The sequence below is a fragment of the Caloenas nicobarica genome, chromosome Z (assembly GCF_036013445.1).
Source record: "Caloenas nicobarica isolate bCalNic1 chromosome Z, bCalNic1.hap1, whole genome shotgun sequence".
Lineage (NCBI taxonomy): Eukaryota > Metazoa > Chordata > Aves > Columbiformes > Columbidae > Caloenas > Caloenas nicobarica.
The window spans coordinates 43,493,162-43,636,952 of NC_088284.1; the positions used below are offsets into that span (position 1 = coordinate 43,493,162).

General features: G+C 42.5%; 1 protein-coding gene across 1 annotated transcript; it reads right to left on the reverse strand.

The window, feature by feature from the left end:
- Positions 1-17,932: 17,932 nt before the first annotated feature.
- Positions 17,933-104,660, reverse strand: PIGG (phosphatidylinositol glycan anchor biosynthesis class G (EMM blood group)). Its single transcript, XM_065657455.1, has 13 exons — positions 104,451-104,660; positions 100,716-100,921; positions 99,648-99,857; positions 97,984-98,172; positions 96,324-96,462; positions 93,680-93,892; positions 84,296-84,513; positions 82,182-82,463; positions 70,169-70,626; positions 62,319-62,510; positions 57,828-58,137; positions 46,888-47,051; positions 17,933-19,485 (listed from the first exon to the last, which is right to left on the reverse strand). The coding sequence occupies exons 1-13, from the start codon at positions 104,608-104,610 to the stop codon at positions 19,260-19,262; spliced, it is 2,967 nt and encodes a 988-aa protein (XP_065513527.1). The 5' UTR covers positions 104,611-104,660; the 3' UTR covers positions 17,933-19,259.
- Positions 104,661-143,791: the final 39,131 nt, after the last annotated feature.

Below are 143,791 nucleotides of genomic sequence, written 5' to 3' on the forward strand. Positions count from 1 at the left end.
AGAATAAATGCAGAGCAGACATATTTTGTTTTGGTTTCTGTATGAAGAGCCATGTAGAGCTATCAAATTGTCTGTGCGTGCATGTGTGCATGCAGGTGTGATGTGTGTTTGTGTTGAATTCTTTGTCTAAGTACAACAACTTTGGTAATCAGGTGGACTTAAAAAGAGCTGCAGTAGCCCAAGCATTGGACAGAAACTTCTGTCCTTCAGGATTGTGCAGTTAGAGAGAGATATGCCTGAACCATTGGCTCCAAGCAGCAGGACAAGCAAAAAGAAAGTGCAAGAAATTTTACCATGCTGTGGCTTAAGACAAACTTTTTTTTTCTGGTTTTTTTTTGGAAGGGGAATTAGCTTCTTTATGAATGGATATTACAGAAGAAGTGCCAGGAACAGGGATGTGCACACATGAACAGAAGAAGGTCCACTCTGGATGCTGCAAGCAGTGCTGCAGGGATGGTCCTGGGACTTAGCAGGCAAAATGGGTACTAGTTTTATCATTCCTACAGGTTGTCCCTGCCCTGTGGTACTTCTTTCTTTTCAGAATAGCCCCCACAGCTTGCAAAAGTACGTTCACAAACTGCTGCTTCTCCACCCTGTAACACAACTACCCTCTGCCCACCTCCCAACACCACGTCACCCCATTTTACCACACTGGTCTGACTTACAGGTCCATCCTCCTGCCACCATTGTCTCTGCGCCATGGCCTCACCACGGGAGGAGGCAGAAAATCAGTTACCAGTTGCTTCAGCTGCCTGCTCCCCCACAGTGTCACTGTTCTGCTTTCCACAGGGTCATGCAATTGCCACCTCCTCGTGACTGCAGGCTCAAAAAACATCTAAAAGCATGGAGGTGTTACTGCAGTCACTACCTGGAGCTCCTGCCCCAGATCAGCTGGGGATCCCCAAGCTCCCTGGGTTTTCAGAGAGAAGCAAATATTAATCCTCCCAAAATCACAAGACTCCCAAGGGGCAGCAGGATGGCCAAAGCCATGCCTGACAGAAGCTCACCTCTGCACATGCTGGTCACGTGGCTTTCTCTGGCACAAGTCTCTCCATCCAAAATGACAATGTGGGCAAAATTCCTACAAAAACTGACTCTCAGAGTGAACAGTTTTTAAATCAATTATGTATGGGTGGATATTAATGCTATTGCAATAGGCTGAGAGTGCACACATAAAGTTAATCCTAATTCAGAATGCATAGACACTGCCAACTCTCTTTATTTCCTGCTCTATGTTGTTCAACTGCAGAAGTCACATTATGATCACTTCCAACTCTAGGTATCTTAATTTGGAAATAATCACTTCAAAATATGTTAACACTTTAAGCATCCCACACAGAACTGATTATTTTGAGATCTCCATTATTCTTTTAGCATAGTGAACGCACGCTTAATATTTCCTAATAGGTACTAAGAAGCTCAAGGCAGAAAAAGCTTCTAAAATAACTTATGCTATTTTAGGAGCATCCAATTTAAACAAGTGCCAGCTAAAATATTTCTGGATTGAAAAGTTTTCTATAGTAACTTGCAAATGCAAAATCAGTCACCAAGAGACTTCTAGCTGCCATCTCTTCTTGTCACAGATCTATACTTCTGTCCAGTTAAAAATTCCTAGTTTGAAAGTAGGAAGGTGTGGGCTGAGTGCTCATTTTTCTCTAAACATTTAAAAAGCATATTCATGGTTTTAAACCACACCTCACAGATAAGGCCAAAGAATTAGTATATCCAGAAATTACTACAAGGCTTACTCCAGCAGCTGTTGGGGGAAATGGAACTATAGCTTCTGAACACAGGATTGTTGGTCAGGCTGCTGCCAGTGCAGTTTATGGCCTATCATGGTTGAACACAACCTTCTCCATGGATCTCACAGACCTCCTATTGGGTTGCAGCATCCCAGAAAAGTGCATTTGCAAAATCAAGACCAAAAGACCCGATGCACCCATCTTCTTTTCATTGCGACTCCACCCTTAAATTCCTACCGCAAAGCATACAAAAACTTCTTTATAGTAAAAAAGGAGGAAAACATGGGCCTGGACATAAAAAGAAGGTGAAAGCTTGATGTCACATAGACAGATGACAAATCTGTTGGGTAGTTCTATTGTTTCATTTCCAAGCAGTTGTGACTAAAGCCATTGGGAAAAGTCATATTCTCTGAAAGTCAAGCTGCAGATCTCAGCCTCTACATGAGTTTTTAAGCACCTGCCTTTCAGCGGGTGGTTTCCAGACTCCAAGCACTTGCCACAGCCTCCTGTAACTCCAGTTGCCATCACTCTGTCCACCCAAGTCAAAGAGTCTGTTAACAAGAAGTTATGGGTATCTGGGTATGAAAGGTATCATGTAGTTAAATGCTCAGGCATGCAGGAAAACGTGGCACATCCTCTTTGGATGTGCTGCCACTGAGGGCTCTGCTGCCCATGCTGCTGCTGGCCAGGGAGACAGCAGCCCCTGCACAGCATGTCCAGGTGTCTGGCCATGGGCAATGCTTCTGCTCTGAACAGCTTGGGGAGCAGTTACCCTCACACAGCAGTTTGCCATGTCCCTGCACTACTTCCCAAACATCTCTGACCCCTTTTCATAGTTTGTTCTTTCTATTTACCTGCTTTACTCCCAGCACTGAAGATTCTCCCCCCTGGGGCAGAGAATGAATTCTGCAAGTGGAAGCAGCAGACTGAATTGCCCATCTCAAGAAGCAAACAGGGAATAACAGCTCCTTTCGCCCCAAATAAGTGGCTATCAAACAAACAGTTCCTTCCTGGAGAGGTTGAGGCTACACAGGTCTCCAGTGCAACATCAGCTGTCAGACAGCAGAGCCCCCCACACAATAAGATTTGAAGGCCTACACCTCGATGCTAGAAAATCAGCAAGATCAATCCCACCAGGGATGGGAGAGCTAAGGCAGAGCAGCAGATCACTGAATTGCAGGCTTGCACCCACACATATCGCTTCTTCCTCCAGCTCAGCTGGACAGACAGCTCAGCTGGACACAAGCCATCACAGAAGTACATAAATTGCTGCTTTAAATAGCAGCTAATCCCCAGAGTCCACAAGCTCTACAGAAAGTTGCCTGAAGAAAAACATTCAACAGCCTGCAAATCCCAAATTAATTCTTTCTGATCGCTGTTGCCAAATTATCTCAAGTAGATTAATAGTAGCAGATAGCAGACAACCAAACATAAGGACTATTTTTTTGTTTGTTGTTTTGGTCACCAGAAGACATCTCAGCACAGGCTCTGTGCAGGTTGCTCCAGCTGCTCAGACCCTGAAGCAGCCTTTGTAAGACAGGAGGCCAGGGGCTGGGGCCCCAATTCAGCAATGTGTGTAGGCATGCACCTGCTTTCAAGGACATGGTGAAAACCCACTGAAATCAGCTTGTGGAGACACCTCACTGCCCCAGGGCTGAGTTTCATACCTCAATCCAGCAGATGCTGCAGCTGCTCACTCTCACGTAGCTGCAGTGTGGCTGCCTCTGTATAAGCACCACAACCTGACCTCAGCCATCTCCGTCTGCAGAGGCTGGCCTTCTCACCAAGGATCTCAGAAGTTTCCATGACCTGCCTGCCACATTCAAGCTGAATTGTGCAACGTTACGTTAGGCACCTGGGACAGATCATTGTGAGACAGAAGCAACACTGACCTCCAGACAGTGCTAGCACCCAGCATCATAGTTATGGGTTTTTTCTGTCTTCCCTCACAACCCAGCTGTGCCAAAACTTCACACTCTGAAAAATAAAATCTCCCAAACCAGCAGTTACACACCCAGGAAAACAGTGATGGCTTTCTATACAGCAGAAGCCACCTGGAGAAACTAAGAACTCTCCATCTGCCATTTCAGTTGAGAAGTCTTGTCCTTTGGCACCCCTGGGGGGCCCAGTGAGCTGCCTGTTCACCTGTCAGCACCTCATTGACTGCCTTCTTGCTTTCATTGGCTGCACTGCAGAGAACAGCATGCCCAGGAGCACCCTCCCCGCTAGATTAGGCACTGGAGGTCTGTGCACACCTTCAGATAACTCGGTTCTTAACAGGGGACAAGCCCATTGTAATCCTGTATTGATTTTGTTTCAGGCTTTCCCACTGGACTAGATATAATCCTGGTCACTCTACACAGTTGAGAGAAGTTTTTGCCTTTTCTTCATAAATTCTGTTTGAGGTCATGAAAACAGTTGGTCTTAAGGTCAAGAAAGTCTTCAGCTGTTAGAAGGAACCATTGAAATGTCATGTCTCACTCACCAGAGAAAGACACACACCGGAGAAATTAGTCCTGTCTAGACACTTACATGAACATGGAAATTCACAAGTCTGGATGGGACTGCTGAGCCCTATCTCAAAGGACACCAGTCTCAAAGGACACCAGTCAAAAACTGCCCACAAAGCTGCAGGGATTGCAGAGCCATTCCGTCCTACGTGTCGGCTAGGAAGGAGATATTTCCAGGGCTTTGTCCAACCAATCTGCAGTGAAGCAAGCTGACTTCTACCACAAGCCCTTACAGAAAGCTACACATCAGAAGATATCATTAGTCAGGGTTTCTGGAAGGTTGCACATGTTTTCCTTTGGCTTCCTCCCCTGCCTTTACCACTGGTCGATGGGGCCTGGTGGGATTCGTCCAAGGGTGCTGAAAGAGCTGGCTGACATCATAGCGAGACCTCTCTCTGTGATTTTTTCAATGCTCCTGGGAATCTGGAAAGGTCCTGGATGACTGGAAGCTGGCAAATGTTGTCCCAGTCTACAAGAATGGCAACAGGGATGACCCTGGCAACTGCAGGCCTGTCAACCTCACTTCTGTGCCTGGCAAAATCATGGAGAAGATTGTTCTGGGAGTTCTTGAAAAACATCTGAATGACAATGCAGTCATTGATCCCAGCCAGCACGGGTTCATGAGGGGAAAGTCCTGCTTAACAAACTTAATTTCTTTCTATGACAAGATTACCCATGTAGTTGACCAAGGGAAGCCTGTCAATGTGTTGTCTCACGCAACAGACAGCATTTATGAAAAAGTTTGCAGAAGGGGATGTTTAATCTGTTGTTTTACTTAATGGCACAGGATCCCAGACGCTCCACCCACACCTCATGCATGTACATGTACTGGGTTTCTTTCACCATAGCTATGTAAAACGCAGGAGACGGACAAACATACACAAAAAGGCATGGACAAAATTTTGAGATGTGCCCTTAAAGAAGCACATGATAGTGGTGTTACCACAAGCTGGCTTGTGTACAGCTGGGTAGTGCAGAGACTCAGCAGCTGCAGTAGATATAGCAAGAGAGAGTAGAAGTTGCCTGGGAGGTAGAAGGGATGTCAAAGAAATAGGCAATACAAGCAAATACATATGCTGTCTCCAACTTGCAGTGATCTTACATATTCCTGTAAGAGGGCATGTCCAAGAAAGAAGGGATTCCCCAGATATAATATCTCTTCACAGATTGCTGTGTATTTTCTTTCACCAGCAACACTCTCTCTCTTTAAAGCAAAGAAATTCCCAGCCACTTTCAAGACTGGGGGCTTGGTCCTTCTCAAGTTTCCCTCCTTCATTCACAAGCTGTGGGAGAAACTTCTCCTCAGATTTTACCTTCAGGGAGCATGCAACTCAGGGAAGTGAGAGCCATCAAATGAATGTTTTGTAAAACATTCAGGCATGAAAAACGAAATTGTTCTGTACTATCAATTCTAGCAATGCTCAGGGTGTAATGTCTATGGATATTTGTACATGACATTTACAGCTTTCTCAACCTTCCTTGATTTTCCATAGAATCAAGGAACCATAGAATATTTTGAGTTGGAAGGGACCTTCAAATGTCATCTAGTCCAACCTCCCTGCAATGTGCAGGGACTCTTCTACTAGATAAAGTTGCTCAAAGCCCCGTCTAGCCTGGCCTTGAATGTTTCCAGGGATGAGGCAACTACCATCTCTCTGTTCCAGTGTTTCACCACCCTCATTGTAAAAAATTTCTTCCTTCTGTCTAGCCTGAATCTCCCCTCTTCTAGCTTAAAACTATTACCCCTTGTCCTATCGTAGCAGGCCCTGCTAAAAAGTCTGTCTCCTTCTTTCTTATAGGCCCATTTTAAGTACTGAAAAGCTGCAATAAGGTCTCCCTGGAGCCTTCTCTTCTTCAGGTTGAACAACTCCAGCTCAGACGTCCCTCACAAGAGAGGCATTCCATCCCTCTGATCATTTTTGTGGCTCTCCTCTGGATCCTCTCCAAAAGGTCCATGTCTGTCTTGTACTGTTTTACTACCTCCACTACATAAATACACAGTGCTATGAACACATCTATAGCTCCAAGGGTGACGAGGACAGGATCTCATGAAGTGCTGGCTAGTCAGCACACAAGGCTAAAGATTAATAGGCAACACAAACCACTCAGGATCATGAGATCTCAGCACCCTAAGTTTGTAATGTGGGATGCTGCTCATGAGAAATCATGCAATGTAGAATGATGTTCCTCAAGATGGAGAGGGACAGTGCTCAGTAAAAGCAGGCAGTTTCATTTGGCAGCTCTTACAAATGCTACTGATCTTCAAACTGGTCTCATTTTCCAACACTGTTCATTCTGTCCATCCTGTCTTTCCAAATTCCCCTTTATTTTTTCAGTATTTCAATTCAGGAACAGAGTTAAGGTAGTCACAACAAATCCACTACAAACACCTTGAAAGCAGATTTCAACCTAAATTTTCATGTTACCATCAGTAAGTTGAAGGATCACTGCCTGACCCCAGCTTCACATATTTTTCAGTCTTCCTTTCTTTTTCCTCTGTGCATTTGTCTTCCTGATGTTTCCTATGCCCCATCTGGCTACTTCCATCTGATTCTAAACACTCCATCTGCACTACTCTTCTGGTACCTGCACCTATCCTCACCAGTCCTTCTCCTTCTCTCCTGCCGAGCCTCTCTCTCCGACGACAAGTAGTGCTCAGGGATAAGATGCTATGTGCCTCTGCTGGTTTCAGTCTGCTAAATGCAAACTCCAGCCTTGAACACAAGGATAGCTGGATGCCTGTGTCATCCTTTGAGAGGGCTTTCTCCACATGCTTAAGCATTTGCAGGATTTGGATCTTTGATTCTCAGACCCTTGAGTCAGAGAATGCATCATTCTCTTTGCATGATCAACAGCACTTAAGGCAATTACACTCAGAAAATAATATTCAATATGCATATGCCTACATAAAAGCAGCATGACACTGACATTTCAAATGCAGAATTAAACTGATTTGGCCTTTATTTTCTAAGAGTACTTAAGGCATTTTAAACAATACAGCATCAGGCAAGCAAAATATTTCAGTGATGGGAACTGGAAATGATTTGCAAGTTAGGGCTCTCTTGGCAGTATGAGCAAAACTCCCTTGATTTCACTGGGAATGGAGCAAGGCCATTAAACAACATTAAAAAGCTCATTCCAGACAAACAGTATATTTAGAGTGTTTTTTGGGGCATGTCACGTGTAAGAATATAAGAAAATCTAACTGATCTCGTGAAAAGAATCCAGCAATTTGTGTTAAGCATCCAACAGCAGGTGGAACACTTCCGAAGAAGTTACTTGCTCTGTATTCAGCTAAGACATTTTCAAACCATCTCATACAAAAATATGAACTAATTACAATCTTTGCATCAAAGAAGAAAAGTGCGCAATCTCTGTGCTTTTTTTTCAGCTAATCTACGTTCACTGCACTCTTCATGCAAATGAGCACATTCGTTGCAAATGGAGTAAAATTACTTTGCTAATCATCTAGTATTTTGTCATCAGAATTTCAGGCTTTAAATAGCTTCTTTGTCCTATATATGTCTGCTAGCCATGGTGTAGCACATGGTATACTTTTAGTATCATCATGTTGGCTCTGCAAAATTCACCCTAGGGCAAGTGAGCAGGCTCTACAGAAGAGTTTTCCAGGGGATGCAGTAGGAAAGACTGACCTGTCTTTAATTGTGTCTCTCTGCTGATTTGCAAGGTAGGAGAATAATGTGTGTCTTTCTGGTAGCAGACAGCCCTCAGGCATATCCCCACAACACTCTGTGAAGGGGAAAAGGCTTTCACCCCCAATTCACAGTCCAAGTTCCAAGCAGGGTGTGTGGCATTTATGGCTCCCTTTCTGTTGAGGTGAGAGTCCAGTGCAGAAGGTGTCACATACAGTGACAGATGCAGCAATGCAGAGAAGGATGGAAAGGATGTCTCATTTCTACCCTGCACTTGTACTGAGACGCCAAAACAGGCAACAGCTGTCCAGACTCCACTACAAGGATGCTAAGGCAGAGCTGCAGATGTTAACCATGGTCTGACCCAAGAAGTCTACATAAAAAGTCCAGTAAAATTTTACCCTTGAGGCGCTCTCTCCAGGTGACTCCAACTAATATTCTCTCTCTGGAGTAAGGAGGAATGCATTTAAAGAAAGTCGTTCCAGGACCAGGGGAACTAGCAAAGCCTGATTTCAATGTCCATCCTTTGCCCAAAGCAGACCTGCATGGATTGGTCAGACAGCTGCTTTTATGTGGACTGGACACCAGCTAAGTCCTGACTGCCCTGAGATCTTTGTCCATGGCACGTTGCTGATGCTTAGTAGAGAGATACAGGAAATCAGGTTACCCTAAGACCGCTGCTTTGCTCCAGGTTTGGTTGAAACAGGTCAGCAGTAGGAATATGTTCACGTACATTTTATTTCCTTATGTCCCATTTCTCCCCTACTGCTAAAACTCTCTGAGTAGGATGTTGAGATGAAAGAATACTAGAAGTCAGCTATTGTCATCTCATGTGTACGTGAGCTATTGCTCACAGCCAGACAACTGTCTTGATTTTGCTTGATTTTTTGTTTGTTTTGGTTTGGTTTGTTTTTCCCTGGGGTTTTCATAAAATGGCTTAATTTTGGCTTGCTCAGAGATACTGCATAAGTTAAAATGGTACGGGGTTTACAGCACTTTCCCCTGACCCTGCCCACCCTGCAGAAACTATCCCACAACAGGAAACTTCCAGTTGCATCCAGTAACTCTTATTTTGTTTGCCCCTATACCTCCCTCACCACACCGCCGCCTTCTCTGAAGTGATCATCCCGTCATCCCATCTGGGGATCACCTCAGTTCTGCTGAAAGCCTTGTGAAAGAGCCTCATTGCCCTCATAGGACTTCTCCAGACTCCCATCCACGCACCTAGACCCGAAGAGTGTGGAGCTCCTAATCACCCCACAGGGGCCTGTTTCTAGGAGGCCAAACACAGGAGTGAGAGAAGAGTGGTTCTCCACATATTAATCTTTAACAGGCTTCACACATCAAGCTGTGCTTTGTAAACCAAAGCTAGGTCCAATGCTGCTGTTCACCAAAGGATTTATCATATGCAGACATCTTGGTGCAAGTGCATACCTGAAGTGCTGTGTTGTGGTCTCCTCAGTGGCATGCACATGTTGACCTCCTGCAACATATCTCCACAGGCTAGCCTAGTAAGTTTATGGGAAACCAAGAGGGAATCCTAGGATTTCTGTGCTGCAGCGTACTGCCTAACAAGATCGAACAGGAAATGCTGGACACCTGTCAACACCCACAGCAGAAAGGATGTGTTCACATCTCCACAAACATGTCACTGACAGATCTGCAGACAACAAAAACCCAACCATAACTGCATCTCCAGCTTTGGCAGTTCTCTGTAATGGGCCTCTGTCTTTCCCTAGCAGCTGTCTCCTGTGTCCCAGTTGCAAAAGGGGAAGACCCAGGACATTGACAAGGCACGTCCTGGGTGGCTTTTGTGGAGGAGCAAGGCTTTCGGTATTACTGCTGAAAGTCCTGAGCAGTGATGTGCAGGGAGAGTTCAAGGGCAGCCAAAATGCAAGAGGCTGTCCACCCACTCCTAAGCTGCTGTTCTGAGCTGCACCAGTTGTGTTAGTGTTTTTTAAAGCATTTCTTAAAAAGAAAAAGCCGCCCACAACAAATGCAAATGCTGCCCCAAAACTTCCCTCCTGTCTCCATGGCCTGCATTTCTCACCAGTCAAACAGCTCTGGGAGTCTACAGCTGACTGTAGGAAGTACTACATTCACGGACTGAGGCAGAACTGAGGCCAGTGGATCTGTTTGTCACTTCCCCTTTTAAAGCCCACTTTTAGAGGATAAGATGTTGATTCCCATGGCCCTAGGTATGATTCAGCAGCAGCTTTTCTTGAATTTGATCTTGTGCCCAGCCACTCAAAGGATTTACAGACTAACTCTGATCAGCAACTCTTGTACACAAATGATGACGAACTTGTGCCAAACCAGCAAGCCTAAATAACTGCAGATACTATACCGCTCTCTAGCGCCGTCTCTGGGACTGCAGGCTCAGCTTTTTTGGGACACTACGCAATACAAACAGCTTTTGCACTTCGGCAAAAGCTTGCGACCAGGCAGGGCTATTTTGATCCACTGGGAAGTCCTACAGCCTCCAAAGACAGGGCTTGTTGAGCAGCTTTCATTTTTTCTCTCAGAAAAAGTTAATCACAAGTCCTTCTATTCCACCAGATACAACTAGCTCTCAGGGTAACAGCTGCAAAGGCTTTTGAGAGTTTTGGACCTCTTTTCTTCCTGCTGGTGACCAATACACAAACCATGCAGTACTGGGGCACATCTACAGTGGCAGCTGTGCTGTGTCATGTTCTGCATCACCAGTGGCCTTTGCAGTAGACATCACCGAATATAACACACTACAGTGGTAAAATCAGAGGCATAAAAAAGGCATAGGTGATCAAAGTTTCACCATGTATAGTCTGTCTTGAGACTAAGTGTTATGCTGAAGCCCATCTCTAGTGGCTAGCAGCCTCATTCTTAAGATGACAACATCATCATGTAAAAAGGGCGTGCTTTGAGCTATGGATTGAACTTGAGTTACACCCTAAGCTAGTATCACAATGAAAATGTGTCCTCTATACTCCACCAGTGGGGAGCACAGTGGTGTGACACTGAGTCAGAGAGACAGTTGTTGAAAGACCAGGGCTACTCCTCATAGCAACCCAAGCTTTTTATCAAATGTTGGGAGAGAACAGGTCCTTTGGAATAAACCTATGATGTCCTCTGTCAGGCAAATGCAGGCATTAATGTTCAAAGGCCTAGTTCTCAGCCTGAAGCCAGAAAAAACAACTTCGGAAATTAAGTCACCTGTGTGTCTTACTGAATGTACTTGTTGTGGGCCCACAGAGGTCACAGCAAGGACACAACTTTCGCTTCAGGCCTGATAGGCAAGCTGAATGTTTGGGGGAATCACCTGAATCATAACAGAAGCAGTGGCAAAATAGGACCTTTTGTCACTGAATCTGGAAATCCTCAAGCTATGGAGGCACTGAAGCTGGCATGGCTAAGGGCAGATGTTATCAAACCTCTCCTTCCAGTGACACATACTTCTTGTATCTAACATATAAATACATGGCTACATAAAACAAAATCAAAATAAACAACAGTTTTCAGCTGCAATATTTATCTCTTTAAAAAAACAGTAATACAGGTGTTTTATTTCCTGTTGGTTAAATTTTTCCACTTTTCTTATGAAATCAATGAGAAAGCTCTTTGACTTCAGGAAAAAACATGTGAAACAGACAGTAAAAAAATGTTAGAATCAGCTTTAAACATAATAAATCCACAGAATCCTCGAAAAATGTTGGGTGGAAGAGACCTCTGCAGCTCATCCAATACAACTCTAGCCCACAGCAGGGGCAATTAAATGAGGTTTCTCCAAGGTGGGAAGATCTCCAAGGGTAAAAGTCCTGGGTCCATCCTGGAAAGTAAACATCCAGAGGAGAAAAGTCTCCTCTGACCTCCTGGCAATGTCCCATACTGCAGCTTGTCCCTGTTGCCTTTGGGCTGTCCCTGTGCCCTCCTGAGAAGAGTCTACCTCTATCATCTCCATGTCTGCTATCGTGGGAGCTGACTGCAGTGAAAAGAGCTCCCTGACACTTTGTTATCCCCAGGCCAAAACAAGGAACTAATCACTGTGAACTTAGGTGATTAAACACTAACACAAAGGTCTGAAGAGGGTCAAATGAACAAGGACATACTGAGGATCTCTATTAACCTTATTCCTTAATCAGTAATTTATAGTAATTTATTCAGATTATAATCTAATCACTCACTAAGCAATTAGAAAATTGTCTCTAGTGTAAAGCCCACCAGGATCAGTTACCCAAAGAACTCCTTTCCCGGAAGACCTTGCAGACTGAAGGGGCACAGGACCCATTATGAGATGCACAGGGAACAGCCCGTGACATGCCGTGGGATGAGACAGCAAGCACAGAGGGGCGAGGAAAAGCAGGCTCTAAACTGATGAGCTTGGAGGGTAGGGTCTGATGTGGTGCATGTGATGCAATCACATCAAACTGGGAAACATGCCAGACTGATCAGAGCAGTGACAAAAATTCCTTAGCCGCCCCCCAAGAAGAAAACCAAAGGGCCAACCACCTCAAGGATACACATGGCTGAGGCGGATCTTTCTGCACCTCTCATGAGAAACTCACATGCTTGAATGCTTCTCTGAAGTGTCTATACACCAATGTGCACAGCATGGGGAATAAACAGTAAGAACTGGAGATCTATGCATGTTCACAGGACCATGATCTCGTTGCTATTACGGAGATGTGCTGGGACAGCTCACATGACTGGAATGTTGTCATAGAAGGCTATGTACTTTTCAGGGAAGACAGGCCAGCAAGTTGAGGTGAAGGAATTGCACTTTATGTGAGAGAGCAACTTGTATGTCTTGAACTCTGCCTAGCGGGGGGGATGCTGAGCAAGTTGAATCCCTACAGGTAAAAATTAAGGGACAAACTAACAAACGGTACACTGTTGTGGGTGTTTACTACAAGCCACCTCATCAAGAGGAGGAAGTTCATGAGGCTTTCTACAGACAGCTGGAAGTACCCTCACCGTCACACACCCTGGTTCTTACGGAAGACTTCAATCATCCTGACATCTGCTGGGTGGACAACACAACTAAGCATGCACAGTCCAGGAGGTTCCTACAGCTCATTGATGACAACTTTTTGACACAGATGGTAGAGGAGCCAACAAGAAAAGGCATGCTACTGGACCTTGTCCTAACAAACTGAAAAGATCTGTTTGGAGATGTCATGGTTGGGGGCAAAACCAATTACTTCAGCAGGGCAAACTTTGGCCTGTTCAAGGTCCTGCTTGGAAGAATCCCATGGGATAGGTAGGGGGTTCAAGAGAGCTGGCTAATATTCAAACATCACTTCCTCCAAGCCCAAGACTGATGCATCCCTATGAGCAAGAAATCAAGTAAAGGGATTAAGAGGCCAGCATGGATGAATAAGGAACTCTGGTCAAAACTCAGGTGGAAGAAGGATGTTTATGTAACATGGAAAAAGGGACAGACCACCTGGGAGGAATACAAGGAAGCTGTTAGAGTATGCAGGTATGCAGTGAGGAAGGCCAAGCTCCACTTGGAAGCGAATCTGGCCAGGGATGTCAAAGATAATAAGAAAGGCTTCTTCAAGTACATCAGCAACAAAATGAAGGTTAGGGAAAATGTAGGTCTGCTGCTGAATGAGGAGGGTGCCCTGGTGACAGAGGATACAGAGAAGGCAGCGTTACTGAATGCCTTCTTTGCTTCTGTCTTCACTGCTGAGAGCAGCCCTCAGGTATTCCAGACCCTAGAGACAGAATAGAAAATCAGGCAAAAGGAAGACTTTCCCTTGGTCAAGGAAGAGCAGGTTAGAGATCATCTACATAAACTGGACATCCACAAATCCATAGGCCCCAATGGGAAGCACCCATGAGTGCTTAGAGTTGGCAGATGTTATTGCCAAGCTGCTCTCCGTCATATTTGAAAAGTCTTGGAGAACAGGAGAGGTGCCTGAGGACTGGAAGAAAGCCAATGTCACTCCAATCTTCAAAAAGGGCAAGAAGGACAACCCAGGAAACTACAGGCCAGTCAGCCTCACCTCCATCAGTAAAAAGGTGATGGAACAGCTCATTCTGGATGTCACGTCCAAGCATGTGGAGGAAAATAAGCTTATCAGTAGTCCGTATGGGTTCACCAGAGAGAAACCATGTTGACCAACCTGATAGCCTTCTGTGATGGTATGACTGGCTGGGCAGATGGAGGAGCAGTGGACATTGTCTACCTTGACTTCAACGGGCTTTTGACACTGTCCCTCACAACATCCTCATAGCCAAGCTCAAAAAGTGTGGGCTGGACGACTGCACGGTGAGATGGATCATGAACTGGTTGGATGGCAGAGCTCAGATTGTTGTGATCAATGGTGCAGAGTCTGGTTGGAGGCCTGCAGTTAGTGGGCTTCCCCAAGGGTCAGTGTTAGGTCCAGTCCTGTTCATCCTGTTCATCAATGACCTGGATGAAGAGACTGAGTGCACCCGCAGCAAGTTTGCTGATGATACCCAACAACTGGGAGGAAGGGCTGACACACCAGAAGGCTGTGCTGCCATTCAGTGAGACCTGGAAAGGCTGGAGGACTGGGCAGAGAAGAATCTGATGAAGTTCAACAAAGGCATGTGTAGGGTCCTGCACCTGGGGAGGAGTAACCCCAAGCACAAGTACAGGTTAGGGGTTGACCTGCTGGAAAGCAGCTTTGCTGATAAGGACCTGGGAGTCCTGGTAGGCAACATGATCATGAGTCAGCAATGTGCCCTTGCAGCCAAGAAGGCCAACAGTATCCCGGGGTGCATTAGGAAAAGTGTGACCAGTAGGTTGAGGGAGGTTATCCTCTCCCTCTACTCTGCCCTGGTGAGGCCACATCTAGAGTATTGTGTCCAGTTCTGGGCTTCCCAGTTTAAGAAGGACAAGGAACTACTGGAGGGAGTTCAGCGGCAGGCTACAGAGATGATTAGGGGTCTGGAGTATCTTTCTTACAAGGAGAGACTGAGAGAACTGGGTCTGTTCAGCCTGGAGAAGGCTGAGAGGGGATCTCATCAATGTTTATAAATATCTGAAGGGTGGATGTCAAGATGATGGGACCAGATTCTTTTCAGTGGTGTCCAACCGCAGGATGAGGGGTAATGGGCAGATTGAAGCACAGGAGGTTCCATCTTGGTATGAGGAGAAACTTCTTTACTTTGAGGGTGACAGAGCACTGGAACAGGCTGCGCAGGGAGGTTGTGGAGTCTCCTTCTCTGGAGACATTCAAGACCTGCCTGGACACATTCCCATGTGACCTGCTCTAGGTGAACTGGCTTTAGCAGGTGGGTTGGACTCGATGATCTCCAGATGTCCCTTCCAATCCCAACCATTCCGTGTGATCTGTGATTTGAGCCTTCCGTAAAACTTACAAGACATTTTTAAGGGGACTGTTGGAACGTGTAAGACGTAATACTTAGGAAAAGGACCAATGCGGGGAAAAAGAAGGATCGAGATGGCTCTGGCGTTCTTCTGTCTGGATGCCTGCAGCAGGGAGGCCACTGGCATTTGGGCCACATGTTGGATCAACTGTTTATGCAAACACATGTGTGTGTGTGTATGTTCCTTGAATACTGACCAGCTGGGAAACAGGATCGGGCTGTCAGTGCTGCTCATGGTCCCCCTTGCTGCCCACTGGGCCTCCAGAGATGTTCTCAGCCCATGGGCCCCATTCTGCACCACTACCAAGCTCCTCCCAGACAGGAGTGGGACTTAGTGTTTGCCCAGGTTGTACTCCAGGTTCCCAGCAGCTCATTTCTCCAGCCTGCTAAGGTGCCTCCAAAGGGTCGCTCTCCCATCCAGGACATGCAGCGCCCTCCAATTTTGGTACCACTTCCAGACTTTCCCTGGTCTTGCCATCCCCTCATCCAGCTTAAGAAAGATCTTAAATTGCCTTGCCCTAGCATTGCCTCCTGGGGACACCACTGCTCACCAGCCAGTCAATGGGACCTCAGACCACTGAAGTCAACCCTCAGAACCCAGTGATCCAGTCCACCTTCAAGCCCACTGATTCATAGCACATTACTTGGGCAAGTACACTATACTGAAGGCCTTACTAAAGTCAAGTTGTTCAACATCCAGAGCTCTTCCCTTCTCCACAGAGTCTGTAATCTCTTCAAAAAAGGCAATCAGGCACCAATGGGCTAGGCACAAGTTGTCCTGGTAAATCCCTCTTGGTTATTTCTGCTCCATTCACTCTTGGAAAATAGTCTCCCTCTCCACCATCTACCTGGAGAACAAAGAGAGGCTGATGGCTGTCATTCCCCAGACCCTCCTTACACTTCTGGAAGACAGTGCACTGCTATCTTCATGAACGGCGACAGCCAGTGACAGCCTTTCACAGTGAGAGTGGGCAGCCTACAATGATATCAGACAGCTCTCTCTCCTGTCCCACTGATAAGTGAGAGCATAGTTTCCTTTACCTTCCTGTGCTGCTGAAGAGCTCAGGGAAGCCTTGATTTTTCAGAGGAATCCCTTCATGGTGACTTGCATCTGTGGCCCCTCCTCCTATAACTGTGCACTTGTGGAGATAAATCCTGTTTAATTTGCAAATGCCTTATGTGACGAATTAAAAAAATTGCCCTGACCTTCACAGACAGCACCACGCAGCAGTGGCTTAGCATGCAGTCACCGCCTGTTGCAAAGGCTGGGGCATACTGTGAAGATGTTCTACTTCCTTACACAGAGCCAAGGAAAAATATGAATAGATTTTTTTTTCCCTTAAACCTGAATTCATTTACAAGAATCTCTTCTTGGCTCAAGTTTCATAACACTCTGGATTTCTAGGACTATACTGGACATCTGTTACAAGTTTTGAGTGGCAGTGAGCCACACTGAACAAAGGTGATCTACTGAAATTTTGTTGAGGAAGCTATAGACCACTGTAACTGGCTGAACCTGTCTCTGACCAGCAATGAAGACACTGAGTGAAAAAACTTACTGTGTGTCAGAACTTTATCCAAATGGAGAAGTGCACAAGATCCCTGCTCAGAATATATTTAAGGAGTCGGTGCCTGTGCACAGGGTACTCTTGAAGAAGCTGCAGCCCAGGCTGATACCACACCAGAGCAGGGACAACAGAGGACTTGAACAGAAGAAACTGGTATGCTCAGAAAAGTAGAAACCATCCCATATACCATTCCTGCTTCCCACATAATTTGTCTCCTTGTCTGTGGGTTTGGGACATGCAGAACATCACAATAGGAGTTGGGATATGGAGGGAAATGGAGCAGCTATGTAGCAAGATGAGAATTTGCATTCAGGCATTTGCTTTCTCTGTAGCTTCAGATCAATTGCCAAAACTTCATGTTGATTTAAAAGAAAATGATTTTTACATAATTCCCAGTTCAAGTCTGTTTGCCTGGGTCAAGAACCAACTGATTTAATTTGCCCGTACCCAAAGAGAAAGGGTGAAAGAGAATTGAAACAACCATTTGGAAGTTGAAAGCACCATGTCTTCTGTGCTATCACCCAAACTTATGTGTTAACTCAAGACAGAGATGCAGTCTAAGTTTCTCCTTCTTCCTTCCTTTCCTGGACTTGAAGACCTAAATGACAGAGCTTTCCCAAGCCATTTATTTTCTCCTGGATTCAATATGGACATCTTTCAACTTCAGAGGAGAAAGAGGGCACTACGATTACTTAACTAAGTAATCTGAAGAAATGCAGCCTTCATACACACACAATAGTTTAGATTCCACTGTTTGATAAAATGTCTGAGATACATTAGAAGCAAAAAATATCAGAAGGATGGAATAAAAGATCTTGTGAATGTCACCCCAAATTGTTTCAGGATTCTGTACCCCAGAAGCAACTTCCCTCCACCCCTCCTGTCTCTTTATTAGCACTCTGTCTCTGAGTCAAATCTTTTATAAACATACTCTATATGAACATTAGGGAGGATTGCTTAGGAATTAACCAAGTAAGCCACCAGAGAAGATATTGATAACCCCCATATGGTTGCCAGGCAACAGATAACTAGAAAAATACTGAGAATGACGGAAATGGTAAATGTGTACAACATGCACAAACTATTTTAAATATTCCATAGTTTGCAGTGAAAAACAATTTATTTAAAATATTTAATTTTCAAACTTCCAACAGGTCACAGTGAATGACATTAAGATCCAGTAGTCTATTCTCTGGGTGAACAGCAATATATGGCCAAGTTACTGAAAATTTTGTGGTTTTACAGTTTAAAAAAATTACTAGCGATCAAGATAGCCTATTATTAATGCAGAGAAAACTAAAAGCTCAGATTTGCTCTACCTGAAACATGGAAGGTGTATCAGTGATCCTTGAAAATACACTGTCAGCTACACAGGGCTTTAAAGCTTTTTATTTTCAGCTTTATAAAGTTCCCTCTATGTTTCTCTTCTTCTACATCTCTACTACATTTAGATTTACTCCTGTTGGCTGCTAACATGGATGAAAATGTGAGGCACACATAAAGAATACTAATACTCAGGATAGTCAAGAATGTATATTTTCTTGACAGAAGCAAGGAAAACAACATTGCTAGGTTTTAATTATAGCACACTCAAGTGAGGTGGCTAGACAGGTCTCTAGGGGGAAGGTGATGCAAATACACCTTTTATTCTGCTGGTAACTTGGCCCATTAAACTATTCTCTTATTCATGGCTCATAGCAGCTGGCACCAACCTGATTTAACATTCATACATTAATAAAAAGAAACAACACTTTAGCAGTGGATGGTCTCCACAGAAGATTCATTACTTTGTTAGCCCACTAGTGCTCCTTATCCAGTGCCTGAACTGCAGATCAAAATCCATTACAGATCATGATTGCGCTCGTCTTACAAAGAAAATACTGCCTTTAAATAGAAATGCTGCCTATGCAAACCAAACAAAATCTCTTACCTGGGATATTTTATAATAATTCAATAATTTAATAATAATTTAAATGCACAACCTAGCAACAAAACAAACAAACCCTCCAAGCCTAATGAATATAAGATTTTGTGAGCAGCACCAAGAAATCCTGCATATGCTTAGAATTCTGTAGTCTAAGAAGGTGAAATAATTGTACGTCCAAAAGATTTTTCCAGTGCCCATGAGGCACTGGTCTATATTTATATAAAGATATACATTTTAAAATTCAAATCATGTAATATTTCCATTCTGTTATTTAGAGAGTGTTATAATGACAGCTATAGAACAAAAGTTATTCATTAAAAAAAGATTATTTCAATTCAACATTTTTAAAGCAAACCCAGTTTTAGAACAGAACAGGCTCTTCAAATCCTGATCTCGACTAAAATAAACGAGGATACTCTTCAAATTCTGCACAACAATTTAAAGTCATTTTTTTCCTTCTTCCAGTGCTGTGATACACTGGACACTGCAACGCAGAACTGTGTACTGCACACTTATTTTCAATCTTGTACTTTGTGAGAGTGGTTCTGATCCATGGCTGTGAAGAACAGGCAGATCGCCGTTGTGATGAACACATGCACTCCCTCATAAAGCAGTTTTGGTGAGAAGACGCTCCATATGAACAGGTGGTAACGCAGGCCTGTTACCAAAACGATGTAGATGGCAACTGGAATCGAACGCATTAGAGCGTAGCAGAAAGAGCCATGACTCACTGCCACTGAATTCCTGGTAACAAAAACAGAGGAGTTAATTCTCAGGCAAACCGAGTGAAGACATCAGGGTTCCTCCACTCTTTAGTATTATTTCACAACACAATGAATACTCGCAGATCTCCACTTTGTGTTAGAAAACTGATTGAGGCAATGATATAACTAATAAAGCTTGTCCTTATTACCTTTATATCTCCTATAACGTGCAAGTGTGGTAAGCGTAAGCACAGCAACTCTGACTGAACTAAAGGCACCTCATAGTTCACCTAACACTTAAAAGGTTCTGTGCTTTAATATACTCTGTTCCAATTATTAAAGTCTCCATTAAGTGGTTTCAAGATAGCTCTGTCTCTTGTTGGCCTTCCAGTGCCTTTCCACAGAATCTGGATGGTAAGAGGCAGAGAAGAAATACTTCAGTACTCTTCACAAATCTGCCCAACCTGCACAAGGATAATCAGATGGAGTCTGTTCCCCTTGAAAAGTGCATAAAACTTGCCAGAGTACAGTGCTGCCCATAGCCAGTAACACTGTACAAAGCTACATAAAAATTGTGCTATTGGAAAACTTCGCAAAGCTAGCTAACATAAGAATCTCCAGAGAATACCTTGTTCTTAGGCTTACATGAGCAATACATTGCATTCCTGTCGCAGCAGCATAGTTCAGCTGGACCCACTGTATTGAAAAAAATGTCTGCCCCACATGTAACCTATGCAGCCTGAATCTGCCACACTGAGGTATTCTGGTGGGTGACAGGAGTCATATGAAAATGGAAGTGAAAGGGTTTTCTGCACTTGGATTGTTTTCCTCCCCTGAGGTGCCAATTCACGGCAATGATGCTGGGTTGGCACATGTCCACTTTCCCCAAACCACATCTGCAGAGACTTATTCACACCAAATTCAGATGCTTACTTTTTCAAACAAAATGAAGGAGTAAAGCTATTTCACTGGAATAATCAGCAGAACATTTTCCTCTCAGCATCAAAATATTTTACATCATTGGTTCCCAAAAGAACACATTGGCAAAAAGCAGAAGCAACTTACACTAAAATCCTGATCTGAGAATCTGTTCTGCTCCTCCCAGTTTTTAATTCTAATCTTGTTCCAAGTAATAAAAGTTTAAGATGATGAGCACTTCTGTGAGATGTAAATTAGTCAGTTATGACTAAGTAAGCTACAGAACGCAGTATTTTAGATCAAGCATTAAATAACTTATTATTTAAATCAAAATAATTAGGATACAGTCCTGTTTTCCAGCAAAGTCAAGAGAAAATTTCCCAAGGCTTTCAGAGGTAGGAAGAACAAGTCATGAAAGCAGAGCTGAAAAATCATATAACAACAGCAGGTGTGAATGATTGCAAAATACAAATTCAGTCCACAGAAAACAATTTCCCTTGCTACTTAGCCAAGGAAACAGTGATCTGGGAGCGAACTAGGCTGCTTCCTGCTTCTGCATAACTATCTTAGTCTTCAGTGAGCTTGTGTAAATAACCAGCTGTATGCTTAATAACTGATTTTGTTGACAAGGATTAAACAAACTGCAGTTCACTCTTAGCTGTTTTCATGCTGATACGAGTAAAAGTAGTATTTGTAGTAGCTGGATGATACAATTGAATAAACAGAGGAAATGTTTTATGAGTCAGATGGGCAAACAGGCAACTTAAAAATCATTTTCTAGAGTAAAAAAATGCACTTGATAGACCAGCTGGATGAAGGCTAGCAGTGGTTGTGGCTATCACATTCATTAGGCAGAGTGATAGGATTTTCAAGGCAATCCTAAAACAGAGAAGTGAGAGTGTCCACAAACTTACCTATCCAGGTCTTCCAAGAGCCCTACATTTTAAATTTAAATTTGTTCTTATTTTTTGCCTAGTTAGTGCGCACCTAACAACATATTTAGTACCCTATTATGAGAAGGTTCCTAATTGTAAATCCATGGTGTTAAAAAAATGTATAAATGGCTACTTTTTAAAATATTAAGAAAGTGGCTGGAGTATTATTTTCAATAAAAGTCTCTGTTCACTTCTTTGCCCCAAAACTTAGCTAAACAATGTTTCAGGTACTTGCATTTTATACTGGAATGAGAACACACAGTAATCTTTACTAGTAACATCTAAACTCTGTATTTTCACATTATGATTACTAGCAAAGAAACCCCAAGTCAATAAGTAAATGGTACAATTCTTTCTGTATTCTGATATAGTAAAAATAATGAACTGTTTTCTGCTTCTATAATACCTTTACTTCCTAAAGGTCCCAGCACTTGCCTCATCTCTCAACAAAACACAGACACCTACCTGCAGAGGAAATTCTTGGACAGTTTCACAGTATAATGCAGTGGTGCAATTTAGAGAAGGCAACAGAAGTACACTGTACCCACAAAGGTAAACTGTTAATGAGGTCAAATAGCAGGATAATTTGGTTTATTTTGGAGCTGGTATAACAGTTGACATGCATGCTGTTGCAGAAACAGCACTGGAATGGCTCAGCACAAGCAATTAGACCTACTTGGCTGTTGCGATGCTAAGGCTATGACATGGTTCTTTGAGCACAGCACCATTCTTTCTTCTAGCTTCTGCTGGGCACCCAGTTTGCCGAATAGCTAAGAACAACGACTTTGTGTGCTCCTTCTGCTAATTCTACACACACAGAGTGACAGCAGGGTACAGGGCTTTGCTATGCCACCAGGAACACAGTGGCCGGCTCTCAGTTATCAGTTCCTGCTGATAATGTGACCAAGACAATCCAGGTAGTTCAGCTGGCTCCCGAGTTATTGCAAAAGAAGTCTCTAGGAGAGCACAGAAAGCTGGCTGTGGCATGCCACTCTTGTATCCTACCGTTTATGAGCTGGATCATGCAGTAATGAATAACCTTGCAACCTCTCAAGTGCTGCTTCAGTGAAAACAACAGAAGATTACAGGACACATCTTAAAAGCATCAACCTGTCTCCATACTGAACCATCTCTGCAGCAGTTAATGCCTTTTCTTATTTAAAGGAGAAGAGCACAGAGGGATGTAAACTGTAAACACAACCTCCATGTTCTAACAGAGCCAGCCCAACACTCTGCATAACGCAGGAGTAAAAATATAATCACCCAGCCTCTCATACTGAGCTCATTTAGCAAATTAGCTTGCGGAGGGTCGTGAGGGGAAGGACAATGGGACTTTAAGGAGAAATCCGAATGTGTTAAAGATGACAAAGCATATCCAATCTTCACGCGAGATTGATGCTGAAGATTTCTAGATCTAGAAAAAATAATGCCTTCGGAGACTTTTGAAGCAAAGAACACTACAGATTCACATCACTGAACGTGCCATATTTAGACTGCAAACATTAAGTATAGTTTAGAGCCCATATTGGCTTTCAACAAAAACCTTCTTTTTTAATTGAATATTTATTATGTAGAAAAATATGGCCATGAAATTGTGCTATTAATAGATTTTCTGCTTCTTTTGATCTCCTAAATCCTAATTGCCAATGTTTTGTCAACAAATCTTTCACCTCTGAATCCATCTGAGGTACTATTACAATGGGTAATACAGAGTTTTTAAAATGAAAAAACTACAATGCCAGGAACATGAAAGAAAAAAAGCGTGTCTCCCAATTACATAGAATTCTTGACAGATGGTGGCACAAGTTTTGTAGTTTCAAAATTGAGCAAAACTCTCCACAGACAGCCCTACAAATGCTTCCACAAATAATTTAAAAATACACTGCTTTATGTTGTTCCAACCCATGTTCTAACTCATCAAATTAAATAAGTATTTTAGAAATATGCAAGTGTATTAATACGGACTACCCCAGGAATGTAATTTTTCTGGGACTTGAGGAGAGAGGTCATGTCTGGAAGGTTTCAGTCTGAAATGTGCTGAATCCTTTCAGTGACAGTTATCCTCCCGCATTTCTGCCCCTCTATCTCCTCTTTTCTAGCTGAATATCATTGCCTAGATTATCTCTTTTGGGAATACTGAATGTGCACATTTGAAGACAATTTTTACTGTATTATCATTTTTTACTGTATCAGTGGCACTTTTTTTTCCTAGGCTTTCTGCAGTTTCAGTTTGTAAGATGTCCCTGTTTAGTGCTCTCTGAAAAATAGTTGGTGCTTCATTTATCTGTCCTGTATATACTAATTAAGGGTTACAGTCAAAATCAAACCTGATAGCACTCCAAATGTCAGTGACAGAGTATCTGCAATCTATAAGAAATTCCTCTAACCTAAGCAAATATCAACTAGTTTAGCAGCAAGAACAAATTTGTTATGTCTCTCCTACATGCCCTGCTCTCACCTAGTGCAATTTTTACAGTGCTGTTTTAGATTACAGCACACAATCTCGCTTTGTCATGGAGAAGCTCTTTATATTTTTAGCAGATCCAAGGGAACCAGGAGTACTTTGGAAATTTACATTATCAACTCTGGTATAGACTCAATCAGAACAAAATTAATTCAATAGATTCAAAACTTTTGATGCCAAACTCTATCAATGTACAGATGTCAAAAAAGGCAGTTGCCAGCAAGCTAAAACATTTGTCAAGTATATTCTACAGCCATGGAAATGAAGGAACTTGGGGATGACCATTGATTTTCCTGTGCATCCTCTTTCCCAGTAAGAAAGGTGGAAAAAAATACAACTAACTGAGCAAGGTCAAGTGCCTGTGGCAGTAAATTACAGTGGATGGCAGTATGTGTGGACTGTAGTATGGTGTTCAGCAGGTTCTCACAAAGACTTAGCTGCAAAAGGCTGTTAAGACCTAAAACTTCAAGTCTCTTAATTTTGGCAGCAAGAGCTGGAAAAATAGGATCATATCAACTGTTTTGCCTGTTTTCACTGCTGGCTTTATCAGTTGTGCTGGGATCTTCCTGTCAGGAGATGAAGTAGTCTCAGTCACCCAGCAGAGATAACTCCTCTCACTGGCATCCACTGCTAGCTAACCTGCTTAGAACAGAGCTCTGTCTAAAACACAGGGCATATATTGATTAAGTTTTAGATTTCCTTATTCCCTTCTTCAGTCAGGCTTGGCCCCTGAGAAGAGTTCTAGAGGAACTCCCTAAACTGGATAGCTAACAAAGATTTATATTAGATTTCAAGTAGGAATCCAGTTATGCTTGCATTGGGCCAGAAAGTCTGGACAGCCACTCTGAATAGCTGCCATCATCATTTAACTGCTTAGGGCAAGAAATCAACTCTACCTTTAGTAAAAGGCTTCTAAAAATCTTGGCTACTTAACTGGAAAGATGTCGACTAGATCCAGCTCATCCTCTGTGTGTGCCCATTTCCCCAAATACTGGTCCTGTGGCAATCACCTTACAAAGGACTGGAAACTCTGAGCTTTTCCGCTTCCCTTATACAAAAGAGAAAACACTTCATAAGCTCAAACATCCATGTCTATTTCAGTACTGCAGGCAAAGAGATGGCTAAACTGCACCCTAGGCAACATGGCCTTGTAGTCTCTACATTTCTTCACCACAGTGAAGGTACCTTTTCAGTAGGTACCTTTGACTCAGGAAACCAGCTTTGTCCATGTAAGCTACAATGGCTACCAGTGATTCTTCAAAGATAGAATTTGCGTGAAATCCCAAGTGTTCTGCTTGATACGTTTTTCCTCACTACTTCTGTGGTGGCCCATACTGGTATATATGCAGTGACTGTTCCTGCCTGTTATCACTGCCTCAAGCTTTCCTGTAAGGTTCTGTTCAGGTCAGATCTCAGTGTGTGCTATTCACACTGTGTGTGTTATTCAGCTCCAAGAAAACAAAAAAGTTATATCAGTCTATTCCTGTTCACACTGGCCCAGACTTCAAAACAACAAGATACAACCAAATAACTGAAATTCCTAACAAGGAAAACAAATCAAAATTATTTCAAAGACCATCATTTTCTGCAAGTATTCTTCTACAATCCACTTAGCACTTCTGAAGACTTGCGGTTGAAAAATGCCTGAAGGATTTTACATCAGCATCATACATGATTTATAGCTTGATTTCCTGTGAAGGTGCATCTCCAGGTTTTCCTGCCAATCTTTGTAAACAAACAGCTCTTCTTCATCATCTTAGCTAAAGGTGTAAAGAAAAATTGCATCCAACAATTGTTCTGGACAGGTAGGCTCTGAAGAGACTTAAAATACACTGTTACCATGTTATTTAATTAAATTCACATTTACCAGTTTAGAATATACCGGTCTAACAGGACACATAGTGTCACTAGGCATCTCTGGAGAGGCAAGGCACACGTTATTTAAGTAATGGGTAGGAGATTATTTAAGTATGGGTGGCCACATGCAAAGGGTGGTGATCCATATTTTTTAGCAGGCTGGTAGCCTGTCATAAGTAGGGTCCCCCAGGTATGATTGATACTGGGCCCCAAGCTGTTCAACGTCTTCATAAATGGTCTGGATGACAGGATTGAAAGCACTCTCACCAAGTTTGCTGATGACACTAAACTGGGTGGTGAGGTGGACATGTCAGAAAGACATCTTACAGAGAGACATGGACAGGCTGGAAGAGTGAGCCAACAAGGACGTATGACGTTTAACAACGACAAGTGCAAAGTCCTGCACCTGTGACAGAATAACTAAAGGGCTCAGTACAGGTTACAATCTGTGTGGCTGGGGAATAGCCTCGCTGAAAGCGACCCAGGGATCCTGGTGAACAACAAGCTGAACATGAGTCAGCAGAGTGCCACTGCAGTAACAAAGGTCATCAGGTCCTGGGTTGCATCTGCAGGGGCACTACTAGCAGAGATAGAGATGTGATCATCTCACTCTACTCAGTGCTTGCCAGGCCACACCTGGAGTACTGTGTTCAGTTCTGGTCCCCACAATTCAAAAAAGATGTGGACAGACCACAGAGGGTTCAAAGGAGGGCCAGAGATAATCAAAGGGCTGGAGATCCCACCCCACAAGGTAAGACTGCAGGAGTTAGGTCTCTTCTCCCTGGAGAAGACAAGCCTCAGAAAGACTTCATCATAGTATTCCAGCACTTAAAGGGTGGCTACAAAGAGGATGGAGCTTCTCTCTTCACCAAGTACCACATGGAGAAGACAAGGGGCAACAGGTACAAATTGCCCCAGGGCAGGTTTCATCTCAGTATAAGAAAGAAATTTTTTACAATGAGAACAAGTAATCACTGGAATAACTTTGCCAGGGATGTGGTAGAGTCCCCATTACTGGAAGCGTTCAAGATGTAACTGGACAGGATGCTAGATGATCTCTTCAAGGCCTCCTTTCCCATGAAAGGTTGGACTGGATGACCTTTCCAGGTCCCTTCCAACCTGGGCTGTGAAGCAATGTTTGCTCTTCTGCACTGAGGGCAGAGTCAATTCTTTCTTGTATTTTTCCATTACAGTAACTATTTTTAAACTTGTGACTTAAATAAAATAACAGCTCTCTCCTCAAATTACTCCTGCTGCTCCAATAAAATACACATTTGAGAAGAACTTGTGCACTTCAAGAAAATATGTGAGAAAAGACGACAAAAAATCCTAGATAAATGCAGCAGGACAGTATCTCATGTACAGGCCTTATCCACAGCTACCAGAACAAAGAAATCAATTATGTTGGCCACAGAACAGTGAAGGACAGAAACTGAATGGTGAAAAAGAAAAAATCCCACAAGTAAGAACAGTAAGGCAAGGCCATTAGTAGCAGAAAGTACAGATTACATCTAGAGACATTTCTACAAAAAAGTATGTAAGCAAAAGTCTAACAATATGGTCCTCTTTACAGAAGTGCCCCTCTGAATGGCTCTGATCCTGCTTGAGCAGTAATATAAATCTCTGAGGAAGCAGCATCATCATGCAGCCATTACTAATTGTAGAAAGAAGTAAAGTTGGTACTATGCTTCCATCTGAATATTTCTGTTTCAGAGTTAAGAGGAAGGAATACCCAAAGTACTGCAGGGAAAGAGGAGAGAATATCTTCAGTGCACTGTATATACTTCCTGCAGTGTATCAGAATATTGCCCACAAGTTTCTTCACACATAGAGAAGTCATTATCCCACTCAACACTTGTCAGGCCACACCTGGAATACTGTGTTCAGCTTTGGTCCCTGCTATACAAAAAAGATGTGGGCAGGCTGGAGAGGTTCCAGAGAAGTGCCACACAGACAATCAAAGGACTAGGAAGCCACCATGTGAGGAAAGGCTGAGAGAAATGGGTTTCTTCATCCTGGAGAAAAGAAGGCTTAGGGCAGGCCTTATCATCATGTTCCAGTACTGAAACGGTGGCCACAAAGAAGATGGAGACTCCCTTTTTACAAGGAGTCACATGGGAAAGATGAAGGGTAATGGGTACAAGTTCCTCCAGGGAGACTCCAGTTGGACACAAGAAGGGAATTTTTCACAATGAGAACAATTAGCTATTGGAATAATTTCCCCAGGGAAGTGGTGGATTCCCCAACACTGGACACTTCTGAGATTCAGCTGGATAGGGTGCTGGACCATCTCGTCTAGACCATGCTTTTGCCAAGAAACGTTCGACCAGATCATTTTTGTGGTCTCTTCTAACCTGGTATTCTGTAGTTCTACAAAAAAAAATGGTTCCACATTGGCAAGAAATTAAGTGCAAGACTATATTAGCTGTAGACCCTCTTCGTCATCAGAGTCCAGCTGAGGAGAATGCTGAAAAATCAGCATAGGATTTTTTATGCCATAGCTTTGGTGATACTGTAATGTTAATCTTGACACTGACACAGCAAATGCAAAGTAAACAGACAAGGATACAACTTTCAGAAAATTACAGATGTTACTTAGCAGTTTGAGTATGTTCAGTGGCCAAGGAACCTAAGACGACAGCTCTGAGGAAAATGTGGACATCGCCTATTGAACAAAAGATAGGGAAACAGAGAAAAGGAGACAGAAAGAATGAGGGCGATAGTGAGGAAAAGGGAGAGATTGAGAACAAAAAGGACAGAGAAGAGCAGAGAGCTTAGACTGCAGGAGGGGGAGGGCAAGCTAGAGTGATGAAGCAGAAGTGAGAGAGAGAAAATAAGCAAAGCAGAAGTAAAAGAAAGGGAGTGTGAGCAGGGTGTGAGATACAGGAACAAGCAGGATGAAAGAGGGGGAGAGAGAAAAGGGCAGAGACAGGAACAGAGGGCACACAGGAGAGAGAGGGAGATACGGAGCAAGATTAGGAAATGTGACACCCATCTACGGGAAGGGCCGGAAAAGAGGATCCAGGGAATTACAGGCCTGTCAAGTCTGACCTTGGTGGCAGAAAAGGTCATGGAACAGATCATCCTGATTGCCATCATGCGGCACATACAGGATAACCAAGTGATCAAGCCCAATCAACATGGGTTTATGAAAAGCAGGTCCTGCTTGACTAACCTGATCTCTTTCTATGACAAGGTGACTCACTTAATGGATGAAGGAAAGGCTGTGGATGTTGTCTACCTAGACTTTAGTAAAGCCTTTGACACAGTTTCCTCTAGCATTGTCCTGGAGAAACTGGCTGCTCATGGCTTGGACAGGTGTACTCTTTCCTGGGTAAAGAACACAGGCAAGACAGAAAACTACAAGTGTGCAAGACAGGGAAAGCATTTGAGAGAAGGGGGCGGGAGGAAGACAGAGAGAAATAGAAAACACATTGGTGAGAACGGAAAAGCACAAGACAGTGAGAAGAAAAAAATATGCAAGGGAGGCTAGAAGCATGTGAGGGAGAGATGGGAAATGCCCTCCCAAAAGGGAAAGCATGCAAAAGAGGAAAACGACACACAAGAAAAAGCAAGCAAGGGAAAACATGAACGAATGAGACAAGGAAAGCATGCAGTACAGAGGGAAACCATGAGAGAGGGGCAGTGTAGGCAAAGAAGAGACATGAGTGGGAGGGGGAGGCAAAGCACACAAAAGAGAGCCAAAGCTCAAGACTTCAAGAAATATGGAAGAGCAAGAGAGCAGCAAAAAAAGAGTAACAGAGCAGAATGTGCACAAGAGAGAAAGCTTGTGTAAGAAGGAAAGCAAGAGAGACATAAGAAAAAAGGCACTTGAAATTGAGAAAGCACGCAAGACAAAAAGCATGGGGAGGGAAAGGTGCAAGCACAAGAGTAGAAAAACATGTGAGAGAAAGTGATAAAGTTTGAGAAACTAAGATGGAGGAAAGAGCAAGAGAGAAAGAATGACAGAGTGAGAGTAAAACAGAGAGGGAAACTGCAAGGGATAGGAAAAGTACATGAGACAGGAAAAAAGTCATGCAGTAAGAAAAAAGCACGAGAGCAGAAAAGCCTGCAGAAGCAGGAGCAGGAAAGATTGAGAGAGCAAGTGCACAAGAGAGGAAAAGGATATGAAAGAGCAGAAGCGCACAGAGGGCATGGAGGAGAGAAACCACAAGTAAGAGGGAAAGCACATATGAGAGTTTTTTTATGCAAGAAAGAGGAAATGTGTGCATGAAAGTGAGAGGAAACATGTTACAGCATACTCACAACAAAAGGAAAGCACGTACCAGGGAAGAGGTAAAGCATGTGAGAGATGAAAAGACCAAGAGAATGGGAGAATGTGCAAGACAGAGAAGGGAAGCATGAAAGAGATGTAAAGAACAGAAGAGGGGTAGAGAAGAAGTAAGAAAGAGAGAGAAAGCATGCTTGCAAGAGTGTCAAACAGCATTAAGAAGCATGAGACAGTGAGTGGGAGTGCTGCAAGAGAGGTGAAGAGCACCACAAGAAGGAAAACAAGGGAGAAAAAACTGCATGCAAGGAAGAGAAGCTCCAGAACTCAAGAAAAAGATAAAGAGAGAAATGTCAGAGAGCATGAGGGAACATGCAAGAAAGTAAGAGGGAAAGCATAAGATGGAGTGAAAAGCATGAAAACAGGGAAAGCACATGTCAGAATTCCTGAGAGCCAAAGCCTGAGAGTATGTACTGAGTCTGGCTGGGATGGAGTTAACTTTCTTCACAGCAGCTAGTATGGTGCTGTGTTTTGGATTTGTGATGAAAACCATGTTGATAGCACACCTATGCTTTAGTTATTGCTGAACATTGCTTGCATCATTAAGGCCTTCTCAGTTTCTCATGCTGGCCCCCCAGTAAGTAGGCTGGGGGTGTGCAAGAAGTTAGGAATGGGACACAGCTGGGACAGTTGACCCCAGCCGATGAATGGAATATCTTATTGTGCTCAGCAATAGCAGCTGGGGAAAAAAGGAGGAAGGGGAGATATTTGTGGTTACAGTGTGTCTTTTCAAGTAACCATTATGCATGTTGAGGCCCTGCTTTCCAGGAAAGTGGCTAAACATCTGCCTGCCAATGGGAAGCAGTGAATAAATTCCCTAATTTGCTTTGCCCGCATACTCTGCTTTGCTTCACTTATTAACCTGTCTCTATCTCAATTCCATGAGTTTTCTCACATTTGCCCTACTGATTCTCTCCCCCAACCCACTGGGAGGAGAGCAAGCAAATGGCTGTGTGGTGTTTAACTGCAGACTGGGGTTAACCCACAACAGGGGGAAAGTGCATGAGAGAAAGGAAAAGGATGAGAGAGATTGAAACATGCAAGAGAGAGAAAGTACAAGCAAGTTGGAAGGAAAACACACAATAGACATGGAAATGGCATGCACAAGAGAGGAAAAACATGCACTGGAGCGACAGCATGTAAGAAAGGGAAAGAATGCAAGAAAAAGCATGAGAAAGTGTGACAGAGGAAGTGTCCTGGTTTTGTTAAAAACAAGACCAGTTTCTCTTTTAGTGAATTTTCCTTTCAGCTAAGTTCTTCTAAGTAACTGCGCTTTTCTGAAGCTGGCTACATGTTTTTTGTAAACAGAAGCAATGGTATGCAAGGTCGCTGATAAAAACACATGTATTGTAAGTGAGAGGGGTGTATTTGCAAGGAGGGGCGAACCGAACAGGTGACTAAAACTGACCAACTAAGTATTCCATCCCATCCACGTCATACACCCTATAAAAGTGGGAGATCACAAAGGTCTTGCTCTCTTCGACCATGGCTGGCATCTGAAGAGGACCTTGCCTGTCATCCTTCTAATCTGAGGCCTGGATCCAGTGAATCCTGAATCCAGTTCTGGTTTGCTGCGGAGTCCAGCCCAGGACTTCCAGGTGCCTGCCCTGCAGCTGCTGGAGCAGTGCGGTGCTGGGAAATTCAAGATTGGTTTTGTATATTTTGTGTTATTTTCTCTATTTTATTAGTAGCATTAGTAAAGCATTTTTAAACTTTTTTCCAACTTGCAAGTCACTCTCTCTTTTCCTCCTATTGCCTTTCCTTGGTGGAGAGGCGGAGGCTGTGGGGGGAGGGGGTTGACAGAGAACATCTGCCACCGTTTGTCGCCCTGCAATTAAACGGTGACAGGAGGGAAAGAGTGCAAAAGAGGGGAAATTGAGAGAGAGACACAAAAAGCCACAACAGCAATCAACAGCATTCAAGAAAGAGAATATGCACGAGAGATGGAAAACCCTCACATGCAAGAAAGAACGAAAGAGCATGACAAAAAGAGGAAAAGGGCAAAACAAAGGAGGAGAACAAGGAGAAAAAGGAAAAGTGCATGCAAGAGAAAAGGACAGTGTGCATGTGTGAGAGATAGCAAATGCCCACAATTAAAGGAAAGAGTATAAAAGAGTGGGAAACTACACAATTTGCAGGGAAAGCAGACACATGAGAGAGAGGCAAAGACAGAGCATGCATGAGAGAGGGGGAAAGCATGCAAGACAGGAGGCGTGCCAAAGGCAAACATAAGATACAGGGAAAGCCTGAAACAGAGGAAGTGTGTAGGACAGGAGGGGAAAGTGAGAATGTTAGCAAAATAAAGTGCAAGGCAGACAATGTACAAGCAGAAGTAAGAAAAGCACATGTAACATATGTGAAGTGCAGGGGAATGTTCAGAGGAGGAAAACAGGCAAGGGGAAAAGGAAAAGCATAATTAAAGAATCATAGAATAGTTTGGGTCAGAAGGAACTTTCAAAGTCCAACCTACCTGCAATGAGCAGGGACATCTTCAACTAGATCAGGTTGCTCAGAGCCCATCCAGCCTGGCCTTGAATGTTACCAGGGATGGGCAATCTACCACCTCCCTGGGCAACCTGTTTCAGTGTTTCACCACCCACATTGTAAAAAATTTCTTCCTCATGTCTAGCCTGAATCTCCCCTCTTTTAGTTTAAAACTATTACCCCTTGTCCTACCACAACAGTCTCTGTGAAAAAGTCTGTCCCCATCTTTCTTACAGGCCCCCTTTAAGTACTGAAAGGCTGCAACAAGGAATCCCCAGAGTCTTCTCCAGGCTGAACAACCTCAACTCTCTCAGCCTGTCCTCATAGGAGAGGTGTTCCATCCTGCTGGTCATTTTTGTGGCGCTCCTCTGAACTCTCTCCAACAGGTCCCTGTCTTTCCTGTACTGAGGGCTCCAGAGCTGGATGCAGGACTCCAGGTGGGGTCTCACCAGAGCAGAGCAGAAGGGCAGAAGCACCTCTCTGAACCTGCTGGCCACGCTGCTTTTGATGCAGCCAAAGGTATGATTTGCCTTCTAGGCTGCAAGCGCACATTGCCGGCTCATGTCTAACCTTTCATCCACCAGTACCCCCAAGTCCTTCTTGGCAGGGCTGCTCTCAACCTCTTAACCCTCAGCCTGAATTGATACTGGGGATTGCCCTGACCCAGGTGCAAGACCTTCCACTTGGCCTCATGGAACCTCATGAGGTTTGCATGGGCCCACTTCTCAAGCTTGTCCAGGTCCCTCTCGGTGGCATCCCATCCCTCAGGCATGTCATCTGCACAACTCAGCTTGGAGTCATCCGCAAACTTGCTGAGGGAGCACTTGATCCCAATGTCTATGTCACTGATGAAGATATTAAACAGTACTGGTCCCAATATGGATCCCTGAGGGACACCACTTGACACTAATGCTTGTACTTTTGCTCTCTTATTCTTGCTTTCCCTTTATCTCTCACACCTTTTCCCTTTCTTTCTCTCACACACTTCCCCCTCTCACTTTCTTGCATGCGCTCTCATGCTTTCCTCATATGGCTTCCCTTTCTAGCATGCTTTCCTTGTCTCGTACTCTTCCACATATGCTCTTCCCTATCTCTACTGCACCCTCTTCCTCTCTTATGTGCCCTTCCCCTCTGTCATTTTTTCCTTTTCTTGTGGGTGATTTTTTCTTTTCATTTCATGGGTGGACTGTTTGGTGGATGAGGAACTGGCTGGATGGTCACATCCAGAGAGTAGTGGTCAATGGCTCAATGTCTGGATGGACCCCAGTAACAAGTGGTGTCCCTCAGGGGTCCGAACTGGGACCAGTACTGTTTAGGATCTTCATCAATGACATATCTGGTTTGAGCGCACACCCTCAGCAAATTTGCAGATTACACTGAGTAGTGCAGCTGACACCCCTGAGGGATGGGATGTCATCTAGAGGAACCTGGAAAAGCTCAAGAAATGGGCCCATGCAAACCTCATGAGGTTCAACAGGGTCCTGCACCTGGGTGTGAGGGATAGAAAAGCAGGCAAGAAGGGGAACGAAATCAAAAGAGGAGAAAGCAAGACAGAATGAGAGGGAAGAACATGAGAGAGATGTGAGGGAGAGAACGTGTGTGAGAGAACTGGAAAGCAGAGAGGCGTGGAAGGCTCCGGGAGAGGCTGGAAGAGAGAGGGGAAGCACCGAGGGAGTGGTGTGAGAAAGCTCACTGGAGGCATGGAAAGCACATTCAATGCAATTTGTGGGGTGGAGGCTTGAGGCACTGGAGAGTGAGGGGAATCTGAGTGGGATAAAAGAAAGACGGAGAGCAAGAAAAGGAGGTCCCAGAGGAAGCATATGGTAGAGAGGCAATGCATCTAACAGGGAGAAATGGAGTATGTGAAGGAGGGAGGAAAAGGGGACAGCAGAGAGAGGAAAAGCCTGTGATGGAGGGGAACTGTGTGAGAAAGGGAAAACAACCATGAAAACATGTCAGAGAGAGGGAAAACAAGGGAAAGGGAGATAGAACACCAGGGAGAGGAACAGAAGTGGGAAAGCAAGAGGGAGAGGGGGGAAACAAGGTAGAGACAGGGAAACATGGGAGCAAGGGGAAACATGGGAGTAAGGGGAATCTTTAAACTAGATTTGAAGGGGGATGGGGTTGTAGCTGGGCTTGCATCAGTGGGGCAGCATGCAGGAATCCATAAAGACCGGGAGGCCCCTCAGGTGAAATTGGTGTACTCGGCTCGCTCCCTGAAATGCCTGTACACCAATGCGCGCAGCATGGGGAATAAGCAGGAGGAGTTAGAAACCTGTGTTCGGTCAGGAGATTATGATCTGGTGGCATTAACAGAGACATGGTGGGACAGCTCACATGACTGGAATGTGGTCATGGATGGCTATGTCCTTTTCAGGAAAGACAGGCCAGCCAAGCGTGGTGGTGGAGTTGCTCTTTACGTGAGAGAGCAACTACAATGTATAGAGTACTGTCCAGGTGCAGTTGAGGAGCAAGTTGAGAGTCTGTGGGTGAGAATTAAGGGGCAGGCTGGCAGGGGTGACACTGTCGTGGGAGTCTATTACAGGCCACCAGATCAGAGTGAGGATGTTGATGAGGCCTTCTACGGGCAGCTGAGCATGGCCTCACAGTCACAGGCTCTGGTTGTTATGGGGGACTTTAACTACCCTGATGTTTGCTGGAAGGACTACTCAGCCAGCCAGCCTCAGTCTAGGAGGTTCCTCCAGTGCATTGACGATAACTTTCTGATGCAAATGGTGGAGGAGCCGACTAGGAGAGGTGCGCTGCTGGATCTCTTCCTCGCTAACAAGGAGGGTCTGGTTGAAGCAGTAAAGGTGGAGGGCTGCCTTGGTTGCAGCGACCATGAAATGGTGGAGTTCAGGATCTCATGTGACAGGAACAGAATACCAAGCAGAATTGCAACCCTGGACTTCAGCAGGGCCGACTTTGGCCTTTTCAAACAATTGCTGGAGGAAATCCCGTGGGCAAGGCTGCTTGAAGGTAAAGGGGCCCAAGATAGTTGGTTAACATTCAGGGACTGCTTCTACCAAGCTCAAGATCAGTGCATCCCAACGTGCAGGAAGTCAAGGAAGGGAGCCAGGAGATCTGCATGGTTAAACAGGGAACTGCTGGGCAAACTCAAGTGGAAGAGGAGGGTTTACAAATCATGGAAGGAGGGGCTGGCCACTTGGGAAGAATATAAGGCTGTTGTCAGAGGATGTAGAGAGGCAGCTAGGAAAGCTAAGGCCTCCTTAGAGTTAAACCTGGCGAGAGGGGTCAAGGACAACAGGAAGAGCTTCTTCAAATACATGGCAGATAAAACTAACACCAGAGGCAATGTAGGCCCCCTGATGAATGGGGTGGGTGCCCTGGTGACAGAAGATACAGAGAAGGCAGAATTACTGAATGTCTTCTTTGTCTCTGTCTACACTGCCGGAGGCTGTCCTGAGGAGCCCCGTACCCCTGAGGCCCCAGAGGAAGGCAGGGTAATGGAGGAGTTTGCCTCAGTTGATGAGGACTGGGTTAGGGACCAGTTAAGCAATCTGGACATCCATAAATCCATGGGTCCAGATGGGATGCACCCGCGGGTGCTGAGGGAGCTGGCTGAAGTCATTGCTGGACCACTCTCCATCATCTTTGCCAAGTCTTGGGAAACGGGAGAGGTGCCTGAGGACTGGAGGAAAGCAAATGTCACTCTGGTCTTCAAAAGGGGCAAGAAGGAGGACCCGGGCAACTATAGACCGGTCAGCCTCACCTCCATCCCTGGGAAAGTGATGGAACACCTTATCCTTGGTGCCATCTTAAGACATATCAAGGATAAGAGGGTCATCAGGGACAGTCAACATGGCTTCACCAAGGGGAAGTCGTGCTTAACCAACCTCATAGCCTTTTATGAAGACGTAACAAGGTGGATTGACGATGGCAGAGCAGTGGATGTGGTCTACCTTGACTTCAGCAAAGCATTTGACACCGTCTCCCACAGCATCCTCACGGCAAAACTGAGGAAGTGTGGACTGGATGATCGGGTAGTGAGGTGGACTGCAAACTGGCTGAAGGAGAGAAGCCAGAGAGTCGTGATCAATGGGGCAGAGTCTGGTTGGAGGCCTGTATCTAGTGGAGTGCCTCAAGGGTCAGTTCTGGGACCAATACTGTTCAATATATTCATCAACGACGATGAAGGAATTGAGTGTACTATCAGCAAGTTTGCTGATGACACCAAGCTGGGAGGAGTGGCTGACATGCCAGAGGGCTGTGCTGCCATCCAGCGAGATCTGGACAGGCTAGAGAGTTGGGCGGGGAAAAATTTAATGAAATATAACAAGGGAAAATGTAGAGTCTTGCATCTGGGCAGGAACAACCCCAGGTTCCAGTACAGGTTGAGGAACGACCTATTAGAGAGCAGTGTAGGGGAAAGGGACCTGGGGCTCCTGGTGGACAGCAGGAAGACCATGAGCCAGCACTGTGCCCTTGTGGCCAAGAAGGCCAATGGCATCCTGGGGTGTATTAGAAGGGGGGTGGTTAGTAGGTTGAGAGAGGTTCTCCTTCCCCTCTACTCTGCCCTGGGGAGACCTCATCTGGAATATTGTGTTCAGTTCTGGGCCCCTCAGTTCAAGAAGGATAGGGAACTGCTGGAGAGAGTCCAGCGCAGGGCCACAAAGATGATTAAGGGAGTGGAGCATCTCCCTTATGAGGAAAGGCTGAGGGAGCTAGGTCTCTTTAGCTTGGAGAAGAGGAGACTGAGGGGTGACCTTATCAATGTTTATAAATATATAAAGGGTGGGTGTCACGAGGATGGAGCCAGGCTCTTCTCGGTGACGACCAACAGTAAGACAAGGGGTAATGGGTTCAAGCTGGAACACAAGAGGTTCCACTTAAATGTGAGAAGAAACTTCTCAGTGAGGGTGACGGAACACTGGAACAGGCTGCCCAGGGAGGTTGTGGATTCTCCTTCTCTGGAGACATTCAAAACCCGCCTGGACGCCTTCCTGTGTAACCTCACCTAGGTGTTCCTGCCCTGGCAGGGGGATTGGACTAGATGGTCATGGTCATGGTCATCCTGCTGTCCACCAGGGCCCCCAGGTCCCTTTCCCCTACACTGCTCTCTAACAGGTCCTTCCCCAGCTTATACTGGAAGCTGAGGCAGTTCCTGCCCAGGTGCAAGACTCTACACTTGCCCTTGTTATATTTCATTAATTTTTTTCCCTGGCCAACTCTCCAGACTGTCCAGGTCTCATTGGATGGCAGCACAGCCTTCTGGTGTGTCAGCCACTCCTGCCATTTTGTTGTCATCAGCAAACTTGCTGACAGTGCACTCTATTCCCTCATCCAAGTCATTAATGAATATATTGAATAGTACTGGTTCCAGTACCGACCCTTGAAGGACTCCACTAGATACAGGCCTCCAACCAGACTCCATTCCATTGACCATGACTCTCTGGCTTCTTTCCTTCAGCCAGTTCACAGTTCACCTCACTACCTGATCATCCAGTCCACACTTCCTCAGTTTTGCAGCAAGGATGATGTGGGAGACTGTGTCAAATGCTTTACTGAAATCAAGATAGACCACATCCACTGCTCTGCCATCATCTATCCACCTGGTTATATCTTCATAAAAGGCTATGAGGTTGGTTAAGCATGACTTCCCCTTGGTGAAGCCATGCTGACTGGCCCTAATGACCCTCTTATCCTTGATATGCCTTGAGATGGCACCAAGGATAAGGTGTTCCATCACCTTTCCAGGGATGGAGGTGAGGCTGACCAGTCTATAGTTACCTTGCCCTTTTTGAAGACTGGAGTGGCACCTCTCCCGTTTCCCACGACTTAGCAAAGATGATGGAGAGTGGCCTAGAAATAACTTCAGCCAGCTCCCTCAGTGCCCGCAGGTGCATCCCATCTGGACCCATGGATTTATGGATGTCCAGATTGCTTAATTGCTCCCTAACCCAATCCTCATCAACCAAGGCAGACTCCTCCATTGTGCTGACTTCCTCTGGGGCTCCTCAGGACAGCCTCCGGCAGTGTAGACAGAGACAAAGAAGATATTCAGTAATTCTGCCTTCTCTGTATCTTCTGTCACCAGGGCACCCACCCCATTCATCAGGGGGCCTACATTGCCTCTGGTGTTAGTTTTATCTGCCATGTATTTGAAGAAGCTCTTCCTGTTGTTCTTGACCCCTCTTGCAAGGTTTAACTCTAAGGAGGCCTTAGCTTTCCTAGTTGCCTCCCTACATCCTCTGACAACAGCCTTATAATCTTCCCAAGTGGCCAGCCCCTTCTTCCATGATCTGTAAACTTTCCTCTTCCACTTGAGCTTGCCCAGCAGTTCCCTGTTTAACCAAGCAGGTCTCCTGACTCCCTCCCCTGACTTCCTACGTGTTGGGATGCTCTGATCTTGAGCTTGGTGGAAGCAGTCCTTGAATGCTAACCAACTGTCTTGGGCCCCTTTACCTTCAAACACCCTTTCCCAAGGGATTTCACCTAGCAATTTCTTGAAAAGGTCAAAGTTTGCCCTACTGAAGTCCAGGGTTACGATTCTGCTTGGTATTCTGTTCCCGTCACATGAGATCCTGAACTCTACCATCTCATGGCTGCCGCAGCCAAGGCAGCCCTCAACCTTTACTGCTTCAACCAGACCCTCCTTGTTAGTGAGGATGAGATCCAGCAGCACTCCTCTTCTAGTTGGCTCATCCACCATTTGCATCAGGAGAGGTGGTAGGAGAGGAGGGATAGCGAGTGTGTGTGGGGAGGGCCTCCAGAAAACTTTAAAGACAGAGGCAAAGTGCATCCGACAGATAGGAAATCCCCAAGAGAGGGGAAATGCAAATCTAAGACGGAGGAAAAGCGGGTCCAAGACAAGGAGAAAGCAGGGCATGTTTGGGGGAAGCTCTTACAGATTGAGAGGAAAAACTACACAGATAGAAGGACAGAGAGTGAGTAAGAAGGAGAAAGCACAAGATGGAGACTGCAAGCTTGAAAAAGGAAAAGTGCATGCAAGAAAGGCAAAATCTGTCAGAGACAGGAGAGCATACAAAGGAGACTGAAAGCAAGAGGCAAAGAGGCAAAGAGAAAATGAGGGAGGGAAGTGCTAGAGAAAGAAAAGACACATCAGATAGGGTAGCTGGGAGAGGGAAAGAGGACCCAGGTAAGAGACTGCTTGTACCTTCCCTCTCCATCACATGTTTAATTTGAGTTTGTATGAATTTGAGTGTGTGTGTGAAACAGATGGAAAAAGTAAGACATGAAAGCAGGCAAAAAAGGAGAAACTCTACATAAGGTGAAAGGAAGATGGAAAAAGGAAATGCAAGAGACAGAAGGATGCACAAGACAAGGACATGCAAGAAAGTAAAAGTGCACAAGAGAGAAACAAAGGAGAGACAAAGCACATTCAAGTGAGAGAGGTGGAGCATGCGTGAGAAGAAGCACCCATGCAAGAGGGAGAAAGTGCATGCAGGGGGAGGAGAGTGCATGTGTGTGGGGGGGAAGCATGTGTGGGGGCAGCATATGAGTGTGGAACACACAAAGGAGAGGAAGAGCATGTAAAAGAGATGGAAGTGTGCCAGCCAGGGGAAGAAGACAAAGGAAAGGGAAACAGGCAAAAGAGAGGTAGAGAGGCGTGTGAGAGAAGGTGGAAGCGCATGCAAGAAAGGGAGAAGTGTGTGAGAAAAGGTAGAAGTGCGTATGAGAGGGGGAGAAGTGTATAAGAGAAGGCAGAAGTGCATGTGAGGGTGGGAGAGAGCACACACAAGGCAGGGAGAATGCATCAGAGAAAGAAAGCATGATGGAGAGAAAGTATGCATGAGGGAGAGGAAAAGCATGATGGAGGATCATGAAGGTGGAAGTGTGAGGGGGGAAACAGGTAAGGAGGAAAGCGCATGGGGAGGCATAGGATGGGGGAAGCATGCTTGCAAAGGGGAAGAAAGATGAGCGGGACAGAAGTGCATGGGGGCGTCAAGCATGAGAGTGGGGAAGCCCATGAGAAAGAGGTAAGCACGTGTGAGGAGGGGGAGCACATGCATGACAGCTGGGAAGCACGCACGTGAGAGTTGGGAAAAGCCTGCACACAAAAGAGATGGGGAACGTACACGCATGAAAGATGATGAAAGCCCAGGCATGAGAGATGGGGAAAGTGCACAAGGAAGGGAAGCATTTGTGAGAGGGTGATAAAGCAAGAGAGAAAGGAATTGCTTGAGAGAGTGAGGGGAGACAGGTGTATAGCAAGACAGAGGGAGAGAGAGAGAGAGAAAGAGGTAGCAAGAGAGAAGCATAAGCAAAGGTATAAGAACCCTGCATAAAACCACATTCAGGGTACCCTAGTTTGGCTGCGACACCTCATGTGCATGAATAAATATTAACTCTTGTAATTCTACACTTTGTGTCCTTGCCCCTCTCCTCAGTTGGCATGGGCCAGTTGCGAATTTTTGTCACAAGACAGAAAATGCATAAGAAAGAGGGCAAGGGTGAGAGGGAGAGAGGCAAAGCACATGCAAGTGAGAAGCGAAGCACATCGAAGACGTGTAAAGTGGGTCCAGCAGTCCTCGGTGGTGGTGAGGGGATAGCAGGAGAGAGGGATGGAAGGGTACGAAACAAGGTAAAGAGAGGGATACCAAGCAAGTGAGAGAGATAGCAAGCAAGAGAGAATGAAGGACAGTGAGGCAGAGAGAGAGGAAAGGACACAGGAAAGCATAGCTTCATTTTATAGCAGCACCAAGCTTCAGGGTCCTTCCTCTACTAACAGCTGTGTGGACTAATCAAAGAATTCTTCTTAGATGTCAGTACAGACTAACCTAACCCCTTTCATCAGAATTTACTAAAATTCCTTTTATTGCGCCCCAGTGCCTATGACATTTGAAAATAACATGCCACATGACCACTTGCTATACTGCAACTCTGATGCAAGTTAGCTTTGTTCTGTTAAGTTCCAACAGCTGTGGTTCCCTAATGACAAGAAGGACTACCAGAAGATTATTTACAGACACAAAACTTAAGAACAACAGTGCCAGAAGAGCAAGAGGAGGAAGACAATCTAACCATAAAAACCTCAGATTAGAACTTGGGCAGAAATAAAACACAATTTCAGAGCACTTTCAATTCAAGATTACCCACAAAGTGATAGACCACTTAAAAATTAAAAAGCATACCTGACTTGCTTACTTTAAGTCGCCTCTACCTAAGCCACTAAGATCCATGGCTGCCTGAAGGAAGACTCATTGGAAAAGTCAGTGTCTCACCAATGTGACAAAGGAATGAATGAGGAGGTATCCATCAGAGAGCACTAATGATGTCTAAGAGAAATCTCCAGTCATCACTGCAGTGACAGCATGTCACAAGATACTTAAGTGAGTAAAATGCTCTTCTGGCTTGTAATAAAACTCCATTCAAATCTTATCGAATAACTTCCAAATTTCCACGCATACCAACAAACAAGTAGATACCTTCTTCTATGTGTTTTATTTAGTTTTTTATTTAGGGAATGTGACTGCTGGCAAACACAATAGATAACAGGTATTAGCATTCTAGAGAATGCAGTAACAGTATATACTTAGTTGTAAACACTTCTTCAGCTTTATTTAACCTAAGGAAGAGAGAATGGAGTGAAACCAGAAGAATTAAAACCTACTTACATAAAACACTAGAGGGCTCAGGGAAAATTGTTTGGATTGTTCCTTTAAGGAGGGCTGCACTTTCTAACTGGGACTCAAAAAAAAAGTATATTGAAACACTCACTGCATGTCCAGGTTATGTCAGAAAGAAAAAGGATTCATGTATTAACATAGATTGTGAATGGGGGACTCAATCAATTACACAGATTAGGTTGAAGATAGGAAAAGCTGATATTTACTGCTGAAATTCCTTTAGCTAGCATGCCTTTGTGATTCTCCTTAGATCAGCATCATAAAAGAAGTCACAGCAAAACTTTAGTTCGCTGTACCAGCTTTCTACATTAACAAAATCGCAGCATAACATTGAAAGATTTGCAACTACTTACACCCTCCTGTTGTATAAAACTTCCATTCTCAACACCTGAAAGCCATTTGCTAACATGAAAGCACTGTTACAAATTCTGATCACTAAGGAAGAAAAGCCAATAAGCATGCAGCCTTCTGATGCTAGGAAACATCCACCAGTTCAGCTTGACACCTGACTCATTAAACCAATTAAAGCACAGATTCCAATGTGCAAGTAATCTGAAAACCATCGCAATGCCTAGCTAAAGAGTGGTAATTATACAACACCCACATGACAATTTTGTTTGGGTAGGAGCTTGAAAAGTGAATCCATCTGGAGTCTACTGCACAGTGAGGTCAGATCATCCAACAACATGGCCTTTTTCTTGGTCATAAGGATCCCAAACCCCAAAGTTCTACTTCAGATCACAGCAATACAACGGTCACGGTAAAAACTACCCTTTACATGAATCAGGTGCTCTCTGCAATTTATGCAAGTCACACACAGAATACTTGGTTAAGTTTAGGCATTAGTTTAATCAGTACTCCCTGTCTCAAAATTAGTTTCAAGAGTTATTGCACAGTTTCCATGGAGACTGAAACCAAAGAGTTCTTCTTACTATTTTTGTCTGTGAAAACCCTATAAAATTTAAGCTTCCGAGTTTCTTACGATAGCCTGAAGAACTAAAAATGGTAGCAATATCCATGTCACTGTCTATCACATGCCACTTAATTATTTTAGAAACATATTTAACTTTCCATATGAGGAAAATATTTTCTAGTTTCACACGTTTCATCAGATGGAAGCAAATTGTTTAAGGAGTTCCAAGTATATTTCCACAGCAAATGTATTATTTCAAAACATCCTTATTTTCTATTCCATCTTATCATATTGGCTGAAGATACATGGGCTACATGTATCTAATGTACTTTCACATCACAAGGAGGCTTTTAAGACTGTCTCCTGTGACATCCTCCCAGGCAAACTGATGTAGTCCAGACTAGGAAAGTGGACAGTAAGGTCATCTCAAAACTGGCTCAGCTGCTGGGCTCACATGGTTGTGGATCAGCAGAACAAAGTCCACCTGGAGGCCAGTCACTAGCAATCAACTCCAGGACTTGACACTGGGGCCAATATTGTTTAACATTTTCATTAATGACCTGAACAACAGGCCAGAGTGCCCCTTCAGCAAGTCTGCACACAGTACATAACTGGGAGGAGTGGTGGATACAGCAGATGGGTGTGCTGCCATTCAGAGGCGCCCTGGCGGGCTGGAGAAATCGACTGACAAGAAATTAATTATGTTCAGCAAAGGAAAATGTCAAATCTGGCTCTTGGGGAACAATAAACTCATGCACCAGGACAGGCTTGGGGATGACCATCTGGAAAACAGCTTGCAGAGAAGGACATAGGTTGCTCCTGGTGGACAACAAGTTGGACATGAGCAAGCAATGTTCCCTTGAGCTAATTAAGGGCTGTAGTGCGAAAAGTAGAGCCAGCATATTCAGGAAGATGATCTTTCCTCTCTGTTGGGCTGTGGTGAGATCACATCTGGGGTTCTGGATCCAGTTCTGAGCTCCCCAGTACAAGACAGAAATGGGTGTAGTGGAGCAAGTCCACTGATACATTACAAAGATGGTGAAGGTACTGGAGTATCTGACATAAAATGAGAGGATGAGAAAGTGCAGATTGTTTAGCCTTGAACAGAGAAAGCTCAGCAGGGATCTCACCAATGTTCATAAATATCTGACAGAATGAAGATGTATCCAGACTCTTCTCAGTGGTGCCCAGTGAAAGGATGAAAAGCAATGTACACAAGCTGAAATACAATTAATTCCTCTTAAATGTCAGAAAACAGCAGTTTTACTGCAAGGGTTGTCATACACTGGAACAGGTTGCCTAAGACGACCCTGGAGTGTCCATCCTTCGAGATACTCAAAAACAACTAGCCGTGGCCCTGAGGAACCTGCTCTGGTTGACTTTCCTTTGGACAAGAGGGTTGGACTCCAAACTCAAGTATTCTGTGATTTCATAAAGGCAAAGTGCAGAGAGAAGGAAGGGTATGCATGTGTACTTGCCCCTAGGAAGTGATGGCCCAGTGGATCTCAGTTTCTAAGAACTCCAGGAAGTGGCTCTGGTAAGCAAACCCAACTGATGCAACTATAATTTACATGGGATCTAGGTGGCTGGATAGATAGCACTGAAGTCAGACTTCCCTGTCCAGGTCAACTCCCTCAGATGCAACAGCTCTGAAATAGGCTGCAGGATGCTATGGACTTTGCTAAGAATGGCACTGCTGAGCAGTTCCAGGAACACCCACTCAGCTAAGACTGTACCAGGATGGCTCAGGAATCCTGTCAACATCCTGTGGCAACCTGATGGGCATGCTCCAAAAAAACACAGCAGCTGGATTCTTTTAGACCTTCCTCTTTGGAGGAAGCAGGGAAAGGATCTTCATCTTGAACTCAGGACCACATAAAAAAAAAAAAAAGGAAAGGGTTTGAATTTCACTGAGCAGGGCACATTGCTTATAAAACAGTTGATAAGAAGCCTTTAAAAAGAACATTCTAAAGCTTCTAGCAGTGTTTTTAAAAATCTCAGTCTCCCATACATTTAAGAAAATACATGAAGCAGCTGAACCTCTGCCTTCTGCAATTTCAGCAGTATTTTAAACAAAACAAGGCAGAGGGATAAAGGAATTGGGAAAAACAGTAGATTAATAGAATTTAAGCAAAACCCAGCGTCATGGGTCACATATTTACTAGAAGACAAGAAGCAGGGCTTTTTACATGTACATGATAACTCTTTTTAAAGAGAGTTGAAAGCATGGAGAAAACTTGAAGAGCTGGGATATTGAGGAGACGTATTGATGGAGCAAAGCAGTAACAAAAGCTAAACTGAGGTGCATTAAAAACAGAGTTAAAACTGAGTTTGGTGTCAAGACACCAGGTAGTAAGGAAAATTCAAGAAAGGGGTTTCTGCAGTTATGTGAATTCAGACATTAATAATTAGTGTATTCCACATCCAGTTCTCCTGAAGAAAAAAAAAAAGCAGAATGAACAGAGAAAAGTCCGGTTTTCAGAGGCATTATACCTAAAGACCAGTACTTAAACAGTATCAATCTATATAAGACCAAAGATGACTTCAGTGTAGCTGGCCTCAGACTAAGAGGTAATGTTCTACAGTAAGTCTCAGTCTACACTGAGGAGTACACTACTAGAGCAATACAGTGGTCCAGCACTGAGCTGCAAAATTCCCCTGCCATCAAGTAGAGAGAGCTAGACATCTTTAGAGAGCAATAAGGCAGACAGACAAATCAGTGCATAAAGTGAGTAACTCTACCTGTTAAGGTGTCTGTTAATACAGAGCAATGGACACATGACTGTGCAAGAATTTAGCCTGTTAGGATAGGTTGAAAAACTGGTTCAAAAACCTCCACCAGTCTACGCAGCTTGGTCAGCTGGGGATCTCATCTCCTTACAAGTTGGATGAACACACATGTGCCAACACAAGTTCACAGTGTAAATATAGCCTAAAACAAACAAAAAAAGGAGAAGAGAAAAGCCACAAAACAAAAAGCACCAACAGTATGAGACCAGATGATGCTTTGTAGATAAATGGAAGTCAGAGGTTTAGAGAGGATGACAATGCATAAGGCAAAGAGTTGTCTAAAATCCCACCTGCCAAGCCTGCTGTGCAGCATTTTGTTTCTGATTAAAAAAAAAATTTAAATTCCACAGATAACGGAGAAAAGACTCTGAGATGGCAAGAACTGAGTCACTGTCAAACATTACTTCTGTGAAAATACACCAAGTTTTTGCATTTTTGCATTGATATTATACGATACAGAATATACAACTCTTCTGTTTTAACATACTGCATCTCTCAGTTTGAATGCCCTGGATGATGATTTAAATGCAATATTGGAGAGTCCAATTGGTTTTTACATGCACGCTCTAGTTACATATGCATTTTCCGATTGTGTTGTCTTAAAATTCCAAATGCCCTAATTAATTTTAGATTAACTCATCTGCTATACAAGATACCCCAAAGTATTTTAGCTACAAATGACTGCATTAACCAGCAACATGCAATAAAATAAATGTTTTATTTACAAAACATTGTATGTCACTATGCTAAACAAAGACAGACACTCGAAGAACAGCACATTAGTTGAGTCTGAATTCTATTACTTTTAAGTCTTTCTCATGTCTCCTACTTAGGAGGTTCCAAGTAGAATGTTTTTAGGCAGCACATGCTATTACAACAAAACATAATAAAATTTTAAGTAATTTAGATCAGCAAACGGACAACTCATTAAGAAACAAAATTAGTAAAACACACACATATATTCCCAGTGCAAACCTTCTGCAGGGAAAAGGAAACTGTGAGAGTGAGGTGATACAAACTCAATACCAAAAAATGAACATGCATTTTCTTAATAGAAAACTAACTTCCAAGGAAAAAAAAAAAAAAGATGTGAACAAAACTATTTGTTTGAAAAGGTATACCCTATACGGATTATATTTATAGTAGGTAGAGAAGCATTATTTTAGTTCAAAACATGATTACCTGCTGTCTTCAGAGCTCAAGTAGCACAATAAATGAATGGCCCAAAGCAAAGGTCCTGCATATGTTGCAAATGATGTAAGGAAGACAGCTGGTATTTCCACGTAGCTTTCTAGTCCCACAAAACCTGCTGAAACATCCACAGTAGCAATGCTGTTTGAATTTCCCTGAAAATAGGAATAAAAAGGCAAAGATTCAAATATATCCAAAGAAACATTTAGACTACATTAGAATAATATTAATTACTGCACCTGCTAAAGACTTACTGTTTAAGCCACTTTACAGTACAGCCATATTCATTACATTGGAATTTCAATGAAGCAGCTTACCATACAAGAGTTTCTATTTAGGACTTACAGACTAATGAAGGCATGAACAGGATCTTCTGCTTGTCTTATTTTGTCTGCAAATTAACATGCCTCTTACTTAATAAATCACATAAGAGTTTAAAGCAAGCAGCTACACTTGGTCACAGTAATGAAAAAATGCATTTTTCATCACACATGGTTCCAACCCAAGATTTTAGGCCTGTTGCCTAAAATTACACCAGCAAACAAATATTTCTTGCTCTTAGAGACAACATGGCTCTAATTTAGAGCTGTAGTGGAACACTACACTGCCCACCTGCCTGCCCCCAAGACACAAGTTGCTGCATGTAGCCAAATTAAGATAGACAAATTCAGAGAGGTTTCTGCTTCCCAAGTCTCTATACCACAACAGATTGCACTGAAACAGATCAAAAGTTAGGCTAGATATCCTGAATCATCAATAAAAGTCATTTAAAACTAGAAAGAGAAAAACATACAGAACATACAGCAATGAAAGTGTGAACAGTTGTCCAAGACTTCTATGTTTCACCCAGTTTTCTTTTTCAGTGACTAAGACCACTAAATAACAAGGGACAATATAAAATTGAAGGAAGTATTTTCCACTGAAGATGCCCAAGTATTTAACTGTACTCAAACACCTAAAGGCAGAACATAGCTTGGCAGGTCACAGATAGTTTCCTCACACTAGTGCAAAAGCTCTGAGGTATTCTTACTGTACCTAGAGAATCTGATAAGTTTCTAAAGCACTGCTATTCTAACTGCCATCAAACTTTCCTTTCGCCCATATATAATCCCAGAGCAACTCAAATGTAAGGGTTGTCACCACCGATAGCCTCAGACCCATGTCCCAGCAGACCATATGAGGAACGGCAGCTCCCCCTTTCCCTCCAACCTGATCTCCTCTCACCTTAATGACTGCAGTCTTCTTGAAACTAAGTTACCCCAGCGAGGAAGTGCTATCATCAAATACACACAAAATGCCCACAAAACCAAAAGCACATAGTGAAGCATGAAAAATAGGTAGCTTTTTCAAGTACATAACTATAAACCAGGAACAGCAAATTTCCTGTTCTTGAAAAAGCTCTAAAATCTAATGAGAAAAAAAGCTATCCATGTTGACAGAATCATTCAGACCTTGTTATTAGTAGTCACTGTCCCTGCAAATGCTACCATGAATATCTCTGCAGAATGTAAGGGGAGCCTAAAGCTGTATTAGCGCAGTAAGGTATGGATTTTACCAAAACATCATACAGCAGAAAAATGTTATGACTGTCAGTCTTCCTCACTTTGACCTTCACCATGCACCACTGTAGTAAATTATTATTACTCTGCACCAGTGTAATAAATTGTTGTTACACATTTAGCATAATGTCAGCAACGACAGGAGCAGAGCAAAGGATAACTAATGACGTGCAGCTAAAGAAAAAGCCTATCTGTGCCCTGTAACCTGTAAGACACGACTGGAAAAGAAAGCTGTAAAACAAGGTTCCTCCTCAGGTTTAAGGGATTATAGACTGAGGACATGGCAAGAGCAGAAAGGTCAGTTGCAGCACTTCTGAGAGCAGGACAGCATGCTGCTCCTCAAAAGCAAGACTTTGACAGAGACAGGTAGGGAGAGAACCTCCTCTCTTTTCCCCAAGTCCCTGCCCACAGCAACAAGTCTTTTCCCTGCCACATCTACTTATTATCTCCATCTCTGTATGATGTGTGCAGAATAGCAAAGCAGGCAAGCCTGCTCATCTCATGAAGAGCTGAAAGGTCTCTTCACACTGTCTGTTCCACCTGCACATGGTTGGTCCTTGGCACATTGGGGCAACCACCCAGACCACTGCATGTGAGAAGTAGCAAGAGTAAATGCAGTACCTGGCAGTGCATGTTACTGGTCCTGCAAAACAGGGCAAAAAGATGTACTCTCCTTCGGAAAGTAGTGAGGGCAGAGGAAGGAACCAGGAAGAAGGAATAGACCTTTCCACCTTCTCCCCAAATTCCCTGTGGTTCCTTTCCCACAGGTTTAATTCCACCTATCTTTGTTTAAAGTGATGTAACTGTAGAACAAGGAGAGCAAGGATGCACACACTTGGATCCACACACTTAAAGCTCCAACCACACTGGATGTTAAGTGTCCAAACACCCCACTCTCACCAGGAGTCTGCTGAGCCTCATGGATGACTCTACAGGTACTATTGGAAGAACTCTGCTGAACAGTACGTAGTATTTTTTCTTCATCTTGGGTATCTTTCTCCAAGACTAATTCATGTATTTGAACTAAATCTTTGTAGCTTATAACTTCTAATACTCCAGACAATACATAGACAACTGACAATTCAGAGAGTCTGACTTATCTTCAAGTATTGCTCAAGTATTTGAAACAGTGCAACAGGTTATTCTGATAAGGGCAGAAAGTCATAGGAGACAATGCACTATTGCATAAAACCATTCCATGATAATCCATCATGATCTAGATCAATGAAGCATAAATATAAGAACACTGCTACCCAGTATATTTGCTACAGTAACAGAGGAGAATCCCTCCATAGACAGTAATGAAAACAATCTAAACCCCCATTCAAAGCTGCAATGTTTATCTGAAAACTTTTCAGATATCACATCACTCACTGAATATAAGCTATTACCTGCAGTATCTCAATGACTTTCACTGAACTGAGAAGTACAGAGGTGCAAGACAAAATTGATATACTTCTGACTTGTTTAATGAGTGATTTAACACAGCAGACTGTTATTGCACTTCCACTGAACCCTTCACATAATTGTATGCCTTTCTAGTAACCGGAACTCTATAAACAAGCATAGAATGAGGACTTTCTTGTAATTATTTGAAGAAAATAATTTAAGGTGAACAGATGAAGTCATTGGAAAAGGTTGGCCAGAAAAGTTCTGCTATCTCCACCCCTGGAGGTTTCAAGACCCTGAGCAAATGGGCCTGACCTCACAGTTGATGCTGCTCTGAAAATGGGGTTGAACTGTGGGCCTCCTGAGGTCCTCTCCAATACAAATTATCCTACAATGTTTTGAAACTGTAACAAGAAAAAGCTATAAGCCACTTGCAAATGCCACTCAGTCCATCTCTCTACCTAAAGGCAAGATTAATTAGATATAAATGACTCTGAAAATGTACAAACCTATTCTGTTCTCCTCCAGTGGCAAGAATACCAGAAAGTATAAACAAGTCTTAAAGGTTTTGAGACTCTATTTTCTTTCTCCTCTTCTGCAGATATAGTGCTCTAAGGATGCGAACAAAAAACCCACAAGACCAATAAATGAATACATGGAATTTTTGTTCATTCATGAGCTTTCATCCAAGGTAACTAAAATATTTAAAGAAATATTTACAGCAACATAAGTTTTTTAGGAGCTGCTATAGTTGAGAGAAACAACCAAGGTATTTATTTGTATTGTCGCTGCATTTGAAGGGCAAGTAGCAGTGATAAAGATATAGTATGCTTCTGGGAAGTGAATGGTGAGTTCTAAGATGTGGACAACTCAAGAGCTTAGGAGAAAACAATGTATCATTCAAGCTTGCTGAAAAATTCCTCAAGAGGTTCTTAAGCTTGCAATAATATCCTGACAAATAAGCAGACTAAATGTATTAATTTCCTGTCTGTTTGACAATACTGGCATATTTTTAACTTTGCTTCTCTTCATCAATTCATGCAAAGCAATAAACAATGCAAAAATCCTAACTACTAAAAAAAGGCTAAAAAAAAAAAAAAATGTAGTGCTTTGACGCAGCTACACATAAATAACACAGGACTTTATCCAGCCAAGCTCTGAAAACCTCCAAGCATAAATCACAGAACCACAGAATGGTTGAGGTTGGAAGGGAAATCTGGAGATCATCTAGTCCAGCCCACCTGCTAAAGCATGTACACCTGAAGCAGATCACACAGGAATGTGTCCAGGCGGGTCTTGAATGCCTCCAGAGAAGGAGACTCCACAACCTCTCAGGGCAGCCTGTTCCAGTGCTCTGTCACCCTCAAAGTAAAGAAGTTTCTCCTCATACCCAGATGGAACCTCCTGTGCTTCAGTCTGTGCCCATTCCCGTCATCCTATCATTGAGCACCGCTGAAAAGAGTCTGGTCCCATCATCTTGACATCCACCCTTCAGATATTTCTAAGCATTTATAAGATCCCCTCTCAGCCTTCTCTTCTCCAAGCTGAATAGACCCAGCTCTCTCAGCCTTTCGTCACAAGAAAGATGCTCCAGAACCCTATCATCCTTGTAGCCCACCACTGGACTCCCTCCCCATAGTTCCTTGTCCTTCTTGTTCTGGGAAGCCCAGAACTGGACACAGTACTCCAGATGTGGCCTCACCAGGGCAGAGTAGAGGAACAGGATAACCTCCCTCGACCTGCTGGTCACACTTTTCCTAATGCACCCCAGGATACCATTGGCCTTACTGGCCACAAGGGCACATTGTTGACTCAGGGTCAACCTGCTGCTCACCAGGACTCCCAGGTCCTTCTCTGCAGTGCTGCTTTCCAGCAGGTCAACCCCTAACCTGTACTCGTGCTTGGGGTTATTCTTCCCCAGGTGCAGGACCCTATAATTGCCCTTGTTGAATTTCATCAGATTCTTCTCTGCCCAGTCCTCCAGCCTTTTCAGGTCTTACTGAATGGCAGCACAGCCTTCTGGTGTGTCAGCCCTTCCTTCCAGTTTGGTATCATCAGCAAACTTGCTGTGGGTGCACTCAGTCTCTTCGTCCAGGTCATTGATGAACAGGTTGAACAGGACTGGACCTAATACTGGCCTCTGTGGAACCCCACTAACTACAGGCCTCCAACCAGAGTTTGCACCATTGATCACAACAATCTGAGCTCTGCTATCCAGCTAGTTTTCAATCCATCTCACCATGCAATCATCCAACCCACACCTTCTGAGCTTACCTATGAGGATGTTGTAAGAGACGGTATCAAAAGCTTTGTTGAAGTCAAGGTAGACAACGTCCACTGTTCTCTCCTTGTCTACCCAGCCAGTCATACCATCATAGAAGGCTATCAGGCTGGTCAAACATGATTTCCCCCTGGTGAATCTATGCTGACTACTCCCGATAACCTTCTTTTCCTCCACATACTTGGAAACATGTCCAGAAGAAGTTGTTCCATCACCTTACTGCAGACACAGGTGAGACTTTCTGGCCTGTGGTTTCCCGGGTCGTCCTTCTTGCCCTTTTTGAAGACTGGAGTGGCAGTGGCTTTCTTCCAGTCCTCAGGCACCTCTCCTGTTCTCCAAGACCTTTCAAAGATGATGGAGAGTGGCTTGGCAATAACATCTGCCAAGTCCCTCGCACTCGTGGGTGCATCCCAGGAAGACTGCCATGACCTGTGTGAGCAACCTTTTCCACTGCATATGATTCACAGAAATCTTGATAAAGGGCTGGAAAAATGTGTTAATGTGTAGTCTTCCCATGTAAGTTATAACTGTTTAACAAATTTGCCTTCTAGTTTCATATTGTCAGAGAGCAGCAAGGACCAGCTGGTTCTGCAACGGAAAGTAGGGTGGGAAATATGGGGGAAAACAGGGCAGGTGAGAGCACTAAGTCATGAGGACTGGGAATGCTCAGTGGCATGTCCACGTAAGTACTGGATCCAGAGGCAGTGATCAGGGCCAGATGTAGTCCAGGCATCACACAGTAAGTCTATAGTTACAAATAGTTACAAGGCAGGTCCACGATTAGTTCAACAAGCCCAGCCGCCAGGTCCAGATCAGGATCAAGAAGGTACAAGACCCACACAGATATACCTGCTTATTCAGCTGTGACACAGCACAGGCAGTAAAGCATCAGATTAAAAGCAGCTCCCAAAGGAAAGGAGGGCCAGGCCCTTGCTTTTAGCTGATCTCTCAACATCTCCTCTCAGTGAGGAAGATGACCTTATACTTTGCTAAACTAAACACCTAGACAGTAGATGTACTCAGGGCCCTGGCATGGATTAAGTGCAGAATGAGAAACCTTTCCCTCGCTCCCCCCTCCCTCTTCTACTGAAGATCAAAATATTAGCTTCCACACCCAGGCATTCCATTTTTTCCCCCACTTTCATACACTATACCAGTTGACTAATAAAAAATAGTATCTGTTCCAATGAACCTTGCTTCCTCTATACACTTAGGATTTTCACAGCTATACTTCCACAAAGTCTTTAAGGACTCTACAATATTTTTTCAAAAGAACACTGCCTCATTCATTAAATATGCCATCCTGAATGAGGCTATTTTTACTCATGATCATATTCAAAAGGCCATCACTTACATTCCACACTTAGCAAGACAGAGTTACTGGTTTTGTCATTATGAATCCTCTTGTCTACCATGATTTAATATAAGCTCAGGAGCAAGGGCAAGAAGTCTCATTCTCCTCATAATCACACCTGGACATGTGCAAAAAGTAGTTTGCTAAATCTCTCTCCTATTTCCAGATGGAAAGGTTTTCTGTTTAACTTATATTTCTCTTCTGCTGCCATATTTAGCTGGCATAGTTTAAATTTAGTATCCGATCTGGTGTAAATCAACAACAAATTTCAGTGTTTTCCAATTTCTGTATTTCAACCATAAACCTGCTATAATTTTTTTATGCCACATTAGCTCTTCATGCCTGTCTGGAATTAAAACCTAGCACTACTCTGAACTCAGCAAATTGAATAGTGGTAGCTCTAGTAACCACAAAACTTGAGGAAATAAAGTCAGGGAAGACATTTACACCTACGCCAGCTGTGCACATCATGCCTAATAATATAGTTGTACTTCCTTCACATCTGTCCCCTAGCAGTCAAGTGTAGATATCATCTTGTTCCAGAGGTAGAAAATTAGTTGCTAGCTGGCACCAAGGCAGGCTGAACAGAGGTCAATACTGAAGCTGAGAACTTGATGGACTTCTCCAGCAGAAACAGCCTAGTTGTACTTCCTTACTGGTTATTCAGTATTTGAGAACAAACGATACATACTCTGTCTCAAATACAACTCTTTCCTAAGTCAGTCAAAATTTAAGACCTCAATGTTGATGGTCATGGCCAAGACAGGTAGTTGCAAAATCTGGGATACCTGCAGCTTACTCAGTAAAAATGGCATATCTTCATTAGAAGGCATAGAAGTAAGGAAGGAATCTGAAAGCTGTCACCAAGCAAAGACCTTCCTGTTTTTCCACACAAGGTGAAGGGAAAAGATTAAACAGCTTATTAAAAAAAAATACTAAACCAGAAAGCCACATTGTTAAAAACAAGGATATTTTCAAAGTTTCACCCTTGAGTAAGTAAGAGCTGGGAAGTGTACGTAACCATGCAAAATCATCTATAGTTTCTCCTGAGGTCAGTTGTCTATGGTACTCTTGAGATATACAAAAACACTTAAAGCTTGAGTGCCTGCATCCGTCACCAGACTGTGTGTAAACAGGGGAACCTGCATTGCCATGAGAAGAGAGTGTTTGTAACAGACCTGAAGGAAAGGTTATCTCTATGGGTTTGTGAGAGAGCAGTCCCGGTGCATGGATGGGGATTACATATTTTTTAAACCAGGTATGCAAAATGGCATAGAGATTGGTGGATATTCACTTGTTGTATACCTGGTATGGATCCTGCCTCTATTGTTCAGTGACTGCCAATTAACTAAGTGCCATTATTAATAACATAGGATGGCCAGTTAATTATGTGTCATTAACAAATCAATGAAACACTTCAATCCCAATTTTAAGCTACACAAACGGAGCAGTTTTTCCCTTGCAACAAGGCATTAATGCTCTAGGCTATGAACTCCAAGGAAAGGGAAGGAGAAGCTTAAATATATCCAAGAAAAATGTTTAATGAAGGAAGTGGATTTTGTAGGTTGACAGACTTTTTATTTTCCCTTCGTAGTGCAGATCAGAATGCTATACACCGAGCAAACCTACATACAAAGAGCATGAAACTAAACATAATTTCTGGAAGAAGCTTCTTCCATCCTTGGATATACAGTCCCAGATGGGAAAATCTACTCTCAGAATAAACTGGGAGAAATTTACCAACTCAAGAGAGCGCATTACTTAGATTTTGAGGGACCTTTCTAGCCTCTGTAATTTTATGAGATACTAGCTTGACCATTCTATTTTTCTACAGTAATATTTTGCACATCAGATAATTGCTTTCAATTATGAAGGGCAAAAAAGCCAATCTCCATATTTGCCAAAGATACATGGGCTACATGTATCTAATGCAAGGAGGCTTTTAAGACTGTCTCCTGTGACATCCTCCCAGGCAAACTGATGTAGTCCAGACTAGGAAAGTGGACAGTAAGGTCATCTCAAAACTGGCTCAGCTGCTGGGCTCACATGGTTGTGGATCAGCAGAACAAAGTCCACCTGGAGGCCAGTCACCAGCAATCAACTCCAGGACTTGACACTGGGGCCAATATTGTTTAACATTTTCATTAATGACCTGAACAACAGGCCAGAGTGCCCCTTCAGCAAGTCTGCACACAGTACATAACTGGGAGGAGTGGTGGATACAGCAGATGGGTGTGCTGCCATTCAGAGGCGCCCTGGCAGGCTGGAGAAATCGACTGACAAGAAATTAATTATGTTCAGCAAAGGAAAATGTCAAATCTGGCACCTGGGGAGGAATAAATCCATGCCCTGGGTCAGGCTGGGGTATAGCTATCTGAAAAACAGTTTGGCAGAGATGGACATAGTGTCTTGGTGGACACTGTGTTGTCTATCAACCAGTCATTTGCCCTTTGTGCAGACCAGCGGCACCTGGGACTGCATTAGGAACAGCATCACTAGCTGGTTGAGGCAGATGCTCCGTTCCCTCTACTAAGCAGTGGTGAGATCACATCTGGGCTCCTGGGTCCAGCTCTGGGCTCCCCAGCACAAGACAGACATGGGTGCACTGAATAAAGTGCACTGAAGTGCCACAAAGATGATGACGGGAATGAAGCATCTGTCATATAAACATCTATCTGAAAGAGCTGGGCCTGTTTACTCTGAAGAGGAGAAAGCTCAGCAGGGATCATAACAGTGTGTATAAATACCTGATGAGGGGGAGTAAAGAAGACGTAGCTAGATTCTGACCTTCTCAGCCACTTAGTAGTGATGAGCAGAAGAATGAAATGCAATGCACACAAACTGAAATACAAGAAGTTCTGTTCAAAGACCAGAAAAAGGTTTGTACTGGCTAGGGTGGTAAAGCACTGGGACCAACTGTCCAGAGAGGTTGCAAAGTCTTCTTTCTTGCAGGTATTTAGAATCAGACTGGACACAGTCCAGACCAATCTGATTTGGCTCACCTGCCATTGGATAGGGGGAGGTTGGACTGAATGACTGTCAGAGGTGCCTTCCAGCCTCAACTCTTTTGTGATTTGTTGGTTCTGTGAAATTCTCAGCCAACTGTACCAAGAACTCATCATCGCTGAAAATGGGTGCTTTATGAAAACATTTCCACTGTTCTTTATTATAGTCCCTTTTCCATAAATAGGATTTTATTCCCAGCCTACCTACCACTAAATTTCTGGTAGCTGCTCTTGCTTGGTACCTCAGTACTGAGAGAGTCCTGCCTTCAGCCTCTTGCCAGCCCCACTAGGGGCTGCTCTCAGAAGGCTGTAATTAGAGCTGACTCCCTGAACAGTAACATCCAAAACCTTTAAAAGCCACTCAACTAAGAAATGTTACATCCCCTGAGCAGTAAAACTGGGTAGGAAGGGAAGAATCCTGATGATCTTATCCCTATCAACAATTCTTTATCCTGACATGTACTCTCAGGGCAAAGTCAACCGTCAGTCAGTACTAACAGGATCAGAAACAGAGTAGCAAGTACTCTAAGCTTGACCACAGTTTTAACATCCACAGCCAGGTCTCAAAAGTAAAGCAAACAAGATCTCTCCTTGAAATGTTGCAAGAAATCAGAAAACGTCTCTTCCTAAACCAGAAATAACCTGATGCCTAACTTAACAAATGGCCTCTTCAGACTGCTACACTAAGTTTCCAACATTATTAGCAATAGAAAAAACCTCTCCAGCTTTGATGCTAAGGAAAATTTTTGAGGAATTGCAACCTTATTTACAACGCAGAGAACTATGTTATTGAAATCAGTGAGGCTCCTCAGGAAAGAAGATACCATTTGATATAATAAAAATGGCAAATAGTTCTGATTCTCATAAGAGAAATACCTTGTCACTGAACTTCACTTCGGTCTTAAACTGCATGTAGACCTATTGTGATGCTACCAAAGGTTTTGTAAGCCTCAAGAAGCAGGGACAAAAAGCCGTCTGCCTTTTATTGGTATTAATCAACTCAGCTGAAACTTTTAAATGTATTATCACTAGAACAGTACTTAGCAGGCCCACTAGTAGACTTTGATCACCCCTGGTATAGGTATCCTATATTTTTAACACTTTCAGAAATCTATATTGAGGATAAGTTACCAAGGTATGTATCTTTCCCTGATTCTGGGGGAAAACAAACAAACAACAAAACACCACCATGCATTAATAATAGTTAGAAATGAAACCCTTCTGAGAACTCAGTAAACTTTTCCACTCTATAATTTAGTTGGTATTTTACTCATAGTGCACAATATTTCTTTCGAACCCCATTCCCCCTCCCACCCTTGTAGCAGGGAGAGTATTCAGCTTACCTGAAAATAGAAGAAAGCTTGGCCAAACCAGTAGTGCATGATAGTAATCTGTGTTGCATCACAATTCAAAGGTCTCCAGATATATTTTGTCATAATTGTCTGAATCAGCAGACAAAAAACCAAGACTGGTAAGTTGTGAGGTCTAAATAGAAGGGCTGCTAGTAGAACCAGTCCACTATAAACTTCCCATAATCCTGTATTCTTCACACTGGAGTCTGCAGAAATAACCTGTGACTTTAGTATATCTTTAGTGCCAGTGAAGACTATGCCAAGAACAAAGACATAAACAAAACGAGCTTCAGTAATCCCCCTAAAGAGGAAATTTAAAAAAAGAGAGTAATAATAGTTAATAAATAAACAACAGAAAGATGAGCAACTTACTAATACCTATTTCACATGTCAAAAAGTCTTTCAAGAGAAGTGCAAGACCAATGCAGTTCTGTCAACCAGGTTAAATTCTAAGGCTAGTACTGGCCAATTTCATGAGAGCGCTTTGTCAAATACAAAAACTCTAAAATTGGTTCATATTTAAATTGTACCACCTCGAAACCAACTTTAGCAAAGAAAACAGCTTGTGCTAAAAACTAAACTAACCTAAAAGATAAAAGTACAATTAATGTAACCAACATAATTTTTAATTACTATTCAAGGTCTAGATCCATAAATACATTCAGGTAAATATGTCGCTTTATATAGCACAATGAATTTCCTCAAAAATACTCCTTAAAGTAATATGGAAACTTTATTTCAGGAATTAAATTGACTTAAAAATGACTATTCCATTTAAGCTGTTAGGTGATTTTTCACAACTCATTTGACACATACATGTGTTTCTTTTTAGCCAATCAGAAAGACAGTGATAGTGCCTGAAGATCCTCATTGCAGTCTGAAATTTCTGAACACTTCAGACATTTTCTCACCTTACATAGCTGCACAGATATACAGATATATTGGGTTATACCAGCACATTTTTCTTTCTAATTGCACACATTTTTCAAATCCCTGGGCAATACCATTACAAAAAAATGTAGTAGTAAGTAGTGAGTGTAATTAACATCTACTGCTATGTTCATTGCATCTATAAATTCATCTCATCCGATAAGCTGAAAAGGACAAGGACCAGTAAGCTTAAAAACTGACCTGCTATTCTAGAAGTGTAAGGACCAAGGAACAAAGAAAGTGATAGCAGGTATCCACCAGAATGCACTGATACTCTTACGTTTACTGAGCAAAAAAAGTCACAGAACACAGTGTGAGCTAAGCTATAACAATAATCCAATGAACTCACCAAATGAGGTTATTAAAATTTGTGGTTATAAATCTATTTTATCTTCTGAAAGATAAAAAACACACTTTATCTACACACTTTATCCATAATTTAATATATACTATCCTTAGGGATTACCAGTCACTTTATACATGAGTGGTGAATGAACATGGTCTCCTATGAAGCTAATATAATTCACATAGAAGCGAGGACCGAGTCATCCACGCTTAACAATATATGGAGTATTAGACCATGACACTAAAAACAGTAAAAGCATAGTTACACTTGATGTAACTAGTGTACCTAGCTGACCATAGGAAACATCAATAGTCAAAATTTCTAAAAGCGAATTTCTCCTTTTAACTTCAATTATTTTCTTCAGTCTACGGAAGGTCACCTTCCTTCTCAAATAATTACTATTAAATGAGCTTGAATTCAGTCTTTTTTTTTTTCTACACACAGGAAAGACAACCAAAAAGGAGAAATAATAAGCAACAGTATTTACATGTTCAGTTTTCTTTTTGCACCCACAGAACCAAGAAAAAAAGGTAAAACCACCACATGATAGTGATGTGGCCTTCTTAAACCTTAACACAGTGCTCTGTTCTGTGGTTTACCTTCCAAAAGTTTAAAATCATACCTAATGGTCTATGCAAAGGAGGGCTTTACTATTTTATTCCCTTAAATAGCAAGCCTTTATAAAACCCCTGTAAGGCTCAATGGCTTTTTCCTTTAGAGGCAAAAATCACAAAATGGTAAAGTTTAGACAGTTCCTGTGTTTCTGGCTAATGCAGAAACTCAGTGTCCTTTTTTAGTATCTCTGGTAATTCTGATCTAATAATTACAAAAAAATATTCAAATATATTCATGCAACTTAGAAGTAAAACTTTAGAAAATAGCTTTGGGCATTTGCCACTATTAAATGAGCTACGTGAAAACTGAAATTAACCAGTTGATGGAAATTCAAACTAAAAAAAAAAAAACCAATTTAGCAGCAAATGCACTGCTATTATTTTGTTTGTGTCAGTATGGCATATATCCATCTTTCTCATTGCACAAACTACCATTTTTAAAAAGAATTCTGAGGAAATAGAAGGCCAAATTACTTCCTTGTGTTTTTTACTTTAGAGGTTATCTTAGTGTGTGATAGGACAGACATCAGCTGCCTCTTCTCCCTCATCCACCTCCCAGCAGTTGCCACGTGCAGAGAAAACACTTGTCTTCAGTAAAGGGTACAGAAAGGGAATGTTTCAGAGCAAAGATTCTCCATCATACAGAAGAAAGCATTATGCATGAAAAACAAAGTGGCTGACTACAGCTTTTTCTCATATTACGCAAAACCACCTCCACCTTGCACCTGAATCAGGAGCTATTCCATATCATGAATACACCGAAGATACCTCTAGACACATTTAAAAGACAGTCCTGGTTTTGTTCCTGGTGGCATTTTAAATAGGCTTTTGCCATTTATCAGCCATTTAATAAAGATGAGACAGGATCACTATGTCAACACCATTAGCTAACACCTGAAATCTACTAACATTTGTCTATCACTGGTTTTGACATGCTCTATTGGGAGCCTTGCCAAAGATAATGTGTTTGAGGAGTTAGTGATCTTGGGCAAAACATGTCTGCCCTATTAGGCCTTATATAATACTTTTGGATGAGAAGTCCACATGTTAGCATGAGTTGCTGCTGCAAGAGACCATCCTGAGCCCTGCATCACACTTCCTGCCCCAGGTACAGAACACATGCTGACGCAAAGGTCAGAACCTGTGCTTGCTAACATTACCAGCTTTCACCTTACACAGAGGATCTAAAGGGTTACCTGACGGTTACCTTTAAACCAGTATATAATCAGTGATACATAAAGGTCTGACATAATCTAAGCAAATACCATGTTCACTACTTATTTAAGGTGAAATAACACAAAAAGCCTGTATTTTTCTTGTTACAATTGCGGTCAATATGCTGACTACAGAATGCACAAGTTCCCTATAAATGCTTTTGTCTTCAGTATTTAAGTACTCCACTTATTTCTCTAATCGCATTTTATTTACAGCTCAATTTCTGTATTTAACATTCTGTCCCCCATTGCAATGTTTTTCTTCTTCTTGCAACGACAGTATTCTTCTCCAAGGATTTAACTCAAACAAAGCAAAGCCAGAGGTCACTTAGAAATCACACATATTTCAAACAGAGGGCCAGATCCTGCAGACTGAGTAAAGATTACCATTACTTTTGCATTTGGCAGAACGAGTACACAATGTTTACTTAGTGCTAGTATACAACTAGAATTACCTTCAACAGTTGGAGAGATGGAATGTAAGCAAATATATCTACCTATACATATATAGAAATATTTGTTATAAAGCATGCATCATTAGCAAATCTTCTCCTGCAGAGTTTTTTCTATCTCTGCACATCTTGTGAATTTCTGGCACCTGCTTAAGAAGCTCCAACAGAAACCATTCATACCTATATCAAATTCAAAATGAGAGTGATAGAATGTTTATTATATTCAGAAGACAATCGTTTTACAACTTCTCTTCCATGATCCCTTCCTCCTCATTAAATGTCCTAGCTGACTCTGGAAATATTCTGCAGCTCTCTGACATTTAGAAAAACTTGAGGCTGCAGAGCCAGGTACAAGCCAACAGTAAAAAGTATCCTGTGAAAACTAAAGCCACTTCGCTACATTCCAAAAGTAGCTATTGGTGAAAGAGCTAATAGCTTCTTTACAGTTACAGACTAGCTCTGGAAGAAACTTAACACAGAACCATAGAATGGTCTGGGTTGGAAGTGACCTTAAAGATAATCTAGTTCCAGCCCTGCTGTCCCAGGCAGGGATGCTTCCCACTAGGCCAGGTTGCTCAAAGTCCCATCTAACCTGGCCTTGAACACTTCCAGGGATGGGGCATCACAGCTTCTCTGTGCAACCTGTTCCAGTGCCTCACCACCCTCACGGTGAAGAGCTTCTTCCTTTCATCTAAATTTACTCTCTTTCAGTTTAAAGCCATTACCCCTTGTTTTGTTACTACAGGCCCTTGTGCCCTCTCTGTCCAGGTAAAAATCCTTTGTATGCATTGTGCAGCACAGCCTAGACCTCAAGAAGGTTTTGTTTACATCTTGAAAAGCCATACATTACAGAACACTCACCTGCAAAAGATATGGAAAAGCAACTCTCTCAATTACTGCCTAAGCATTTTTCAAAATTAACTTACTTTGAAATATCTTGGCTGTCATGTTGCCATGGAAATATGACATTTCCAATAGCTGCCCGGTAACTGTAGACTCCCAGGAGCCCGAGTGCCATAGCAATTTTTGAAACCAAAGAGCATCTTCTTTGAACCAGAAAGAAGACCTTAAGTAGCGAGACTGCAGCCAAGAAGGAGAGTTCAGATTTATGTTCAGAGCTGGAAAAAAAAAAAAAAGAAGCAAACAAAAAAATCCCTTCGAACCACTGTAATTACTGCTAAATACATTTGACATAGCCTTAGCTACAGCATTGTATTTCCAAATTAATCACTGCACTCACATCTGTTACGAACTTTCCACGAGATATGATAAAATGTTCTAGTATTTTTAGAAGTGCAGTTTTATTAATGAGGTTTTCTATTCAAGCATGCATGTTTAAAAGTGTAATTATTGTGTTCCACCATACATTAGTTATTCAGTTAATTATATAAAAACTGAGCTGCATATTGCATAATGGAAAAAGGTCTAATGCTTTTAAACTAAGGTTTTGTTATTTATACACTTTGAAACAGTGCGTTTTGCTTATACTACAGAATTTCATTCGCTAGAGTAAGGCAGCAAAGATTTTTGCACTACTGAATTAGAACTACTCTCTCTTTTTAAAAAACTGCACATGTATTTGATTTGTTTAATTTCAGACATACAAAATATTACCTAGCCAAAATGGCCAGAAATATACTTACATAGTTTAAAATACACACACAAACACATTAGCACAATATGATTCCTCTACACAACTACAGCACCTTGTACTGGTTCAATACATACAAGATAAAGACATCAAATTTGCATCATGGCTAAAATTACAGATACAGTTTGTTTGTTCACCTGCATCCTAAATAGGTAACACTCATTCCAAAATCAAGGGCATTTCATTGAGCTTGCTGCCAACATTATGTATTTAAATCCACAGTGGTATCAATTAGCACTGCAATATCTAATGGGGTAAGGTAAAGATCTGCACTGAACTCCTACCATAGCCAGTATGCAACTGCAGAAAGCCCACTGTAATCCCAGGATTGCTACCCCTTGCCTACTGCATATATTCCCAGTATCCTAGATGACCTAGAACCACTAATTCTGTTAGATTTACATTCTGTTAAGAAGATCATGTAGAGTATAAGAGTCAAAGGCTCCACCTTCTGTCTTCCACACTTCAAAATGCCATGATAAAAAAATCACTAACTTCAGCAAACTGAGAGTGAGCCTGGGCTGTTATCTGCATTAACTCCAATTGCACGTACGAAACTTGAGTTTTATCTTTGATTTAATCAAAATTATAGTACTTCAAACAGGTTTACTTTCATATTCCCTAGTAAATGCCTTATCAGGAGTTTGACCAATAGCTCTTCCAACTGTGGTGCCTGGAAAGTCACAGAGGAAAGGATATGGAGCAGAAAAATTGTCCTGTTAGTCCTCTCTGCAGGACCCAGTCAAGGACTTCATACAACTTAACAAGACTCCCAAGAGATGTCCAGACCAGTAGAGGAAAGTGAGAGGAATAAGAACTAGAACACTACAGGAGAGAAAATGTAGTCCTGATGCTTCTCCTCACTATTGTTCTTCCTCTACAGGAAGAGACAGAAGCTGTGAATGGATTGCTGCAGGAGCCTGTGAAGATAGTGCACATACCATCTCTTCTGATTAACACATAAAGAACTAATTTAGTACCCACTGCATCTTTCAAATGAACTTTCATGGAAAATGTTAAAAGCTTTCAGGCTGTATTCACCTTGGCTGCTCAATGTATGAAAGTGAGATAAAATAAATCAGGGATAAGCAACAGTACATCATCATTACCATCTTTGTTTCTTAATCTAAAATCATCAATGTACTTCTGTTAAGAGACTCTTGCAGACAAATCTAACACAGCAACACAAAGATTAAAAAAACCCAACACATTCTTACCTGTAAGAAATAATTGCTGGTGCTATATGAAACAAGACACTCACTAATAGCTGCAATTTCCTACAGTGAACATTTGAAATCATACTCTAACCCCCTCAAAAGAAAGAAAATTCTCAGAGAAGGCCCAGTGGACAGCAAAGGTGTGTTGAAAGTCATGTATACATCAGTCACTAATGGTACATTCTTGACTGCTAGTACAGGGGCTTATATCCAACTCACATCCAGTTTTTCTGGTAACAGTCCTCTGTGATTTCTATTTTGTACTTTTCTGAACCACGTAAATTTGTTGCAAAAAACGAAATCAAACAAAAAAACCTACTCCAGTGTTTCACAGAGTTTGCTGAAGAAACAACAAAAGGATTTATAGCAAGTGAAGTCAGGTCAGCATAAACCACTGTCATGGTTTAGCCCCAGTCAGTAACTAGGACCACATGTCCACTCACTCACTCCTCCTCCATCACAATAGGCTAGGGAGGAGGGGGGAGGAAGGCAAAACATGTGAGCTGAGATAAAAACAGTTTAACAGAAGAGCAAAGAAAAAGATAAATAACTACAATAATAATAGTAAAAGAATATACAAAGCGAGGGATGCATAACATAATCGCTCACCATCCAGAAAACGAATGCCAAGCCTGCTCCTGAGCAATAATTCCCTCCCCTGGCCAGCTCCCTCAGCTATATTCTGAGCATGGTGTCATATGGTATGGAATATCCCTTTGGCTAGTTTGGGTCAGCTGTACTGGCTGTGTCCCCTCTCAGCTTCCTGTGAAAATGAACTCTAACTCAGCCAACCCAGGACAATCGTCAACAGTTTTAAGGTTTTTCAGCCAAGTTTCTCACAGTTTGGCAACTAAGTGCATATTAAATTAGCACCTATTTTGAAAGGAGACTGTAGTTGTTGAGCACAGAGTCCAGCCATGTAGCAAAGTTCTAACTAATTTGATATTCTATTCAGAAATCCAAGCATGAACATGCTACTCCGACCTTAGCTGAAATGTATTGGGTTTTGCCCCAGCCCTAAAATTGAAAGTGAAGAACCAATAGTTTCCTGAGAGAGAACTTGGGGAGGAAGAAGGAAAAAAGAGAGCTTCGGCTGTATGTTCTTACTGTAAAAGCTTGTAGTCTATACTTTCATATTTGTGGTATCAGTATGAAGAGTGAAGACATTTCTTTCCACTGCTTTGAGTCACCTCACTACTGCAAATACAAGTAGAGTGAAAGGAATTAAAAATGTGCACAGCTCATATTTTGTGTGGCTAAAGCCTTTTTTAATTGTTTACTTTCATTCTACTATGTACAATAGAATACAAAGTAGTCCTATGGTATGCTAGCTTTGTGAGGAAGGACATTTGGGGGTGGGTAAGTACATTATTAAAAGAAAATCATCTTCCCATGTTGCTGCTTCTTGTGACTTCACGCTGGTGCTGTCTTTGACAGCTTCACCCCTCCCACTGAGCCATGTAGCAGCTCTGACACCTTCAGCTCTGACCAAGGCTAACAGCCAAATGGAGCTAATGGAATACTAACTAATTAAAAAGAAAACCCAACTTCTAGGCAAATTCAGGGACTGCATGTTCTCTTCCACTTCATCTACTGTCTGATTCTCTTTTGCTTTTTTTCCTCACAAAAGTTTTTTTTTCAGTCAACCTTAGCGACTAGCAATGCATTTTGGGGAGAGGAATAAGTGCTTCACGCAACTCAGTTTACCAACTTTAAATTATGCTATAAGAAAAACACATCATCTCAATCCTGATCAAAACACTACGAAGACATCTCTTCCACCCTGTTCTCTTGTGAAGGAGAAGAAACAAAGATGATGTTAAAACCTCCAACCAAAGAAAATGCAAACATGCTTGCCAAACAGGAATTTAGAGATACTCTACAAACCTCAGGATGTGCAAAGATTTTGTTGTGTCATTGACTGATCTTTCTGAAACTTGCCCACTGAACCATTTCAGAACTAAGAACTCACCCACATGTTCAAGTCCAAAAACTGTGCCCTTCAAATGCTGCTATGTGGGCAATCTTCTAACCCTACGAAGCAAGTGAAGTACATGTCAGCAGGGTGACATATATTATATTCTCCTGTTAGGCTAACAACTTCTCCATTGATTTAAGCCAGGATGTAGCTCCACGGCAGCCCACGTCAACCTGTGCCAGGGCTGCCGGGGTTCTGCTCTTTCACCTGCTCACTGAGGACAACAGAAGTAGTTACACTAGTGAAAGGGAGAAGGCAGAACTGTGGCAGCCCCAATGACACATCCTCAGCCTCATAGGGCACAGCACTCTGGACTGTTCCACAATCTCTTTAAAGCACCCAAATGTAAAAGTTTGTGAATCATTGCTTCTTTCTCAATCAGATTTGAAAGGCAAATGGTTTTTTTGTAAGGAATGCTTGCAATGGCAGAAAGAAAAAACTGATTATATCTGCAGCACTTCAAAAGATGCAGATACGTCCACATTTTGTTTCTATAGTAATTTCAACAGTAACAGTCCTGGATTGCGGACTCTTACCTTCCTGTATTCCTGTTACTAAGGCAACCCATTTGACTGTGAAGCTGGATGGTAAACCAGAGTGGGAAGTGATCCATCTGAATGCCAACAGTTTCCCATGCCATCTTGGGTTATTTTTCTAGTCACATCTGTTCAATGATTTAGTTCACCATACTGACAAAGCAACAGCTGTGCTGGTAAAATACAGTGCCAGTGAGGGGAGGAGCAACACAGCAGGTACCTTGCCCTTGTATGGCAAGGGGTCCTTTCATGTACTGTTAGAAACAAGCAAGAAGTTGTAGCCTAAGACTATAAGGCTATGCAGACTAAGTAAGTCTCTTCTGCTTGTTTCAAGACCCAAGTAAATATATCTGATGTGAGGCAATAATTTTGTGGGGAAGAACCAAAATCTGGAAGTTTTGGGTTTGAGATTTACCTGCTGTACTTAGCCCTTACTGAAAGGGGAGGCAGACAGCTTTAATAATAGGTTTGTGATGGCTTTATGAAAGGAAAGTAAAACTTAATCCACCTGGCAGACTTTTGTGATGAGACAACTAGCTCAGTGGAACAGCAGAGAGCAGGCAATGATGTTTACCTCAGCTTTAACAAGGTTTTTAACACCATCTCCTGTAACATCCTCGCAGGCAAACTGACGCAGTCCAGGCTACGAAAGTGAACAGTGAGGTGGACTCAAAACTGGCTCAACTACCAGGCTCACACAGCTGCAATTAGCAGCACAAAGTCCACCTGGAGGCCAGTCACCAAGGGTTAACCGCAGGGCTTGCCACTGGGGCCAATACTGTTTAACATCTTCATTAATGACCTGAACAATGGGATAGAGTGCCCCCTCAGCAAGTGGTCACACAATACAGAAGTGGGACCAGTGGCTGATAGCATTGGTGGGTGTGCTGCCATTCAAAGGCACCCCAAAAAACCCAGAGAAATGGCCCAAGAGGAACCTTATGAAGTTCAACAAAGAGGCAAGTCATGCGCCTTGAAACAAAAGCTACACACATGAGGACAGACTAAGGGCTGATCATCTTTTGAGAGATGGCTTTGAGCATCCTTTTGGACGCTGAGTTGATCATCAGCCAGCAATGTGCCCCTGCAGCAAAGATGACCAACAGCATTTGGGGCAGCATTACGAAAAACATTAGTAGTAGTTTGAGGAAGTTGTTTCTTACCCTGTGCTCAGCCCTGGGTCCAGTTATGAGTTATCCAGCACAGACAGGGAAATATATGGACATACTGGAGCAAGTGCAGTGAAGGACTACGAAAATTATGAGATTGGAGCATCTGTCATATAAGGAGAAGCTCAAAGCACTGAGACTGTTTAGCCTCAAGAAGAACAGGCTTAATATGGAACTTACTCTCCACCTCTAATCAGGCTGGTATTAAAAAAAGATGAAGCCATATTCTTCTCAGTGGTGCCCAGCAAAAGGACAAGAGGCAATGGATACAAATTGGAAAAAAGGAAATTCTGTTTAAACAGGACAGTTCTGGAGGGAGAAAGAAAACATGTTGCCCAGAATAGTTGTGGAGCCTCCATGCCTACAGATATCAAAGACCCAGGGGGACAGCGATCTGAGCAATGTGGTATCACTGTGCTCTAAGTAGGGGGACTGAAACAAATAATTTCCAGAGGTCCTCTCCCAACCTCAACATCTTGTGATTCTGTTGTTTCCAAAGACAGATGGGAATTCTGCAAAACATGCCAATTCCAATTCACAAGAGAAAAAAAAGAAACACTAAAATAGCGTCTTCTTCCCACTCCCTCCCCAACAACAACAAGAAGACAACTAAGCCAGAACATGTGTAAAGAACCTTGCTTTACCTGAGTTGCTTGGAAGCACCTGACAAGCAACAGTGTTAGAGCGAGGCATACAGGATTTCACAACATTTTTTAATAAATCAGGAAGCCCTAGAAGCACTTGCTCTAACTGCAGACTACATTCTATTAATACCTGTGCTATCTCCCTGAGTCTCCTCAGCTCAAGGCTATGACAGCTTTTGCTGCTCTAACAGACATACCTAGCACCAGGAAATCAGAGGTGGGAGCACACTTAACTGAAACAGGATCTTTGGGAGTCCATGTGTGCACATACAATTTTTGGAAGGCTAGTAACATTTCCAAGTGTCAGTAAGCAGTCCTGGAGGACCATACAAGCAAAAGCATATCTCTGAAACAAACACAATTTTTCAGCTGCAAGAATATCAAAGTCCTTCCTTATGGCATTGTGGCACTAGTACACTCCAAAGAAAAGGGCTGACAGTCTGAAAAAGACATTTGGCTCAGGAAGTTATTCAGCAAATAAACCTTTGGAAGATGCTCAAGATTAATTATAAAAATCCTCCCAGTCACAACAAATCACACATAATCCTGCTCATACACTGGCTTAACTCATAATGAAGCCATTCTCTATCATGTGGACTTAACACTGGGAATACGACATTCTTTCCTCAATCCCTCACCTTCTCTCAAGAGGAAGAATGCACGGTTGAAACATTTGGTATAGAACTACTGCTTTAATGCGATAAATTCCCTCATAACTCATATCTTTTAGCACTCATGCCTGTCACAGCAATTAGCGTTTTATCTGTGAGGCTGCCAATAAATAACAAGTCTCATATTTGTTCATTTGCTCATGTCTCTTCTAATGAATGATGAATGACATTTCATCCATGTGTTGTTAAGATGCCAGCAAGAAATCTCTTTATCTTACACAGCACAGCCTCCCCATCTGCTGTCTGCAAAACCTTGACTAGTCAGTCACAAGCTATTGCTTCTCCATCCACCAGCTGAAGTACGGAAGACAGTTCAAATATCAAATACTTTTTGACCACTGAATAATGACTGTAGTTCTTCACAATAATAACAAGTAGTAGAAAAAAAGTAGAAGTCCTTCTCCAGTGTACTTCAAGTAGCAAAAAAATCCCTTTCTTGTTTATCATACTACACTTGAAAAATTCCTTCAATTTTCCACCCACACATTAAATGTCTGTGATAGGTAAGGAAGAATTATATGCGCAACATCTTCTACTGCAACTTCATAAAGCCTGCAATTGAACAGAACCTTCTGCCTTAATTTCAAGGCTTTAACTCTATTAAGAAATTTTTAATTTCCCAAACCAGACACTGTTGACTTACACATGGAAAATATTTACTTTTTGCCTCTAATAAATCTATCATGTATAATTGGCATTAATTATATAAGTCATGGTACATATAAACTATGGACAGTACACAAGGAATTACTCCAGCAGTGTAAAATTCCTTATGTTACTTCACTGTTCACCATACTTGCATGTCTACAGCACTTTCTAGACAGAGACTGTAGCGTATATGTATTTCATCAAACAAAACACACATTAATTTTTAAATAAGACAAAGTATGACAACATATCAGATACCCGCCTTGTCAACCAATGTCCAAAGTCTGGCCGATGAGCCCACTGGACGCCTGTTTGATTCAAGGATCGAAGTAATCGACAGCAAATAAGGATGATCCATGGACTTGCTAAGCTTATCCACTTATCTGATCCTTTTAGAAATTCAGCTGAAGAGGTGGCTTTGCCGAATTTTGAGTAACTTGCGGCTAGAATGTCTATATTCTTGCACTCAGAGACTTCCCCAATACGATCAAAATTTCGTTTCACAGTGGTGCTATGTTGAGGGTCCCATTCTTTCAGAAGAAAATTATTTCTGCAAAGTTCCTGACACAGTACCAAACAAAGCGTATTGATAAGAAAATACCAGGTTTGATGTTCCTCTTCTATAAAACTGCTTGCTCCCAAACTCAAAACATGGACAAGTGTTCCGGCCAGAATCAGCAGATCTATTTCTGACCAGCTGGAACTGGACACAACTGGATTCTGCAAACAAACAAACAAAAAACATAGCACGGATGAAAGTGTATAAAAATATCACTTGTTTAAGCATTCATAATGTGCTTACAGCAATTTTCTCTAAGAAAACAAAATAAACTGTGAGACAAACTATTTCTATCTTGACAAATCCCTCAAATTTATAAAAGAATCATTTCGATGTAGCCTATTTAGCTAGCATTGCAACATAATCATACTTTTAAAAGTGACATTCTGTATAAGGGAAAAAACATTATGAATAATCATCACAACTGTACAGATTAAGATTCCCTACCACTCTGTGACAGAAGATTCAAAACAAGCTCTCTCCCCATTGCACATTCATACAAGTAAAAATATGAATCCTGCAGAAATCAAACTTGAGATATAGACAATAGGTAATTTTCTAATAGTTTAAATCTCAATTCAGTACAGTGATAGCCTTCACTATTCAAATTTAAAAAGGTTACTTGCAGAAAGTCTGATGGCACTCCTTAGCCTGCTTAGCTTGAAATGTGTCTTTCATCATAAAATCTACTTTAAACCTTACCCACCTATTACTTATTTCACATGCTGTGCGTATCTGAAGCCAAAATATTCTTTGTCTAATGCCTCCAGTTTCCTGTTCACAGCAGCCACTTGGAATTGCCACATCATCACTGCCCTCAATGATACAGCTAACAGAGAGCATAATGGCATGTGGAAGGTGAAAGCAGCCGGTTCATTGATGTTATGAGGTGAGGGGCCTTTTCACCTCGCAGGGAATACAAAATAACAGGGAAAGCCATGAAAAGATCACACAGAGACACAAACTTGATAAGTAAGCACTAAGGGAGGTCATAAAGATGACCAAAACTCTTCAGCCATTAACTGATAGGCCATTAAGAGACCACAGGCGTAGCTTTGAAGAGCAGCAGCCCGGACTTTGTAACAGATAAGGGGGAAGTGACAGAACACGAATATTATGGGTATCTTATGGCTCCTGTGGATCTATACAAACTCATTAAGCAATGCTTCAGGAAAGTGTTAAATGTGGAGGAGAGCAGGTGGTGAGGAACAGGCTGGAGGCACAAGGCAAAGTGAGAGAAGGAAGGATGAAGGGGCCACAGACACATTACAAGCAGGCACCAGTCAGTGCACTATGACTGAGCCCTGTGCCTGACTGCTGCTCCTATCCTGTCTTATCAAATCTTCTACCTTTCTGTGAAACTCCACCTTCTGTCCCACCTGTAGGTGCTGCAAGGTCTCCCTGCAAGTAACAGGGGACAAGCCTGCATGTCAGCAACTTGAGATCAGAATGAGTAAAGGTAAATGCCAGCAACTGGAGCAGGATCACAGGTCACTGGACCCACATGCCTATAGTGCCAGTGACTGCAGCACATGAAGGTCCACGTGTCAGAAACTGGAATGGGGACAACAGGCCATTGAGACTGTGTGCCTGAGGTGCCGGCAGCTGGAGGGACAAGAGTGGAAGAGAGGTCAGGATGTCAGCAACAGGAAAAGCGACTATAGAATCACAGAATAGTTTGTGTTAGAAGGGACCTTCAAAGGTCAGCTAGTCCAACCTCCCAGCAATGCACAGGGACATCTTTGAGGTGGCTCAGAGCCCCATCCAGCCTGGCCATGAATGTCTCCAGGGATGGGGCATCTACGATCTCTCTGGGCAACCTGTTCCAGTGTTTTACCACCCACATTGTAAAAAATTTCTTCCTTATGTCTAGCTTAAATCTCCTCTGCTTTGGTTTAGAACCATCACCATTTGTCATCTTGTAACAGGCCCTACTAAAAAGTCTGTCCCTATCTTTCTTGTAGCCCCCTTTTAAGTACTGAAAGGCTGCAACAAGGTCTCCCCAGAGCCTTCTCTTCTCCAGGCTGAACAACCCCAAGTCTCTCAGTTTGTCTTCATAGGTGTTCCATCCCGCTGATCATTTTTGTGGCCTCCTCTGGACCCTCTCCAACAGGTTCATGTCTTTCCTATGCTGACAGTTCCAGAGCTGGACACAGTACTCCAGATGGGGTCTCACCAGAGCAGAGGGGCAGAATCACCTCCCTTGACCTGCTGGCCATGCTTCTTGCAATGCAGCCCATGGATCACTGGGCTTGTAGGTCTGTATCAGGAACTGGAGGGCCCAGAGGGTGAACCTGTGTGTGAGAGGTCACAGGGCCACTGACTGTGGGGACTTCTGTCTGTTTAACTTCTCAGAGTCTGAACCAGAGGTGAGGACAGGGGTCCAGGCTAGGCATGCAGGACAAGTGTCCCAGCCCTGGAAGCCACCAGAGCCAGACAGGGCTTCCTAACATACCTTAATAAACAGGGTTACATACTTGTGAAGCATTTTGGGAAAGACACTTTCAAAAATCATCCTATACATTTTGTTTTCTCATTAATTTTTCCTCCATTAGAGAATATCACAGAGTATCTCTTAAACTGGTATTTTAAACACCTGATAAACAACAGCTTAAAAGCCAATTCAAAACTACTGCATGCCATTTTTACTTACAAATATCTCTAAACCTACTTTCATGATAATTTCTTTAACTGCATATTTCAACCACATCATCCTCCTACATTCAACCTTATGACAAACTTTTAAAAACCACCTTGAATATTCACACAGATAAGTCTCACAGAGAACGTACTCACATTCAAAGATGCATAGTGTACCACAATTCCAAAAGCATTTAAGTAATTTGTTAGACGAATATAGAAACTCAGCAGCCTTAGAGCAGGTAACAAGAAAGTGGATGTAAACAATACAAATATCCCTGAGCATCTTAGGTGCACATCTCACTTATGCTTAAGATTTACTGACAGCAGCATATGTGTTTTTGTTCAATATGGAAGACCACATAACATGGAGAAGACAAACATGCTTGATGCAAGCAGCTATTACAGTTAACACTATCTGGAATTTTGCTTTGACAAAAACAACTTTTGCAACATCAAGATTTTATAAGATGTATGTGAAAGAATGCAGGAGGTATAGTTAGAGTTATCACCTATTCGCATCACCTCCATTTCTTGTGTTGTAGAAGAAATATATTACATCAAAGTCACCTCACTTAAAAAATGGAAAAAAAAAAGCTGCTATGAGGTAACACATAATAATGTGTGAAAAAACCCACAAAAAATAGCTCAAGAACAGTCAATCTGAAAAACTGCCCAGGCCCAATCTAAATTTACTAGCATTTGAAATTTCATTGGTGCTCCAAAGACCACTCCTTTTTGTTTAGTACTCTAATCTGAAAATTAAATACCATAAGCTGGTATTTGGAACAAAAGGACAAGGCAGAGATGTAGTCCATGCAGCAATCAAAGACCATGAAATTCAAAAGCTGAGGCAAGAATAGTACATGATTAAACCACAGAAACTTTAAACTCTTAATTATTTCATCAGGCTGACCTTAAAGATTTTGGTAACTAAATAAGCAAGCACGTAAGTACCACCTTCTTGCAGAGACTAAGAAATCTGAGATCCTCAACAAATGAGAGTAAACTAGTCTTCAATACAATTCATTACATCTATATAAGGGTTGCTCTCTTTTATGTGGTTGCTGTCAGCAACTATATTTCTGTCAGCAACCACACTGAAGAAGTGATGTATTATCAATGGGGAACATGCAACAGCCTCATGAAAATGATGGTGTTAGTGTGAAATGTCCCACTGTCAGAAATCCATTTTCTTGCCTGCTTGTCTGAGTCCCAAAACTCCAGTAGAAAAGAGAAAAAATGTACTCCTACATTCACAGAGGATTAAAGTCCAACAGCATTTGTGGAAAAAACACATTTCAGACCAGAGTTAGTCACTACGCAAAATGAAAAATTATCCTGCAAATTATAATCTCCTGAGCCTTGATGATCTAAAAATACTGAAAATAGCATCATCAAGTTTTTCTACATTTACTGGTAATTCCTCATATATGAAACTATGCCTTATTAGGAATGCCATCATTATAGAGTTTTTTTATACAGCCTGACCTGAGATTACTTTGACTGTACTTGGCTTTTAGATCTGGTTTATAGGCACAGAAATGTAGGTCCTACTCTGATAATCATAGCTCTGTCTTTCCAGCTGCTGAACACCTCCAACCCTCAGGAACTCAGCAGGCACTCCAGATATTAAAATACTTGTATGACTCACACTGATATCTTGGCAAAAAAACAATACAGAATCTTAGGTTTAGATATTTATAAATGCCAGGCTTTCAATTTAAGTCTATAATCTCCCAAGACATGGTACCTTTAACATTTGATGTAGCAGCATTGTCACAGAATCACAGAATGGTTGGGGTTAGAAGGGACATCTGGAGATCATCTAGTCCAACCCACCTGCTAAAGCAGGTTCATCTAGAACAGATTGCACAGGAATGTGTCCAGATGGGTTTTAAATTTCCCCAAAGAAGACGACCCCACAACCTCTTGGGGCAGCCTGTTCCAGTGCTCTGTCACCCTCAGAGTAAAGAAGTTTCTCCTCATACCCAGATGGAACCTCCTGTGCTTCAGTCTGTGCCCATTCCCCTCATCCTATCATTGAGCACCGCTGAAAAGAGTCTGGTCCCATCATCTTGACATCCACCCTTCAGATATTTCTAAGCATTTATAAGATCCCCTCTCAGCCTTCTCTTCTCCAAGCTGAATAGACCCAGCTCTCTCAGCCTTTCGTCACAAGAAAGATGCTCCAGACCCCTAATCATCCTTGCAGCCTGCCACTGGACTCTCTCCCAGTAGTTCCTTGTCCTTCTTAAACTGGGAAGCCCAGAACTGGACACAGTACTCCAGATGTGGCCTCACCAGGGCAGAGTAGAGGAACAGGATAACCTCCCTTGACCTGCTGGTCACACTTTTCCTAATGCACCCCAGGATACCATTTGGCCTTCTTGGCCACCAAGAGCACATTGCTGAGTCATGGTCAACCTGTTGTTCACCAGGACTCCCAGGTCCTTCTCTGCAGTGCTGCTTTCCAGCAGGTCAACCCCTAACCTGTACTGGTGCACAGGGTTATTCCTCTCTATGTGCAGGACCCTACACTTGTCTCACTGAATGGCATCACAACCTTCTGGTGTAGCCACCACTCGCCCCAGTTTTGTATCATTGGCAAACTCACTGATGGTATACTCAGTCTCTTCATCCAAGTTATTGATGAATATGTTAAACAAGACCAGACCCAGTAATTACCCCTGGGGAACACCGCTAACTACAGGCCTCCAACCAGACTCTGCACCACAGATCAAAACCCTCTGAGCTCTGCCATCCAGCCAGTTCTCATGTCCAATCAGCCAACTCAAACTTCCTGAGTGTACCTATGAGGATGTTGTGGGAGACTCTGTCAAAAGGCTTGCTGAAGTCAAGGTAGACAATATCCACTGTTCTTGCCTCGTCTACCCAGCCAGTCATGCCATCACAGAAAGGCTATGAGGGTGGTCAAACGTGGTTTCCCCCTGGTGAATCCATGTTGACTATGCCTGATAACCTTCTTTTCCTCCACATGCTTGGAGATGACATCCAGAATGAACTGTTTCATCATCTTTCCAAGGATGGAGGTGAGGCTGACTGGCCTGTAGTGTCCTGAGTCATTGCTATTGCCCTTTTTGAAGACTGGAGTGATGCTAGCTTTCTTCGACTCCTCAGGCATCCCTCCAGTTCTCCAAGACCTTTCAAAAATGCTGGAGAGTGGCTTAGCAATAATATCTGACAGCGCTCTCAGCACTGGGCCCATCAGGCCTCATGTATTTGTAGGTGTTCAGTTTGCCTAAATGACCTCTAACCTGATCCTCCTCAACCAAGGGAAAGTCTTCCTTTTTCCAGACTTTCTCGTCAGAGGTCAGACTCCAGGGTCTGGGATTCCTGAGGGCTGGCCTTAGCAGCAAAGACAGAAGCAAAGAAGGCATTCAGTAATGCTGCCTTCTCTGTATCCTCCATCACCAGGGCACCTACCCCATTCAGCAGCGGACCTACATTTTCCCTAATCTTCCTTTTGCTGTTGATGTACTTGAAGAAGCCCTTCTTTTTGCCCATTACATCCCTTGCCAGATTTAATTCCAAGTGGAGCTTAGCCTTCCTCACCGCATCCCTGCATACTCTAATATCTTATATTCCTTCCAAGTGGCTTGTCCCTTTTTCTACATTACGTAAACATCCTTCTTCCACTTGAGTTTTCGCAGAAGCTCCATACTTATCCATGCAGGCCTCCTGCTGCCTTTACTTCTTGCTCATAGGGATGCATCAACCTTGAGCTTGGAGGAAATGATATTTGAATATTAACCAGCTCTCTCAGACCCCTCTACCTACTAGAGTCCTATCCCATGGGATTCTTCCAAGTAAGAGTTTGAAGGGGCCAAAGTTCACGCTGCTGAAGTCCATGGTTTTAGTCCTACATATTGTCCTGCTTCCTCCACGCAGGATCCTGAACTCCACCATCTCATGGAGGAGATGCCCTCAACCCTCAATACTCCAACCACTCTTTCCTGGTTTGTGAGGACAAGGTCCAGCAGCACATCTCTCCTCATTGGCTCCTCCACCACCTGTGTCAAAAAGTTATGATCAATGATCTGCAGGAATCTCCTGGATTGTGTGTGCTTAGCTGTGTTGTCTTCCCAGCAGATATTAGTAATTAAGTAATGCAGAAACGGACCTCTTTGGGATAATTTTTGAAAGTTGCCCAGTAAAGGCATCATCCAGTCACGTTTTTTCCCCTCCAAGTCAAAAAATGAAAAAAAAAATACTTAGGTTCATTTGCATAAAAATGTTTTATCATCCAATTCAGTAAATAATATCACATGAAAGAGGAAAAACAAAAATATTTTTAAATGACCAGGGTGTTTTAAAATAAATGGAAAGAGGGACATTTTGCTTATGTAATAAAAAACACTTTAATTCTTCACAATGAAAGATTTCAAAAGCTGTATTTGACCAGCTTCAGGTTTTGGATTCTATTTTCAAAAAGCTATTGGTTTTGATTTCTATCAGAAATAGCAAAAAAATGCAACTACTTGAAGTAAATATCGCACTTAGTTCAACTACCGAGCAATTAGAGTGAAACTATGAACAAGAACTTAAAATTTTTGGCAATTTTCTGGAATTTGTAAAGGGCTGCAGAACTATTTAAAGCCTAAACCGTCATTAAAAGAAGGCTCTGGTGCTGCTAGAAATATAGTGATCATAACCTATAAATAACAGTCAGGAAGCAGATGCTAACACTGACTGCACTGGTCTTCAGAAAATTCATGAACTTGGTAATCAGTTTCTGTATTCAGCCACAGTGGAAAAGAGGCTTCACATGAGAAGCACTTCAGAGAAACCTTTAGATGTGAACAGAAACAATTTGAAGAAAAAAGCTGTGAAGCCATTAACAGGATAGATTATCTTAATTACTTTTAAAATACCTACATTGTATCATATAACATGAGTTTAGGAAAGGCTTTTAGCATTCTTAACTGGCAAGACCCTGACTGAGGATTCTCCTCCTACCATCAGAAGAGCATGGCTTCAGAGCTCTTTCAGAAGTGGAGACTATATAGAGATTTGCACTGTGGAGATGCACAGGTCACAGACACTTGGTTTCAGTGATATTTTATCATAAGTAATATTCTTAACTCAGATAGAAGGCCATTCATGATCAAAACACAGCATATACAGACAACCAGTTTCTCCCCCAATCTCTAGGTATTCTACTGAAAAGAGGATGGAAGGTGGGAGGACATGAACCTTCGAGAATTAGTGTTTGTGTCCCAGTTACCAGTAAATAACCTCTCACATCTACACTGCAAGCAACACCAGACTATCCACTACTTTCACATTCTCCAGGCTCTATCTTTGTATAAGCAGCCACCTGGAAAAAAACAATAACAACAACAAAACCACCATATTGCTCTGCAATAGCCCTGAGAATGGTAAAAATGTAATTAAAATCCAGGAAATCCAGGTCACTACTTTTATACCTGTCTGGAATGGAAGAACTTAACTAACTAAACCTACGAAGTATTTCAAGCTTGCTCTGCAGTTTTAACAGAGACAGCAAAGCCTGATGAGATGAGATACACATCCAGCAATCCAGTCACCTGTGGAATCGGATTGAAGACAGGATGATGAAAATGGATTTCTATGGGTCTGGATACAAAGTTACATCTGCCTCAACCAGAACTGCTATTGTCTACACTTCATAAGACGCAGTTCAGCTTCCCACATTTACGGATATGTCTCTGGTAACAATATCATCACAGACAGACCTGGCATAGAGAATCCAGCATATTCCTATCTGCCCCAGCTTTGGAAAAATAAAAACCAAACATATAAACCTTCTGGAAGACGTTTCTGAAAACCTCCTCATTCCTGTATTATGAACTTGAAGCAGATGATCTGATCATCTGCTGCTATGTCCTGAAGTTCCAGCTAAGTAAAACTCCAGAAAACATGTATGCACCAATTTCAGGTATTCCCCCACCTTTCTAGTTCAAACATTGCTAACTGTTCCACCATAGCCAAATGGAGATATTTTAAAAGGCAATGTGAAAATAATCATCTTCATGTCCAAGAGATGCTAACTGATCTCTGTCCTAAAATGACAAAAGCATAATTGCCAGTGACACCAAATTTCACTTGTGAATAAAAGGGTTTTTTCCACTTATTGAATTCCAGATGGTTTCATAATTGATATCAAAGAGGAAAAGGAGACAGCTCCTGCTGAAACATCCTGCTTCAAGCAACAGGGGATTGGATCTAAAGCCCCAACATCGACCAGGGAGAAAACTCCAGCTGCAGTGGTCTCTCATATGCAGAATGTAGGGTGCTGGAGACAAAGATATGGAACTGGATGCAGTACCCTGGATATAATTTCTAATCAGTTTTTCTGGTTTTGCTCAGTTTGTCCTCAAAGGCAGATGTACAGACACAGCAGGGTTGGGGAAGGAAGACCATTAAAATAGAAGGGATAGATAACAACTGGATAGAAATACATAAAGATAGACATAGATATAGATACATACTCCTGTCCATGCTCCCTAGGCATAGCTGACTAGGTGGAATCATCAGAAATGGCCAACGGATTATGGGTATGGAAATGGCACTTCCTCCTCTAAAGTTCCTCAGAAAGATTAACTTTAAAAGTGGAACAGCATGGATTATATGGGTGCTTGTTTTTATGTGTTCCCTGAAGAATTATTTGCCTCCATCAGGAAGCTAGCAATTAATTCCTTTCATAAGAAAATGCCTTTCCACCCAACTCAAGTTGTGAATACCAGGAGGAATTTTGCAATTGCTGCTGTGGTCATCAACAGAGCAGCTGTATTAGCAATATATTAAGTCACCTGCAGGAAGTTGTTCACACCAGCAGCTGCCTCTCACCAACATGGATGAAAAATGCCAAGAACAGACAGGAATGAAAAATAGCCAAGGAATAGCAGCATCTTCCTAGATTCCAGTCTTTGATCTAGTATGAAAGCATTTTTCATGGCTCATATAAAGTTACTTCTAGAGTGGTGAGTGTCACAAGGAACTATCTCCAGTCATATAAGAAAGATTTCTGGTCACAGACTGAATTGCTTTGAGACTATCAACCTGGCAGAGCAATCTATATTTCATTGTCAATGCTCTCAACTCTATTGAAGTGGAATGTCTCCAAATTTTATGCAAGTCTAGACAGTCATCATTTTAGGTTCTTACTGTGCTAAAATTAGATAAACTGGTAAAAGTTAGGTCAAAAAATTACCTTGTCTTCCATAGTTGTGTTTGTTTACCTTTGCACAGCAAGTAAATATTAAGTTTCTACAGAATACACTGGATCATTAATTATTATTTCAAGACCATATTATTTTAATTTTTCCAAGAATAATTTATACCTTGTTTACAATAAAAGACAGAAAACTAATAAATGTCCTAAGTAGAACAACTGAGAAACAGCAGAAGTGAACTGTGTCCATTTAAGGACGAACACAGCCCTAAGTACCAGCAGTGTTAACAAATTGTACCACTAGACTTCTAGTTTGACACAAAAATTTTCTATACGAAAAGCAGGCTGTGATGTACAAAGACTGTTCTGCTAGCAGCTATACCTGAGACGAAACTTCCTTCCCTGATTTCCTTAAGCAGATATTGTCAGCCGATTTGTTCCTTTATTCTAGTCTATCTAAATGATCAACAGACACACCTAAATCTTATGTGGCTGATAAATATAAACATAAGAAAGAAACACCAAGTTCTATCAACAACTCTCTTTTTAATCACTTTCAATACACTAAAATGAATTGCAATGAAGAAAGTTGAAAAGGGGTAGGGGGAAAAAAAAAAAGCTGTCTTTAGGGGAGGGCACTACTTTTAGTCCAAGGCTTCTCTCAGAAAAGCAGCATTTCCAAGAAGGAATAACACAAATTCAGTATTACAAAAAGAAAAATATAAACTGGTATAGTTTGAATAATAAAAATCAGCAGTCTTTCTTACAAGAATTTAAATTCATAATTAAGCTCAAGAATTACAGCATGTAGTTGCACAGAGAGCAATATTAATCCCAACTGAAGAGCAGTGCATTTTCTGAATTATATGAAATATATATTAAGTGTTTCTCCACATCAGAAATTTTGCTTTTTATCTTGAAGGAATATGACGTATCATTAAAGCAAGGTACTTGCTGCACATTGTCACACACTAGCAAAAAAGGTATTAAAACCCCAAATGTGATTCAAATAAATCCAGACTGACAAAAGACTGTACCGCTCAGAAGTTGCACCATTGAATAGAGAGCTATGAGCATTAAAGTTACTGAATTTCAGAGACCTTTCAAAGATATGACTAATAAGCATCATGAGAAACAGCTAGCAGCTGATTTTGTGATGTGATTGACAGTTCTTGGCATACCAAGTTTTGGAGTGAAAGAGGAGTAAGACATTCTGTTTCCTTGGAATTACCTGACTTTTATTCACTACAATATAACTCATCAAGTACTTTGCAGAAAGTAACTACTCGCACAACTGGGAACATTTCTGAGCACTCCAAAGACTGTAATAAACTCAATTTCTTAAACTTTAAAAGTTAATTTAAAAAGTAGAAGAGACATTAATTTTGCTCTCTCTGTTACAGTTTCAAAACTATTTTTAAAAACCATGAAGAATACCAATATAAAAAACAGTAGTGGCAAAGCATTTTCTCATTAGTCTTAGAGCATTAATGTCTGTGGTACTTGGGAAAGGATAGATCATCACTGGTGCCCGTTGTTGCAAAACATGCATCTTGCTTTAATTGTAATTGTGAAACATCTCTGTGTAACAGCATAACATTTGTACATAGCATAACTGTTTCTGATCTCATAAAATCAACCGCAAAATAATTTACACTAATTAGAATATTTCTTAAAGTAATGTGGAAATAAGCACTTCTATGTATGATCTTAATTATAGCAATCAGTATTATGTCACAGTGAACACATCACAGTTCAATTACAATTTTAAATTCTTCATATTACATTAGAAATAACAATTTATTTAAGTACACACAGAGAAAGCTTTTATAATACTTTATCTGAAAGTATGCCATAAACCGTAAAACATTTTGAACCATAATTAACATGCGCTCTCACCTTCAGCGGTAGTCTGCAATTCTCAAGGATCTTTGCAATGGTAGATAAAATACCACACATGAGTGCAGAAATCAGCATCATCACTCCAACTGCTGTTAACCAGGACAAACTGCAGAAATAGCACAAACTTTCTGCTGATGTGCATACAATGACGTGAACTGAACACAGCACGAGACACATCAAGTAAAACAGTAGAGAGAATAGTGGAGGGGAGAGGGGCACTTCAAATTCTGCCCGGCTGCTCAGAGCTTTTGGAATGCTGAGCAAAAGCAGCAGCAGAACCTAGAAAAAAAAGTAGATCATTAATACTTAAGGAATTGGAGTTTACCTAAATCATAGAGTGAGAATTCACACCAAAAAAATTATACTGTTGTCATCCATGTCACTCTGCTAGTATACATACTTCTTAAAAAAATTTGTGAAGAACTATGCTGCATTTTTTTTCCCCACTAAGTTAGTACCATATAAATGAGAGAATCAATGATTGTGTTTTCATTTATTAAGGGCTTGGCCACACAAGTTAGCAGAGGTTAATAAATTACCATGTGCCTCCTCACCTGTGGTAACTGATCACATGCATGATCTTCATTCCCTGCAAAAGTAAGAGCTTTAACTCCCAACACCAAATTAGTCCCTAAGCACTTAAAATTAAAACAAAACTAGCACTCTTTATAGGAAAATGCTCAAATTGTAGTTATCTACATATCTAAATTCAGCTCTTTTGAGTGAATGCGCTGTTATCAATTCATTTCCCAGAGGTATTTATTCTCCTCATCTGAAATACAGGGTAAATGGCATCTATAGCATGGTGTAGTTTTCAGTCACCTGCGAGATTCCCTACCTCTATTCAGTGAGGCTGGAAAATATAAAGCAAGACAAAAAGACTTTGGAAAGCAAGGCAGCTTCTTGATTACTGCACTGGGGAAAAGAAAAAACTCCAGCAGTTTTGCGCCAAGTCTTACAGTGATAGTGAGCAAGCTCTTCTCAACCAAAATTTTCGTGGTTAGCAGCTGCATGTTTCTTTTGATAAAGGCCCATTGAGTAAAATAGCTGAGATCTGTTTTGTAGAAACAGTAAGCACCTACAAGTGGATTCCAGAGGAAAAAAAAAAATCCAGTGCTTCAGGTCCAAAGTAACTGTCCTGAGCTTGAATGCATAGGTTCCCAAAACAAATGAACAAAAAAGAAATATAAGCAGTAACAGTGCATATGAGACAAGGCATAGTGTCTCGCCAGGACTAATGAGACTCAAACACTAAATAGCTGCTCATGTATTGTTATCCATTCCAAGCACTGAAATACAACCACTGTTACAATTATGCTGTCTCGTACAGCACCACACACATGCAAGGACTAAATTAAGCTTGTAGTAGATACTTCCATCCCTAGGGAACAACACTTATTCTTAAAAAAGTTGATGCTCATGTGAACTAAAAGATCAGTGCAAGCTTCTGTACATAAAAGTTCATTGTCCAGGCACTGTATCACTTCAGCGTGTTCTCAAAGCATTACCATGGAGGATATTTCCAGCATTTGAGATTTGCCCAAAATATCAATTGTGGAGAACCACTTAAAATTCCAGACATGGGGTATCTTATCTTTATTCATACACGCAATATGATGTGGCAACCCAGCACCTTACAGCAAGTATTTATTTCACAGCTGTACACCTATTAGTACAAAGAACAATTCTTGGAATTGTAAAAATTGCCCACACAAGGTATTGGCTGTCCTGAGCAGCTACACTCACTGATAAATAAAGAGAAAAAGGTAGGAACTTACTTGCCAGACTTTTTTTTTTTAATGCAGTAAGGCTACTCAAAAAGTGGAAGGCTAACTAAAATGTGAGTAATTTACATTGTAGCACATCTACATATTTTGTGTAACTAGTTACATATAAGCAGCTTATATAAAAAGCTTTCTTGAATTATTTTTAAAGGCCAAGTTATACTTCAAAAAGAATATTAACCTTATCTAAGCAGAAAGTCAGCCAACTCTAAGAGTTCATACTTAGTAATTCTAAAGGCCAGTACGAATACACACTAAGTAGTCAGAAACCAGAAATTTTTATGTTTCTGCACTTAGTTTCTTTCACAGAAAGATGTATTTTCATACCTCCATAATGATCACAGCCCCCACCAGCATCGAATATACGTCATATTGTGCTACTTGTTTGCTTAGTGAAGAACTCAGAGTCTTCAACGCCTCCAAATATTGCTTCAGAACCTTTTTGCCGAGATTTAAGAGTATTTCTGAATTATTCCCCTCTAAATACAGTTTGATCCAATTACCATGGGACTTTTCTGCTATCTTAAAATGTTCATATCCAGGATCTAAGGAGAGAGAGGGAAAAAAAGAAAAAAAATATATATAAGACAATCCATGAACAAAGGACAATTAACTAAAGATGTGACCATATTTTTATATTTGCTTATACAGTAGAAAAAAAAATGCTATAGGGGTTGAAACTTTTTTCACACCTACAAAGTTACATTATCTTCCTGCAGCAAGTCCATAATAAGCCAGTTACTCAGAATAAACACAATTAATCCCTAACCTGATAAAAAGCCAAGACCTCTCAACGTGACAAACACATTAAAACATCATTTACTCTTACAAAAGGTTTCCATGACAAACTCATTCAAGTGCTTTAAATCCTAAAAAACGTAATGTTTTCCACTGAAGCCATTCATTATCCTGGCCATACTTTATAAGCCAAATGGGAACTGATCAAATAAACAATCTCAGCAGGAAACATCAAAAGGACACACATTATTAGGGACCTTGATTTTGCTTCAAAGCTAATGAGTCAGTTGGTAACACAACATCAAACATACAGGATGTGAGATTTTGAAGTAATAATGGAAAAGTCAATAGCTGAAGTTCACCGTTCGCCTTCAGGCATTTGGACTACGAAGCTGGTTCAAAGCAATCCTCAGCAGTGAAACTGAGTAATTCTGTTATAAAGATGGCCCAAAGTCTAACTTGATTACAAAAGAGAAAACTTGATGCTGTCACCAACCTATGGAAGCAAGATTCTTGTGGCAGAATGTGATTTCATGATGGCTTATCTATATCTAAAAAAATTCTGAAGAAGAATGAACAAAAACCAAAACAGAAACAAATAATAAAGTAAGAAGAGTTCTGGGGGAAAAAAAAACCAACCTCCAGGACACATATCCGTTATCTTTATATGGGCAATATTTTCTTGGAGAAATGTAGCTTCGATTAAGTCTTCTGATAAATCTACGTGTAAACAGGACTCTGAGTTAACACTGACAACACATATGAAGACTGTAGTCTGCTTTCAGAACTGATGATGAGGTCAAGACTAGCACTAGACCACGTCCCTGAAGGAAGTAATTTTAAACCAGCCCTTAAATTCTGTCGATTCAGGTTTTAATGTGACCATGCTTTTTAATACAGGTACAGAGACATTACAGTTTCTCCTCCATCTCTCTTATACTGTATAAACACATCTGCATTACTCTGTTCTCCTTGAATTTGTTTTAAAAGCTTGAGTGAAGATGACAGGAGACACAGGAAATAAGTGAACAGTCAAACTCTACATTTTAGAAGTCCTTTGCAAGTACAGCAGTACTTTTCTCCTACATGTCTTTCCTCTCACTGGTTATTCCACAGAATCCTTACTTTACACTACCTGTTCTGGTTCATACACATCAAATGGCAGGTGTGGAGAGACAATGGTTCAAGTTGATTCAAAGGATACGTGAAAGCACTGCACTATTTTATTCTCGCACCAACTACCATTGATTTTCATTATGAACTTTCCCATTACTAAACATTTACACAAAAAGCTGCAGCACAAGCTGAGTCTTGACAGGCTTTCTCCTTCTCAAAAGGATGTATTCAGCAGTGACAATAACCAGATTCTGCAGGTGAAAACAGAAGAGCGTAATTTTGTTCACACATAGAAAAAAATGTAAGCACTCATTACAAGCATAAAGGTTAAAAAAAATTAAAACAATTTCTGCCAAAATTATTATGGTAGGTCCTACATGCACCTGAAGAGCACTCTATTTACTTCATGTAAATTTAATCTCAAAAGCATTTATTTAAAATAGAACAATTAGGTCAGCTTCTGTGTTTCATTGTACATGTGGAAAATGGTGTTGTTCCTGAAAGCGCTTAAGACATGTTTCAGTCGACAACACAAGGAAAGCAAGAACATAACTTGTATCTCACTGGACATTACGCTATATGTGAACATTCACATATATCTGCATTTTTTGCAAGATCACTTCACATTAATAATCTTTGCTATTTCCCTGTGATTTCACTTGGCAGTTAATGACTACTCAGGGGCAAATAGGCCAATTTGGAAATTTTTACGTAACAAGCTTGTCATTATCTTCCCATCTTACAGTCCTTAACTTCTTAGCTAAAAGTAGGGCAAAACATTTGCTGTACAGTTTCAGACAAGGGTTAAAGTAATGACTGAAGTAAGTCTGGTATAACAAAGACTAAAATTACAGCTGATTTTTACTCCTGGTAGATCGAGAGTGTATCCGACTTGGAAAAAAACCCCAGCATGTTCTTTGTGAAGCCTTTTCAGCAGAAGTACAATATTAAATCCAGAAACATTTTAAATTTTATTTCAAATGAACGAAAATGAACAAAATATTTCTATTTACAATTCTGGTACAGTTATGAAAAAATTGTGCATACCATTTGTAAGTTTCTTATCACTACAAGACACTCTGTCATCTATTACAGGCTGAACTCAAAGTGAAAATTTTAGAAGGCAATGTCTAACTCAGAATGTCCAGTCTGGTCTTTCAGGACTTCTAACAGACTCCAAAGCATTCTAACCCTCCTATGCAGGAGGCTTGCAGGTATCTGCTAGAAATTACAATGCAGTCAGCAGCAAACACTTGTATATCAAGATAGCTGCCAGTGTGCATGGAGACTTTCATTTCCCTGCCATAGTTCTTTGAACAGTGAATTCCCTAGAAAGCTCCTCCTCCAGTAATTTGAAATAAGAGTTAAATATTCATACTTTTGAGGAAATCCAGAAAGGATCACCTAAAATGAGCTTTAATCAAACTAAGATTTGACATGGCACTATTTTATTAAACAGAACAGTTAAATGAGCTCAAGTTTTATTTTGAAATCTAAATAAATTCTCTCCCTCCTCCTCCTCCTGTTCTGCTCCCTTTTCATGCTTTTTGCCCAGTCTCTCTTTTTATTCCTTTTAGCATTCGTATTTAATTCTCATCTACCTCTTTCTATGCTACTGCCCATCAAACCCATTCTCTCCATACTGTCAAAGATGACTTTTAGTCAAACGCACATTTATATCTTTGATATATATTTAGTGAATGATTTCAAGATCCTGCAGAAATGAATAAAGGACCATAGGTCAATGTGACATTTACATGTAGTAGCTATAAAATGAGAAGGGTCACAGACTCCGGGTTGCTGGAGAAGCATTTTGGCAACTGGTGGGTAACAACTGCAAGTCCCTCTTGCATGGATACAAGACAAGTTAAACTTGAGGCAAAATCCAAAGTGAGCTTGCCCAGTTACAGATTCCCCAAAGCCCTGGCAATGGTTGACCTGCATATTACATTAGCAACTTCTGCTTCAGGCTCCCTCCAATGTTGCGACAAGCAAATTGCTATGCTTCCCAAGCATCTGTTCAGTAAAAATTTCACTCAGTTCCAGTCACAGGAATCAATCATTAAAAACCAAACAAACAAAAACCGAAACATAGGCACATATATACAAGAAAAAATGGATAATGTAAAAGCGATTTCTCCAGTTTCAATATATAAACCTCCCAGTAACAATCAAATTATTCCAGTCAACACATGCATCTAATACAAGTTCAGGATTAGTTCCAAATTGAAAAGTGGACACTTTTTAATAACAACATCCAGCTTGCTCTCAGGTGTGACTCTTCGTTCCACTGTGAAGTGTCTTTCAAAGAAACAATCCTAGTCCATCATTCAGATGCATGTTCAGAACATGAGGGAAGCATTACTAGATACCAATGGCTGCCCACCTTACACTGAGGTATGAACTTGCCCAGAAATCCAAACTGTGTTTCTCAATACATCTCCTTTCAGCTTGTTCATTTTTGCCAGCTGTTTTTATTCTCCCTTTCCAGACTTTTTTTTTTTAAGCTGCATGTGCCCTATCAAAAGAAAGCCGAACGCCTCATGTTAGCATTTACTAGTATGCCATTTTAAAAATAATGAAGCCCTTAGTCAAGCTTCAAGTTTCTCATTAAAAATTTAATTTACCTGAAGATAGACTTAACCTTGACAATTCCTTTGTGCCTCAATAAATCAAAACCCAAGTCCCATGAAATGCTGTTCCACCTCTCGGTTTGAAAATGCACATTTGTATGAACAAATATTGCGGGAAAAAAAAATTAAAAAGTTACTCAGCTATCTCCATTCTGCTCTTTATTAACAGATACACTTAAAACCACTTGAAGACAAAGATATTTTTGTGTACTGTGCCAGTTTGTCCTTAACATCGGAGTGGCTGAATCCAGGGAACTTCATGGCTTCTTCATGAAACAGCATATAAAGGTCATTCTGCCTTCCTATCTGACTTGTGACTCATCTCAATTGACATCTGACTTCATCTTTTTGCATTAAAAAGGAAATGAACACTGCACCAAAAAAGAATGTATACATTATGCTATAGTTTACAATGAGTACATCTTTTCTTACGAAAACTCAGCCATGGCATTGAAGGTACGAATAACTGGTGCCCTATCTCTGTGCTGCAAATTACAATACTCTCTGCAGGAATTCCACAGTTTCCCCTTCAGAAGAATCTACTCTTTTTGAGCTGAAAATAATATTTTTTAAAAAAACAGTATGACTTAGGCTATCCTTGTAAGTATCTTTCACTTTAAACAGAAGCTCCAGTCATAGATGTTTCTTTTAGCACTCAATTGAAATGTGATGAACCACCAGCTGTTACTAGCTGAGAATCTGCTTTGGAAAGCTTGAACCAGCAGCAACAAATGTGAGTAAGATGTCTAATTGGGTTATCCTCTGGGGTTTCTTTCCTTCAAAAAAAACTTGGCAGCATACCTTGTCTGTGGAATTCAGAAATGGTATGGCCTAAGACTTGTTGGCACAACTCTGATGAGTGCCCAGATGGTCCACAAATAAAAACCAAAGGCTCAGAGTAGCATGAGCTACAGAAGACTGCTCAGAACTGTGTCCACTCAGGTCTTGAACGTCTCCAGGTATGGAGACTTCACAGCTTCTCTGGGCAACTTGAGTGTTTGACAACCCTTACATAAAAGTTTTCTCTCAAACAAAATTTATGCCACTGCCTCTCATCTATTCACTGGGCACCACCAAGTAGCCCCTGTTTTTTATTTTTATCATCTCCTCTATTTCCTTCCATCACACATGACCTACATTGATAAGATTCCTGCTGAGTCTCCTCCTGTCTAAGCTGAACAGCCCTGGCACCCTCAGCATCTGCCTGTATGACAGATGTTCCAACCCCTTTATCACCTCCATGGCCTCTCACTGCACCCACTACATTATATCCATGTCTCTCTTCTACCGGGGAGCCCAGAATTGGACCCAGGACACCAGATGTGGTCTCACCGCAACTGAGAAAAGAGGAAGGATTAACCTGCTGATGACTGTGCTCCTAATACAGCCTTGGGTACTGCTGGCCTTCCTTCCACAAGGATGATATTCAATTTGATGTCCCCAAGGACCCCTTGTCCTTCTCCACCAAGCTGTTTTCCAGCCAGTCAGTATCCAATCTGTGCTGGTACATGGGATTACTTCTTTACAGGTGTAGGATTTGGCATTTTCTTTTGCTGAATCTTAAGGAGTCTTGTCAGTCCATTTCTTCAGCCTGCTGAGGTGTTTCTGAATGGCAGCACACCCACCTACTGTATCAACCACTCCTCCCAGTTCTGTATTGTGTGCAGACTTGCTGAGGAGGCACTCTGTCCCATCACCCAGGTCATTAATGAAGATGTTTAACAGTATTGGCCTGTATCAAGCCCTGGAGTTGACTGCTAGTGACTGGCCTCCAGGTAGACTTTGTGCTGCTGATCCACAACTATGTGAGCTCAGCAACTGAGCCACTTTTCAGTTCACTTCACTGTCCAGTCATCTAGCCTGAACTGCAACAGGATGGCTGAAGCAACACATGAGCACCACAGATGGTGAACATAGGGCTTCCTCAAGCCTGAAGATCTACCAATTCTTTCCAGTCCTACTGTCTTGTAGCAGACAGCCATAACACCACCGCCCATGTTGGTCTGTCCACTAATTCTGACCCAGAAGTTCTCAACTTCAATGGTGACATCCATTCCCAGGCAGAGCTGCATGCACTGCCACTGCTCTCTCACATGAACAGGAACTCTCCCTCCTCACCTTCCCAGTTTACAATCACAGAGTCACAGAATGGTTCGGGTTGGAAGGGAAGGTACCTTTAAAGATCATGTAGTACACTCCCACTGCCACAGGCAGGGATACCTTTCACAAGATCACCACTCATGATTCCACTTTGAGATCGAGCCATTGACTATAACTCTATGGACATAGCCACCCAGCCAATTTCTTAATCATCTAAGAGTTCATTTATCAAGCCTGCAATATGGCAGCAAGAATGTTGGGGGAGACCACATCAAATGCCTTACAGAAGTCTAGATAGACAACATCCAGAGCTTTTCTCTTGTCCACTGATGCAGTTACTTCATCATAGAAGACCACTAGATTAGTCACACACAATTTGCCCTTGGTGAAGTAATGCTGGCCTTCTCTAATCACCTGCTTGTCTTTCCTGTGTTTTGACATGTCTTCCAGAAGGATCTGTTCCATGATCTTACCAGGCACAGAGGTGAAGCTGACTAGTCAGTTGTTACCAGGGTCACCTATTTTTAAAAGGGTAAAAAGGAGATCCTTCTTGAAGATGAATCTGATTACTGAATATAATGACTTCTTTGCAAGATAATTCCTTTCCCTACAGGAATCACCACAGATATTCATATTTGTGTATGTGTCTATAGTGGGACAGGTGAGATGGTATTTATCTTCACTTAGAAGCCAGCCAAAATAAAGGGCTATTCATGCATGCTTTTAAATACATGCAGCATTACTTACTGAGTTTGACATTTTCTTTAATATTTCTAGGGCCTGAAGTACCCACATAATTCCAATAACACTCAAACAGCACATCTCGTTTCCCAGCCATTCTTAATAGTCCTGATAAAAGCATTAAGCTACAGCCTTGCACATCTAGGATACTCTAAAAAAACCAAGACCCTCTAAGAAGTTTACAGCAACAGGGAGAATTCACCTTAAGACTCTCCAAAAAAAGCTACAATTACTTGGATCTAGTTCCATGTTACTGAGGCTCTCTGATACTGAAAGGACAGAAGCACATCAATGGATACTTTGTCCCCCAACCCATTTCCAGTAGGGTAGAACCTCTGTGTCGGCAGTTGCACTTCCCCCACCACACCCTGAGAACTGGTGTGGCAGTTGCACATCCCCCTCTCAGAACTGGGGCCTTCAATGGGGCAGCTAATGGCTCTTTGTGGAGACCCAGAGTCAGTGGACAGGGTCGTCGGCAGAGGAGGGGCCAAGAGCGCCCACAGCACAGAGAAGCTGAGAAGCTTCTCGAAGGCCCACAGTTGTGGCAGGGGCGCAGAGAAGCCGAGAAGTTTCTGGAATGCCCACAGCCAGATCTGAGCAGACTATAAATGGGGTTCCTGCCGGAGACCCCCTTTGTGTGGTCTCCTCGGAGCTGCGGGTCTGCCATGCTGCCGGAGTCACTCCCTTAGACGGAGAAGCCGTCTAAGGTAACCTCCTGGGATCGCGAGCGCCTCACCTCCGCGTGTGGGTGAGTAATAAATTACTGAATATATACTTTAATAAGTCATTGCCGAGACAGGCAAGTGTAAATTCCTTGCCTGGGGCAGGCAACTGTAAAGTCCTGGCTGCAGTAGGCTAGGGTTTATCTTGTATGGGCAAAACGGGGCAGAGAGGGCTCTGGTTTGTTTTCTTGTGAGTGCGTATATGCACGCTGTGGATCCTCATTATTCTTATTTCACTGCACCCCAAATAATCTCCTAACCTAATATCTGAACCTGTATCTTATGTTGTCAGAGTGCTACCTAATTGTATAAACCCTGTTTCTAATCGGTCTATCGGAGGTACTTTTCCAGCCAGAATAAAGTTTGTTTTGGACCTTGTTGTCCGCCTAAACTTATTTTGGGGTGCCTCCGTGACAAGCTCTAATAGCAGTTTGCAGACATGAACAAGTAGCATAAAGATTTCTCACATTTCTATGCTCAGCAATTTTATTTCTCATATGAAAGCTACAAGTTGAAATTAAGCTGTTCCTGGACAAAAATAAAATGAAAGTGAAGACAGAAACAAGAAGCTGGTAGAAACTTCAGTCTGTTTCACCAGTGCTTGCAGAAATATTGTCAGATGGAGCATTGTGTTGGAATTTTCAGTAACACAGTAATATCCTGAACTCCAACAACAGGGCAAGTTTCCTCACTTGACACAAATGGGTTAAGTGAGGAAATCTGTGCAGAAAAAAAATATCAGAATAGATGGAACATGGGTCCTGCTATTGACATGTTGCTACCACAGGTGGCATTTGTTTTGGTAGACTCCTGGATAGGGTTTAATTATGATTAGAAGCTACGATCTTGAAAGATAATTAATTCTTGACCTACAATGATTATCTTGATAAACTTCATGTTGTTATCCACTTTAATTTTTCCTAGCTGTAACACAGCTCTGCATTTTCATCCAGTTATTTTAATGATTCAACAAATTATAAATCAATCGACAAGGACTTTGTCAAGCCTCACAGTCACTTTAAGACAACATTTTCTGATGTCCACAGTAAAATATCCTCCTTCATCCTCTGACTCAATTTTTCTCACATAATTATCATATTAACTTGGTTACTTGTACTGCCATTCGTATCATCCTTCCTAATGAAATACTACATTTTGCTAGTCACATATGTGACTTTTTAATAAGAAACTTCGCAGAGGTTCTCACTCCAAGTAAATTCATACATAAGAATAAATAAAAAGATAACTTACCATACACTATTTCCCAGCTTTACTTGAAGCATCTTTTTATCTACACTAGAAAATTTACTCCACTGTGCTACTCCTCCAAATAGCTTAGAATCAGTGCTTTGTATAGGAAACCTAACAAACAGCAGATATGAAACTACTACACTGGCAGTTTTACTTTAATTTTACTCTTTCATCATTATTTCTGCCCTTTTGCCTACCAGGATCAGCACAGGTCATTAAAAAAACTTTATTCAGAGGTAGTGTGCCAGAGTAGATTACGGTAAGAGTGTGCTCAGCATCATTTCTCTGAACATTGCTCTCAACTGAATGGCTAATTTGTAGTGCCATGCTATACTCTTGAACCTAAAAGCCCGAATTGTGTTATAAACAACCTCCTTTTGTATATATGACCTCTTTTTTAACTGATTTACCTTTTTCATATGCAGGTGTATTCTCTTGCAGCAGTTTGCTAAGCTGGAACCCATTCAAGTGTACAAAACGTAGTTGTTCTCTCATTGTCTTGCCTCCCACAACTGGCCATATAAGGTTTCCAACACTGTTTCTTGGAATTGGTAGACCAAGACCTACTGCCAGTGTGCTAGCTAAATCAGTTTGTTGCACAAGTTCAGGTTGGGTCAGAGGACCTAGAATGAACAAAAAAAAGGAAAGAAAAAAAAAGGAAGAGAAAGGAAAAAAAGTATTTTAATAGCAGGCCCATTGTGTTTCTCCAGAGACAGCTGGGATCTTGTTAGTTTCAAAATTCATTTGTGTTAGATTAGCTATTTGAAGTGATCTACAGAGAGCTAATTATCTTTAACTGCTGTCATCTGCTGTTGTAAAACCAAAATTCATTCAACTCTCTGCAAGTATCACTCTTCATTGCTAGCAACTAGTGTAAACATAACATGAATGCTGTACAAGTAAGAAAAAAGTCCAGGAGATCACCTTAATATTGAGTTGCAGACTACATCCTAGGAGGGTTTGATAATTTTTGCATTAGAAAGAATAGAACGCACTGCAGTAGACTAATTGAATGGATGAAGAATGAGAATCTAAAACAATGCTGACAGCATTCTAGAAGCTTCTTGATATACTAACAGCAGCTCAAGATTTAATTAATATTAGGTTGCTAGGCAAACAGAATTAGAGTTCAGGTAAAGTATGCTGAATGCCCAAATCCACGGCTCCATGAAGGCAAACCCGGTGATTTTTAAAGGCTTCTATTCAGAATCCCATCACCTTACCACAGTTATCAAGATTAGCCTTCAGTCCCACAGACATCTAAACAAGTGAATGATTTCACTAAAGTAACCAACCTTTTGTTTAAGATTCTCTTGCAAATTGTGTCTCTGTGTACTTTACTAGTTACATAACTGTGTTTCTCAACTATGCTTTCACTTAATTCTCTTTGTAACTTCAGGCATTGAGTGTTTTGACTTAAGTACAGTACAGAAAGAATTCTACATACAGTCTTTATTACTCTCAAGGCTCCCTTTAGGAGCATTTGAACCTCTCTCATTTCTCATCTAGCTATGATTAATCCTGTACTTGTACAGAATGCCATCTATAATTCCTAAAGCCTCTTTGTGTGAGCGCCTGTGTCAGCAGTTTTCAGATTTCATCTTTATAGGCAGGTTCTTAAATGGTTAAAAAAAGGCAAACTGCCAAATACATTTAGCCAATCATGGGTGACACATCGCTGCACATGGCTACAAAAGTAATATTCTGACAGCATACTAATGCAAAAACCCACATGATTGCTATTTTGAGGTCTACCAAATTAACCACAGTACAGTAGAATCATAAGGAGTAGTCATGAAAATTCTGATTACTGTAGCATTGAGAAGCAAGCTGCTGGCTATTTACATGGGCATGATTACAAATGACAAACTCGATCCTAAAACACAGGTGAACAGAAATATGTATTTCACTGTATTGTAAAAACTGCACAGCCAGTTTAAACCTAACAGAAACTAATCCCAATGAAAAAGAGATTGCATTTACAGAACCTACATTTGTGTGTCCCAGTTGTCAACACATACTGGTGAAATTCATAAACTTACCTGAGAACTTTGGTCAGCTCTTGACTTTTTTATTTCTGAAAAGAGTTCAATGACTCCTCAGTAATGCTTTCTATTGCAGCTGGATAATAGCTTTATAAAGAACAGATAGATAAATGTACTTCCACTGTGCTGCAGGAGCCTCCAGCAAGATAAACAAGGCAAAATTCTCCAAACAGGCTTTAAAACCAAGGAAATCAGATGGAAATGAGGAGGAGGCAGAATGAAAGGTAGAGGGAAGTACTATTTTGAAGAAAATACTCACGCCTGGTATAACTACATTATACCGATTCACTCAGTCAAGGAGTTTACTTAAGTAAGATTCTACAAATTAGACTAAGTATTCCCTTCTTGCCTCTTACCATAAGCTATATTACAGAATTAAAGAATGAGTTTTAGAAACAGATAAACTCACATCAGTGATTTAAAATTAACAGCCTGGTCAATACAGTAAATATTATAATGCTCTGTATTCCTTCCTTAACACTTAGCAAACAATATTCATGTTTTCACTGCTGTCATCTCTCACTCTTTCACAAAAGCAATTCTTCCTCTTGCCTGTTACTCTCAGCATGAGAAACTGTCATTCATTCCTTTATCCTGGCTGTCTGAGAGGGAAGAATGGAGGCCAAAGAAATATTCTGGCCAAGAAAGACAAAACTTAAAAGTCACTTAAAATAGGTTTTTACTTCTAATTCTATCCATTTACCAGTATCACAGGATCCTGACAACATCTCATTAGCTCTCAACACTCAAGCAGGACAGTGCTGCAAAAGGTTATCATGTGAGAAATAGCCAGCTCTCTCAGTGGGTACAAAGTTTATCCTATGGTTTCACGACGACACAGATGCAAACTCTGGGTAAAACCAGAGTCTTAGGTCACACAGAATGGGCCTTGCCAGATATCTGTTGAACAAACCAAAGCACTTTTCAGAAAGAATTCTAGAGCTAATATAAACTAGAGATAGCAACGTGTTCTAAAAAAAAAAAAGAGTCATGCTTCTTTGATCCTTACCACTTCTCTTTTCAAAAGCGGAGCTGATAAACAGCAGTGGTGTGCGTACTTCTCCTTCTGAAGAACCACCATGACTACCTGTTTCAGACATCCCATGATCCCCACAAACCACTAGCAAATTGGGCAGAGAAGCTTCTTCCTGCCAAGTCACAGAAATAAATTTAAGTTACTGTACAAACAAGATGCATATATATTGCTTCACAATCTTTATCACTTTCCCATGTTAATATTTCCCAAAATAAATTTCATTTTAAAAATTTCCTCACAACACCCAGGGTAGCTTGCAACAGATGTCTGCAATTAAGTGTAATATTCATTTTTAACAGTTAAGGCACATATATGTAACTTACGTACTTGTCAGTATGTTACAAAAACCACAAAAAAGCTTTAAATAACCCCATCATTTACAGAACGACAAAAAAACTGACTGAAAGATTAAATAAAAGTCATCGTACTGTGGGAAGAAAACCAGGAGGCCAGAAGCAGCAGCATTAACAGAGAACTATTCCCTCCTTCCACTTCTTCAGCTTGAGTTTTTAATATAATATAATGTAAATGCTAAATTATTAATATTGTAAATACTAACATAATAGAAATTTAATATAAAAAGTTAATCCTATTTCTAATAGTCTCTAGTCTCCCAAGTGCTTTTGGGGTAGAAATCTGACATGATCGATGTCAGATTATGTTTATTTTTCTGAAGAAAGAGAAACAGAAGCATAAGTGAGGCCTAACCAACAATTTTGAGCTAACGAATCAAACACATCAAACAATAAATATTGTCATTCTATAACAAAGCATCTTTTTGTCATCTCTAGTTATTATTAGTACCTGTTTAATCCAAAAGTAAAGTGCTTTTATTATTTCTATATTCTAAAACAGAGATAAAGGCTTGCATATAGTTGGCAAAAGCAAAACCTACTAACAAACTGAAGCAAAACCACTGCAACATTCATGAGATAACTTCCCCAAGAAAGAATTAACCTCTCTTAGTACCCATTAGCTCTAACAGTATTCATTTGAAATTCTATGAGCAACTATTCTGAGTTGCAGCTGCCAAAAACAAGAAAAAAAAGCCTCAGACCACTTGGAACTAGGTCTTGGTATTTCAACATCCAGACTCTTTAGATCAGTAACATCCTATATTTCCAAATCTAAAAACAGATTCAGATTTGGTAACTTATGTGCTACATTTAGCATAAGAAAAATGCTGTTTACAACCACCATTTCCATTTTAATCTCTTCAATATTTAAGAATTAGGTATGCCTTCACAACTGTAGAAATCAGACCCATTAGCTATATGCACCCGTTATTCCTCCTGCTGAATTTCATCAGTAGGAAGCACATCGACCACCATTTTAGTTCATGAGTGATAAGAGGATTTTGGCATGCATTCCTCTACTCTTCATGCACACCAAGAGGGAGTTTTTTCCCACAGCTGTTCAGTAGAGACTGTTAACAGATGTTACTAAGGTCAACCAGCAAATGCTTAAAAATGCTACACACTATACTGTTAAGTGGGGTATGGCCAGGAAAGGAAAAGAAAAGAAGAATACACGCTTTGGTCAAGGAATAAACAAGCTACTACTCACAAATGAGCAAGCATTTTAAAGTTAGTCTACAACTAACAGACGTTTATCCAAAAAGGAGCTATATTACCTTGGAAAGAAGGGAAATATGAATTTTCTTCAGGATGCTATCCATTTCACTAAGTTTTGGTCCCACTAATGGGCTGTTTGGCCCAGTCATATGTCCAATATGGTCCAACCCCAGGTAATGTAGTATAAGAAGATCCCAGTCTTCCCTCTTCAACACTCTATCCAAATGCCGGGTAACATTATTATCAACCTCACAAATAAAAGGAAAACAATTGAAAGGTAAAAATAATTTTCCCCTTGTAAAAAGCATAGAAAAATTATATCGCATTACCCACGAAAATTCTGTAGATGCTGATGAGAATTATAGTCACTCACAAGGTTAACAAGGAAAAAAAAAAAAAAGAAAAAAATCAGAGCAATATGTTCAATGCCAGGCAGTCAAAAAGATCTGTCTTACTAAACAGATTCTTTACCACACTTCACTCTTTTCTGGTTATGAAGCATCAAATTACATACAAACAAAGAAAATGGGTTGCCATGCTTCCAAAGATACTTTTAAAAACTCTTTCAATAAATTTTCAGTCGCTTTCATGCTTCACGCTCCTGATTTATCACGTCACAAGAAGGAGGTACAGAGAAGAGCCTCTCTTTGGCAGTTGGAAGCACAGGGGGAAAAAAAATCCACTCTTGCTCTTTCAACTCAATTTTTGCTACTGTGCAAACACAAGAAGATTGTGCTTGCTATGAGAAAAAGAACTGAAGACGTAAGAAGAAAGACAAACAATTTGAAAAGTGCTATGTGGGGTCTACCTCATATGTTTTCCTCAGGTTGACAACCTATTTTTACTTGCATATATTCCTCCCTGGATATTAAAAATCCTTACAAAATTTCACATGCAACACCACTTTATTGACTCTGGATATAACTATCTACAAAACTATAAAAAGCATAAAGAGCTTGAGAGCCATATAATCGCAGACCCAGCAGCATGTTTGCATTTTTCCTCTCCATGTTGAAGCTTCTGCAAGTCTTACTAGAGTAACCAATTAAGGTCTAACATGAACTGTAAGACACTTATCTAACTTCCTTAAACATGGTAATAAAATACGTCAGTAGTGGCAGGTCAATGGCCTGACGTTTTACAAATCATAAAGGTTCCAAATATGAACCAAAACAGCTGAACAATTTACTCTTTTCCTGTGCCCAGGATAAGAATTTTCACAATTTGTTTCATTTACTTGCTATGCTCCCTCTTTGATAACATGCTGAAACACTACTCATATTGCAACTACAGAAGCTATACAATACTATAAAAAGAATGCCTCTAAGCGACCAAGATTATACATTAATGGGCCTTTTAAAGATGACACATACAAATACACATGTAGTAGCAAACTGCAAACATGGACAGTGGAATTTTTAAACAAAGCAAGCCATCTAACTTCCTACCACAACAAGTTTGGTGAGAATATCATATGTTTGGGAAAGTCATACAGCAACACCCTGATACTGTATCATCCAAACACTTGCTGCAGCATATCCATGAGGGAAACCGAAATGCTTAGCCAAACGTGGCCAACACTGAAAACGCGCATAAATCTAATTTCTATTTAATTGCCAGAACAATTTCAGAACAATTATAGTTTTACTCATTCATTCTTAAAAATTGCCACTTTGTGTTTGTACTCACATTATTTAACCTGGGACTATATAAAGCTTCTCACCTCTGTAAAGTCTGACACAAAAAAGGATGTTGTTCCATCATATTCCACAAAATACTTTGGAAACAATTTAACCCAAGTATCATCACCATAGAAGATTATTCTTTTCCCAGATGTTTTTGCCTGCCATATCAGATTGTCATCCAACAGAGCTGGAGAATTGAGATTCATGATAACATCAATGAAACCAGGTACGCTACCTGTCATCAAAGCCTACATAAAACAAGAAAATAATGGAGACGTATTAACAGAAATCGAAAAGTTTCCACCTACTCAGAAGACAGTATTATCCTAAGAGGAAGCAATGAAGCAGAAGGCAAGGAAATTATACTTTCAATAAAGAAACTTAATGAAGTAAAAGAACACATGAGCTGCCATGCCACATCATATCACCTGCCACAACACAGTATTGGTTGATGCCAGACAAAACTGCTTTACAGAAAGGTAAAAATAGTATTTTCTTAACTAGTGGACAGCAAAACGACTTTGTATGCCAGTTGTCACTTCATTTACTGGTCATTAAATCACCAAAAAGATAGCTTAAAAGGCGTAATTAAACTGACTTAACAATAAAAATGGCAGCACATTCAAAACAGTAATTCAGAATCTTCTGGAAAATGTGTTGAAGTTAATCTATCAGGAGTTACCTGACTGTCTCACTCACTCCCTCAGCTTCTTCAATGCAAGAAATATCACTTAGATCCACCACTGAGAAGCCTGGACAGCTAAGTATTTTTATGACACTGCCACAGTTCATCTTTAAGTTACCTGGAACTTGGCACAACTTTATTTTTAAGCTCTACAAAAACATCCCTATGACGAAACAAATTTACACTACGCTGGATTTCCAATCAGAAGTTATAAGAACACAGAGAAATACTAACAAAAATGTTCTTGGATAGAAGACAACTGAAAAATTTGACAACTGAGATGTTACTGCCTACCTGTGACTACCTCTGCTTTATGCCAACTCTAAGCATATTAAACAATCCAGCCTTCAAAACTTTCTCAAATCAAACAACCTTAAGCAAAAAAAAAAAAAAAACAAACCACCAAACTAAAAACACTTACCTTAATTCGAGGCATAGTCACAGTGGGTGGCTTTGCTTCAGCAATGAAACTGTAAGATGTCCCTTTTTCAACAACTTGTGCCGTATATGGCATGAACTGTTTGCCTTTTGATCCAAACACAAAGTCAACTCTCAAAGCATCTATCAGGACAATGACGACTTTTTTGAAAAGCGGTGGTGGAATTTTGGTCCAGTTAGAAACCATTCCTAAACATCAAAAAAAGTATGTATAAAAGTCATCAACAAATTTTAACAATGGCAAGACAGAAGTTAAAGGACAACTTCACCACAGAAATGAATGCTTCCAACTTCTTTACTAACTTTACATTCAGAAGCAAGAAGTTTTAAACAACAGCAAACATGAAAAGTAATCAGAGGAAGCTGAATTTTCAGGCCACCCAGAACAACAACTCAATAATAACAACAAAATCCAATACCACACCTAGGAAGGAAAACAAAATGCAAATCAAATGCAGGATGTGAAACTGGGAGAATCAAGAAAAAGCTACGAAATGGAGAATGTTCAAAGGAATAAAAAGAGACAGCTGCTACCTTGTCTCTGGTGAATTCATTAATATATTATATCAATATTAACATACTGATAAAATAGTTAAAATATTAAAATATTAATATATAGTTATATATTAATATTATTATTTATTAATGGTAAAGCCTACATATATCCAACAGGCAACTTGTTTTAGAAAAAAAGATGCAGCATTCACCTGTGCTAATACTCAATCCTGCACATCAGAATATATCTCAGGCAATGCCTCTCAATCAAATCCCCCCATAAGAGAACAGGAAAATTTCAAAGAAACAGAGTTTCAGTGAAATTTGAAGGGAAAAATATTTGTGCACACTTGCACCCTTCAAGGTAGAAGAATGTGTGCCAGAACAGTTCAGTGATGGCAGCTGCAGGACCAAAATCCAATTCCACAATCCCCTAACCCTGTTACATGGGTGGGCACAGCAAAATGATGCTGTTCATCAGGTACCGGGCAGTTTTTACCCCAACCTCTGCAGGTCCCATATCTCTACCAGGAAGAAACACCGAAACACAAAATGGAAGCGGAATGGATCCCACCCACAGATCTCTACTCAGACAAAATAGTAGTGAATCAACTTCTCAGTACATGCATTATATAAAGCTAAGGTTTTTACACCGCCTTGAAGTGTGTTTCTGAATAAGTAGTTGACAATTTGGAAAGACCACAGATAATACTGTGTCTAATAACAGAACCTCAGAAAACCTCAGAAACTATATTTTTGGGTACATAGATAATCATCAGTAAATTGATGTTCACAGACCCATTACAGCTAGTGATTTTTCCAGATTAGGAAACTGGGAAGGGGGGCACAGCAGGAAAAAGAATGAAACCTCAACAACAACCAAATGCTAACTGTGAGTAACCCTGATTATAATAAAATTATAAAGTTGTTTTTCCAGGACTTGAATTATCAATTTACAGGCATGCTTTGACTCTCAATGGACACAAGAAAGCACAACTGGATGTACTGTAGTGTCAGTCTAATCCTTCTCATAATTTACTCCTATCCACTTGCTCAGGGAAACAAAACTTGATGGGCATTAAAAATGTTCAGATCACAAACATACAATCTACTTACAACTCCCTCCTACAGTATTATTCATCAGTTAAGTCCAAGTATTGAGAAGTGCAAAGGAATTAGGAAACAATTACACACCATCTGAAAATACTCATTACAAGATAGCTAAAGCAACACATCGTGCAACTCTTGGCATGTGGCACGCTTTTTTATCCCTGCTATCGTTATTTAACAAATAGTTACTTTAAATGAAGCTGAACTTCTGTACGCAGTTAACAAAACCATAGGTTCTACCAAAACCTTCCCACAACAATGTGCTGCAAGGATTCACTACTATACAAGCAACTATGCATTTTTAACAGTCATCCCACAGGCAAGACAGCATGGATTCAATGGCAGTCAGGGCTAACAAAGTGAGACATCCAGGAAATACAGAAGCACTAAAGAAATATTATTTTCTTAACAGATCTAAAGTAGGCTGAAAGCTTTCTGTATCATGGTTTTGTAAGCAATTGCCTGCCTTTAGAGCTTATCATCCAGACCCAGAGATCACTCTGCCAGCAAACTGTAATCCAAGAACTACAGAAAGGAAGTATACTTCCACTGTCACTCCATTTCTGCCTACCTAAATCTAGGATAGCCAGTGGCATGCCGAAATTTAAACTTTTTGTAGAGCCCTGTGGAACACATTTATACTCTTAAACGGAAACCAGTCATTTCAAAAGCCAATTGCCTGGCACTTCCCTCTCACCCAGTCTCCCTCCATGTTAGTGTCCTGTTAACAATCACACGTGAACGCAACGTTTCAGTCAAAGCATCTTATCAAACATCTCTGACAGCCTTGGTAATCTCCCACTAAAAGGCAACCTGCCATTTGGCAGCATCAACTCAGGTCTGTTACCAGATTAGACTCTTTCAGTGTTGCCGCTTAACTGATAACAGCACAACATGCACTAAATCAGAAAACCTTCACCTCCCTCCACTGTTTCTCACAATTTAAGTAAGCCTGTCCCAACATGCATAATGTCACATATTTTGGAAAACATAACACTAACAAGCAGCTAAAGACCCAGTTTGGCAGTTACAGTCCTGTTCCACCAAGTTAACCATAAGTAGATGTCCAAAGCAAAAGCAAACTACTACTCAATTGAGCTGTTCACTGAACCTGAAGTTTCACCCCACAAGTTCCAAACACTGGTGAAGACCACTTCCTCTACTTCATATTATTTTAATACAACTTGTGCTGATACATAGCTGTCTTATATGTCCAGTCACATCTTCTAACAACTCTGCATTAAAAAGATATGCTAAAATTTTGGTTTCACAATTTCAGGTAAGGAATACAGCAGGACCTGTAGAGACCATGACTTCAAAGAAACAGTAACACAAAGTAATATTGTGTATTTTGCAATCTGACCAGCCTGTGAAGGAAACCCTTATTACTACATTTGCTTTCCTCACTACTGAAGCATTAAAGTCTCCCTAAAGTGGCAGTAAGATACTCTTACATCTCAGTGAGCATCATTGAGACATAGTTTCTCAAGCACAACACAACCAGTAAGTTAACAGAGCGGGCACATGAAATGTTATAACTGAACTGGCAATATTTAATGCAAGCAACATCAAAGAGTGTGGGTATGATGGCTGCATCAGAGATACAGAAAGGGGAATAAAGCGACAGAAAAGCACAACCTCCCCAAACACAACAGTTGATGCTTAAGGCTTTTTGTGACCATGTGCAGATATTGCTGGCAGTGATCGATAACTACATGCAAAATTAGTTAAGTTCTAAACAATCTCGGAAACTGATCTGGAAACAAGACGGCGCCACATCAAGCCGTCCTGCAGCACCAAAGGGGCTCACAACACGGGGCTCGCACCGGCTGCTCCTGCCTCTGCAATCTCACAGCCCAAGAGACCCGACACAAACTGACGGCGGCAGACGAAACGGTGAGCGGAACCCACCCCGACTGTCCCGTCCCCCACCCCGCCGGACCCGGCCGATGAGCAGCGGGGACGGCAAGGCCGGGGGCTACCGCGATAACCGCTGCCCAGGGCTGCGGGCGGAGGGGGCGCGGTCGCCATGGTGAAAAGGAGCCGCCGTGCGGGGCCGCGAGGGAGGGGCGCTGCCCTGGCGGCCAGGGGAGGGGCGGGCTGCTCGGGTTACCTGGGCCGGACGGGGCTGGTTCGGCCGGAAGGTCCCCGCGGACTTCTCTGCGGGACAGGGACCTGACCGGCACCGGGAAGAAGCCGCGAAGGAACAGCGCGACCCCCAGAGTCTCCATCAGGAGGCAGGAGGAAGCGAAGACGCCCGAGCGCACCCGCATCCTCCACAGGCGCCCCGGACCTCCAACACTCCCCACTTCTCTCGCGGCGCTCCGCCCTTCCACGCCCACCCCACCCCTGTCCCCGCCACTGACCAACCAGCAGCCACCTTTCCTGTCCACTGAGCACTACTATTGGTAGCTGCCAGCCAACCCCCTCCGTGAGAGGTGTGACCACAAATCGGAAGTAGATCCCCTCATTCTCACCAATGGGAAGTCAGCATGGGGGTGGGGCTGAACTTCCCACCAGCCCCGGCTGTGCCGCAAGGCCCGGCTAGGCCTGGCTAGAGGTGGGGGCCAGCGCTTCCTAGCGGTGGGGAGGGGCGGGAGCGGGTAGCGAAAGGCCGTTGCGGTGACGGATGGCATCAGCGGGATGCCCGGCGGTCGCAGGGCCCCGCGACGCGAGGCCCCGACAGCTGCTCTGCCATGCGGCGCTGAAGGAAGAGGAAAACGCTGATATGTCAGGGCCCAAGGGTAGCCTGTGCTGCTGCCACTCGTGCAGCCTGAGAGCTGGTGTTTGCTCCAGGAACCAGCAGTGCTATGAGCTACCTCGTCTAAAACACAGGTTTGAAGCCTTTGGCAAGTTCTTGTAGCAAAATGCTTTCAAGTTCATTATTGCACTTAATTGCAAGCATCAAACATCTAGGAAAAAATCTGAGTGCTGCACAAGACTAGATCTGACCTTTGTGGCCATTTTATAAGTTTCCATTGTGCACATGTTCCATTGTGATTTATGCCCTTTGAGAGTTGGTCAGTTCAGGAGAATTCAGAGGAAATGTTTGTGTGCTCCCCATTTTGTAAGCATACAGCCAGCATTGTGTGCACCAGTTTATGCCAAGGGATGCTAACTCATACAGCCTTTAGGAGCTGTGGCAGGTGCACTCGACCCTCCGCCAGCCAAACCAGCAGCAGTTTGGTCCAGACTCCAGAGGAGATAAAGGCCTGAGCTGCAGACAGGCCAAGAACTTCTTCCAGGAGACCCACAGGGAAGCAGAATGGCACACTGAACACCGGTGGCTTTTGGGCGCAGGGAGTCTCATGCGTACTTTTCCTATTTTGTGCAATTTGACTATGGGTCAACCACTTCATTCTATAACTACAACGGCCTGGATGAGCCCACTTTGAGCTCTCCCTGCTAAATAAGTGAGCTGTATGGCAATGGTTTTACTACTCACAGGTGAGTGGACGAGCCCAATTCAAGTTCAATATTAATCATTTAGCTTAAGTAGATGCACACCAAATGTAATGGATTATTTAGAGATATATATTTAGAGTTGTATGATTTTTAATATACTCTTTGATTCATGTTATTTAGTAGACTAGATTTGCTAAAATTTTAAGCTCGTATTTACCAAAAGCAACTGCAGACTAAACTAAATGCCTGCAAGATAAAGTCTAGCTTGCATTTTGCTGGGAAAAATGGGACTGACTGGGAAAACAATGATTGAAGGCTAATGCAGAGACATTGCAGACATCTGCAATGCGGGGCCTGTTTGCGCTTTGCTAAGAAGAAAAGATTTATCCAGATCAAACAACACTTTCAAGGATATGGACCAAAACCAATGTCTACAACTGAACAAAACAGAGGCCCATGTGCAGTCAGGGAAAAGGGGTCCAATGGGGAGCAAGGGACCTGGTGGCGAAATTTTGCTATTGAACTGAACCTTGGTGTGAATGGTTTGTAAAGATATAAAAGTTTGTAGTTTTCTATGCTTGCGCCGACCTCTGCGCAGGTACCCAGCTTGAGCCAGCCCTTCTGCTATTCTACTCCATTAAATTTTTTATATTCTGAGAATCTCGTCTCCTGAAAATCTGCTCTGCATGTGGTCATAAGGCCTCACCTGGAAGTTTGCTGCTGGAGTTCTAAAATACAGACTCCAGAGCGAACAGTTCTCAGGGAAAGAGGAATCCTGACAGTTTGCACCATGACAGATATGGCCTCGCCTGAAAGTTTGTCTCCGAAGCTCCAAGACACAGCCCCCTGGAGCGAACGGTTATCAGGGAGGAAAGACGCCTGAAAGTTTGCTTCGTGAATGGGTACAGGCACCTGGAGAGAAGGTAAGCAGCATTCGGCTTGGTATATTTGCCCCATGCAGTAAATAATAGAGCAAACCCGCCACTGAGCTCTTTCTCTTTAAGGAATCTAAACATTGTTCTGCAGCAAGCAGAACCCTAAATTACTCCCCTGCAACAGGATGTTAAACATTCATGTCAGAGTGTCAGGAAAGGTTGTGCAATAAAGTGCAATTCATGCCACTCAGAAGGCTGTTGTTTCATTGAACCAGGAAGGGTTTCTCTCTAAAGAGCATAGTGCAGCTCATCCACCTGGGAGATGAATCTGCGGATTGCTCTGCACAGCAGGTTGCTATTGCCACTGCTGTGAAGAGCCGCTCAAGCAAACCTGCCTGTCCATGTGTTGAGGAAGAAGAAATTTAAGGCTCTGTGCCCAGCCCTCACTAGAGGCATTGCCACAAAGCTGCTGAGAAATTAGCAGATAGAAAGCCAACCAAGTCTTGTCTTTTACCAGGCCTACCGCTGGTCCCACTAAACCAACAGGAACACATTTTGGTGAAGGTCTTTGCAACTAACGCTTAAAGCAGGCAAGTGATATTGTTCATCTCTCTGGCATCCCTCAAGGCTTTTCTTTACTAGGGCAACAGTCAAAAAGCAGATAAGGCAAAATGTTGTGTCTCATGAGGAACAACAGTATCTTCCAACAATCTCTGTCCTCTGCTACCACTGAATGAAAAGCTGTACGTTAGTCAGTACCCAGCATGCTTGCTTCCCCAGTTCCTTTAATCCTGATTCTTTCTCATGTTTCATGTTTTGACTAGGAAAAAAAGGCAAATCTTCCCCTCACCTCTCCTCCAGTATCCAATACAGCCAGTGTGCAGCCAGTTGCCTCACTTTCTTCTTTCCCTTTTTCTTACTTAACCTTATTTTGACTGATTCCCTTGCAGCCTGGCTCATGGGTCTCTTTATCTGCTGTTAATAACTTTTGGGGATCTGCAGCTTACCACCTTGCTTTTTGAACTGCATCAAGTATTCTTCCTGTCTGGTCCTAATTTAAGAGGATTTCACGTGTGTGTGTGCATGTGTGTGTGTGTTTATATGAAACCTGCAAATTTCTTCCAAACTTGACAAGGTCTGCTATGTGAACATCTCATGCCAGTGGTTTAAACAAGCATCCCTTTTCTGTAATCAGAGTAATACTTCTTGAACTTAACCGTACGTTAAATACCATATTGGGGAACACAGAAGAAGAGCAGGAATGGGGACAGTCGCAAAAGTGAGTGGAAGTAAAAGCCACCATTTTTACATACAAGGAGTGTTTAGCATATCAGTTAAGTGAAGCTGTAACTTTAAAAAAACAAACAAAAAAACCAGCATCCCCCCCCCCCCAAACCCCCAAACAAACAAACAAAAAAACCCACCCAACAACTTTCCAAGGTGATGTGACACCCTGAAAGCACTACTATGTAGTTAGAAATCCAGAAGGACACATAGTAATTTTTGCTCTCCTATCATTTCTCCATTCTTCAGTACCTGACGATTTGAATATATGTCGGGTCTCTTCTGGTTTTAAGCCATTCTTAAAACATCAGAAAAAGTAATCAAAGACTGTCATCTGAAGTGTTAATCTTCCTCCTCCATTCTGGTGCAGTCTCCAGGCGTTTGTAGCTGTTGAGGCAAGAGACAATACAGAAGCACTATCATTGTAAACCCTGCTCCTCAAATCTAAGACTGAATGGGAATTTCTGCACATACAGGAGAGTTAAACAGAAAAAAATATAAAATATATTTAAATATAATTCAATAGTGTTATCCACATCAAATAATTGTGTCTGTCTTTACACATACACACGTGCACATACACGCACAGAGTCTACCTTCAGGTTTAGATACTTTGGAGACCATGCTTGCAAAGCTTAGGGGATTTGAGATTGAGGTAGCCACGGGTCACTGAAGAAAATTACTCCTGGTAACCTCTGAGGTGGTGAGCTGTAGGAAACCAAAGTCTGTTTTGTTTATGGAGACTGCAGATTTGTTCCTTGCTGCAGTATGAAATTACTTGCTTTCAAAGGGGAAGCAAAGCTGCAGAGCAAGAACTAATTGAAGAAAGAGGATGCTCATGAAGTTTCCCCCAGAGCCCTACACTCAAAGCTTATACTGCTTAGTAGCAATATCTCTATCCACCTTACTCTACACAGGGTTGCACAGAGATGTAAACAGTCATTCCTACTTAGGAAAGCCCTGGCTTTAGAACTGCATTTGTGCTCCCATCCAGGCAGGTTCTCTGAGAGCTGCAAGCATAGGTTGGGATTACTGAGCGTGATCCCCACATGTGCTGCTGTTTAGAACAGATCTCAGGATGCTCCAATTCAATGTCACTTTTTTGTTCAGGGTAAATGGGCTGGATAAAACACAAATAAAAAAGAATAAGTCCTCAGCGAAAACTTCCAAAACTACTTAAGCAGGTAGTCTGATGCTGGTGGTACAAATATCTGAAACCCCCCAAATGTCAGCAGACTCCACCAGCTACTGTAATACCAGCTATCTAGCCTTTAGGGCAGGTGCTGATGGAGCCAAATCAGGGCACAGCTGAAGCAACAGCTTTGCTTTACACATGAACACTGACCAAAATCCCTCCTCCCTCTAATTTTTTCCATTTATCTTACTGTCTCATAGTTTAATCCCATTTCCTTTCCTGTTCTGCTTCTTATTCCTGAGGAAAAAGCTGTGCAGCCATGCTCTGTGTTTGATAGTCTCTCTTCCACTCTTCTTGACAGCCTTATCTCTTTTCTAGAGAGGCAGTGGACAGGGGTCCTGGTGATACTAGGTTCTTCCAGGTATGAGAACCTGGAAAGAGCAAACAGACTGTATCACTGCCCCATCAAGAAAACCCTCTGTGGTGTGAGCTGACCCTTTTGCAGGTGCCAAGGAATCCACAGGGCAGTGGAAGAAAAGGGAGATGATGTGAAGGTTGCAACCAGAAAACGTGCAACAACCATGTTTGTTTCTTGGTCACCAGGGAACTCAGCAACTGCTCCCCACAACTGCAAAAGACAGGACTGCCTTTTTTCCTGACTCCCCCTCCATGACATGAGTACATTTGTCCCTAGTTGTCACTTACATGTGACAACTTCAGCCCCCTCCAGCCCTCTGTGTTTGCCTGACCTGCCTAGTGCTTTAGGGCTTGCTTTTAGTCACATGGTCTTTTCCTACTGAGAATTTCTGATGGTGCAGAAATCCTCTTTTCCTGGGTCCCTATGAACAATGGTGATTATCACAATTACAATGCTGAAGTCAGAAATGTAGTTATATTCCTCCATGACTTATGCATTTACTGAACTAAGTAAGAAATCCTAGCCAAGTTGTTATTGTTTTTTTTCATAGCCTTCTTTCTTCACATCTCTCCATTCTTTGAGCCTAACTCTTCATTTTAAAATGAACAAACTTCAAAATTAACCTGCAGGTGCCAGATCTTCAGTAACGCTGTCTTTGATTTACTTTAAGCCTAGTGTCCTGGTTTAGTTTAAAACAAAACCAGTTCTCTTTTAGTGAATTTTCCTTTCAGCTAAGTTCTTCTAAGTAACTGCACTTTTCTGAATTTGGCTGTATGTTTTTTCAGATGCTGTTCACTCCGGAGCTGATAACGGTAGCAATGGCATGCAGAAGAGGCCCAGGTTTAGACTTATTGCTATGGCAACCAAGGTTACTGATAAATTTTGTGCATCCCATAAATGAGAGTGGTGTATTTGCAAGGAGGGCCAGACAGAACAAGTGGCTAAAATTGACCAACTAAGTATTCCATCCCATCCATGGCATACACCATATAAAAGTGGGAGATCACAAGGGTCTTGCTCTCTTTGACCATGGCCGGCATCTTCAGAGGACCCTGCCTGTTGTTCCTGTGATCCAAGGCCTGGTTCCAGACCCTGCATCCCTGAATCCAGTTCTGGTTTACCTTGGGGTCAAGCCCACGACTTCCAGGTTCCCGCCCTGCAGCCTCTGGAGCAGCCCCAGCTCTGCTGGGCAGCACTGCGCTGCCCTGGGAAATTAAAGATTGGCTTTGTGTATTTTGTATTATTTTCTCTGTTTATTAGTAGCATTAGGAAAACATTTTTAACTTTTCCAACTCATAACTCTCTCTCAATTTTCCTCCTATTACCTTTCCTAGTGGGGAGAGCGGGGCCTTAATAGAGAGATCTGCCATGGTTTATTGTCACTCTGCAGCAAACGGTGACACCTAGGTATCTATTCACAGCTAAACACCACATTCTTTATGTTCAAAAATAATATGTAATGTATGCACTTCTTGTTTTAGAAACCAGCTTCTTCTCTGGTGCTTCTTACCCTGAATACTCATTTCCAGGAGAGAGGTCTTCATGTGTTGCTTTTTACTGCTGGGAAATGCCCTGTGATACCAAGCTAGCATCATAAACTGGCTCATCTTATTACTCAGGCGCTATTCAATGGTTTAGCTTAAGAAACAAGAAAATGAGAAAGGCTATCAGGCATTAAGAGTGCAGGCTGTTTGCCCATTTGCTAACTGAAATGTGCACTTTGTCAAATTTGGTGCCAAACAGCCAAGCCATCACCAAGGGAGAAGCTGAACCTATACAAGAGTCCTTAATAAGATGTGTCAGTGGCTGCAGGGAGGTCAGGAAATGCTGCTTGTTACTATGCTGGCACAGGAAACAAGAACATGTCGACAGAGAAATTATTAAAAGTGAAAGTGTTTGTGACAGGGGAAGAAAAGTAATTTAGCTGTCTTTAGTCGCCTAAGGTAAAAAATCAGCATCGTCATACTGTGGCATCAGTAAATTCTCAAAGAGGATTTCAAGTTCCTGTATTTTCAGGATAAATCTCTTCCAATATTCTGTAGGCAGAACTTCTTGCTTTGATAACTTCATCACCAATTAACAGCCTGTCGGGGAGGGCTAGCTGCTCCTTCGTGCACCACAATCATTCTGCATCATGCCTGGTCCCACTCTCCTCCAGGCGCCAAATCAGGGCTCCAAGACCATTGCTTTGGGCATTTTCCCAACTTGCTTCTGCAATGGCAAAGTGCTGCATTTTCCCTGGGGTGAAGCTGAGAGTCAGTCGTTGCATGCCCTGGGAAGGAGCATATGGTAGCAGAGGGAACTCAGCTTGCCTTGGTGGTCGCAGGGAGCCAAGCCTGCAGTGTCACCTCACGGAAGCTGGTACCTGAAACAGACTACATGCATGACCGCATTTGTTGTACCTGTCCCTGTGTTTGTACCTGCCCACGGCAGCTCGGCCAGAAAACAGTGATTTGCCAAGCAGAAAAACAAAACCTTCTAGGTTTTCTACATTTTCATTTCTTAAGATGTCTGGACCTCTTGCTTCCACTGCCATTGGGGCATTTATGAAGTCTCATGGATTCCTAAAGTCTAATAAGACAGAAATTTGCTTTACTGCTTCCAGCCTTTCATAGGTACTCCCAGCTTTACTCAGCCACTTATTTCCTCAAGTCATGCAGCATTTCTGCTTCTCCGCCATGTCTCTTTGTACTTGACAAGGGGATTAAAATATTAAGATGGAATGACACTGACTTACAGAGACACTATGAGCCTGTAAGCCCTGTTTCTAGAGGAAATCGGGCAAGGAGTCCTTACATTTGATTGCAAGCTCTTAAGCTTATCTGCAGTAGTAAACTGATAAAGTTTCCTTGTCTGAGCTTTCATTTCCAAAACAGCTTCTAGCACACCCATTAAGTGAAACAAGGATTAAGCAAGTTCTCTCCCTTACTTTAGCTATTCTCAGTGCCTATTTTCTCAAAGTGTAGATAGAGAATGAAGCTTGGGTCACAGCAACACTGAAATTAGCAGAGCTTTTGGAAGATTTTCAAACGTCACCAGTGTTCCTGATAGCAGAAAAAAAAAAAAAAGAAAAAAAAAGAGAAAAAAAAAAGGACTATTCAATATTCTGTGTCCATTTTAATGACCCTTGAAAGCTTTCAATGAGCACAAGAATTACTGTAGCTAACAATCAAGAACTGTCAAGAAGATGAAATTTCTATATAGCTCTTAGTAAGAAGGGTTTTCCATTCCTTGAATACACCTGCTATTAGAACAGGCATGTGAGATTTCTCTGTTATTGAAACAGAAGTCTTCCATTACCCATTCCATTTTAAACTACAGCAGGCCAAACTGCAAGTTTAATAATCAGCATACCCAAAACACCAAAATCACACAGTACAATAACTATAACAGGAGGTTAAGATTTTTTTCTTTGTTTTTGCATCTGTTTTGTGTGGGTTTTTACTTGTAACAGTGACTAAGCTCAGTCTCAAAAAGCTGTCTGGTACAACTCTGTTAGGAAGAACTAATTATGACAAATCACACCTCTTTATTCAAGCAAAACAGCACAGCAAAGTAGATGAAGAGGGCAGCCCTCAGCCACTGAAACCAACCCTTTCTCATCACCTTATATGCTTCTTGTGGTTTAACCCCAGCCAGCAACCAGGCACCACACAGCCACTTGCTCACCCTCCCCTCTCCTCTGGTGGGCTGGGGGAGAGAATTAAAAAAATGGGATAGTAAAGGGAGATAAAATAATAATAATGTTAAAGGAATATACAAAACAAGTGATACACAAAGCAATTGCTTACCACTCACGACCAAAACCCAGCCCATCCTTGAGCAGAATTCCCCTTCCACAGCCAGCTCCCCCAGTTTATATACTCAGCATGACATCATATGATGTGGAATATCCCTTTGGCCAGTTTGGGTCAGCTGTCCTGCCTGTGCCCCCTCCCAGCTTCTTGTGCCTCTCCTTGCTGGCAGAGCATGATGAGTTGAAAAGACTGCTTAGCAACAACTAAACCATCAGTGTATTATCAACATTATTTTCAAACTAAATCCAAAACACAGCACTATACCAGCTGCTAGGAAGAAAATGAACTCTATCCCAGCCAAAACCAGGACAATGCTTTCTTCCATAAACCTGCCACACTCCATCTGGCTGTTATTCAGGCTTTGTAGGCTGTTGCAAAAAGACAACTTGCAGTTGCTAGAAAGATGCTGATTTCCACCCTCAACATATTGGTGATCCTTTATTCATGTGCCAGCACTGCACGTCATCCAGTTTAGCTCCTCTCATGCCCAGCTGGTTTTCCATCCCCCTGCACTGATGACTTTGTAGAGGGCACTGTCATTGCACCTCAGCCCCTTTCAGCTGTTTTGCACCCACCAACATTCTCATTTGGCACACTGAGCATCACTTCAATATTGCAAGTGACAAGTGCTGCACGGAATGTTTCAAAGGAGGCCTGAATAGGTCACTTGTGACTCTGAGAGTTTCTTTCCTCTGTGCTGGCAATGGCCATGATATAGCTGAAGAGCTTCTCCACAGTTGTGCCCCAGCAGTACTCTGATCATCTTGTAACTGGCATGCTCTCATGTTTCATTTCTCCTCCACCACCTGTGATGTATTTCCAGCTGAGAACAAAGACTTGGGCTGCTGCTTGTCAATAATATAATCTTACCACTTTAAGTCACTGAAACTTATGCTATATCATCATTCTCATCTCCTTAAATAATCCACTTACAATTCTTGTGCCAAAAATCGTTCAGAAAAATGTAGACAAGTTATGACCCATAAGACATCCTGTCTCTGAATGAGCACCGACCTTCTCTGTCCTTCCTTCTCTAAATCAGCTCTTCCTCTGCATCCCAAACCAAGTGACCGTAAGTCTGTCTTCCACATTTTGTTGTTTCGACATGACTTTACCAAACAGACATTTTCTGTCTTTCTGAAAGTCACCATTTCCCTTACTAGATGAGGAATGTAATCCTCTCCACCTGAGAAGAGATTTCACTGCCACTATGCTTCTCTCCCTGAACATTTCTGTCCATTGTGTTAACCTGTTTGTATCTGGTTCTATGTCCCCTTCGTAAGTACTGAATGCAACAACAAAACTATTCTTTGGCTTTTCCTCGAACTATAGCAGTAGCTATCTTAATAGTTACTAAGAGTTTAGAAGTCCTTTGTTAGCTTGCAACTCTGACAGCAGAAAGTCATCTTGGTTTTCTTTAAGTAGTGGAAGTATGAGTTAACAATGGAAGCAGTCATAAAAAGATACATCAAAAAAGGGAAAGCAACACAAACAGCTTGGAAACTTAGAGCCGCAAAGAAAATACCAGGTTGTGAGTATGATGCTTCAGGATATACCATCTATCCAGGTACAGCAGTGTCTTGCTATCAGCTTCTTGCTGTTTGCAATACTTGAAGAATATTCGAAGGTGAGAGAGGAGATCTGTCATGTGAGGAGTGGGTTTGGGGAGAGCAGAGCACTGTGAAACACTGGAAGTTGAAAAGAACAAAGCTATTTCTAAGGGAAAGGCTCCAAAAATATGAAGAAACTATCAATCCCATCACCAAGACATGGCTTCCAGGAAGCAGTCCTTCTTTCTATATGGAAGAATATAGCATTTCTTCAAAGACTCTGCACTGCCTGTGAACCTAAAAAAAAAAAAAAAAAAAAAAAAAAAAAGAGAGAGAGAGAAACAAGATAAAACACATAAAATGGCCAAACAGTACCATCCGGGGACTGCTGCCATAAAAACAGTATGAGAAAAAGAAAAGGCAGTAGAGTTAACCAAGGACCTGCTTTTCCTAATCAGAATGAGCAGAACTTCGCTCTGTGGGAGGTTTCAGTTATTTGCATGGACCCAGCCTCAGGGTCAGGCACTGATGGTTGCACACAGCTGCATTAACAGCTAGGCTTGCTCCGGGAAAGGAACACCAACACACCTCTAAATGCCAGAGCCATAGTCAAGCAGCAGCTTTGTTATATTTTCTCAATACAAAAATTTTTTTAATTTGAAGTTTGTGGGGAACAGGAGACTGCATGGAAATCCAGGAAAAGACAATATAACATAGCACCAAGAGAGAAATGCTTTCAGACCTTCCAATTTTTATGTGCTACTAAACATTAATTTATTTTACAAAGCCTCCAGAGCACAGTGTTCCCCCATTTAAACTAAGTATTTTCAAATGTGTCCTGAAGATTTTGCTTAAGGACTGCAGTGAAGTGGCAGAAGTTGACAGGTACCTTTTTCAATGAGAGCAAGATACTGCTAGAAATCCTGCACTAATTTATCACTGCTGGGAGTTGCTGCAGTGAAGGTGGTCCACTTCCTGGACAAGGCATAGGTATTTACATCGGTGTCTCACCCTATGTAGAGACACAGCAAGCACCACCACGTAGCCGTTTATACAAGCAGCAGGAATATGCTTGTTTTCCAGGCTGGTGCAGCTGATATGAATGGGAATAGGGATCTCTTGGAAGGACAGTTGTGTTGTTTCAGAACTGGTGTAGGACAAAGGAGGGCGAAGGAGCAAAGCACCCAGTAGTGCCTTCAGTTAATCAGAGAGCCAGCCCAGGCTCTTGCAGGAATGCGAGTTTAATTGCTGCCTGGAGAATGCAGGGAAAGTTTGCAGGCTTTTCAGAGGAACATAGAAACCCCAGATATGGACCAGATCTGCTGACCTGGGCATTGTGCAAAGACAGTGGCTGTTTTTATCCCAAAGTTGTGTATTCAAAAAGAAGAAACTAATAAAGACAATAAATTTTTGCATTTCTTTCAGAGACCTTAGATTTCTTTGAAGGATTATTAGTATTATGTTAAGAGTTTCAGCTTAAGCTGGATAAAAGAGGAACAAGAGAATGTGGTCTTCATCAAGAAGCTATAGCAGTAATGGAGACTTGATTTGCTTTGTTTTACTCTCTAGTAGCTCGAAGTGACTACAAGATAGAGAGCCAGGCTAGTTCTTATAAAAGCAAACTAACAAAACTAGACTGCATCTGAAGTCTGTGCAATGTTTGCTTACCCATCAGTGGTATTTTAACATCTTAAAGCTTTCAAAATGTTTGGTACAAGTACTCCCTTCTGTTACATTTATAGAATTTATAGCACATGCTATTTATTCTGTTTAATATATATAGTGCATTCATTTCAATTCACATGCTGAACTACGCAGTTCATTTTCAATACATTTCTTCTAATTTCAGTTCATTTGCAGTCTGCCTTCTTTTGAGCTGGTGCCTCGAACCCTGCACATGCTGAGCATCCTTATGAACCTCCCTGACATTTAGGGTCACCACGGAACTGATGCTATGCCTGCTGAGTCTGGAGGGAGAACAGCAGGTACCAACCTCCTTCCCTCTTACCTATGCAAGGAAAGCAGAACAAGTCACCCAACCATTATGGCTGGAATGAACCCTACTTCTCCACCTTCCCACTCAGTCTGAACAAACAAACGTAAGCAATGTTTTTACCATCTGTCTGTTGTGGTCACACTGGCCATGGTGCAGCCCTGAAGATACCATGAGCCTTACTGGAGACAACATTTTATCAGAACAGACACTAGGCAACCTGCTCTTGAGGAAACTCGTCAGTGAAACAGAAATAAAGGCATAGTAAATGAACTCCCTCCAGCTCACCGCATTTTTCAGGCAGGGCAGGCAGTTTCTGGCAGGCACACGTCCTCCCACCGTCAGTAATTCCCCTCAGCTGCAGTCAGAGCCCCTCTACATCCTTGGGGAAGTTTCTCTCAGCATCCTCTCTAAGGCACAGATGTGGGTCTGTCCGCAGGTGCTCTCAAGCTCACAGTTGAGCTTCCTTGCACACTCCATTGCTCTCCCTTCTTGTATACAGCTCCCTGGACAGCTTGACTCCCCCTGCAGCACATAGATGCTGCATCCTCTGTTTTCACAAAACAGTGTTCTTTAAAAGGTGTGTTACCACAGACAATATAGATTTATGCCAACTGGCAAAAGATGCTTTTTGCTGATAGATCTTCTTTGCTTGCTGGAGTGCAAAGTCCATGCAATGAAGGTATACCAGGGGAACTAGATGAAAAAGAACGTTTGAGGTGGGGCATAATAGAGAGTGTCAAAAAAATCACCATCATCTCCTTTATTCAGTTCTTCAGATACAAAAGAAGTATGTGTTCAGTTCCTTTAGGAATTAAACCATTGGCCTTTCTGAATGCCAGAAAGCCTAGCAGTAGGGCAGAGGGAGAATGATTATCATATTAAACCAGCAAAACTCCCAAAGCTAGTCACTGTTAGACCTGACAGTAGCAGGGGAGAAGGAGGAAGACAGGATACTGTTGTCAGAGGAAGATCTGTTTGAAGGGGTGGAGGTGGTTGTACAGAGGATCCAGCCTAGCACAGGTTTCTCTGACTTTTGGTGAGGCATTTGGCTTATTTCTGCATGACACCTGAACAAGTGGCATCCTTACAAAGGTTGCTTGCAAAACACAGGAAGCAGCAGTGACCCACATCAGAAGGTTTTTCTCCTTGAGAGAGCCTTCAGAAACATGTTTCCGAGAGAGGTGCTCAGGCATGGGGTGTTTTCTCCCCTGTGCTGGAAATTGCCATGGTGGTGGGATGCTGGGTGGCACATATACTGCTGCTAAAGGGGTTTGTCTCAGGAAGCTCCCCCAGCTCCAGGGCAGGTGGTGCAGAGACCTTCACCTGCAAGGGGCTTCCCCTGGCCCCCACAAAGCCCCTCGAGAAGGCATGTGTAGATCCCCCTCACAATTCGCACCAGGTGCACAGGCACCCCATGATGACATACCTGCAGGTCCCTCTTCCAGCCCACTACTCAGCAGAAGGTGCAGTGGGCACTGCTCGAGGACATTGCTTATGATAACTGCTTGGCAGCCTTTGATCATCCACTTTAAGCCAATTTCACCTTCAAGGCCTTCAGAGATAGACAGCTTGGTCCATGCCTGGGTTTCAGGTGGTACAAGAATACCCCTTTTAACTGTGTAGCTGTGGACGGCCTTCACTGAAGGTGGCACAGAGTTGGCAGTGGCTGCCTTAGCCTCGGACCCAGCCCTGTGATTGACTAGTGGGACTTGGTGCCAGGCCAAGACTCGGCTGCTGGAGGGCCTGGTTTGTGCACAGTGTGGAGAGCTTGCAGGTGGTGGTGGAAGCAAGTTTGAAGACCAAATATACAAGGGTCTGAGACTCTTCAGAAACTTGACTTCCCCAGGAGGCACATGGGTCAGCACAAGCCAGCTTCTACAGTGAAGGGAAACATGGGAGGAAAGGTGGGAAGAAGGCAGCATTTTCGGGAGCCCATTGCTGATGTGACTGCCTATTCAAGCCAGTGGCTCCATGCACTAGTCACTGGATTGCAGGATTACAGCTGAAAACCAAGCAGACACCACTGAGCCGTGCACTACCTGGTAATGTGGAGTCCAAGCTGTATCAGCAGGAACAAGTTTTTCCAGTTTGCAGCTGAATCTGCCTGCCTGATTCACCAACACATCGGGAGCAGCAAGGACAGGACAGGTGCTTCACTGCAGCGGACAGCTCCAGCCATAGCTTTCTGTAGAGTACGGTGGCAGATGAGGGTGTAGAGATGAGGACCTGTGCCATTTTCATTCTGATAGTATCCCACATGGTGACAGTTAAGTATCCTCCCAGGACTGAACTGAGGCCATTTATTGGGAGCCATCCCAACTGCAGTGATGTGGCATGCATTTCCTTCCACAAGCCAAGAGCTAGTCATTTATTTGTAGGTTGCTTATGTTTGCTTGATGCTCTATTGCTGGTAACCAGATGAAATTTATTAAAGCAACTTGGCCCTTGTGATTTAAAAAAAAAAAAAAAAAGGCCAAACAAAACCAACAAAACAGTTTCTTTCTGCCTTTACCTGTCACCTGCCCCATATGAGAAGGCACGTCCTGACACACTGAGACAGCAGCAAAGACCAGCTATTTTCACAAGAAGATTTGACAATCATACATTTCATGAAAAACTAAAATTATTTTTGAAATAAAGAATGCTTAAGAATTTTTGTTTCTGCTTCTAAAAAAATAAAACCTGTGTTTATACCCAGTGAAGCAACAAGATTACTAGTAGTGGTGGGAAGGAACAAGAGTGTACAGATACACTGTTTCTGTGAACAGCTTCCAGTCTAAGCCACAGTCTGCTGACTTGACAGCAGAGAGGTATTCGCTATGGAGAGCTGTGTTATGCTCGAAGGGGCAGAGCTAAGGCTGAATAAACACTCAGATTCCCTTGTGCCTGGTTTAGGAACTGATTCTTGCTTTGAAGGGATTTCTCTGAAATATGGGATCCCCCAGAGGGGTCCCTCCAGGTGAGAGCTGCTGAATGCTGTGGTTCAAAATGCCTGAACTCCTTGGTTGGGGAAAAAACACTGTGTCCAAATTAATTTTCAACCAGTTCCTCTGCTTTTGAAAGTTACTTTGTTTGATTAGGGTTCAGTGACTCTTGCAGTATCTCATATTCTAAGTGCCGAAACACCAACATGAACCGGAGATATGAGAGTAGCTTTTGCACTCATAAGACAGTTTCTGTGAGTCTGCTGAGGAACCACTGTATCTCACAGTGCTTCAGTTTTCCGCATCTTCCCACTGCCCTCTACTTCCAAGGAAAAGAAAAAAAAAAGTCATCACAAGGGAGAAATTGTTTAGATCAGGGGTGTCAAACTCATTTTCACCAGGGGCCACATCAGCCTTGCAGTTGCCTTCAAAGGGCCCAATTTAATTTTCGGACTGTATAAATGTAACTACTTCTACACTTATACAGTCCTAAAATTACATTTGGCCCTTTGAAGGCAACAGCGAGGTTGATGTGGACCCTGGTGAAAATGAGTTTGACACCCCTGGTGTAGACAATCAGTGATCTTGCATTTGGGTTGCCAAAGCTGCAAGAACCATGTTCCCACATCCCAGGGTGCATGCAGGGTGCACTCTCCATTTGGGAATTGTGGTTCATGCACTTCCACGCATGGTAACAGAGGTGTTTAAGGAAGGGCTGGTGGTTACCCTGGAGGTCAGTTTCCTAAATGAATATCCAGCACTTCTGAGATCCTGTGGTAGCCATAGCTGCAGGTAAACAGCTACAAAGGCATATTTCAAGGTGGGTTTGTGTCTTTCTGCAGCTATACTGCCTGAGGATATAGAGGGAGCCTTTGCATCTCCCTCCCTCCCAAATGCTGTTTGCTGATCAGCTGTCCATTGCAGGTGTACCCAGGATTGGAGAGTGTCACATGGGGTACTATCTTCCTACATCAAGATCAGGCCAAGAACTCATGTAATTTTTCTTTCTGTGCAACTCCTATGCAGAAACCTACTGAAAAGAGGGAGAAAAAAGGCATCTTTATTCCCACCAGCAGAAAGGAGATTTTGTAAGCTACTAGGTGACAGGTGTGAGGGGGTGATGAGTAGTTACTACCTTCATAAGATTTTTTTTAACAGCAGTTTGGCTTGTACTGTTGCTTGGAAGAACTGAACATGATGAGTATTAGCTCTGCTCCCTGGGGCTCTCAGTGATAAATCCACATTTGGGGATACCACATATTTGGTAAGTCCTGTGGAATGGGAGAGGTGCCTGAGGACTGGAGGAAAGCAAATGTCACTCCGGTCTTCAAAAAGGGCAAGAAGGAGGACTTGGGTAACTATAGACCAGTCAGCCTCACCTCCATGTGATGGAGGAAATGTGATGGAACAAATCCTTGGTGTCATCTCAAGGCATAGCAAGGATAAGAGGGTCATTAGGGGCAGTCAACATGGCTTCACCAAGGAGAAGCCATACTTAACCAAGCTCATAGCCTTTTATGAAGACATAACCAGGTGGATAGATGATGGCAAAGCAATGGAAGTGGTCTCTCTTGATTTCAGTAAAGCATTTGACACCGTCTCCCAGAGCAGCCTCACAGCTAAACTGAGGAAGTGTGGACTGGATAATTGGGTAGCAAGGTGAACTGTGAACTGGCTGAAGGAAAGAAGCTGGAAAGTTGTGGTCAATGGAGCAGAGCCTAGTTGGAGGCCTGTATCTAGTGGAGTCCCTCAAGAGTCGGTACCAGGACCAGTACTATCCAATATATTCATCAATGGCTTGGATGAGGGAATAGAGTGCACTGTCAGAAAGTTTGCTGATGACACCAAACTGGCAGGTGTGGCTGACACACCAGAAGGCTGTGCTGCCATCCAATGAGACCTGGACAGTCTGGAGAGCTGGGCAGGGAAAAAATTTAATGAAATATAACAAGGGCAAGTGTATAGTCTTGCATCTGGGCAAGAAAAACCCCAGGTTCCGGTATAAGTTGGGGAACAACCTGTTAGAGAGCAGTGTAGGGGAAAGGGACCTGAGGGCCCTGGTGGACAGCAGGATGACCATGAGCCAGCACTGTGCCCTTGTGGCCAAGAAGGCCAATGGCATCCTGGGGTGTATTAGAAGGGGGGTGGTTAGTAGGTCGAGAGAGGTTCTCCTTCTCCTCTACTCTGCCCTGGTGAGACTGCATCTGGAATATTGTGTCCAGTTCTGGGCCCCTCAGTTCAAGAAGGACAGGGAACTGCTGGAGAGAGTCCAGCGCAGGGCCACAAAGATGATTAAGGGAGTGGAGCATCTCCCTTACGAGGAAAGGCTGAGGGAGCTGGGGCTCTTTAGTTGGAGAAGAGGAGATTGAGGGGCGACCTCATTAATGTTTATAAATATGTAAAGGGTGGGTGTCATGAGGATGGAGCCAGGCTCTTCTCGGTGACAACCAATGATAAGACAAGGGGCAATGGGTGCAAAATGGAACAGAGGAGGTTCCACTTAAATATGAGAAGAAACTTCTTCACGGTGAGGGTGACAGAGCACTGGAACAGGCTGCCCAGGGAGGTTGTGGAGTCTCCTTCTCTGCAGACATTCAAAACACACCTGGATGCCTTCCTGTGTAACCTGATCTAGGTGTTCCTGCTCCAGCAGGGGGATTGGACTAGATGATCTTTTGAGGTCCCTTCCAATCCCTAACATTCTGTGATTCTGTGGGGATCCAGAGCAGAGCTAAGGACTTGCCTAACAGCTTTCAGCTTTTCCTGTATGATGAATAGGAACTTCAAGGCAGTTCGTCTCAGGGCCTATTATGCTATCAGTACAGCTCCAGACCATTTATGACCTGCAAACAGCCCCTCTCAGAAAGCACCAGAACATCAAGTGGCTGCAGTGCTTAACAGGAACTAAGAAGAAAGCTGCCAAGTTGAAGAGGAATGAACCTCTGCAGGGATGTTTGTTGGTCCATACTGTCCATCTCCCCACTGCTCTTATTTAGAAAATCCCTTCCCAAGAAGAACCTGGTTGTGTTGGATGGATGCAGCAGCTTCCCACGCTTCAAGCACCGCCTCAGACACTTCATTTGTGCCTGTGCCTGTGTCATTCTGCAACAGTATTTTAGGCATGTTGTGGGAAATATGCTGCCCTGGGTTAGCCAAAGGAGACAGTCTCTTGTTTGGCTATAAAGCAAATCTGAATCCCTAGCTCAAACACCCTCATCAAGCAGGGAAGAGTAGGAAGCAGTGAGTTTCCCTGGAGGTTTTTGCTCTCCAAGCCTGAGGAAAAACCCTCTATGAGGAACCAGTTCCCAGTAGTGGAGGAGCAGGGTCACATGCACCTGAGAGAGAAATGCCACTCTGCAGCGTTAATTAGTGTCATACCAATTACACCCTGCTCTCCTCCCCAGCTGACATGGGTTGAGATGCAGCTCATGGTGAAAGGGTACAGAGGTCCCAGTGAACCTCTCTGAAGAGGCAGAGGCCCCACCACATGCCTTCCAAGGACCATCAGCTCCTTCTTGGGGTGTGGTGGGACTCAAAGAGCCACAGTACCAACCCAGAGGCTGGCAGTGGAGCGCTGTGGAGGCTGGACCAGGTGAGAGAGGACCCTTCTCCTAATTCCAGGAGCATTTTGAAGAGGAGAATTGACCCCTAGATCTGGGAGGTTTTCTTCAAAAGATTTCATTAGTGCTGAAGGTGGTTACTTCACTTTCCCAGCAACACCCCTGTGAGCTGCCCTGGGTGGTTTGCAATGTGGGAGGCAGGACACTCTGCCAGCTCTTCAAGACAAGAGTGTGATGGAGGAAGAAGGAAATTTTGAGGCCACCCTGAGGGCTGGCTGGGTTTCACAGGCCATTCAGAGATGTGAGAAGTGGCTGAACTTGACAGAGAGGGGAGCTTTGGGAACGTTTCGGGGAACAACTCTTGCCAGGCTAGCAGTGACCTGAGAACTGGAACAGTAGTAGCATAGAGGCTGGGAATTGCAACAGTAATAGCATAGAGGACAGAGATTGTACCGGTAACCATGTCAGAAATACCAAACTTGAGTATTGATGTAGCAAAACTGGAGCCAGTGGAGAAGCTGTAATATGGAGGGAGTTGTTTATGTGGGAGGGAACTGAGCTGAGAAAGGAAAGGACAAGGGCAACAAAGAGGAGGATCAAGTAATAGGATATTAAAATGTGCAGACTGGGCTGTCCAAGGACAACTGCCATGCAGCCCTGCACCTGACCACTGCAACATGGGGCAGAAAAATAAGCCAAACATTCTTTCTGATCATACCACGTGTGACTGACTGCAGCCAGGATGGTGAAGAGGAGAGCAGGGAGCACAGGCTGGCTAGCAAGGCACCACCCAGGACAGACAGATCAAGCATCCTCATGCCCAGACTTACTCCAGACCTGATGGCCTCAATGTCTTCCTAACATCTACCAGACTCATACTGTTAGAGTCTTAAATCCCCACTTTTTCTTGTGGATACATCTGTATATGAGTGCATGCAGGCTTCCCACCTGCCCATGCATGCAGTTGGCACTGACACCTAAAATCAGCAATTAGTAATTTAAAAAGTTAATAAGAACCATAGACTTTAGGCACTTACGAAGTTAATAAAATTCACAGATGTTAGGTTTTAGGCACTTATTACGCGTTAAGTCACAAGAACGGTATTTGTAATGGTATGGTATAAGCAGAAGATTAGGAGACAGTGCCCTTGCGCTCAGAAAATAAGGTGCCAACCAGGGCAAGGGCCAGTTCATGCTGGGGTTTTTTTGGTTATAAGCTGAATAAGAAAAGAATGTAGTGCATATGCAAAGGATTTCCTGGAAATGTAATGAATATGTATGATCTGTGTGGATATAACCTGTATCTGGGAATTGTTTGGGGCCCTCACTAGGCAGAGCTATCCCCTGAGGTGCCTGAGTGATGCACGTCAATCATTAAATGGAATGCTTGCTTTTAAAAACTAAACCCTGATTTAGAAGTTTCTTTGATTTGCTGATTTTACAGTATCAGCAGCTTCAAATGAATATGCAGGGAAGCAGTGAGACCCTTACAGTGCAAGACACTCAAAGATCTCTGTTTAGGTTGATCATGTCAAATGTTGCAATGATATAAAACCATTCCTCTCAGGTGCAACTTCAAACTGAAACTTTAAAAGCAGATTAAAAGAGATATAGTCACTGTTATTAAACTCATCAGGAAAGCTGAAACCCAGAGAGAAGATGTCTGCTTGCATTCACAGGGAACAGAAAGAGCAGACGACCATAAGGAAACCTGGAGTCGAAGCCAGTTGGTGAGAGAGGAAACTGATTATAAAGTCTTTCTTGGATCAAAATGTGAACTCGAAGTGTGAGCAGAAGTAAGCACCTCTTTAAATCAGCCTTCAAATGTTCCTATTTTCCTACAAAATTAGCCTCACTAGAGCAGTAAGAGCTGCCTGAAGTCCCCTTAATGTAATCATTGCTTGTGGAAAATTTCCTCTTGCATCTTTGTCACAGTTTCTCCCACAATGTTTCTCTCTGAATAGGTGATAATTTCAGTCAGAGAGTGGGAGGAAATAGCTGGGCCCATCTGGCACAGTTAAAGTCTCTTGTTCCAAATATAACCCATCATTTTCTGTTCATCTTGTTGTATTTTCACTTTTGTCTGAAATTAGGGCACCCTTGGAACGCTAATTATTTCATGAGCCATCTGACACCAGACTTAGTATATCTTTTTTTGCTGTTCTTGTTATGTAAAATCCTTACTTTCGATTCTTTTGTCCACCGATACCAACGTAATGCTGTTTGGCTTATCTCATTTCACAGCCACTAAAGCCTTCCTAGCAGTAAACCTGGCAATGCATATGGCAACGTGCTCTGCATATCCTATGTCTGTTCACTAGCAAATTAAGTCTCTGCGCACTCCAGCATACAGAGAGTGAGGAGGAGGCAGATCATGCTGTGCAGATGATAGAAAGGAGATGCTGTCAGCCAGTTCCCATCACCCAGACCCTCCTGACTGACAGGGTGCATTGCCCCAAGGCTCTGCATCATTTGCAACCCTACAAGCCTTGCGCCCAGATGTGCAGGAGGACTCCAAAGTACATATGCAAAGCCTGTTCTGGGGCCAAAGCACACTCCGTGCTAGCCATAGACCTTCCAATGTCAGGCCCAGGTGCCAGGCAGCTCCTCAGGCAGAAGGTGGGAAGCTTTAAAAGGTGCCAGTGACCCACAGTTCAGAGCAATCATCAGAAGTGAGGAAGTGGGAGCAGAGCTTGTGGGAAGTGCTGGCCCTTCTGCAGCACAGAGGAAGGACCAGACGGAACAGCAGAGCCTCTTGCTCTGTAGAGATGTGTCTGTTGCAGAAGGCATGTAAAAGACTTCAGAAATGCAACTTTGGACTCTAAGGAAAATGTTGTGTCCCATGCTTTGTAGCTGTGGTGACAGGAAGAGGAGTGGGAGCAGGAATCACCTCCCTCTCCAAGACATTTGGGACAGGATTTGCAGGACATGCAGCAGTGGGCTGGTTGCTCTGGTCTCCTGCCCAAGCATGAGGTATGCTAGGGGGAAGCAGCAGAGGCAGGAGAGTGTGTGTCTCCAGAGAGCTGGGCTGAGGACACCCAATTCCTTTTCCACAGTCCCTTGCTCCATGGCACAAAAGGGTTATGTTGCCATGACATGAGCCATTGGAGGAGGGCAGATCCCTTTTCTGATCCTGAACTATTAAACCTGAGTTTGCATGGTTGGCTGTTCCAGTGCTTCAGGCTCACACAATCACAGCGTATCAGGGAGCTTTCCAGAAACCCTGAGATCTGATCTGTCCTGAAGCCACAACAGCAGATGCACCAACACCCTTTTTCAGGATCCCAGACCACACAAGGCAGGTGGATCCAGGTTGGGTTCCTTAGGGAAGCAGCATGCAGTTTCCCAGGTGTCATATGCCATGTTTCCAAAATGTCTGCCCTGAAGTCAGAGGTTCCAGACTGCAGCATTCCAGAGCCATGCTGCTTCCTGCAGCAGCCCCTGCAAGCTCTAGAGCAAGTTCCTGCAAACAGTCCTCCCTGCAGCAGTGCTGAGTCAGCTTCCCTATCAGATTTTGGTATTGAGTCTGCAGCAGAAGGAGCAGAAGCAATTCTGCCTGGTGAGGTATTTCTACCAAGCAACACTGCAACCACCAGTCTGCATAGCTGAAAGCTACTCATGCAAAGCCCCATGATTCAACTGACCAGCAGCAGCTTCCACTGCACAAGACGTGCCTAATCCTGGTGACTGTGCAAACCACAATATTGCAAGTGAAGAGGAGGGAAACACCTCATGCAATCTCATCCTCCATGTACCTAGGGCTGAAAGATCCATATTGGCATATCTGAAAGAAAGAAATGCTAGGCGGATGTGTTATTTGCTAGAGATCAATTATGGACCAGTCCAAACAGGTGGTCTCCTACTGAATTAACTTCTTTATTACGCAATTTATTAGAGGATTATTCAGACAGCTTAGCACATTTATTTTGCCCTTTAGCAAAAAGCAGAACTGCAAAGCGTGAGTTTCTTACTAAACTCTCCTGGGAAGACAGCACATTGTCAATGCCACAGAAACCCTCTCTTCCATGAAGGCTTATGGCCTCCCACAGATCCGCTTCTGGGCCTAGCTTGGCCCATAGCCCAGGCAGTGCAGGAAACACAGTGCCCACGCATCACCAAGGATGCACATCTGTCCAAGCCAGGCACCCAACTGCACAGGTTGATCTTTGCTGCAGAAACCTGAGTTGCAGCTAAAAAGCTAACTCCTCGTAACTCATGGAAATTCCTTACAGGGGAAGGTGGGTATTTGCTTGCCACAAACCTATCACTGACATACAAGAATTTCTGAAATTTCAGGTCTTAAGAGACCTTGGGCTTGCCTTTACTCACCTAGAAACTGTATCCTTGTAGCTCAGCCATACTGATAATAAACCTCAAGCTTTATACATTAATTTGTTATACTAAACCTTAAGCCTTGTCAGGCCTTGAATCTATCTTTGCTTGATTTCAGCCATCTCTGCAAAATTAGATAAGACGCATCACCAGCACCTGCAGCTTCCCATAGGATTACACACATATTGTCTAGCTTGTCCTAGCTGCAGAAGCAAAATTTTCTAATGGCTAGTGTCTGCTCTTGTCTTGTGGTTTTGAGCTTGTGTGTGTGCTCTTGCCTAACTCCTTTGGTGTAAGTTTTCTTTAGCTTGTGCAGTTGTGTAGTTCTCCCTTCATAGGAATCATAGAATCATTCCAGCTGGAAGAGACCCTCAAAATCATCAAGTCCAACCCTAACCTAACTCAAGCACTAAAACACATACCTAAGAACCTCATATATACGCCTTTTAAACACCTCCAGGGATGGTGACTCCACCACTTCCCTGGGCAGCCTGTTCCAGTGCTTCACAACCCTTTCTGTGAAGAATTTTCTCCTCATATCCAATCTAAACCTTCCCTGGTGCAACTTGAGGCCATTTCCTCTTGTCCTATCACTTGCTACTTGGGAGAAGAGACCAACACCCTCCATGCTACAACCTCCTTTCAGGCAGTTGTAGAGAGCAATAAGGTCTCCCCTCAGCCTCCTTTTCTCCAGGCTAAACAGCCCTAGTTCCCTCAGCTGCTCATCATAAGACTTGTGCTTGTAGGAAACAATTATTTTGCAAATATAATAGGCCCAGGCAGAATCTCTCAGCAAAGCATATTTTAATAACAATTTTGCAAGACCGGGTGTTCTACCTAAAGGTAGGCAGGCACACCTAATAGGGCAAAAAGCCCCTGCTTATATCCCCCCAAAATCCCAGCCACAATTTCCCTCCCCTGTTCCCCATTAGTTGGGTACTTCAGGGTTTACAGACTACCCCAATGCATACAATACCCTTCCCCTTATCAATATGGATTCCTGGTACTTTGGCTACACTTCCCCCTAAATTAACTTGTAAATACAGGTATCAGTATATATACAGGTGTCAGTATATATTCCAGGCAGAGACTGTGTTTTACATTAAGAATTCATAGTCCGATGTCTCTCGGTCCTTCCCCCCTGCTGGGATCAGTTGCCAGGTCCTCACTTATGTAAAAACAACAGTTCTTCGTTAAATGTTCCTTACAATTTTCCTCCTCTTCTTCTTTTTACTTTTGTTGTTTTTGCATTATCTTATGATACAGTCTAGTAGGTGGTTTCAAGCTGGGGCAACATAATTTCACATTTTTCTTCAGGAGTTATGCATTCAGCATTGTTTCTTTCTTCTTGTTCTTTTAGCAGCATAATTTTATACGGCAGTGGCCCTAAAGGCATTTGTTTTGATCAATAAGGCGTTGAACAAGTCCTCAGACACATGGAACGATGCAGCATCCTATTGCAGTTAACACCCCTGCTACTACAATTAAAGAAGTAAAGATAGCATTTCTTTCCATTTTCCAAACCAAGATTCTAACCGTCGCATGAGTGAACTATCTATTCCTGAATTCTCAGCCAATTCTTCTGCTAAAGTTGTGAGTCCTTGCAATGCTTTGGTTACACATATCTAGGACCATGTTATTTTCCCATGCCATTCTACTAGTAGCATCTAATTGTTTGGCGATTCCTTTAACTGCTTGTCTAGTATAACTTACCAAAACAAAAAGGACTCGAAACCCACAGCTACTTGATTTCTTAGCTTTGTGTTCATTGGGGACACCTCTGGAGACCCCAGCTGAATCGAGATAAACTCTGTCATCAAAGGAAAACCCTAAACTCCTTTTTCTGTTGCCCTGATGAATCACCGTGTTCAAATGCCAGGGTAAATGGAATTGCCAATTGAACAATGTCACTGGTACCTTCCCAGTGGGGGGGTAAAATGGAATGAAGTGTCGTCTTCGCACAGTACCACCGATGATCCACTCAAGAAGCATTTGAGGACATATGAGGACCAACTTGCTGTGTCTCTACACACCTACTCATGTTCCTGGGAACTTGGTGTCATTCCTGCCCCATCGTGAGAGACAGGCAGTATGATTTCCAATTATTCCTGAAAATGCCGGGGGAATTTTGATATTTTTCCCTGCAAGGCTGGAAATAGTAGGGAGAGAGTATGACACGACTTATTTCCCCATGCCGTAGAGTCTTGGTATAAGGCTAAGATGCACTCCATCCCCTGTCAATCTTTGCTCCATCCCAGACGGGAGGGTACCACTTGGGCCACAGGCCTTCCTGGTACACAGGCATAGCAATTGCTCTTGTTTAAGGCTTTGCACCATATATTTGATCCATTCTACCCAGGCATTTGTATCTCCATATCCTGTTTCCACTTCAAAGGTTTCTCTTAAATCTGGTATTTAACACATATTTTGAACCTTCCCAGGGCATCTTTTCTACTAATGTCTGTTCACGATCCATAAACTCCACTTACTGAATCATCTGCTCCCTGTATTGTAATTGCAAAGGGTTGCACTGCAGGGACTCACATCCCAGGAGAGATTGTCCTTTAGATAGGGTAATTTTTCTTTTCAACTCTATAACTGTTCATTGTTTGCTGTCCATCCCCTAAACTCTGTGGTCCAGATAACACTGTACCAGGAGGGGCAATGAGAGACAGCAACAAAAACTATGCACTTATTTAAATCATCCTTAGACTCAGTCCCCTTGGACACATGTGTTTGTTTTCATAACTCAATTCTCTTTAGCTCTGTACATCCCCACAGTTAAGGATCTGGCAAACATTTACTCAGATTGTTAGAGAACCTTCAGTTTCAGTGATATTAATATTAAGTAACCCATTTGTAAATTCTACGTAATACAGGATTAATAATCCCCAAAAGTTCCATTTCATTTTCATCTCTGTATCTTTAGTCGAAGGGGGTGGTTAGTTGTCAGTACTTGCCACTCGTCATTCTCCTTTGGAGGTTTGATTGGCCCTTTAATCCATGTGTAATGAGTCCACCCTTTCTCAGCTGGTCATAATGCTGTCTGTGATCAGCAGAACTTGAAATGCTCCTTCCCAAGCTGGCTCAAGCTTAGTTTCTTTCCAGGATTTGATCAGGACCCACTTTCCAGGCTGAAATTTATGAGCTGCAGACTCTAAAGGCAGAGTTTGTGCTAGAAGCCCTTGCTGCTTGAGAGAAGACAGAAGACAACCTGAGTATACAGTTTTTGAGAAACATATCCTTAGTTTCAAACTGTGGGGGTCCATCCGTTATTTAATTTGTTCTAGAATCACTTCTGCTACCACTGCCGCTGTGGCAGTGCTCAGAGGGAAAGCTTCCCCCCGACCTGGTAAGATGATCAAACACTAGTAAGTTTTTAATTCAGCCAACTGCAGGTAATTCTGTGAAATCAACTTGAATATTTTGAAAGGATCATAAACTTGGACTCTGCCCTCCTGCAGGCTGCTTTTCTAAGTGCCTTTTTATCTACTTTTTTACAAACCACACAATATTCACAAATTTGCTTGGCTATAGTATAAATTCCAGTACACCCATATTTTCGTAACACGATGTCACACATTACTTGTGCTCCCCATTAACTCCCCTGATGTAAAATTGCTAATATCTCCCTCATGGTTTGCTTATTTAACATTTCTCTACCATCTGGGAGTACCCATTTCCCGTTCTGTTCCCTGGCTCCTAATTCTTGGAGGACTTCTTTTTATTTTTCATTGAAAACTGGAATTTCTTGCAGGGCCAGGACCTCAGGCATGAGATAACTTATAGTTATTGCTTCAGGTTTTAAGGCTGATTCTCAGGCCATTTCATCTGGTAACGGATTTCCCCTGTCATAAAAGGAGTTTCCTCTTTGATGTCCATTAACGTGTACTACAGCCACTTCTATTGGTGACATCAGATTACGTAACACTTGTCCAACTAGTTCTTCATGAACCAATTATTTCCCTTTGCTATTAATTAGACCCAGTTCTTCTCAGATTTTCCCAAAGGTGTGCACTACTCCAAATGCACATCTAGAATCAGTATAAATGGTACCTTCTCTTCCTTTTAACATTCACAGTGCCTGATTGAGAGCATATAGCTTGCATGTCTAAGCTGACCAATTATTAGGCAACCTTCCCATTTCCCTTATTTGACCACTCACACCTTCAACGATGGCATATCCATTATGTCTTTTCCCCTGAACTACCCTTGAAGACCCATCTATGAAGAGGTGCAGCCTGTTGTCACCTCTCCATAGGAAAGCAGCAGGGTTTAATTTCCTGCTTTCTTCCACCAGAAGAGCAGTTGCTGCTGCAGCTTGCACACACTCTGGCCAACCTCGAGTTATTGGGTCTAAGAGCTTAGATAAGCATGCCACTGGTTGTCGCTTCCCCCCCACAGCCCACTTGCGAGTGGAGCAGTGCAAGATGCAGAACTGGTCCACTCTGTGCAAGCATTGTTCAAAATAACAAAAACATCTCTGTATTATCAACGCTGTTTTTAGCATAAATCCAAAACATAGTCCCATACTAGCTACCATAAAGAAAATTAACTCCACCCCAGCCAAAACCAGCACAAACTTCCAGGTAATAAAATAGCTTTCAAATTTTCTCCTCGTCACCCCGCAGGCAGTAACTGTGTTTCCACACCCAGAGCCTGTAAAAGATTTCTCTCTAATAAATAAGTTGGGGAATCTTCCACTAATATAAACCTTCCCCATACACTTTAAATTCCTATAGCCACAAATAGGAGTTTATTCATAATTCTTTCTCCTTTCCTCTGCTACCCCCTTTATTACAACTGTGTCTTCAGTCTGAGGTCTTTTTAGGGTGAAATTTAAAAGGGATAGGGTAGCTTCCATTTCTAGTAAAACTCGACGGCATGACCTTCTACTTTACCAATTATATGCCCTTTTGCAATTTAAACAAGTTTCCCCACATAAAAAAAACACCACCACCACCACCACCACCATTTTCAGCCTCTTTGATTTTCCAAAGTGTATTGAGTTTTCTTCCTTCAGTCATTTCGAATGGTTGCTGCCCTAGGGGTAAATATCCCAGATTTCCACAGTAATAGCATTCCATTTTCTCCCATTCTTTTATCACCGACTTAGGTCTATATCCTCCAGGGTGTTTCCCCTTCCAGTCTTTATCTTTCACTTGCAAATTCCTAGCTAAAGCTGCTGCTGACAAATCAATCTCCCTCAACTTTTTGCTTCTCTTCCCAACCATCATACACAAACATGACCACACTCAGAATTTTTGCAAATTCTTCCTGCCAACCTGGCACATACTCTCTGAAATACTTCTGTAGATCCACAAACACACTTGCTACCAGTTCACTACAAAGCCTATAAAAATCTTCCCCAGTCGGTGCTGGCTTTTGTCTACACTCCTGCACTTCAGTTCAATTTACTCTTATCTCCTCAAAAGCTCGAAAGCTTTTACCAGATTTTTAACCACTGTTTATCTCCATTTGTTTGATTATTATAATTTCAGTTAGAATCACCTTGAGGCCAGGCAGTCCAGTTTCCCCGTGTCTGTAGGGTTAATTCCACATTCTTTTAAATGATCTTTCTGGACAGACCAGCTCTCTTAATAACAGGTTAACATCGTCCCAGGATGGATTATATCCCAGAAAAAAAAAAAAGAAAATAATGATGCACATCGATCCCCACCTTCCCTTAACTTTGTTTGATTTCCTCAATCAAATCCCCAGGGTCCCAGGGGTGATGGGTGCATCCATGTCACTGGAGGGTATTCACATGCACATCCCCTCCACTCACACTTCTTCCCCTACACGCGCATACACACACACACACATCTGCTGCTGGCCGCACTGCAAAATAACTTCAGCAATCTCAAGGTAAAGCCCAGCAAAAGCAGTAAGGACAACAAAGACAGTTGAGGGAATCAAGAGGTGATACAGAGAGCAGAGTGTAGGGTGTTGCAGAGACCAGCTCTGCAAGCACCTTAGTTAAATTACTCACAACTGTAGCTAAATTCTTTCTCTACGTTTTTATACTCATTTTCGACCATCCTCTTTATGGTGGTCATATGCTAAATCATCTTATACATACCAGTAATTCATTTGTCCAGGACATCTGTTTTCTAGGTGATTTTTAGTTATAATTTGCCAATCTTCTCAATATAAGGTCATTATGTGCTTTTCCTGACAAACTTGCTGTACCATAAATATTTTCCCCATTTTGCAATACCTTGGCCAAGGGCGTCCTCTTTTCTATGCTGAGTTTTATCTCCCATCACTAAAAAATTCAGGGAGACCCTCCCATTGAGTCACGAGGTTCAGAAAGGACCCCCTTGCTTTCTAAACTCCTTCAGAGAGGAGTTTAGGTGTGGCTGGATCCAATCCTAGTCTCAGACTTGGTCAACGCTTTATGTCTAAAGAATATTTTCCCATTCTCAAGAGAGACTTGAACCACCTTTTATGTGTGCTTTACACTGATCAGGCCACACACTTCGCACTCAAAAACATGCTGCAGCAAGGGAGGGACTCAAATCCACGGTGGTATGGCGGAAGATTTAAACCCCCTACAGTTTTTTTTTAATGTACCAATTTAGATCTTGGCATAGCCAATTGTCATTGAATCCGTATTTTGGCCAGAATACCTTCCACTCTATTATGGACTCTTTTGTCTAGACAAAACCACAATACTTTTTCATTTTCTATTTATCCTTCCTTTTTATACATGACACATTTCCCCAATACCTTAACATTCTCTCTAAAGGAATATATGGAGGAATGTTATCATTTTTCCTTTATATTTCCCATTCTGAGTCCTGAGGCTTCTCCTTCCATCTCATCCCTCCTCTCAGAATGCCCCCGACCACCAAGGTAGTACTTAACAGTCTGTTTTCTTACCTTGGTCCATGCACAGAGTTGCCTGCTTGCTTGTATTGTGCCTACCACTTTTTCCCTTACCCTTTCCCCTATGGTTTGCAGAGATCTGCCTTTTTCAATACAGCCTCAGGATTTCTGTCGGTTTCTCCTGGAGTCCCCACTGACGATCCACAGGACCGCTGAAATCAACGGGGCATGCCTTCCTGTCCTTCAGTGATAGGGACGCCCAAGATGATGACGTCTCTCCCGGACGAGCCCCCAAGTCTGTAGGAAACAATTATTTTTTAAATATAATAGGCCCAGGCAGGATCTCTCAGCAAAGCATATTTTAATAACAATTTTGCAAGACCGGGTGTTCTACCTAAAGGTAGGCACACCTAATAGGGCAAAAAGCCCCTGCTTATATCTCCCCAAAATCCCAGCCACAATTTCCCTCCCCTGTTCCCCATTAGTTGGGTACTTCAGGGTTTACAGACTACCCCAACGCATACAATACCCTTCCCCTTATCAATATGGATTCCTGGTACTTTGGCTACACTTCCCCCTAAATTAACTTGTAAATACAGGTATCAGTATGTATACAGGTGTCAGTATATATTCTGGGAAGAGATCCCCTGCTGGGATCAGTTGCCAGGTCCTCACTTATGTAAAAACAACAGTTCTTCGTTAAACATTCCTTACATGCTCCAGACCCTTCACGAGTTTTGTTGCCCTTCTCTGAACTCTCTCTAGTATCTCAATGACTTTCCTATATTGAGGGGCCCAAAACTGAACACAGTATTCAAGGTGCCTCACCCTGGGCACCTGGGGCCTCACCAGTGCCAAGTACAGTGGAATGATCACTTCCCTAGTCCTGCTGGCCACACTATTCCTGATACAAGGCAGGATGCTGTTGGCCTTCTTGGCCACCTGGACACACTGCTGGCTGTGGCAGCTGCACTTCCCCCCCCCCACGCCCTGAGAACTGGTGTGGCAGTTGCACTGGCAGCTGCCCATACCCCCTCTCAGAACTGGGGCCTTCAATGGGGCAACTAATGGCTCTTTGTGGAGACCCAGAGTCGGTGGGCAGGGTCGTCAGCAGAGGAGGGGCCAAGAGCGCCCACAGCCCAGAGAAGCTGAGAAGCTTCTCGAAGGACCACACTCAGGGTAGGGGCGCAGAGAAGCCAAGAAGCTTCTGCAATGCCCACAGTCAGATCTGAGCAGACTATAAATGGGGTTCCCGCCGGCAACTCCCTTGGTGTGGTCTCCTCGGAGCTGCGGGTCTGCCGTGCTGCCGGAGTCCCTGCCCTTAGACGGAGAAGCTGTCTAAGGTAACCTCCCAGGATGGGGAGCGCCTCACCTCTGCGTGTGGGTGAGTGATAAATTACTGAATATATACTTTAATAAGTCATTGCCGAGACAGGCAAGTGTAACTTCTTTGCCTGAGACATGCAAGTGTAAAGTCTTTGCTGGAACAAGCATTTATCTCTTATGGGCTAAACAGGGTAGCGAGGGCTCTGGTTTGTTTTCTTGTGAGTGCGTATATGCGCGCTGTGGATCCTCATTATTCTTAGTTCGCTGCACCCCAGATAGTCTCCTAACCTAATATCCGAACCTGTATCTTATGTTATTGGAGTGCTAACTAATTGTATAAACCCCATTTCTAATCAGGTTATTTGCGGGACTTTTCCGGCCAAAATAAAGTTTGTTTTGGACCTTGTTGTCCGACTAAACTTATTTTGGGGTACCTCCGTGACACTGGCTCATATTCAGCTGGCTGTCGATCAACACCCCCAGATCCTTTTCCTCCAGGCAGCTTTCCAGCCACTCTTCCCCAAGCCTGTAGCGCTGCCTGGGCTTGTTGTGACCCAAATGCAGGACCCAGCACTTGGCCTTGTTAAACCTCATACAATTGGCATCAGCACAACGATCCAGCCGGTCTGTATAGCTTTTCTACCTTCAAGCAGATCAACACTTAATTCAGCGTTGTCTGCAAACTTACTAAGGGTGCACTCAATCCCCTCATCCAGATCATTGATAAAGAGATTAAACAGAACTGGCCCCAGTACTGAGCCCTGGGGAACGCCACTTGTGAGCAACTGCCAACTGGATTTGGTTCCATTCACCATAAGTCTTTGGCCCCGGCCCTCCAGCCAGTTCTTTACCCATCGAAGAGTACACCCATCCAGGCCATGAGCTGCCAGCTTCTCCAGGAGAATGTTGTGGGATACAGTGTCAAAGGCTTTACTGAAGTCTAAGTACACAACATCCACAGCCTCTCCCTCCTCTACTAGGTGGGTCACTGTGTCATAGAAGGAGATCAGGCTGGTCAAGCAGAACCTGCCTTTTATAAACCCATGTTGACTGGGCCTGATCACTTGGTTGTCTTGTATGTACCACATGATGTCACTCAGGATGATCTGGTCCATGACCTTCCCCGGCACTGAGATCAGACTGACAGGCCTGTAATTCCCCAGATCCTCCTTCTGGCCCTTCTTGTAGATGGGTAGCATGTTTGCCAATTTCCAGTCAACTGGGACCTCCCCAGTTAGCCAGGATTGCTGATAGATAATGGAAAGTGGCTTAGTGATCACCTCCGCCACCTCCCTCGGCACCCTTGGATGGATCCCATCTGGCTCCCTAGACTTGTGAGTGTCCAAGTGGTGTAGCCATTTTCCCTTGGATTTTTGGGGCTTCATTCTTCTCCCCATCCCTGTCTTCCAGCTCAGGTGGCTGGGTACCTGGAGCACAACTGTTCTGACTATTAAAGACTGAGGCAAAGAAGGCATTTAGTACCTCAGCCTTTCCCTCATCTTATTTCACTATGTTTCCTTCTGCATCCATCATGGGATGGAGATTCTCCTTAGCCCTTCTTTTGTTGCTGATATATTTATAGAAACTCTTCTTGTTGCCTTTTACAGCAGTAGATAGGCTCAGCTCTAGTTGGGCTTTGGCCCTTCTAATTTTCTTCTTCCATAACTTCATGACATTCTTGTATTCCTCTTGAGTAGCCTGCTACTCCTTCCAAAGGTTATAAATTCTCTTTTTCTTCCTAAGTTCCAGCTGCAGCTCTCTATTCAGCCAGGCGGGCCTTCTTCCCCACTGGCTTGCCTTTCAGCACACAGGGACAGCCTGCTCCTGAATCTCTAAGATTTCCTTCTTGAAGAGAGACCAGCCTTGCTGATCTCCTTTGTCCTTCAGGACTGCCTCCCAAGGGACTCTGCCAACCAGCCTCCTAAACAGATCAAAGTCTGCCCTTCAGAAATCCAAAGTAGCAGTTCTGCCGACTGCCCTCCTTAACTCTCCAAGAAATTATGTCATAGACAAAGAAACAGCAAGCCTGAGTAATCATAGTATAATTAACACTGTGGACCTGCATGAGAGGAGAAAGTATAACCCATTAGCAAGTGTGGAGTTGAAACATAAAAAGATCCTCCTAAACGTACCCAAGAACAAAGAAATTGCACACTGTCAACAGAGCATTTCTCCTGGCAAAGGACATGAGATGCCAATGAGCAATGCACAGGAAGGGCTAAGACAAGATGTTGATGAAGTACCTAGTTGTGCTGGGTCAGTTGAGATAGGCCTAGTTTCTGCACTGCCAGGACCCAGAACTTGGGAATCGACACCATATTAAGATCATGCTCAGTTACAATGGGACAGGCCAGGAGGCCAGTCTCTTTCTTGCTCACTGCTGGAGGAACCAGCTGAGAAGCAAAGATGTACCCATGGAAGAAGCCATATCCAGGTTCTTGGGCTCCAAGGTTCACACAGGGACTGGCAGCAGCACTGCTCCCATTTAGATAGCCCCCAGCAGCCTTTATAATGCTTGTCTCCCAGCCACCTGCACCTTCCCCAGACTCTCCTATACAGGCTTCAGGAAAGTTTTATTCGTTTCCTAGAGAAGGACAGAAGAAAAATGCTTGGGTTTGCTCGCAGTGAACTTTAGTGACTTCCTGGAAGAAAGTGGAGGGGGCAGGTCTGGCAGGAGGACACCAGTAGGAGCACCAGGTAGATGTGTGCGTTCTCCTGTGCATTGCCCAGTGGGGATCATGAAATATCATGCAGCCTTTGTCTAGCTAAGGGATACAAAGGTCCTCCACTGTTCTGCAAACCTGGAGCTTCATTTTACATTCCTGGGCAAGTGCATGGTCTCTTACCATCTCCTTCTTTGTATGCTTCTGCGCAAAGAACAAATACTTGCACTAGGAAAAGTGCCTTTGGGAAATGTATTTGCATTTCAGTCTATCTGTGGAAAAGAATGAGAAGTATTAAATGCCATAATGGATCACAGCAATAGATTTTCCAGCCTTTGCTACTCTTACAGCAGATGCTGATCTTCCAGCATCAGGGGTAATGTTCTAACACTATTTTCATACCACTGAAATTAAAGAACTATGTTTATAATTTCTCACTTGAAGCAGATGCATTACACTTGACAGCAACAGAATTAGAAGTTGAAGCTCATCTAATTTTATTTACTGTAAACAAGATACTTGTTTATATTAAAAGTGCAGTTTCCAACCATTCCTCTAGGTCTTCAACCATTCTGAAGGTCTTGTTGGTATAAACTCCTTGTGAAATGCTGTCACTTAGGCTGAATTTTATACCTTCCTGCATGAGGGTAAATAAATGCAGATCAAATTTTCTTTGAAGCTGATAGCATCTTTCTTCAGACAGGCAACTTCCCAACACAGAACTTAATTCAGCACCTGTGTTTAAGTATTTAACATGCTGACCAGATGAATTTTTGTGGCCTTCAGTTTGGGGCATATGAACATTGGTGAGAGATCAGTCTTTTCTATTATTATGAGAGGCTGTCTTGAGGATTTTACCCCTGAGACTAGTGCTTGATGGTGCAGACACGCATCCTTAGCAGCATCCAACAACAGATGAAGGCTCAACAGCCTCACCAGAGGTGAAGCAGCCTGGGCTGAAGAGTCAGTACAGTCTCATTTACTGGGGGGTCAGAGCAAGTATTGGGATAGCATTGTCAGAATTGCATTGCCAGGAAGCTTTTGCTCCTTAGTCTATTCTTCCTCCTCCCGTGGCAGGCAACTGAGTCTTAGTATCTGCACCCTCAATACTTGCACATTTGTACTGAGGTTGCATCTACACATCACAGCCTGGGCATGTGCAATGCACAGCCCTGTGGTCTACCTTCTTACTCCTTAGCCCTTTGCTTTCCTATGCTGTTATCAGTTTTGTCTGCCCCCACCCCAGTTCAGAGACTCCTGTGGGGCACATCTCTTTCTACCCTTTTCTCCAGCTCTAAGAAGGCAACAGCAAGGTAGGTTACTTGCTCCTGCTTCAAGTAATGCATCACCTATTGTTGTTTGGTAACAGTTAAAAGCAGCAGTGGCAAAGCCTGTGAGCTTCTGGAGGGTGAAAGCAAGCAGCAGGGCCCCAGCCTGAAACAGGAACAGCTGCACAGCACATTCCCCAGCAGAGCTTGTGGAGATGAGCTGGGTGCCTCTGCTGCTCTTCCAGCCCCAGACCCATAGACACTGTGAGCCTTGCTTCAGGCAGCACAAAAAGTAGTTCGTTTTGTGCAGCATCCACATACAAAATACACAAACACATGCAAAATGATCAGTGTGGCACAGGTTTGGTTAAAAAAAACCCTATGGTACAAGTGTGACATGGCTATGAACATGTCCTTCTGCCAGCAGATGGCAATCAAAACAAAGGAACAATTATTCCTGATCAATAATTCCACTTGCAATCCTGTGCATTTTATTCAGGGGAGCAATACAGCTGCCACTCACCCCAAGGGGTGCATGGCAGAGGGTTGGTGCTCCTCATACCTCAGTTCTGGCCCCCTCTAGCCCTGCTTGCCATCAGAAGGGCTGGCTCAGGGCAGCCACCTCCCATCCTCCTATCCTGGCAGGATGAAGAGGATTGTCACCTACTGTGGAGCCCACAAGGCCAAGAAGAGCTGCCTTCATTAAGAAAAGCAGAGTGCAGAACAGAGTCCCTTCTGCCTCTCCCCTTTAGCTGAATTCCTTGGGAGACTTTGTAGTCCTCTAGGAAATCCCCAAACACCCTTTTTTACATCTAGAGATGGGAAACAATGCCCACACACCCTTTTTTACATTTGGAGATGGTAAAAGATTGCAGCTCAACGCTATGGGAGATGTGCTCCTCATGATGCTCCCCACACAGGAGAAGGAATAGGGGTCTGAAAGTGGCCCATGCCTTGCACATGTGGGGAAGAAGCTGCAATAAATGGGCACAGAATCAGATGAGGAATTTCCAGGTCTAATAGGTGTTAGGCTCATGTGGGTAGTGAAACAAATAAATAAACTTAACAGCAAAGTCAATTATACTGTTAAGCAGGCATTCTATGTTTTATCAGTGCTGGGGAACACTGGGGATCATCCACCAGAAGTGCTCCAACAACTGGATGCTCTTGCGTTGCTTATATTCACACAATTATAGCATATTCATTACAATTTTTTGAAATTTTTAGTGTACATCTATACTAAGAAATAATTGCATAATCATAAGGTTAGTAAGAAGTTAGTTATAATTGATTAGTTTCTTACTTACAATACATCTGTTAATTACTAGTCAAATATAAGTTAAGCTTTCTGCTTCTAAACAATGTATGACTTAATCTTCTGTCTCCTCCTTGTCATCTAAAACTTGAAAAATATCCCCTCATTTTGCATGTGGTTAGAAAGCATTTATCACATCAATTGGTTAAGTCACAAAAGCCATATGCATCCTTAATCACGGTATACATTAATTTAGCAACTTCTCTTCAGTAGGAGCAGCAGAAAAGCTTGGTGAGAAGTAGAAGGAAAATGGAGGACAGCTTCCATGGCAAAGCAAGATGGTTGTGAAAAAGGATGTTGGTAATAAAAACCCTGCATCATCCCTGGTTTCATGATGAGTCTCTGTGGGCAGGAGAGGCAAGTTTAGCCATAATACACAAAAAACTCTGAGTGAAATTATGCAGAACATGCACTGGTTCAATCTTAATTCAATCTGTTGAAACACTTGTGGGAGTCCCGTTCTCATGTTTAATAAATCCCTATAATAAACCTAGCACCTTATTTGCCTCTAGGGTGAACCACAGCTGGGAGGCAGATGGACCAGGCACGCAGCAGGAAAAGAAGAGCCATGAGACATCCCAGCTGCTCACTGCTGCAGGTTGACTGTTTCTGGTTCTGCTTTGCTGAAGGTCACTTTCTGCATGAAGTCTGGTGAATCCATTGCTTTAGAAACTCCAGATGGAGGAAGCTGAAGTCTTGAAACCAAAGACAACAGGAAAGGCTCTAGGTCAAACACTCCATTAACAGCTACTAGGAAGGCTGTACACATCGTTTAAGATTTTTGAGCTTCATAATGAAACTGACAGGCCCTAGCTATCAGGGATCAGGAGAGGAGGAGAGCCAGTGGAAACAGAGCTCAAACACTAATCTAGTGAACACTTAGCACTCCACAGCGCACAACATTCCTTACATTAATGAGTACCAAGTACAACCAGATCTCCTGACTTCCTCCTATTTTTAAGGCACTTCCATTCTACTTTCTACATCTGTTGTTCCACAAACAGCATTCCTCTTTACGCAGATGCTCAAGATTCACAGCTAGTTACTTCAGTTTGTTTCACACAGGAAAAGGCTTGTCATTTATTAATAAATTAGCTTTCTCAGCAAGCTGGATGAGCTGTTCCTTCTGGTTTCATCTTGCACTTTAGAAGTCTGCTGAATATTATATATTGTCTGGCAGGGAGGCAGTGCACTGACAATCCCGTCTCCTCAGAGTGCAACATACAGAGTGCATCTGCTGTCTTGTTGCTCACCAAAACCACACACCAGGAAGCAAGTAGAGAATTTCACCGAGAATGGCCAAGTGATGCCTTACTAAATGTGAGTCCCATACACTCACACGAAGATAACTCCTTAATTCTTGGGTCTGCCAGGAGCATTACACACCAGAGAACTTCAATGGCACTATTTTGTGTGTGCTCAGATCTTTGCTGAGGAGCAGGAGTCACCCCAGGAGAAGAGCCAGTACTGTTTTACACATTACAGGAGATGAAGAATCCCTTAATTTGTCCCGAAAGGGATCCTACCAGTTGAAGTCTTTGCCTACCTCCATTTTGCCTTCTTCAGTGCTTTTTGTCCATTCTGCCATAGTAAAAATTTGCCAGAAGTCCTCCTCTCACCCTCACAACAGAACCACTGCTGAGACAGGGCAAATAGTATCCTCTTCAGCACTCCAGCATCCAAGTCAGGTGTCCAGGGTGCAGACTTGGAAGGCTTTGGCTCTGATTTCTGCAGACCACTCTGCACACCACAGTACAGAGTGTTCTTCAGTGTTTCTCCTGCCTTACTCAATGCCTCATTAACCCTTGCCATTTTGTTTGCTCTGCTTGGTACCAAACTTAAGGCCATGCTATTTCTTTGTAACACATTCAGCCCACCTGATATAATTGCTTATGGATGCCTGCCAGCTTGACACTGCAGAATTTCCATCTGCTGTGCATTGTCCTCCCAGCTCAGTCTTTCTAAATACAGAGTAGCTGGAGACTTTGTACATGGCAAAAAAGGTGCAACTGGCTGAGATGATTATTCTTTGCTGCAGCAGTAAAGGACTGGAAATAGGTATCAACACATTATTCAGCAGCTTTGCATGTTAAGAGCAAACAGATTAACAGCAATAGTAGCAGCAGGTTCTGTATGGTATACAGTGAGAAAGATTATTCACTGAGAAAATGCTGGAAGACCTAAGTTCCTAGAAACCCATCAGACTATTTGAAGTAGTAAGCAGAATATGAAAAAAACACCACCTATGTCAATGGCCTTTCCCTAACTGAACTTTGCTTTGCTTGCTTCTCAGCTTGCTAATGCTATTTTCTGCCCCATGCTTACCCCACACATCCTCCTTTGGTCATGCCCCTCCATTCCCCCATATCGTCCCTGTTTTCCATCCTTCTCCTTCAGGGATCCCCTGTTATAATCCCGCATTTCTAGGCTTTTGTTTTTTAAATCAACTTTCTTAATGTCAACCAAGTGGCTTGTTCCCAACTATAAAAGATCTAGCTTCCCCCATTCTTACTTGAGAGCATGGCATCAAAAGGTGCTTCTGGACACCAAGTTAGTAACATCCCACCAGTGATGACTCCTCCAGCATTGCCTCACAGATCTCTCAGGTCTGTCATCCTTCATCACCATACATTCCTCTCTCCCACCCTCCCCTACAGGCTGCTCATTCCTCCCTCCTGCCTCAGTCTTGTTCACTTGTTCCTGCTTTTGTTTCCTTCTCTTCAATTGCTGTCACACACCTATAGAAGAGCTTCCCTTGAGGGACAGGATGGCTTT

Bases quoted from the DNA above. Each gene is read 5' to 3' on its own strand.
- PIGG (XM_065657455.1), bottom strand. From the start codon at position 104,610: ATGCGGGTGCGCTCGGGCGTCTTCGCTTCCTCCTGCCTCCTGATGGAG. The intron at 93,893-96,323 runs GTAAGGATCAAA...TGTTCATTCTAG, and splicing joins CGCTTTTGAAAAGAGAAGTG to GTCCTCTGACCCAACCTGAA. The intron at 47,052-57,827 runs GTAAGCTGAATA...TCCTATTTTCAG, and splicing joins AAGCTTTCTTCTATTTTCAG to GGAAATTCAAACAGCATTGC.